General features: G+C 43.1%; 1 protein-coding gene across 1 annotated transcript; it reads left to right on the forward strand.

Annotated features, from left to right (window-relative positions):
• Nucleotides 1–50,364: 50,364 nt before the first annotated feature.
• On the forward strand, nt 50,365–99,929 carry MDFIC2 (MyoD family inhibitor domain containing 2; the record flags this gene model as incomplete). The annotated part of the gene is made up of 6 exons (XM_081903379.1): nt 50,365–50,452; nt 51,304–51,394; nt 71,199–71,237; nt 78,851–78,919; nt 84,219–84,434; nt 99,670–99,929. The coding sequence occupies exons 2-6, from the start codon at nt 51,304–51,306 to the stop codon at nt 99,927–99,929; spliced, it is 675 nt and encodes a 224-aa protein (XP_081759505.1). The 5' UTR covers nt 50,365–50,452.
• Nucleotides 99,930–144,179: the final 44,250 nt, after the last annotated feature.

Here is a 144,179-nt window from a genome sequence, read left to right on the forward strand (position 1 = left end):
ATAGCAGACTTACCAGCTGCAAAAAAAAAGGAGAGTCATACAAATTTCACACAGAAGCACATTATTGTTTAATTCAACTCGCCTGTGGAAACAGCTCAGAGGCCATGAAAGAAGGAAGGATAACAACAGGAAGATTTAAAGAAGGAACTATTGGAAACTCAAGGCAGTAGAAACATAAGATGATTGGAACCCCACTGAACTTGAAGCATGGGAAGCCCCAACAAAAATTTATAATATGGCAGAATATTTGGACTATATGATATGTATTTGTATAATTTGGAATATTTAATGTGATTTGATTGGATTGTTAAAATGGAAAATTTAATTAAAATTATTAAAAATAAATAAATAAATTGATGATGATGCCAGAGAGCAATAGTTTTTCTTAACTGTGGTTTGCTGGCCCACCTGACTCAAGATGCTCACCATGAGGCAAGAGCAGCTGGAAAGCTAACCAAGTTTTGGCGACACAAACTGTGGTTTATTTGTTTGTCTGTGAGCTCTTGTCATGGTCTGCCACAAGCACTGTAGATTCCATTCTGATCCCTGGTATACCAGGGAACTAAAGAAAAGGAAAAAGCTTGACGATGACTAGAGCACAAGTGGCAAAGATGACCTGCTAGATCCAGGTTTGGGGCAAGTCCTCTTGGGTGACAGAATCCCTTTCCCCCACAAGATTCAAAATCACAAAGTATGCAGCAAAGTGAAGCGTGGAAATATAGGCTGTTAGACCTTTAAAATAAATCCCCTTCTAAGCTGCTTCCAAATTCCCCCCACTTCCCTTAGCATAGAAAGAGACCACACATTTGGCAAGTTAAGTGTTGTTTACTTACAAACTCTTCAAAACTCATATTAATGTGCTTTTCCATACAACAGTTAGAAAACACAGGCGGTGAATCTTAAATTCCAAAGTGGTAAATGTTTCTGAATTATCTGTATGGAAACACAAAGATAGCTTGCTTAAGCCACACAGGCCAAACTTGGAACCAGTCTTGAAGTTAACAGGCACATCTGGTCACAGACACAGAGCATGGAGTTTAAAAGTAGGGGCATCACTGCAAGAGAGGGCGTGGCAAAATACAGGTGAGGCCAGGGCTGCATGAGCATACTGGTTGGAGCACTGGATTGGCTCTGCCAAGGCAGCTGTATAGCCCCATCCTTGCTGCTGTCTCCCCTTCCCCTTCATGGTAAGCAGCCATGACACCCCTGCCAGGAGGGGACTGCTGTGGCTTCACCCTATCAGGTGAGCTGCTCCTGGGCAATTCTGGAGGTGAAGCATTGTGAGCCACTATTTGTCTACTGCTTCTTTTCAACATCATGACTTCAGGGCGTTCTTCCCTATACCAAAGAGATTGCATACATTTTTGGCTTGAGCAGAGGGTGGGCTGGGTCTTGTCAGAGAAGAAAGGCATGGAAATTAGGCTGTGGAGCTTGTTTCATTTATTGCTGTTACTATTATGTTGTTGTTATACACCACTAATGTATATGACAATTGACCTTTTACCCTAGGATGATACAAATGCCAATATATCTAAAACCGAGTATGATACCATAGGGTTGTTTATTTAAAACATCCCCACGGTTTGAATCCTTTCAGGTGGATCGTGCAGCTAGGAAATATCATATTTACAGTGCAGAAGGAGGGGATAATGCTTTTTGGATTTGTCCCAATTAACCTTGTAACACAACGTAGTGGAATGCCTGTTAATGACACTAATAAGATGCAGGGAAGACAATGCATAAAACATCATTGGCATATAAATTAAATTCCTATACACAAATACCTTTATGCACTAGTGATGAAGGAAAATTATTACGAGGCAATTTCATTTTTTTGGTGTGTGTTTTTTTTAAAAAAAGCTAATTAGAAAGAAAATGCAATACCTTTTCCACCTCATATCCATCAATGCTAGAAACCAATCTGGGCACTTACTGATGAAATGTTCCCATTGATATTGCTGTGCAAGTCAGGAAATTAATTTTACGATTGTTCTCCTGGAAGCTACAGTTGCTGCAAATACTTTAATGTCTTACCTTTGACTGTGTACTGGTTTACATTTTAATTTGACCAGGTTTGCATGCATAAATTTCTTCTTCTTTTTTTTTTTTTTTTAAAAAAAAATCCCTTTCTTTAGGGCAGGTTTCATTAGCTACAATATGTGCAAAATAAATAAATATATCCCTCTGCATGTTATCAGATCTTTGAGTCTATTGGATAAAATGCACGGGTAAATTGGAAGATACATTTGTAGGTACTTAGGATTGGTTAGAACAGAAATTATATACATTATATATATATATATATATATTCCTAAGTTTGAGCAAATCATGTAAATGAATTCTCCGCTTGACCGGAAGTGAGTTCTGGCGAGTTCTAGCTGGGGGAAAAAACTCTCAGAAAGATTTTACAGTATTTGGAGTTTTTCAGTTTAGAGAAAAGGGAGTAAAAAGGGGATATGAGAGAGGTGTATAAAATTATGCACGGTGTAAATAGGAATAAGTTTCCCTCCCTCTCTTGTTATACTAAAATTCAGGAATGTATGCTGGAGCTATATGTTGGCAGATGCAGGACAGACAAAAGAAAGTGATTCACAATGTACACAGTTGTACTATGGTATTTGCTTCCACAAGTGGTGGTGATAGCCAACAACTTAGATGGCTTTAACAAGGTATTGGCTATCAATGGCTACTAACCATGATGATTGTATTCTACCTTCCCTTTCAGAGGTAGGTGTGTATTTGAGTTCAAGTTGCTGGGATTTCAAATCAGGAGAGTGCTGTTGGGCTTGGGAGCTTCCCATAGACACCTGGTTGACCTCCATGAGCAGGGCTGTAGTGGAGTTGTACCACCTCAGGTGCCCTCACTGAGGGGGATGACATTCGACGCACCGCCAGCCCATGACTCCCAAGCCTACCCCGAGCTGCCGGAGTAAGGGGAGAGCTCTGCCAGTTTGCCAGTGGCATATCCCCTTCCCCCTTTGTTTTGACAGCTTGGGGGAGGCTTGGGAGTTGTGGGCGGGTGGCACGCTGAATGTCCACCATGGACGGCTCACTCTACCCCTAGCTGCAGGGCACGTGCACTGCTCCAGGCACCCCAGCAGCAGCAATAATAATAATAATAATAATAATAATAATAATAATAATAATAATAATTTATTTATACCCTGCCCTCCCCAGCCAGAGCCGGGCTCAGGGCGGCTAACACCTATAAAATTAGAGTAAAATCATAATAGGGAAAAAAACTAATTTAAAATACAGATTAAAATGCAACTTAAAATGCAGCATCATTTTAAAAGTAGCCCATAGTTCAAAACCATAAGGGGAGGGAAACATAAGGGTCAGATTGAGTCCAAACCAAAGGCCAGGTGGAACAGCTCTGTCTTGCAGGCCCTGCGGAAAGATGTCAAGTCCCGCAGGGCACTAGTCTCTTGTGACAGACCATTCCACCAAGTCGGGGCCAGTACTGAAAAACCCTGGCCCTAGTTGCGACCAATCTAACCAACTTGCAACGTGGGACCTCCAAAATGTTGTCATTTGTGGACCTTACGGTCCTCCTTGGGGCATACCAGGAGAGGTGGTCCCGTAGGTAAGTGTTTCCTAGGCCCACGTACCTACTGGGAGGGCACCCTCCGCGCCATTCCCCCCTCTCACCACTCCTGAGAGCCAGTGCGGTGTAGTGGTTAAGAGCGGTAGACCCATAATCTTGTGAACCAGGTTCGCGTCCCCGCTCCTCCATATGCTGCTGCTGGGTGACCTTGGGCCAGTCACGCTTCTTTGAAGTCTCTCAGCCCCACTCACCTCACAGAGTGTTTGTTGTGGTGGAGGAAGGGAAAGGAGAATGTTTGCCGCTTTGAGACTCCTTCGAGAAGTGATAAAGCGGGATATCAAATCCAAACTCTTCTTCTTCTTCTTGGGAGCACGCCCGCCTGCCCTAAGCAGCGTGGGCATATGCTCCACTACTGACCGTCAGGAGATAATACTGGATAAGATGGGCCTTTGGGTGGATCTGTCTAGCATGTTCTTCACTATCATGCATACCCATTACATGTTATTATTTAGGAGCAAAACTATATCTCTTACCTGAGCAAACTCATCTCCTGGCTCAAATCTTACTGACAAATTTGTCCACTTAACTACTTTAACTTGGTTGTTAAAGGAGATCACATTGCCCACTTCAGTCTGCAGTTTCCTAGTTTAGAGCCCTACCCCCTTTCCCTGCATAATGTGCCAAACAGCTTTAAATCTCCTACAATTCTGTAAATGCGGTATGTGCCTTTGAGCAAAACGGGAGGCTTTGAAAAGCTTCCCATGACCATAGTTAACAACAAACTGATTACCACGCTGGGCCTTCTAATAGCATTTCACTTTCTTTTTCACTTATCAGAATTATAATAAACAGATAAATTACACACACATCCATAAACAGCTATGAAAGCGTGGGAGGAATAGTCCGAAAATCACTTTATCAAAAGAGTGATTGGATCTCAATGGATACTAGAAATTATGTGCAGTAACAGTAATAGCTCATGGCATGACTTATAGTCATCTGGAGATGTAGGAGGCAAAAGCATGGGATACCTAAGACTCACTCATATTATTACAATCATATCCAGCAGTGCCATTTATTACTTCTTTAAAGTACTAAATGAGTTGAGAGTACAAGCAAATTTTGTATTTAAAAATGGGCTTTTATAATTTTGAGTTACACTGAGCATTCACCCCAAAGGTACTTTTTTATAGTTGTCTTCAATTGTTACATAAACTATATTTATCCTCTTTGTATTTCACATGCAGTTACCATAAACTGTATACTAGCCTTATATATACAGTACTACAGCCTTTGGTCTCTCTCAGTGAAAGGTTAAATGGGGGGGGGCCTGGTAAAATTAGCTGCATTACAGTGAGTTGGGGAATAAAGTAGCTATGAAAACACCTGGTGTAGATAGATGACCCCCTAAAGAGATCACCCTCTTTCCCTATGAGTCTTCTGCAGGGAGATGGATTCCCACCCCCTTTGTTTTCATGGGTGCAGCCTGTTAAAATCCCCATATTCAAACAAATGGAGTCATGTTTCTCCATTGTATTTGTCTGTGATTGTTTCACTTGCAGTAGAAAATCAAGGCTCTCTGATCCACGAGGAGAAGTGGTGAGAGGTGAATTTTGGAATGTGGCCCTTTCTTGTGTAGCGTTTCATACCACCTCTCATGGGAATCTGGGCCAGATTTTTTTGGTGGCAGAGGTGGCGCAATGGGAATTGCGGAAAGGGGCTTTCCTCCCTCCCCTTCCATTATTCCCAGATGGCTCTCTGACTGACCAGAGTCTTCTATGAATTGAGGGGCAGCACTGCATGCAACCTCTGACATTACTTTATTTAATTTAAACTTTTAAAACATATATACCACCCTACATTCTGTTTAGAATCTCAGGGGGGTGGTCAATCAGTTGTTGTTGTTTAGTCGTTTAGTTGTGTCCGACTCTTCGTGACCCCATGGACCAGAGCACGCCAGGCACTTCTGTCTTCCACTGCCTCCCGCAGTTTGGTCAAAATCATGCTGGTAGCTTCGAGAACACTGTCCAACCATCTCGTCCTCTATCGTCCCCGTCTCCTTGTGCCCTCAATCTTTCCCAACATCACGGTCTTTTCCAGGGAGTCTTCTCTTCTCATGAGGTGGCCAAAGTATTGGAGCCTCAGCTTCAGGATCTGTCCTTCCAGTGAGCACTCAGGGCTGATTTCCTTAAGAATGGATACGTTTGATCTTCTTGCAGTCCACGGGACTCTCAAGAGTCTCCTCCAGCACCATAATTCAAAAGCATCAATTCTTCGGCGATCAGCTTTCTTTATGGTCAACCGGTTACCTTGCAGCATAAATACAATAACAACAAATCCACAGACAGAAACCTTAATAACTTAAAGCCACACGCGTTAAAATGCCTGGGTGAACAAGAATATTTTGGCTGGTGCTGAAAAGATTGCAGCGTGGGCACTTTGGATGAAGATGCCTTAAGGCAGCCTCGGTAGAAGATGGGAAGCAGGCTTGAGTCTCTGTCACTGCAAGACAAAATGGCTTCCATTAGAATGAACAGGATGATAAAGAAGCTGCAAATATGAAAATAGCTTGCGAGAAGCCTCCACTGGAGGGACACCCTTCTTCAAAGTCCTCTGAAGTGATGGCTTTCCTCCCCACAAAGGGAGGTACCCTGTTTACCTCAGCTGCTAGGCATTTCTGAAAGTGATCCCTGAATCTTAAATAGGGTGTGTGGTTAAATTTGGTTTGGCTCAATAATGAGGTGAGCTGTTTTCCAGCTTTTATGAAAATGACTCAACTTACTTCACAGCCAATCTGATGTGAGTCATGGGTGGGTTGCCCATCTTTAGTTAAAACATAGTCTCTTACACCAAAATGTATCGCCCAAATTTATATGTTGCTAGCCTGAGACAGCGTCTTACAGGACCTGACATAAGGGTCCCAGAACTACAGGAAAATATTATGTTCATAGTATGGCGAACCAACTCAGCAAATACAGAAGCTTCTCAAATAAATCAGGATGGACAAATGGGCCAGTTCTTGGTCTTGCTAAATTTTGATTTTTTCCAGTCTAAAGTTCAGTTCACCACATTTCTGCATCAATTTGCATAAAAAAATGAAATGAAAACCAGGCCTCGTGAAAACTGGTTAGCATTTCAATGCTTGTTTCTTTGAACTTTGTATTGCATTTTCCCTGATACAATGCATTTTTGTTTCATTGGTACAGTGGTACCTCAAATTACAAACCCCTCAGGTTACAAACACTTCAGGTTACAAACTCCGCTAACCTGGAAGAGTTACCTCAAGTTGAGAACTTTGCCCCAGGATGAGAACGGAAATCATGTGCTGGTGGCGCAGTGGCAGCAAGAGGCCCCATTAGCAAAAGCACGCCTCAAGTTAAGAACAGTTTCAAGTTAAGAACGGACCTCCGGAACAAATTAAGTTCGTAACTAGAGGTACCACTGTACATGCATTTTTTGTACACCTTTTGGAGTTGGCAAACACCACTGAGAATTCAGAAGGAGCGCTGTGCTTTGGATCGCACATTGTTTCTGCAGCTGTGAATTAGGTACGATCTCCTTAAAATGTGAACTGAACCAAATTTCTTCCCATTCCTGCAGTCACTACTCTCAAAGACACACCTACTTTTTGAAATGCCAAAGTTTTATGAGTAAATGGTCATTGCAGTTCTCATACAGAGAAGAAAAGGGCCATGTTGCCCAGTGCATCCTCACAGAATAAGCTCACATTTGGTGACTACAAGCCCCATGTGGTGCAGTGACTAGAGTGCTTGTTTTGGACCAGGATCAAATCCTCATTCAGCAAACAAGTTCCCCAAAGTAACATTGGTCTCTCTCTGAGCCTAGCTTACTTGTGAGCATAAAATAAGAACTCCAGTGTACAATAGCCCTCATCATGTGCTACTCATGTGTAGGTAAGCACACTGAAGGGGGCTCAGGGCTGTATGTTTGGTTCCACTCCTCAAAATGCACTGATCGTGCAATCCTAAACCCCCATTCAACATGCTTACCCTTTAGCTGGTGTGATATAGTGGATCCCAAACTTGAGTCTCCAGTGGTTGTTGGACTACAACTCCACTGGACCTGCTAGCTAGGGATGATGGGAGTTGTAGTCTAACAGCTGGAGACCCAAGTTTGAGAAACACTGGCAGTGTCAGACTAGTACCCACTAAACCATGAAGCTCACCGCACCAGTCAAAGTCTCTCAGCATAACCAACCTCACACGGTTGTTGCAAAGAGAACTATAATTACATTTATAAAAGTAAAGGGACTCCTGACCATTAGGTCCAGTCGTGGCCGACTCTGGGGTTGCGGCGCTCATCTCGCTTTATTGGCCGAGGGAGCCGGTGTACAGCTTCTGGGTCATGTGGCCAGCATGACGAAGCCACTTCTGGCGGACCAGAGCAGTGGACAGAAATGCCGTTTACCTTCCCGCCAGAGCAGTACCTATTTATCTACTTGCACTTTGTTGTGCTTTCAAACTGCTAGGTTGGCAGGAGCAGGGACCGAGCAACGGGAGCTCACCCTGTTGCGGGGATTCGAACCGCCGACCTTCTGATCGACAAGTCCTAGGCTCTGTGGTTTAACCCACAGCACCACCCACATCCCTAATTACATTTATAGAGAACTGTAAATGTTATAAGAAATAAATATAAAATAAATAAATACATGTGAGTAATGTGTGAAGAGAGTTATTGCCCGAGGTCTCTGGAGGAAGGACTGGTGGTTTTTAAGCAGAGGTTGAACAGCCTTCTGTCATGTATGATCTAGTTGAGATTCCTGCACTTGGATTGGATTAGATGATCCTCAGGGTCCTTACCAACTCTATAATTCTATGATACTATGCTTAAAGGAGAAAACATGGAGCCTTGAACTCATGCTGACAGTATGTTGGGACTACACAGTCTGGCAATAGTGAGGTTTGTAGCTGGCCAGGGACTATGTGAACATGTTTGCTAGAGAAATTGGGGGAATTATTGGTCTAAACTTTTAAATGATATCTAAGCCTGTGTCTATTCTGATGCAACAGAAAGGCCTTCCGAAGGAAGCATTGGAAATCTACTTCCTGAAGCTTCAACAATCAACACACAGGGGACAGCAGTTTTTCTTGCATATGGTTCTCTTGCCATGTGTGTGTGTGTTTCTTTGTGTGTTTAAAATAGCTGCAACAGCAGCAGAGAACTGGTTCCCTCACCCCTGCATTGTTATATAACTGCAAACTAGACAGCAAGGATGTTTTTGTTATCTGACATTTTAAAGTACCCACTGAATGGGGCCTGAGGAATCAAAACATCTGTATCTCTCTGTGTGTGTTTAAATAAAAATAAAAATTTGTCATCTAGTTATATATGTTGTTTTTAAAAATCACAGCTACTAAGTGAACCAACGAGGAGAACGGAGCTGCTGAACAACTAAATCGAAATTAGCAACCACGCACCCATTGCCAAGGGCAACATTCGCTCGGCAGAGGATATGATAATGACAGATGAATCCTTGTTCCCAGCCTAAATTCTCTCTTCTCAACAAAATAAATGCACAATGTCTTAGATATTTTCACCCACACGCCAGTCACCTCCCTTCCAGAGCAGCTGCTGGAAATGTTGTCAGTGACGGCCAAGGAAGGTACTGTTTCCTGTCATTTTTCTGACAGGGTCGCCCCAATTTTCAGCTGACAGCAGTGAATTTTTATAGTTTCTCATGCCTTTTCTCTCTCCTGATCCTCCTTTGCCCTCTTATCTATATTTTTCCCTGAGCATTCTGGTTCATTTCTCCATTTCCTCCTTCTCCCTTCCCCCTCCGCCATCTTTTATTCGCTTATTACAGTCCACATCAATTCACATGTTGATACTTGGACCCTCTATCCAACAGCACCTTCAAAAGTAATGTAATTGGCCCTACATGCAAAAACCACACAGCGCAACCCCTTTTTGCCCAGGTTCCGCCACACAGACTTCATTGTACAAACATATTTTGCATACGTTTCCTGAAATTGATGCTTTTGCATTGCTTATTACTTAAACCTGAAGAAGACGCTGTTGCCAAGCATTGTGATGCATGTGGGTTGATGGCTGGGGTTGTTTTAAGTGGGAGCACAAATGAGGACACTGAAAGCATGCGCTGATGCAACTGAAATCATTTGCCTCCCTTGTGGTATTTCTCACTGCAAAGCAGGAATCACTACAGCAGCTCATGGGAAAAATAATACTTTAGTGGCACCACCTGAGAGAAGGAAAAAGCCACTGTGAAGTTCTCAATAAAGTCTGGAGCAACAACTAAGTTTGACCCATTAAAATTAATGAATCTGTCCATTAATTTTATTTTTTATTTATTAAATTTGTATTCTGCCCTTCATCCATGGATCAACTTCAGTATGTCTACTCTGAGTAGGTCAGAATTCTACCCCAAATGTTGGCTCTTGAGGTGCCCTTCTGCAGGCAGAAGGGCTTGCCTTAACTTTGTTCAAGTTTGTTGCATGAGAAAAGAGAAATGATAAAGAGAAGTGTGCTCAGTTGAGCACAAGGTGCTGAGCTATCTCTTGCACAATACCTGCTAGTACAAGGCATTGCGCAGCACCTCAAAAAGTGTACACAAGCTGAGCTTAGAACATGCAAAGCATTCTGCTAGGTCAGGGGTGGAGAACCCTTTTCAGATCAAGGGTCAGATTCCGACGGCAAAAACACCGAAGGAGGGTGAAAAGTAGTATAGGCTGGGGAAAGGTCATGTAGTTGAGGATTAGGTATAGACAAGGAAGAGTCCCAAAGGTCAGATAGAGAGGCTGGAGAGGCCTACATTTGGCTACCTGGCCTGAGGATCCCCACCCTTGTGCTAGAGCGCATGCCACAGCACTGCCACCAGAATTCTTCCTATTGATGTGTCTCTGGATCTAATCTAAACACTGCAGCTTTGCCTGTCTTAAATTGTGGTCTGTATATTATACTGGCCATTCCAAAATGTGCTATGTCTTGGACAATCCTCTTTCTGTACCAAGCTCCCTTCACATAATATTAAAATGAAGGGGCAACGCAGAACTGTACCTCATGCCCCACGCCACTGACATGCATTTCCCTGCTCCCACCACCTAGGCTAATGTGTGTGTGTGTGTGCGCATGCGGCAGGGAAGCCTACAAGTATAGGCATCTGTAGGAGGGGCGTCCTCAGGTCCTGAATCCTTGTGGAATTGGAGTTCCAGGGTCTGGAGAACACTGTGCACCTAGGCTTCTCTATATCCAAACATTCATGTTAATCCAGAGGCAGGGAAGCCACGCATTGCCAAGGATCAGGCCAGAGGTTCAACATCACAGCTGCTTCTACCCCTGTTGCACTTTCACATGAGTAATGTGTAAAAAGGGTCTATCTCTTAGGTGAGAGAGTTCCCCCACCCCAAACACACCATGCATTTTCCAAAACACACTCTCTCTCTCTCTGTGTCTGTGTGTGTGTGTGTGTGTGTGTTGTAGAAATGTAATGCATGAAGTGAGCTTCATTTATCTTGACAGCAGTATCATTGAATCATAGCACTTTAGAGTTGGAAGGGATCCCAAGGGTAATCTAGTACCACCCCCTAAAAGGCAGGAATCTCAACTCAAGCATCCCTGACAGATGGCCATCCAACCTCTGCTTAAAAACGTCCAAGGAAGGAGAGTCCACAACCTTCCAAGGGAGACTGTTCCACTGCTCTTAATACAATCATCACCACCAGCATTTATTATTTATACCCCGGCCATCTGGCTGAGTTTCCCCAGCCACTCTGTGTGGCTCCCAATCAAGTGTTAAAAACAAAACAATATTAAAAACTTCCCTAAACAGGGCTGCCTTCAGATGTCTTTTAAAAATAGGGTAGCTGCTTATTTCCTTGACATCTGATGGGAGGGCGTTGCACAGGGTGGGCGCCACTACCGAGAAGGCCCTCTGTTTGGTTCCCTGTAACCTCACTTCTCGCAATGAGGGAACCGCCAGAAGGCCCTCAGCGCTGGATCTCAATGTCCGGGCTGAACGATGGGGGTGGAGACGCTCCATCAGGTATACAGGACTGAGGCCATTTAGGGCTTTAAAGGTCAGCACCAACACTTTGAATTGTGCTCGGAAACATACTGGGAGCCAATGCAGATCTCCCAGTGGCATTCTGGATTAATTGCAGTTTCTGGGTCACCTTCAAAGGTAGCCCCACATAGAGCACATTGCAGTAGTCCAAGCGGGAGATAACTAGAGCATGCACCTCTCTGGCGAGACAGTCCGCAGGCAGGTAGGGTCTCAGCCTGCGTACCAGGTGACGCTGGTAGACAGCCGCCCTGGACACAGAATTAACCTGCGCCTCCATGGACAGCTGTGAGTCCAAAATGACTCCCAGGCTGCACACCTGGTCCTTCAGGGGCACTATTACCCCATTCAGGACCAGGGAGTTCCCCAATATCTGCCTGCCCCCTGTCCCCCCAAAACAGTACTTCTGTCTTGTCAGGATTCAACCTCAATCTGTTAGCCACCATCCACACTCCAACCACCTCCAGGCACTCACACAGGACCTTCACCGCCTTCACTGGTTCTGATTTAAAAGAGAGGTAGAGCCGGGTTTCATCTGCATACTGACGAACATCCAGCCCCAAACCCCCTGATGATCTCTCCCAGCGGCTTCATATAGATATTAAAAAGCATGGGGGAGAGGATGGAACGCTGAGGCACCCCACAAGTGAGAGTCCAGGGGTCTGAACACTCATTCCCCAACACCACTTTCTGGACACGGCCCAGGAGAAAGGAGCGGAACCACTGTATAACAGTGCCCCCAGCTCCCAGCCACTCTAGACAGTTCAGAAGGATGTTATGGTTGATGGTGTCAAAGGCCGCTGAGAGATCCAGCAGAACTAGGAAACAGCTCTCACCTTTGTCCCTAGCCCGCCGGAGATCATCGACCAGAGCGATCAAGGCAGTTTCAGTCCCATGGTGAGGCCTGAATCCCGACTGGAAGGGATCCAAATGGTCCACATCCTCCAGGCGTGCTTGGAATTGTTCAGCAGCCACCCACTTAATCACCTTGCCCAAAAATGGTAGATTTGAGACTGGGCAATAGTTGGCCATATTGGTCTAAAGATGTTTTTTTAAGAAGCGGTTTAATGACCGCCTCTTTCAGTGGGTCTGGGAAGGCTCCCTCACAGAGGGAAGCATTCACCACCCCGCAGAGCCCATCGCCCAGACCTTCCCAGCTCGCTTAACACCTCTGTTGTCTAAATTTGCACACACAGCCTTGTTATTTATAGGCCCATTCAACAGATTTATTTTAGGCGCTGCCTAACATAAGCCATTGGGGTTCCTTAATATTATCAGAAACTATTGAAATGAAAACACTAATAAATATCTTCATGGAGGAGTGCTTTGTGCAGAACAAATTTTATTTCTTCTTCAAACCAATTTGGAAAGGCTGTCTCTCTGGATTAAACTTTGCCACAAAAGATCTAGAGGTTCACAGATCTTATGTAGGAAAGACCTGGCTGGCCAACAATGCAGAGCTCTGGAGACAAACCATGTTTAGAAAGGAGAATGGAACAACAGCGTGGCAATGTTTATGTCAGGCATGGAAAGAAGAGCCTAAAAGCTCATCACGATGAAATGGCTGTGTATTATAAAATAACCCGCCTCTAATTTTAGAAACACAAGGGCTGCCATTTCTATTGTTAAATTTAATTAGTATTTTTCCTAAATAATGCCCTCTTTCTATGCACTATTTATACTTGCTCAGAGAAAATATGCTGTATGCTGCGCCTTGAAAGGTAACAGAATGTGGGAGAAGCAGCCTGAGACTGCACTTTTTGCCGAGAGAGAGAGAAAGAGAACTCTGCTGAAGATGAAAGTTTCTTTAGCAGGATGTTTTCTTAGTACTAGTTCTTGACATTGGTTTTAATACATTGGTCTGTCATTTCAGAGCCACAACATACATTAGGGGAAAGAAACGGAATCTGACAACAAAACACTTGGAAAAGATTTCTTCTTCTTCAATAAATCTATCTTCAGGAGCCTCTCCATGAAATAATGTTGTTAAGTTCAAAGGCAGGTTCTTCAATATCTCCCTTCAAACAGCTAGGATCCTGATAGGGCAATCCTATATTCAGATGTAACTCACACTGAGTTCAATAGGGCTTACTCTCAGGTAAGTGGGCATAGGATTGCAGCCTTAATGGTGCAGATGGTTGTGTTTTATTAACGTGTGTTGCTAGGGCAGGATGAGAACATTTTAAGACACACAAAACCTTTCTGACTTGGTGATTTGTTGAATGATATCTTTTATTTTATTTTCAAACTCATCTGTAGTCATTTTCCATTTTATTTTATTAATAAACGCAGGACATTTTAAAAAAAGGTTCTCCAATGATCCTGGGGGAAAGCCAATAGAGATGGTACCATTTATTTAGAGGGAACTGTGAAATTTATCAAACCAGACATAAAAGAGGAACAAAAAGCATGGCTATAGACAGCAGAGTACAGTTTTTGTGGATACTAGAAATTATTAATCCATTCCAGGAATACGTAGTTCTATTTTAGGGAACAAACAATTCCTGGACCTCTACATGGGCGCTTGGAATACAACAGCCATGAAACCAGAAAGGGGGAGGTCATCTTTGGGTTGCAAGGCCTGTGGCCTTTTAGTCCGGTAATCTTTGGAAATCAGTAAGTATTTAAGACACAAAATTACAACAGAGAATGAAAAGGGTAGAATGATCTTCACTCTGTTCATACAGTGGTACCTCGGGTTAAGAACTTATTTCGTTCTGGAGGGTTCTGAAATTGTTCTTAACCTGTAGCAACACTTTAGCTCATGGGGCCTCCAGCTGCCACCGCTGTGCGATTTCTGTTCTCATCCTGAAGCAAAGTTCTTAACCTGAGGTACTATTTCTGGGTTAGTGGAGTCTGTAACCTGAAGCGCCTGTAACCTGAAGCATCTGTAACCCAAGGTACCACTGTATAGGAAACTGTTATCAAACTAAGGAGTAAAGAGAGAGCTGTTGGCCTCTGGAAACTCCTTTCCCCTTCAAAGATACTGAAGGGTTCTCACCTGGTCTCCTATTAACTTTTCCTGCCCCTTCCTGGCTAAGAAGGTGACCAGTTAACCTATTAAGTAGCATCCACTCTGAAACACCTACTGCCTCCAGCTTTCAGTTCAAAGTAGGTGTGTGTGTGGGGGGAACCCCTACCCAAACTCAGCCCATTTGTAGACAGGCAAAGAATTCTAACTTAGCCCCAAAGTGACTGGGGCTGATCAACCCCCTGACCACACTCTCTCCCTAGCTGGCCGCACACGGCACTCCCAAACTGCAGCATTGCACAGCTAGAGGGAACAGATATGTCTTCACAACCCGCCAAAGTCAGTTTACTGCAATATGGACCATACTCGTGGAATTAGAGAAATCATAGATTTGGACTGATACGCGGAGAGCCTTCAGTTAAGGAGTGCAGAGCTCAAGATGCAAACATTACACTCAAGATGGTGGGCCAGCTGGGTACATCCTATGCAAACTGAGTCTGGTCCTTATGTGATAATGTAGCCCTGTACTCAAACTTTCCCCTTGCCATTGCCCTACTTCTTCTCTGTTTCTGCTATTTAGCAGTAATGGATGCAATCCATCTCTAATGAATTTCTATAGAGATGGATTTCAAATTAGATGGCGTTCCTTTATTCCCTTTTCATCCCTCTTTCTTTCTTTCTTTCTTTCTTTCTTTCTTTCTTTCTTTCTTTCTTTCTTTCTTTCTTTCTTTGGAAATCAATAGCTGTTTTTATGGTGGTCGGGACAACTACACTGTTTCTGTCTTCCAAAACAGGATAGTTCCTTTTATAAATAGAAAAGTTGAAATACTAATTGCTGGTGTTTGGTGTGGACATTTCACATTAGCCTTTCTTCTTCCGTGGCCCTGCTTGCCTGTCTCTGATAATACATTCTTAATTCTAGTGTCATTAATCTCTTCCAGAAAACAGATTTCTGGAAAGAACTATAGGGGAGGAAAGATTCTATCCAGATATTTCAATATAGGCATTCTTTTTTTGAAGGGAGGACAGGATATATTTGTGAATTATTGTTTGGGTTTTTAACATTATAACTTGGTATAATTTGCCTGGTTTGTACTTTGAAGGGTTTTAGTTTTTTAAGTCCCTGTTCCAGGCCAACATATGTTTTAAGCCCATGCTGATAATGTTCTTGAGCTGCATTCATCGGTGATATTTGTAGAGAGCTTCTTGGTATAATTGTAATTCATAACTTGTCTGCTGCCCTGTGATATGGGCATAATTGTCTCTGGACACTGTAAGCAAATGCAGCCCTTGTCAGAAGGATTGATAGTAAATGTTTTGGGGGTTTTGTTTTTTGTTTCAGAATTAAGTGCCGTGTTTCCCAATACTGCACAATTGAAATGGGATGTTTCTCTGTGTTTCTAGGAAGAGTTTTATCCAGTTCAGCAAACCCCAGACACTTTGTCTCGCCAAAAAAAAAAGCAACCTTTATGTTCAATTTTACATTAAGAGATTTGGGTTTGATTTGTTGTTGCTGCTGCAGTTCATCATAATCAAAAAACAAACTCTCATCAGCCATGATAAACCGGATAAGACTTTCCTGAACTCTAAATGATATGGTAATATTATGTATTAACACAAATTGTAACTGATCATTAACATGCCGCATGACCCTTAGTCATTGCTCTATAAATTATTAAATAATAGAAGAGGAAATAAATCTCTTATCCTTATCAAATCTGTGCATACGGCACAAAACAGGGACGGACAGTTAACACCACAGAAGAACAGAATAAAATTCAAAATGACCTTGATAACGGGGCTAAAAAAAAAAAAGAAATTCAACAGAGACAAATGCAAAACTCTGCATTTAGGCAAAAGTAAAATGCACAGCTATAGAGCGGACACCTGGCTTGGCCAGAACACATTTGCAAAAGATCTTGGAACTGTAGCCAACCACAAGCTGAAGATGAGCCAGCAGTGTGATGCAACTGTAACAAAACAAAAATGTCTATGCAATTTTAGGCTGCATTAATGGAACAATAGTTTCCAAGTCACAAGAGTTCCATTTTTATTCTCCACCACTCAGATTTCCTCTGGAGTCCAATTCTGGTGTCCGCACATTAGAAAAATCGGAGAGAGTTCTAAAGAGGGTTAGCGAAGATGTTCAGCAATAGCAAAACAAAGCAAAGGTTTCAGGAACTGGGTATGTTTACCCTGGAGAAGACAAGGCAGAGGATGGACATGATAGCACAATTCACAGGCACAGATACGATTGGACACTTGTCCTGAGATAAATGGGGATGGACAAATCTGCAAATTTTGGCTACTCACAATTTCTCCTTTTCCAGTCTTGAATTCCATTCACCCTGCTTGCCAGCAATTTCCCCAAATGCAACACCTTTTCTTTTTTAAAAATAAGTTTTCAGTTATACACCCGTATCATTTCCCATTTTTATTGGGGTTTTTTTAACATATCATTTCCTACAATCATTTAACATAACTTCTTATTTTATACAATATTTTAGACTTCTGTCAACAACCTCTGATGATTTTCCATTTTTATCACTTACTCTGCATTTCTTAATTTCTCTATTACTCTTAATTATAATTAACTAATAATTCTCTTCATAGTCTTGCAATATTTCAAATAGTCCTCCTTTCAGAACTTCTTGAAGTCCTACAAGCATAATCTGTTCATTACAGTTGCTTTTCAAATTCATATATTTACTCCAGTCTTCTAAGAATCTCTGGTCCCGCAGGTTTCGAATCCTTCCTGTTAATTTATCTAATTCTGCATAGTCAATTAATTTCATCCGCTATTCTTCTTTCATCGGTAATTCTTCTTGCTTCCATTTTTGTGCCTATAATATTCTTGCTGCCGTCGTTGCATTTAAAAACAACTTACAATCCTGTCTATTAATATCATCTCCAACAATGCCAACTAAAGATGCTTCTGGTTTCTTAATAAATGTATATTTCAACATCTTTTTCATCTCATTATATATCATTTCCCAGAAGTTTTACACTTATTTACATTCCCATTGCATGTGATAGAAAGTTCCTTCCTTTTCTTTACATTTCCAACATTTATTATTTTATACATTTTAGCTAATTTCGCAGGGGTGATATACCACCTATACACCATTTTCATCACATTTTCTTTCAAAGCATTGCATGCTGTAAATTTTAATCCTTCTTTCCACAGTTTTTCGCAGTTTTTTAGCTGTATTTTATACCCAAAATCTTTGGCCCAATGTATCATTTTCCATTTTTATACAGTAATTCTTTTGGGCTTCCCACACAGCATTTTATGACAGTTCTCTGTACATTTTACTTAGCTGCATATACAACAATTCCTTCACCTTATTTTCAACCTTCTTGTGTCCTTTACATTATCAGAAGGCACCCCCTACCTGAAATTTATATTTAAGGTCAGTTTTTTGTACATATTCCCCTAAATACTCCCACTCACTCCTCATCTGTTTATCATCTATATTTCTTATTTTGGATGTCCGATTTGCCAGCTCTGCATATTCAATTAGTTTATTTAGCTATTGTTCTTTCCCTGGGATCTCTGTGTTTCCAATATCTTGCATATTCTATCCTTGCAGCTGTTGTTGCATAGAAAAATAGGTTATAGGCTCTTTTTGGTAAATTCCCAATTATGCCAAGAAGAAATGCTTCTGGTTTATTATGGAATGTGAATTTGATTTTTAAAAAACCAAAACTCATTATAGACCGTTTCCCAGGATTCCTTTGCCCAGTTGCATGTGTGTTTTCATATACGTTTGTGTGCATGATATATACATTTTTGTAGGCATTTCTTTGGTTGGACAATTGCATTGCAAAATTCAGAGAAGGGCTAATTTCAAAGGATGGCTACATTTTGGGTTAGAAACTGCAAGTATTGGCTTGGCAAGTGTGCTAGCAAATGAATTTATCCCCCACCCATAGTCCTGAGGGTGCATAATAGTAGTATATCTCACTGTGTGAAGGCATAGCTAGGTAAAACGGTATGAAAAAATGGAACGGTATGAAAAAATGCCGGTGGGTGGCAGAGGAGAGGGGGTCAGCATATTCAAAACTGACATGAAATTCAGGCTTTAAGCAACCAACTTCCTCACAAAGGGAGAGACTGAGACATAGACCCACTGAGGTCAATCCTCTTCACAGCACACCGATTATTATCTCTATCACAGTTTCCTTCTCCCTTCCCTGTGCAGAACCCCCCCACCATCTTTTTTGTCATCCTAAGAGATATCTATAGTATGTAATGATTCAGAATTAATCTCGAGTCTCTGGATCCTTTAATAAATTCAGTTACACCTGAGGAATCTAACCAAGACATCTGTTCATGAATAGTGAGAATTATTACCAAGTCCAGGTGGGAAAGGCAAGATGCCATCTCTTCCTGAAGTACTTCCCAACTGAGAAATCAGCTGTCTCTTAGCTGAATTTTCTTGTGTCAAGGTTTTTTGGTTCAGTCTCTCTTGGGGCTCCTTACTAAAAAGGCCTTCCCCTCCTCTAACGTGTTACATTCCCCCTAGAATGGCTCAAGAAGGGGCCCGCAAACCAAATCCGCTCACCACCTTTAGCATATAAACTAAGATGGGCCTGAATTAATAGAAATGACTGCTCTGAAATTTCACAAATCCCCTTTTAATCATTCCTAGGCTTAACTGATTCCACTCCCCCCTAACCTTTCTCTTGGTCAAAAATTAACATTTCATTAAACAAATCATAACCTAGTCCCTAGTTTCTAATATCTGATATACTTGGAAATAATCCTCCCACATCAAACAGTGAATGTTTCTAATGCTATGGGAAACTTTGGGGTACAGTAGAATTCCTAATATATGAACATTTAGCAACAGAAACATTTGGTTATATGGATTTCACTGTATGATCTTTATAGATACATATTGGTGGGAGGCAATGCAAAATTTTCGTTTTGATCTGCTCATTATCTGAATGTTTTAGTGGCTCTTTATATTGTACCATCTAACATGTTGAGATGCTTTAATATGTCATCTGCAAATATGCTTTGTGTGTACATCCAGCAGATGTTTTACTAACAAAAGGTGTCATACAGGTATGCTCACCAGAAAGCCAGGGTTAGCTGTAGCAGCTTATTAACTGTTGCATCCTATGCAATGAGTGAAGTTGCATTTTCGGTTTCTCTGAAGAACTTCAGCCTACACTTGGTATGTCTAGACATAGCACAACACTCACATCACCCATGTCTCCTACAAGTAGGCTTACTTCTCAGAGGATTCTTACCCAGATTTCTCCTCCTGTTTTGGAATTCTGAAATAACTGGTTCCAGGTAAAACAAATGCATTAGGAATTATTCATCCTTCTGATTTTTATTTCCAGATTTTATACCGGGCACCCTGCATGCAATTTGCCGTAGATTTCCATTCCATCAGCTCATTCATAGCTTGATGTTATGTTATGTGAGCTTCTTTTGAAATTAGTTTTTCATGCTGTTTTACCAATGCATGTACACATCAGTAAATCACCGCATCTCCCAAATCTTGATGAACTAATATGTGGGTATTAACCTCTTCCAGACTGATTTGTTGCATTGTTTTATCCATTTGTTTGCCTTCACAAGCAACGCAGATGTGGGGTGGGGAGCACAAAATGCAAACAAATGATGTAAGATTATTAACAATATGGCACCATTAAGTTAGTTGAAAGGAATATGAAGATAAGTGAAAATATAAGAAAAGATAAATTTTGGATAAATATTATGCTAAAATTAAGCTTTTAAGGTTTGGGTAAAATTATCTAAAATTAGGGACACAATATTGGAAAATTATAATATAAGAATTGAAACAAGGTGATAAATTGCTGGGTAAAGTTTGAAAAACTTGGAACGCAGGAACGAGAGATGCGAGGAAGTCCAAAGAAGTGAAGAAAATATGGGTATTGTAAAGTAATATGTTATTTTGTTTGTTTTTTCTATTGTATTAAGAAAATCTTTAATAAATATCTTTTAAAAAACAAAAAAACAAAATGCAAACAAATGGAAGGAACAGAATCGGATGTCCAGCTACTCGTGCTTCACTTCTGGAATAAATTTTAGATATTCAAAAATTCAGGAAGAGTAGAATGCATGGGAGAAAATTAAGGAAAAATAAAGGCATGCAACTGGGGAAATCCTCTCACACTTACTCATGAGGCCAACGTTCAATGGCTCCAGGAATCATATGGCATCTGATCTTATAGAATCAGGTTGTACTAAGCCATAGCTTCCTCCTCTTCTGGAAAAAAGTTGGCAGAGATATCCAGTTTTGTCTTCAGACAGCATTCTGCCTCTCCCTCCATGCCCAACATGTCTCATTTCTTCTCTAAGTTTTCCCATATATTTCCCTAAATATCAAAAGCAATTTACCTGTGCTGTCTCAAAAATGTAAACACTCAGCAGCTTGGCCTTCTGGAAAAACTTTTGATCTGTTTCAAATATCATGTTTAGATGATGCACGTCATCCTCTTGGAAATGTGTAATCCAAAAAGCAGACCTTTATTGCTTTGAAGCATGCCAGCTGCAACCCCTGATGGATTTTCATTTTTTGCAGGTTTCAAAATAAACACTCTGTTGTTGTTGCTGCGTTTAAGTTGATTTTGAAGGTGTAGCTGTGGTCTGAAGCAAACGACTGTGTCAAAGTAGGTAATGGGCTATATATGGCTCCTTATGGCTCATGAGATTTTCTCCTTGTGCAGAGAAAGCATGTGCCACTTGATGCATATGCACCAACGGTGGTGTGCATCAGTGTTAAGCGCAACTTTTAACAACTTCTGGTCTTGAAGAAGGGCCCATGAAGAAGGGGAGAAGGTCGATCATCAGCATCATTGGGTAAAATGATGCAGGATAAGATGGCTGTTCCACCTCCACAGTCAGAGGCAGTTGCTCAAAGTCGCAGGTCCTTCTTGCAAGCATCTGTTTGGCTACTGTGAAAACAGGATGCTGGACTAGATGGGCCATTGGTCTGATCCAACAGGCTCTTCGTATGTTATCATATTCTTAAAAACCATACAGCAGTTGATGGGGGACACACCATATCTGACACCCTGGAGAGCCTCTGCCGGTCAGAGTAGACAAAATGACTCTATATCAGGCTTCCGCAACCTCAGCCCTCCAGATGTTTTGAGACTACAGTTCCCATCATCCCTGACCACTGGTCCTGCTAGCTAGGGATCATGGGAGTTATAGGCCAAAAACACCTGGAGGGCCGAGATTGAGGAAGCCTGCTCTAGATGGATGGAAAAAGTGGCAGCTGGTAAAAGGCAGCTTCCTATGATCATAGAAAATATGGGCTGGGTCTCTTCCATCAGTTTTGCAGGAACATTTGTCCCCTGCCAAAGTGGGGCGATACAGTGGTACCTCGGGTTACAGACACTTCAGGTTACAGATGCTTCAGGTTACAGACTCCGCTAACCCAGAAATAGTACCTTGGGTTAAGAACTTTGCTTCAGGATGAGAACAGAAATTGTGCGTCAGGAGTGGGAGGCCCCATTAGCTAAAGTGGTGCCTCAGGTTAAGAACAGTTTCAGGTTAAGAACGGACCTACTGAATAAATTAAGTTCTTAACCTGAGGTATCACTGTATTTATGGTTTGGTGACTTCTGAGGGCAAATTCGTACAACTGGAGAGGAAGGCATAGTTCAGTCCAACACAAGTTCATAGGCTTTGCTCTTTTTTTCTGCCTTCAACAACACACAACTATCTGCATATTATTTTTTTAATTTTGACAATTTATATACAGCTTAATTTCAACTGCCTCTAAGCAGTGTACAAGGAACTCAATAAAATGAAAATGAAAATCAGTTAAAACCTGAGGAAGGAAATCCTGCATGTTGCTATCAAATTGTGTGCAAATGCTGGTCAAGTACTACTTTCTTCCAGTCATTTAAATGTACGTATTTAAAATTACCTTAAAACAAAATTACCTTCAGAACCATTACAGCAGTACTGAGAAATGTTTAACAGTTTTAAAGGCAATTCTATTTCTGTTTTTGCTATTTACTGGCTCGTCTGGGACTAGAATTTATTGTGTAGGCCTATGGATATTTAATGAAATGGATGGGTTTCCCCCCCAATTCTTTTGCATTTTTGTTTTTGAAATGATGCTCTTTTGTCACATACTTTTTATTGCTATACTCTTCTTAGGGTGGTGAATGCCTGGGAAAGTAGCCTAGAAGTGTTTTAACAACTGTATACAGTCTTGCTTCTCTCTCTCTCTCCTTGAAATTAGTGGGGCTTTAGAAGTTCATGGCTTGGAGCATGCCCTAAATTCTCTCTGGTAGGTGTGTGGGGAGGGACACAGAGAAGGATGATGAGAGGATTGAATTCCCTAGGAAAAAGTAAGATGTAAATAATCTTTCCATATGTTCAATTATTTTGCTTCACCCCCACTTTTTGTGTGTGTGGCTAAAAGCTCACTTTTGGATAATGCAGTGGAAAATTAAAATGATGTGGAGGTGGTGAACATATTTTATTAAAATATCTTATCAAGCTGCATTATTCTCTAACTCCTACCTTTGAAAAAAACGCAGGGGATGATTGATTAAAACAGCATGATGGAACTGAATGGTGTTTAAGACACAGTGTGACCAAAGTTACTCTTTTAAATAAAAAGGCTTTTTAGATGCAAGGGTGATGTGATTATGAGAGACTTCTCCATTAAGGAAATCTAAATCTTCATACCAGCTATGTCCTAGACTGTGTTTAATCCAAAGAGCCAGATAAAATAAACCCTGCGCTGAAAGGCAGAGAAGTTAGAGCTTCAACGGTGCCTTCATTAGCCATTCCAAGATAACTTTTTTATAGCTTTGTTGTAACTTGCAACCAAGTTATAGTAATGATACCTTTAATAATAATAATAGTAATAAATAAGACCTTCCTTACATGTAGTACTTTTTGTCTAGAACAATCTCAATGCACTTTATGGACTATATATAGGCACTCCTTTGAACCATAGCCCATGTTTGAAGTGGGTGGGATGGTACAGCCCTTTTGCATTGAACTTCACAGAACAACTATCACAAGAGTTGGTAAAAAGGACAGAGAGAGAGAGAGAGAGAGAGAGAGAGAGAGAGAGAGAGAGAGAGAGCGAGCGAGCGCGAGAGCGCGCACAAAGCCCTATGATTTAAGTACTGGGGAGCATGGGCTTAAGCCAAGATTTATGTTAGAGGGGCAGGCTTCATGCTGTGGGGTGAGCAGAACCTCAGTCAGTTTAAAAAATGTTAATTTTTGCATCTTGCTAGCAATTCATTTTGGAAAAGCCCTCCCACACAAGGTTCCTAGTGTTGACACTGTATATAATTCAAAAACCTCCGGACACTAGGAGGGTGTATTTAAAAACATAAGGCAGAAAGCACATTGGCAAATATCTTTAGCTAAAGAGGAGGTTTTAGAAGGATTAAAAGCTAAAAGAGAAGGAAGGATTGGAAATTATATAAGATTACATAAACATGATAAAAGAATAACATGTTTGCAGCTACTCCAGCCTCTGGCTACCACTGAAAGTACTTGTCATTTATCACCTTGAGCAAGCATTTATGGGGGAGCTTGTAACTTCTTCTGCTTTCTCTTCAGTTATGTTGACTCAGGGTCAATATGGGGGGGGGGGATTTAAAAGTCACCAGTTCTTCACTGCTCAGGTAGATTTAAAATACTGGTTCTGTGAGTTTGACATACCTCACCCTTACAACAATGAATCCCAGGACTAGAGTGATGTTGGGTGGTGGTGGGGTTTGCTGTTGTTGCTGTTGGTTCTTTATATCTTTCTTTTAGATCTTGCTGTGATTTATGTGGAAATGGTTCAGTTTGGCTATGTATTTTTCAAGTTTTATTTATTGTTGTTAAGTGCTTTTGTTATGTTGTAGTTATGTATTTTTTTCTTCAAGTTGTAAGCTGCCTTACATCTGTTCCAGCATAGTTGGAACTGTAGAAAGGTGGCACACAAATAAATTCTCTGTGTTTGTGTGTATGTATGTATGTATCAGGGGGGCAGCTCTATGGCACTGCCCCACCATGCCTGCTGCTCCTGCTTTTACCATCCAGGTTCCCCTAAATGTTCAATTGAAATCGACCATCCTCCTGTAACTTAAGCCTATTTAAATTTAATCCTGTTTTCTGCGATAGCAGGGGGCAAGTCGTTGATTCCCAACAAAGTGAGAAGACATATTCATAACTGCCAGTACTCAGGGATATTTACAACAACACAGGTTAGTGAAATTGCAGCCGAGAAGCTTAGTTCCTTTACAGTGGAACCTCGGTTTTCGAACGTCTCCGTTGACAAATGATTTGGAACTCGAACGCCGTAAACCCAGAAGTAAATGCTCCCATTTTTGAACATGCCTTGCAAGTCAGACTTCTGAGACAGCTTCCGTATTGAGCTTTTCGTATTCATTTTTCCATTTTGAGGCTTTCATATTGAGTTTTTAGTTTTCGAATGTTTCAGAACTCGAACGGTGTCCCGGAATGGATTACATTCGAAAACCAAGGTTCCAGTGTATATGACTGATACCCTTCTTTGGAAATTAACATTCAGACTTTAACATTCAAAAACTTTGCTTGCAGAAACTTATAGATAAAACATAATACTTACAGTCCCATGCTTATTCAAGCATGGACTTACAGTCTCTTCTTCTAACTTCAAAACAACTGTATTTTCCTCTTTTTCCAGAGCTCAGCACTCAGCCTTCTGTATCTCAGTTAGGCCAAGGCTTGCAGCTCCTATGAGAGATTCCCACTTTTACCTTCTCCTGCAGCTTTGCTCTCTTTCTTTCAAGCAGAGAAGAAACACTCCAACACTCTATTCAATTTAGCAGTGTTCACAGTGGATTCTAAACCACAGTCATCTTGCTTCATGTAAAATAGAGTCTCTCCTTCACTACATACGTCCCATGTGACCAACCTTAGCCAATCACATGAGAACTATGAGAGAACTCTCTAGAATTCAATTACCAACTAATCAAATTTACTAATACACACAAGCATTTACAATTTCAGTGAATTAAATTACTATACTTTACACCAACTGTGTTTAAGCACAAGCTCCTGCTAGGTCAAAAATAATGAAGCACAATCCAAAGGAAAGTTGTTGAAGTTGTTGAAGTCCCTCTGAATTGAAATTGAAGTGCTTAATTATTGGAGGCAGTGCCAGCTCTACTATTAGGCAGAGTGAGGCCATCACCTCAGGGAGCAGCCATTCTCCTGCGTTAGTAAACTGAGCTATGTGTGTGTCACATGCCTGTACCCCCACCCCACAAAGGGGATGGGTGCTCGAGAGGATACGGTCCTGTTTTCACTGCTGAAGTACATGGAGTTGGGGTGTGTGTGTGTCAGCTTGTTATTTGCCTCAGGCAGCAATATATCTTGGGCCAGCCTTGATTGCTGGATTACATGTATAATGCCTGCTCGTGAATCAGGCATGTTTCCGCTGAATACAACAAAAATAAGGCAGAATGCTAATCCTTTGCTCATAAGAGATGTGGGTATAACTCCTATTTAAACAAGTTTCATCATGGCATTGACTTAACAGGTACGCTCTCATTTTGCAAAGTCAGAAGCTGAATTTGAGTGCTTTGTAATAGAAACAAGCCAAAAATATATGTGAAATTGGGACATTTTAGAATAATATGTAACACTGGCATGTAATATGCAATATTAAATGCACCAACCATCCTTTTCCAATTGCCCGTCTTCTTTTCATCTTTTGCCTCAGTCTATTTTTGCGTTTATTGCTGCTGCTAGGAGACTATCCTCTTTATAGAGGCTGTTTTTATACTATTAGCTATTTCGAGGAACCTCAGTGGAAGTCTGGCTGATATCTGTTCATGAAATGAAAATAGAACAGGGAATAAAATATTTTAAAAGTGAAGATCAGTCAAACACTGGGGCCTCCGTACTGAAATGGATTTGGACACCTAACCTACACTGGACCTAGGAAAATATTTTTAAAGAACTAGGTGGGGCTTTATAATGATCAAAGGTCGCCCCCCCCAAACCCTAGAAAGTTCTAGCACTTTAAAGGTCCAAAAAGACCTTATAGCAAATGATTGGATCAACCATTTGGTAAATGCTAGTTCAAGCCCCAGAATGACCCCACTTGGAGGGGTGGTCTGCACCCACTGGGCATGCTCAGTCCTCACCGATTTCTGCTCAAGTTTCCCATCCGTCCTTTAGCTCCCCAACCCCAATTTTTTAAAAAACCCAACTACCATGAAGTGTGTCAATGGTCCTGTTTTGATTAGAGAAGGATTGGCACTCAGAGAATTTCAGTATTTGTATATATATCGACCATGTGTTAATTTATTGATACACTAGGGGTGGATGAATCTGTCAATTTTGATTTCTCTCAGTTTCTCATTTTTCCAGTCTTAAACTCAGTTTTCCACATTTCCACATCAGTTTTTGAATTTTTAATAATAAAAGTCCTCATGAAAATTCACCAGCACTTTAGTGCAAATTTCTCCTTATACACACGGTTGTATACGATTTTGCCTAACAAACACGTTTGTTTTTTTGCAATGTAAATTCCCCTAATTACATTTTTGCAAATATATGCATCTATATATGCAATTTACCTCAGGATGTGTGAGCGTATTTGTAGATACAACTTGACTGGGGAACCACATTGCAAAATTCTGAGGAATGCAAATTTCAAAGGATGGCTGTTTTAGTTCACTCCCCCCCCCCCGAAATTATGGATTAGGTAGTGTCAGGGTTTCTGGGAGAGAGGAGGAGATGACAGAGGAGACGGAGAGCGAGTGGGAGGAGGGGCAGAAGGATGAGGAAGAAGATGACGGAATTCTGAGGGAATCCACGAGTCTGAGCAGCGAGTCAGAGGATTCTCAAAAGGGGGTTACCTTAATCAAGCAAAAGGGAGGAGAAGGGAGAAGCGGAGAGGAGCCCAGTGGAAGACAGACGCAGCAAGAGGCGTCTCAGCCGGAACGGAGTAAAGGGGGTGGAGTCGTCAGCCTCTCGGAGGGAGCAGGATTAGGAGAGAACAGAGAAAGGGGGTTGGAGCAAGGTGTTCAGCCGGAAAGGGTGGAGAGCAGAACAAGGGGTGGTGTAGCGGTCGAAAGAAAGGTCAGCAGCAACGTACGCGCGCCAAGTTCAAACGTAGAGGCGCGCGGAAGTGGAGAGAGCTCAGGGGAGGAGCCCGGCCCTAAAGCCAGAAGGAGGGGGGAAGAGGCGGCAGAGGATTCAGCCTCAGGCGAGTCACGGAGAGAGGGAACCCAGGGGGGCAGGAAGACCCTGCGGAAAAGAAAGGAGAGGAAGAGGTGGTCTAGAGCCAGGCTATTAAGTTGGTGTGGAAGAGGGGAGGAGTCAGAGGGGACTTCAGCGGTCTAACGTGACAGACGTACGGCCACGATGCTGAACTGTACGAGAAGCAGAAATCTTCAATAAACTTTTCCTGTAAATAAACTGCAACGGAGTGAGGTCTCTTGTGAGCTGGGACCCGTCCTGGGTGGCCGTGACAGTAAGTCCCCTCTCAGAAAGCAAAAAATTTTTTTTGCGAAGCTCACGAACGGGAGCAGCCATGAGCGCTGAGGAGCAGCTGGTTGCACTGCGGGATCAGGTTACCGCTCTCACATCGGCAGTCATTGCTTCGCAGAAGAAGAATGACGACTTGGAGAAGACGTGCCAGGATTTGCAGGCAAGGTGGGAACACGCGGACAGGGCGGGGGCCCCAGGTTCCAGAGCGGAGGGCATTGCGCTTGGACGGAGGGGGGGTGCCCTGGTTCCGCATTTTAATGGCAACTTGCAAGACTATCCCAATTTCAGAGCGGACGTCGTATATGCACTGCATTTACTCCGTCACGATTTTAAAGATGAGGAGGAGAAAGTGGGGTTCATTGTTTCGCACCTGCATGGGGAGGCCAGGGCTTGGCTACGCAATCTGTGGCGCGAAGATGGACCGGCCCGTCGCAATTCAACTGCGTTCATCAAAGCGATGGATTCTTGTTTTCAATCCTCTGTGGATGTGGACATTGCGCGCCGTCAAATGCACGGGCTGAGGCAGGGGAAAGCGACTGTGCGCCAATACCACTCTAAATTTTTTGCATTGCTCACCGCCTTAGATTGGCCAAAGGACAGTAAGCCGGTCAGAGATCTTTTTTGGGAGGGATTGAGCCCCCCCATCAAGGATGAGATCGCTAGGGGGGACAGACCCCAGACCCTAGAAGACGTGGTGCAACGGGCTTTAGCTATTGGAATTCGACATGAGGGACGTCCGTGGCACGAGGAGGACGGGCCCCAAGCGCGTGCGCAAGCGAGGACTCTCCCTTTTGTGCACAGGGATTTCAGCCGTGCGCACCCCTCGCCAATGGGGAAGGACAGCGAGGAGCCAATGGAGATTGGTGGTGCTAGGGCTCAGAAGCCATCCCAGAGCCCTGTCCCTGGTGCAGCCAAAGCGAAGCCTCCTAGAGGAACCAGGAAGTGTTACATCTGTGACAGTGCGCACCATATGGCGAAAGAGTGCCCCCAGAGGCTCCAGTAGCACACTGCAGCACTGGCAACTGTAACAGCAGAGGTGCAACCAGGGGAGCAGCTTCAGGGAAACGACAGTGCCTGGCTGGAAGCAGAGCTACTGGGGCTCAGCCAGGCGGATCTGTAGACAAGCCCCCAGCATCACTGCAGAGCGTGGACCCTTTGCCTCCCAGACCGGCAGTTCTGCTCACAGCAACACTCCAGTTGCCTGATGGGAGACTCCTCGAGGTTCCAATAACGATCGATTCGGGAAGCAACGCCGACTTCGTGGGACTGCAGTTCGTTAAGCAGCACAACATGGCGCTCCTGCCTGCAACGACGCCTCTAAACGTGGTCACGGTAGACGGCAGGAAGTTGCTGGGGGGGCAAGTGGTGCAGCAAACCCCTCCCATGATGATGCAGATTGGCAACCATCGAGAACTTATTAGTTTCAATGTCACCCACTTATCGGACACACCCATCGTGTTAGGCATGAGTTGGCTGGAGAGGCACAGTCCCGCGGTTGCGTGGTACCAGCGGCAGATCACCTTTTGTTCATCGTATTGTGCTCAGCATTGCTTTCAGACCGATCAAGGAGGAGAAGCCGAGCAGCAGTTGCATCTGGGTATGGTGCAAACAGTGCCTCACAAGTACCAGGACTTCTTGGAGGTTTTCTGTGAGAAGGAAGCTGACAAGTTGCCGCCTCACAGACCTTACGACTGCGCGATTGATTTAGTGCCAGGGGCGCAACTGCCTGCTGCCAAGCTGTACTCCATGTCGGAAGACGAGATGCAAGAGCTTCGGGAGTTCATAGACCATAACCTCAAGCGAGGTTTCATCCAGGAATCTAAAGCAGCGGGTGGCAGCCCTGTGTTCTTTGTGAAGAAGAAAAACACGCCCCAAAAAAGGCTTATAGTGGATTACAGGTTCATAAACAGCTTGACTAAGCCCAAAGCTTTCCCCATGCCCAAGATTGACGACCTTTTAGCGACCGTCAGGAGGGGCAAGATTTTCACCAAGCTGGACCTACGTGGAGCTTACAATCTCATCCGCATCCGGAAAGGAGATGAGTGGAAGACCGCCATGTTCACCCCTCTGGGCACATACGAATACAGAGTCATGCCTTTCGGTCTCCAAAATGGCAGCCACGTTTTTCAAGCATTTATGCACCACGTGCTAGCAGGTCTCCTCTACAAGAAGTGTGTCTGCTTTCTCGACGATATCCTGATTTTCTCGGAATCGCCGGAGGATCACGATAAGGACGTGAGGGAGGTCCTGCAGAGGCTGAAGGACCACAGGCTGTACGCCAAGTTGGAAAAATGCCAGTTTGATGTCAGAGAGGTTGATTTCCTTGGCTACAAGTTGTCCGACGAGGGACTGGCCATGGACAGGGCTAAGGTTCAAGCGCTGTTGGACTGGAAGAGCCCTCGAAATCGGAAAGAGGTCCAGAGGTTCATCGGCTTTGCCAATTTTTACCGCAAGTTTATTAAAGGTTTTGCGAACGCGACGGCGGCTATCACTGACACCCTCAGTTCCAAGAAGAAGAAGTTCGTCTGGACCGAACAAGCGGAGCGGTCCTTCCGGACGCTTAAAGGTCTTTTCGCCTCCGAAGAGCAGCTGCTCCACGTGAATCCCGGCAGACCCATGCGGGTAGAGACCGATGCGTCAGACAGAGCGGTTGGGGCCGTTCTTTTGCAAGAGGATTCACAAGGCAACTGGAGACCGGGTGCGTTCTACTCCCGGAAGCTCAGCAAGACGGAGCGCAATTATACCATATGGGACAGGGAGTTGTTGGCCATTCATGCAGCTTTCAAAGCGTGGCGACACTTCTTAATAGGAGCCAAGCACACGGTGCAAGTCCGCACGGATCACAAGAACTTAGAGTATTGGCGGACGGCTAAGTTACAGACCCAGCGACACATGCGCTGGGCGGAGTTCTTTGCGGATTTCGACTTCAAAATAGAATACATCCCAGGAGACTCCAATGTTATTGCAGACGCGCTGTCCCGAAAGCCGCAATACTTGGAGGAAGCAGCTCCAATCGCAGCAAAGCACATTTTCGCACCGCAGGCGTGGACGTGCGCTACCATCGCAGTCGACCTGGACGCGGTGCGACGCGCGTTGCAAAGGGATCAGTTTGCACAGTCCAAGATGGAGGAGCTACGCGGAGGGTCGCGAGACAACGATGAGTTCCAATTGCAAGATGGACTTTTGACTCGTAAGGGTGCCCTTTACGTGCCCACCGACGATCTTCGAGCCAAGGTTCTGCAACAATTGCATGACGCCCCTAGTGCAGGCCATTTCGGCAAAGAGAAGACGATGGAGTTGGTGGCTAGAGACTTTTGGTGGCCCCAGATGAGAGGAGAGGTGGCGGACTACGTCGCCAGGTGTGATATCTGCCAGAGGTCCAAACCAGTGCACCAGAAGCAGGCGGGATTGCTAGAACCGCTGGAGACACCGCAGCAACCGTGGGAGAGGGTAGCGTTGGACTTTGTTACGGACCTGCCCAGCTCCAGAGGTAAGACGGCGGTGTTAGTGGTGGTGGACTTGTTCACCAAGATGGCGCATTTCATCCCTTGTGCCAAGGTGGCGACGGCAGAACAGACCGCAAAGCTCTTCATCGATCACGTCTTCAGAGTGCATGGACTTCCGCAGTCCGTCTTGTCCGACAGGGGGCGCCAGTTTGTTTCCACTTTCTGGCGAAAGCTTCTGGGCATCTTGCACGTCAAAATCAACCTGACATCGGCGAGACATCCACAAACCAACGGTCAAGCGGAGAGGGTCAACGCGATCATGCAGCAGTACCTGCGGTGCTACGCCAACCAGCGACCTGCGGCGTGGGTGGACTATCTGCCGATGGCTGAATTCGCCTACAACAACACGAAACACGCATCCACCGGGGTGACGCCTTTCTTCGCGAACAATGGCCGTCATCCCAGAACCTTCCCGAGATTTGCGGCACCAGGAGGGGGGGGGCCTCAAGATGCCGACCAGTTTGCAGCGGAGTTGCAAGAGGTGCACGAGGAGCTGCGGAGACATTTGGAGCTGGCAAAACAGGCGTATAAGGTGCAGGCCGATAAGCACAGGAGGGCGGGAGAGGACATCCAGATTGGGGACTGGGTGTGGTTAGCAGCCCACGCGATGCCGGCCAGGTCATTGGCCAAGAAGAAGTTAGGACACAGGCAGCTAGGGCCATATCAAGTTGAGGCTAAGATCAATCCGGTGGCTTTTCGTCTAGCCCTTCCGGAGGGTTCCAGGGTGCACCCGGTCTTTCATAGGTCGGTGCTCACTCCCTACAAAACCCCACACAGGTTTCAAGAGTCAGGAGCACTCCCAGAGCCACGTAGGAGGGCGCCTGAGGGGGGGGAATCGCCAAGACCAGAACCTCTTAACGAGGTCACAGAGATACTGGACTCGAGATGGGGGGAGGAGGGAGTTGTATATTTTCTAGCCAGGGAAGGCACTCCGGCCTCTGCCAATAGCTGGGTGCCGGGTTACGCGTTGGACGAACCCCTGTTGAAGGAGGAGTTCCATGCACTTTTTCCGCACAAGCCCATGCCCGAGGAGTATTTTGATGATTGGCTTTTCACGCCCACTTTGTCAGACAGCACGTTCGAGGGTTTCTCCTCACCCGAGGGCCATACGCCCGAAACAAGCCCGACCAGGGATCCGAGACTGGGGGGGGAGGAGACAGGCCCTTGTTGGTGGGTGGATCAGCCAAGGGAGGCATGGAGTCAGAGATGGATGGTAGGTCCTTGGCAGGCAGCGCCAGGAGAAGCAGTGATGGAGGAAGAGACTGTGAGGTCTGTGGGTGGGGAACCCGAGTTCGAACACACATATACGGAGATGACAGAGGAGTACGTTGAAGTGGACAACTTGTATCCTGAACCGACCCCGGAAGAACCACGTTTTCCTCAACCTGCACCCGGCGAGCGGGAGGGGGGAAGGGGGGGCTTCGAGGGGGGGATGGATGTCAGGGTTTCTGGGAGAGAGGAGGAGATGACAGAGGAGACGGAGAGCGAGTGGGAGGAGGGGCAGAAGGATGAGGAAGAAGATGACGGAATTCTGAGGGAATCCACGAGTCTGAGCAGCGAGTCAGAGGATTCTCAAAAGGGGGTTACCTTAATCAAGCAAAAGGGAGGAGAAGGGAGAAGCGGAGAGGAGCCCAGTGGAAGACAGACGCAGCAAGAGGCGTCTCAGCCGGAACGGAGTAAAGGGGGTGGAGTCGTCAGCCTCTCGGAGGGAGCAGGATTAGGAGAGAACAGAGAAAGGGGGTTGGAGCAAGGTGTTCAGCCGGAAAGGGTGGAGAGCAGAACAAGGGGTGGTGTAGCGGTCGAAAGAAAGGTCAGCAGCAACGTACGCGCGCCAAGTTCAAACGTAGAGGCGCGCGGAAGTGGAGAGAGCTCAGGGGAGGAGCCCGGCCCTAAAGCCAGAAGGAGGGGGGAAGAGGCGGCAGAGGATTCAGCCTCAGGCGAGTCACGGAGAGAGGGAACCCAGGGGGGCAGGAAGACCCTGCGGAAAAGAAAGGAGAGGAAGAGGTGGTCTAGAGCCAGGCTATTAAGTTGGTGTGGAAGAGGGGAGGAGTCAGAGGGGACTTCAGCGGTCTAACGTGACAGACGTACGGCCACGATGCTGAACTGTACGAGAAGCAGAAATCTTCAATAAACTTTTCCTGTAAATAAACTGCAACGGAGTGAGGTCTCTTGTGAGCTGGGACCCGTCCTGGGTGGCCGTGACAGGTAGGCTTGCCTTTAAATGTGGATTGAATTCCTACCCCCTCCCTAATTAGTAAATACCCATCAGGTTTCTGACACTACCCAAATGTTCAATACACTGCAGCTTTGTTTTGTGTGTTGATACACAACATAAAAAGCAGCTATGGAGATGGCCAAGGGAAAAAATATCTGCCTTCTCCTTGCCTCATATTACTCCTAACACATCTGAGGGATAATTATTGTGAATTCTTCCTAAATGAAGACCCAGAGGAGAAACAAGAAGGTCAGCACTGCTATTTAATACAAAAGGAGCATTCTTTTCTTTTTTGGAGGGGAAAAAATACAGCAGTGATCTGAAAGGCAATTTTAAACTGGCATTGATTTGAGGTGCAATTTGAAATTCGATGACAGTGTATGTAAATGTGCTAGGGCCACTGAGGAGACACACAGAGCAGGTGATGTGTGACAACTTAAGAGCATGTAGAACTGCTTTTATTTATATAGTCTTTCCCTTCTTGACACATCCTGGATGTATTCTGCTCTTGAGCTACACTTGTGAAATCCCAAGAAGTGCTGCCGCTTTCCATGGAGTTACTCAAAATCAATCCAATTTAGCAACAAGAACATTGTTTTGTGTCTGCCTGAATGAAGAATGTGCCCTTTTGAAGTTTTTATCAGAGGAATATCCAAGGGCTGCTCATGTAGATTTGCTTGTTTTGAGGATGATGGCTAAATCTTCTCTCTCTCTCTCTCTCTCTCTCTCTCTCTTTCTCTCTCTCTCTCTCTCTCTCGGTCTCTCTTTTTTTATATATATATAAATATTTATTAGGTTTTTTAAAGAAGAAAAATACAATAATAATAAACAGTATTGCTTTGTTTTAACAAAGTTTCATATCGTCCTTGAGCTTCCTCACGCCTCCCGCTCCCATTTACATCGTTAATAAATTTTTGTCAAGCAAATTATCATCTTATTTCCAAATTTTGTGACCGCTTAATTAATTACAATAAAATGGTTCTCCTACAAATTTGTTTTCTCTTAATTTCTCTTATCATCAATTCCTGATCTATTTTAGTGATGGCCAATTATTTATAACCAAGCATCTTTCTTAACATTCCATTAAATCACAATATTTTTGTAAATAAATCTTAAATTTCTTCCAATCTTCTTCCATCCTTTCTTCTCCCAGGTCTCGGATTCTGCCAGTCATCTCCGCCAATTGCATATAGTCCATCAGTTGCATCTGCCATTCTTCCAGTGTCTCTCTCTCGGTCTCTCACACACCTTTTCTCTCCTTTGATTTTAAAAGGGGGAGGTGAGTGGAGGAGGAAGGAAAGTGAAATGCAAATTGGCCTGGATGCAGTAGTAGCCTTTCTGCAAATTGGAGGAAGGGGGTGTAATCCTGCAGACCCCCCCCCCACGCACACACCGAAGGGGGTGGGGTGTAGAATAGTCATTTTTGGCAGATTCTCTCTTTTGCCTGCAGCTGGCTGCCACACTAAATCCCAACCAGCTCCAGTGGCTATTCCAACTCTCTGGAGCTTGGAGGGCTGAAGGAGGGAAAGGATATGGAGGGAAATCAGCAAAATGCTTCAGTGACTGGCAGCATTTTGTTAGCTTCCTTAAAACTGCCTTGCTAGCTTTTGTCTGAACCCCACTAAATGGTCTGTCAATTGGCAAGGCTTGGCAATTACTTTTACAGTAGATCACTTTGGGTGGACCCTGATATGGGAAGGCAGGGCTCCAAGTGCCAACCCAACCCATGTTGTGTAAGCAGACTTCCTCTCCTCCACACTTGGAACTCCCTGAACCCACAGGCCTTAAAATGTGCTCAGGAGGATCCACAAGCTCTTCAGGGCATCAGGGGAGAAGAGGGGAAGGTCCATTGCTTGAGCAAACATTCATTCTGTTGCTGAGAGGACACATTCACCCAGAGACATCTATTACTCCCTCCTGAATGAGGCAGAGCAGCAGAGATGAAGAGATAGTCTCCCTAACACAGTGGTTTTCAACCAGTGTGCCGTGGCACCCTGGGGTGCCTTGAATGATGGACAGGGATGCTGCGGACAACCCTGGCCTCTGCCCCTTTTTCCTTTCCTTCCTCCCTCTTCTGATGCCCTCTCATGTCTCTCCCTCCCAAAGGCTTGCACAGCTGTTTGTTGCAGAAGCAGCTGCCTGGAGGACTCCCAAGGAGAGGAAGCTGAGGGACCACTCCACAAGGGAGATTGTTCTAAAAGGGTGAGAGGCTGCCTGCTCTGCAGGCAAGGGGTGACATCACTGGGCTCCAGAGCCCCACAGCAGTGCTGTAGAAAGAATGTACTTGGTCAAGGGAGCCGTGGACTCAAAAAGGTTGGAAACCTCTTCCCTAACACTCTTCTTTTCTAGCTGCTTAGGTGGTAGGTCAGTGAGATGGGGCACATGAGGTTGGTGTATACAACAGAGCATGAGACTGGTGAAAGCAAGGGCCCTCTGGTTTACATTTTCCTTCTTTGTCTTTCTTTCTTCTTTCCTTGGGAGATAGAGAAACTGTTAGGAGCAAGCCGATGGTAACTCACACTATGCAAGTTGGAGTTTATTAGCAAAAAGTAAACTGCCCAGGAGCATCAGGCCTAATGAGCACAACAACTCATCCCCGGTAGGCCTGGCCCTCATGAAGCAGTCGCTGGGAATGAAGTTCCCTGCCTCTTTGCAGCTACCTAAGTCCTCTCCTCTCCAGGGCTTTTTCCAAGCATGCAATCAATCTCTCCTCTGCCCTTTTCATGCCTCTTCTGGTTCTGGGAGAAAAGGGGGGAGGGGCACTTGTCACAGCAGGATGGAGAGACACCCTTGACTCTTCACCAGCCTGATTCATCTCTGCATCTTGGTCTCCCTCCCCCCCCTCCTGATTCATCTTCTTCCTCTGATACTAGACTTCTCTCTGCCACAGACTCTCCCAGCTCCCTAAACCCTGTTGCCTCTTCAGCTACTGACACCTCCTTCAGTCTTCGCCCTCTTTGTTGTCCCATCCCCAATCTCCAGGCTATGAGCTTTCTTCCACTGGAGGTTCCCCAGCTGGTTCCTCCCACCATTCCTCTACCTCAGGAGTCAGCAAACCTTTTCATCAAGGGGCTGGTCCACTGTCCCTCAGACCTTGTGCGGGGCCGGACGATATTTTGAAAGAAAAACAAACGAATACCTATGCCCCACAAATAACCCAGAGATGCATTTTAAATAAAAGGGCACATTCTACTCATGTAAAAACACGCTGACTCCCAGACCATCCGTGGGCCAGATTTACAAGGCGATTGGGCTGGACCCGGCTCCCAGGCCTTAGTTTGCCTACCCATGCTCTATGTCCAACCAGTCTGTCACACACACACACACACACACACACACACAGAGAGAGAGAGAGAGAGAGAGAGAGAGAGATTTGGTCCCAGGACCAGATATCACCACTCCCCAATGAGCCACTAGTTGACCCTTCATCTTCAAACGTGTTCTTTTAAAAACAGTTCCCAAATAGGTTTCCTAGCTGAATGAGTGAAATTGTAATGTCATTATCTCAGCAAGTATATCTTTTTTCCCTCGCAGTGCAGCAGTGCAGAGGTTTACGTTCTGAAAATTCCTCTTCCTCGCAGAGATTTAAAGCAGACTACATGTTGAAAATGGCAACATGAACTAGTAAGGTATGTGCTGACATTTGAACCGCTTGCCTTTTAAACAGAATTCATTATACTGAAGCCCTCCAGATACACAGAGTTCTGATGTTCTCAAACAGCCCCTTAAACTTTTCCATTTTGTGGTCATTTACAGTTCTCTCATGAGTGGAACATGTAAGTCTTAGGTGTATGCCTCAGTCAGCTAGAACAAATAAACAAAACAAATGAAGAGAATGCATTTCTCTTCTACATAGCATCCACGCCAGTGCTTTTATATATTTTAATAGCTATGCCATGGAGAAATTGTAAGATGTATCCCCCCCCCACACACAATAAGAGTTACCAGACAAATATATATCTACTGAAAATTGCTCCCTTGGCTCAGGAATATAAAATACTGTTAAACATATTTAGAAGCCTACACACACATTATTTACTTGCAGGCTTTAATGTGAAAAAAAACCCCCTCTGATTCAGACAACAGCAATTGTTTTCAGTCATATCAATTGTCTCACCCATTATTTTATCATTTGTTTTTCTTTCAGTAATACAAATGCCAGCTACTCAGGGATTCATCAAATCAGTACCAAGGCACTGCATATTTCTCAGTTTCCGTCCAGTGTAGGCAGTTTCTGAAGGCAATTGCAATAACATAATTTTACCTTTACCAATTATCAGGTTGCCTTATGATGCCATTTTGTGAGTCTTGTGTATAATTCAGCAATTCCAGCAGAGGGCAGTCAAGCAAGAATAATCACATAACTATAGCTTTTAGACGATGCCGCTGTTCCTAGATCTTTTTTTTTCCTCGAAGAAGTGAAATGAATGTCCTAATTTTCTTTTTGACAAATGTTTCTTTGGCAAGCTAGATCTCTATTCACTTAACCTACTCTCTAAACATGAATATGAGTCACACTATTTCCCAGATAACAGAGATGATATTTATATAAAAACGCTTCTTTCCACATTAAGAACAGAGCCTGAGGATCACAGTTAAGGAAAATAGATGTTTCAATAACCTTTATGTTCTTTTTTCCCTCTTTGCTCAAGGTATATAGGAGATTTAAAGCCAGCACAGCTAAACAATTATCTCTAGGATGCTTTTCAGACTTAAAAAATAAACAAACTGCAAATAAAATTGAATTGCTTTTATGAGGTCCAAGCTCAAAATAATTAACTGTAGAACAGAAAGAGACTTAAGAACGTAGGAGCCCTTCTGGATCAGACCAAAGGTCTATCTAGGCCAAAATGTTGTCCCTGCAATGGCCAACCAGAGGATTCTGGGAAGTCTGCAAGCAGAACTTGAGCACAAGAGCACTTCTCCTATTTGTGATCCCCAGAGACTGTTCTTTAGAAACGTAATTGCCTCTGAAGACTCAAACACCATTCATATTGTGAAGCAGAATCCTCTATTAGGAAGTACACTTATCCTAACAGGTTGGTTCTAAACAGGTCACAAAGAGAACTCTAAACCAGAGCCTGAGCTTCCAGAGACTAATCTAACACTTCAGCCAGTGCATCACATCGTCTCCCACAGCCAAGCTGAAATTGTGAATTTGACTTTTGACTCCCATGCTCTCTGGAAAGCACAGGGGGTGATACTATGTTATGATTTCCTCTTCTGGACCTTGCAGGAAGTCATGGAAACTGCCAGCGGAGCCCCCAAGAGAGGCTCATTGATCTTAAAAAATAAATAAATCTAAAAATCAGCATACCGCTCCCCTGTGCTTCACAGACAGCATCCTACCCTGGCTCTCTGTACTTCCTGGGAAACTGAGGGGAGGACACGGTAATATAACATGGTTCCCTGGGCTTTTGAGGAAGTATGGGACCGGAATTGTAAAAAGTAGAACTCAGATACCCATCAGCTGAATCCCCAAACACCCAGACTCACACAAGTTTCAGTCAAATTCTACTCAATCCCCCTGGCAAATGGCCAGAAAAAACTCAGTTGAAATTATTGGCATATTCAGTCTGCTTCTAATGCTCTGTCCGGGGTCCTGAAAGGCATGTCACCAATCAGGAATCTTAATTTCACTAGATCTCTGACTATGTGTTTCCTACCCATTCTCACCTTCTGCTTTCCAGATTTTCACCCTTATGAAAATCACTCCATGGGCTTAACTTCACCAGAGAATCACCGGCCCAAAGTCACACAATGAGCTCATGGCTGTGTAGGGGGTTTAAACCTGGCCCTCCTCACTCCCAGACTACATTCTAATCTCTCCTAGACTACATCATACCAGCTCATGTTATACTACTGAGCTACCATGCCTTTCATGGTAAGCAACCACCAGCAAATCTTAAGTGGGGACAAAATTCCATCCTAACTGGTCAAACAGACCCTGCTCGTAGCAATTGACATATTAATGGTGTCCATTTGGTCCCCATCCTGAAAGTGTATCTATGTGCAGGCCTTTGACAACAATCATATTGCCAAGTATGTTTCAGATTGCAGATGTACACACTACTGAAATAAACGAAACATGCATGTCAGAACATGGCAGCCATTACAACCATATGTGGCAGCTTGACAACCATATGTCAGGAGTGCTCTGATGGTGTTTCCTGCTTGGCAGGGGGTTGGACTCAATGGCCCTTGTGGTCTCTTCCAACTCTATGATTCTATGATTCTAATTTGAATGAAATTGTTACACAGTGTGGTGTAGTGGTTAAGAGTGGTAGACTCGTAATCTGGTGAAATGGGTATGATTCCCCACTCCTCCACATGCTGCTGCTGGGTGACCTTGGGCCAGTCACCCTTCTCTGAAGTCTCTCAGCCTCACTCATCTCACAGAGTGTTTGTTGTGGGGGAGGAAGGGAAAGGAGAATGTTAGCCGTTTTGAGACTCCTTCGGGTAGTGATAAAGCGGGATATCAAATCCAAACTCTTCTTCATCTTTATACGACAGAAATGCTAATGAATAAAAAGAAACAATGCTTTTGTTTCATAGCTTATATATTATATTTCGTCTCCTTATTTTGTGCAATATATTTATATTAGAGGTTGTGGCCCAATAATTGACTGGTGGAGCAACCCAAATGCCTTTTGTACTGCGTGTGTTTGGGGCTGAGGGGCAGAGGTGTCAGCCCGGCCCCTGTGGAGTTACAACAGCATCCTTTCACTTCTTCAGAGCTCCCCTTCCATCTGTGGCAGCCCTGGCAGTGGCAGTTGGGAGACTACCCCAAAATGGGGCTCACCAGCTGAGTCAGAACCCACAGCACCCGGTATGCCACAGGTTCCACTGACAAGAGGGAAAGTCTCAGCCCATCCCGACTTTGAGGTGCTTCAGTGCTTGTGGAGATGCAGTTGGCTACATCTACCACCACTGACTGAATCTTGATTTTGGCACATCACTGCATTTGCATTGGCCCATGAGTTGCAACACATGGAAGGCCAAATCTAGGCTGAAGCCAGAGTAGCACATATGGACAGTAACCATTCAACTATTTGATTGCTGATAACTTCTTAATCTTACCAGGCTGAAAATGAAAGCAAACTACTTACTCCTTGAGTTAACATACCTTAGGCCTGCTCAGCTGGATGAAAGACCAACCTGGAATCAACCCACTAGCTATTTATGGTGGCCTGTCACAGGGGGCTTGTCCTCTGCACAGTGCCACCACTGAAGTCCACTTGAGGCTGCCAGCTGGTGGCGTTTTTCCACCACAACACTTCCATGAAAGACATCATGCAGCATTGTTCTGAGGGATGCTGTGAATTTAAAAACAATAATAAATGTGGCAGACGTAACTACTTAACAATAAAAAACAAACAATTAACAAAACAATTTTAAAAAGCAGTCACAATTTTTTAAACCCTCAGTTCCTCTTAACACAATGCTACATGGTGACATGGCTTTATTCCAGAGGGCATTCTGGGTGGCTGCTGCAAGGTCCACTGCTGCCATCATGTGAAAAATGGGTCAAAAGTGGGTATAAAAAATCACTTCGCTTTTGAAAGTGCCCCTCCCCAAAACACCTGAATTTGGCACAGCCTTCGTTTCAAGCAGTTGGCAGATTTCTGGGCTGCATTTGGCACTTGATATCCATTATGGCTTCTCATTAAGTGGTGTACATCTGCAACATACTAAAATAATGCTTAAAAGTGGCTGTAAGATACCCGTGGCACATGCTGAAGTGACTGGAAGACCCATTTTTTGTGGACAACGCTGCACTGTAGCAGTGATGAAAGCAGACCATGGGCCTCGATATTCCATTGGTAGTACAGGAAAGTATGGAAATAATAATAAAATCATAGAATGATATAATGGTAGAGTTGGAAGGAACCCTGAGGGTCATCTAGTCCAACATCCTGCAATGCTGAAAATGCACAACTAAAGCGTCCCTCACCGACAACCACCCAACCTCTGCTTAAAAACCTTCAAGGAAGCAGAACTCACCACCCTCCAAAGGAGTACATTCAAGTGTCAAACAGTTGTTACCACCAGAAAATTCTCCCTGGTGTTTATCTCCTTTCTTGTAAGTTGAAGCCATTGGTTCAGGTCCTACCATCTGGAGTAGGATTAAACAAGCTCACTCCATCTTTCATGTGACAGCCCTTGGGATATCTGAAGATGGCTATCATATCTCCTCTCAGTCTCCTCTTTTCCAGGCTAAAGATACCCAAGCTCCTTCAACCATTCCTTATAAGGCTTGGTTTCCAGACCCTTGAACATTTTGGTTGCCTTCATCTGCACCCGTTCCAGCTTGTCAATATCCTTCTTAAATTGTGGTACCCAGAACCGGGTACACAGTATCCCAGGTGTGGTCTGACCAAGGCAGAATAGAACAGGACCTCCCATGGTGGCAGGAGGAGGTTGAACTGCCAGCTACTAAAGCCACACCATGCCCGGCTCCATGTTTGCCATCCTCCACCCTCTGAACATTGGAGGGCCAAACCCCCTCAAAAATAAAACAAATCAACGCCCCCCCAAGTGCCTCAGCTCCTCGGAGTTGGCACTTATACGGTTGATTCATCCTAAGCTTTTCGAAGATGGGACCTACATTTGCCTGCCTTCAGCCTGTAGGGTCCTCACGTGTTCTCCAAGAATTCCCAAAGGTACCTTTGGGGAGAGCTGTACCTTACAGGGTCTGAGTTTTCCTGTTTGTCCATTTCTTTGTTTAATGAGTGTGTGCACTTTTTTCGGGTATTGGGAAGAATTGTGTATAATAATGTGCCATTACAATTTTAACCTGGCAGTTTACCTTTCTGGATACATGGGAAGAATATCAGATTTCACAAAGAAATCTGGGGTTTTTTAAATGTAGGAATAACTAAGATTCTTGTTTCGCCTGCAAAGAGTTAAATAAAACTATGCCATCTTCCTGCTAATACTAATAATAATGTGCTTTCTATTGAAATTTGTTCTTTGCATCTTTCTCCCCTTCTCCTTCTCGGCATAAGTGTTGGTGTGTATCACTGATAGGAGGTATAAGTTTGCTAGGGCAATTACCCATTACTGTTGAGTAGCTGAGTAGTCCCTTGGGCAAACTCATGCATAATTTGTTTGTGCATAAGATACTGTTAGAGGAGCTGAGGCTGCAGTGACTCCTTCCCTCCTGCTTATGTCAGGGTGGTGGAGGAGGAAATATTATAAGCTTTTCTTCCTTAGCTCCCATGCAGTGCTTCACCTGTTAATTGAACTTAACGCTATTTCTCCTTGGCCTTTGTTTCATACACCCTCCTGCACAGAGATATTCTTGTGGCAAGAAGGGTGAAGCTGACAAAGAAGAGCACTAGGGAGGGGAAATATAACACTTTCATCCCTATAAGATACATCGTGGTCATCAGGTCTTGAAACATCAACAGGACATCCCTTTAATTGATTCATTCTGTGTCCCTCTATCTGCATATCCTTGTTATCTTAGCTAAACACTGTGGTCCTCTAAGGTTGCCTTCTCTGTGTGGATGTGGAATGAGGCTTGGATTAGTTTAGTTTATAATCAGAATGTAAAATAATTACAAATTTCTTTTTAAAAAACAACAACAACGCAGCAACAAATTGCCCTTTAGTGTTTGGCATTTTACCATCACCTCTCAGGTTCCTGCTTCCTTATCTATAACTCAATTCTTTCTCACCCTTTCTTTCAGATAGCAGGCTCTTTCTCACTCTGTTCAGCTTGCAGTTCTAAACACCAGACTCAGCTTGGTTTGTGTGGCCAAATATATTAGCATTTCAATGCAGCTCTTTCTCCTTCTGCTGCCCTGAATCTGATGTTTTGTTTTGCGAAGGGATGTTTGTAAATAAATAAATAGTTTGCAAATATTTCTTTTTAAAAATATGCTTTTTTATTAAATTTTCTGTTTTACAATTTCAGATAAACATTGTACATACTTAAGATATCAGTGACTTCCTTTCTTCTCTTTCCATGGTTCATTTTACATATCTTATATCCCTGCATATTTTACAAAAAACTATACCAATCAGTTTTCCATTATTACATCCATCAAAACTTATTTACACTGTTGAATTTATCTTAATGCTGCCAGCGTTTTCAGCTGTGCACAATTATTTTCCATATATTCAATAAACGTTTTCCAATCTTCTTTAACTGTATGTTCTCTTATTCTATATGTTAATTCTGTCAACTTAAGTTGCCAATCTTCTTTGGTTGGGACCTCACTCATTTTCCAATTTTGGGCTAACAAAACATGGGCTTCAGTTGACCTTTTCTTAATTTGCAAATATTTCTAGGTAAGGATGCCTGGAAAGTATTTATGGTAACCATGTTACAATACTACACCCTCTCAAGCTGCAAACAAGAGAGCGAATGTGGGATATCTCTGAAGCACCCAGAACCAAAGTGAAGACCTCTGAAATTATTCAAGGCGCTTTCCCGATTCAGACATTAAAAACATGCAGACAGTAACAGCATCCATGTCTTAGGTTAGTGCATGTGGCACCTACTTAGTACAGATTGGAGCAGGGTCATATTTTTGGCTCTACATTCAGTGTCAGGTCTTCTTTTTTGTTGTATGCGGTTGTATACATGGAAGGTAACTTGGGAGGTCCTCCTTGTATGTAGGAGTTCCAGGCAACTGGGACACCTGCACAACCAAGTGTCCCATTAATGCAGAGCCCGTATCTGTGAGCTAATAATAATAATAATAATAATAATAATAATAATAATAATAATTTATTATTTGTACCCCGCCCATCTGGGCGGCTAGAATGCTTGTGCTGATGGAACAATTGCCATAATGCCATTATATATCATTTATACATTTGGAATAGTGCCTGCATGTGGTGGAGTTGTAATTTAGAAGTAAAGGGAAGATTACTAAGGCTGCAGTACTAAGCACACGTGATAGGGGATAAGCACCATTGTGCTGGGACGTGGGTGGCACTGTGGGTTAACCCACAGAGCCTAGGACTTGCCAATCAGAAGGTCGGCGGTTCGAACCCCCGCAATGGGGTGAGCTCCCGTTGCTCGGTCCCTGCTCCTGCCAACCTAGCAGTTCGAAAGCACGTCAAAGTGCAAGTAGATAAATAGGTACCGCTCCGGCGGGAAGGTAAACAGCATTTCCGTGCGCTGCTCTGGTTTGCCAGAAGTGGCTTAGTCATGCTAGCCACATGACCCAGAAGCTGTACGCCGGCTCCCTCGGCCAATAAAGTGAGATGAGCGCCACAATCCCAGAGTCGGCCACGACTGGACCTAATCGTCAGGGGTCCCTTTACCTTTACCATTGGGCTATACATCCTTAGGACTGGGCTATAAAGCTGTGCCCGAAATATCAGGAAGGAAGCTCCATTGAACTCAAGGGAGACCTAATATCTGCCTCCCAAATTAATGTAATTATCATTTGGATTTTGCACTTTTATTTTTTTTACACAGTGGTTTGTTCAATAAATGTATGAGAATTCATTAAACATCAATTTTTTATGACTTGTTGACAGGAACACCTAACCATCTTTGTATGAAAGATCTTGCAGTATCTTGGCTGCAGACATTTTGGAAGGTGCAGATTGGTCTTTCAGAACCAACATGACACCTGAGGTCATTTCTGTGAGTTTGAGCAAGAAAACTGCTATTGGAGTAGATTTGCATTAAACAATGCATTAAACTTGAATTTGGAGGCCTGCTAAAGAAGGCACTTGATAAGGGTAATGGAATTACAATGAACCACAGTGACTGCTTTGAGGAAGAGCTCTGTGGTAGGGCACATGCTTTGCACCCAGAAGGTCCATGTTTAATCCAGGGTATCTCTAGGTAGGATTCAGAAAGATCCTTGTTTGAAGCTACAGAGTACAACTGACAAGTAAGTGTTGACCAAGAGTAGACAATGCAATGCCGTCCAGATGCTGTTGGATTCCAACTCCCACCAGTCCCAGCCAGCATGGCCAATGATCAGAGTTGATCTGGAGGGCACCACATTGGTGACCACCAGTGGAGACATTTCTCAGATAATATATATATTTTTAAATCATATTTTCAATTTTCAAAAGTTTACAAATGCATGCCTTCAATACAATACTTTCAATACAAATGCATATTAGACTTCCCTCCCCCCTTTTGTAGTTTCTTGTCTTATTTAAATTTTTAACACTGCATTTTCCACTTTACTCTGTTTTTTAGTTATTCTACCATTTATCTCGATAATGATTTTAACTGCTTGGTTTAAGTTAACCCTACTAATGCAGTTACTTGCATACCATAATTTTTCAGATATTCCACAAATGTTCCCCAATCTTTAATAACCCCCCTCCTTGGTTACTTGTTGTTGTTTAGTCATTTAGTCGTATCCGACTCTTCGTGACCCCATGGACCAGAGCATGCCAGGCACTCCTGTCTTCCACTGCCTCCCACAGTTTGGTCAAACTCATGCTGGTAGCTTCAAGAACATTATCCAACCATCTCGTCCTCTGTCGTCCCCTTCTCCTTGTGCCCTCAAACTTTCCCAACATCAGGGTCTTTTTCCAGGGAGTCTTCTCTTCTCATGAGGTGGCCAAAGTACTGGACCCTCAGCTTCACGATCTGTCCTTCCAGTGAGCACTCAGGGCTGATTTCCTTAAGAATGGATAGGTTTGATTACTTGGTTACTTACTACATTTCGGCACAAGTCATCAGTTTAATCAGCCACTCTTCCTTGGTTGGTTTCTCTTCAGATCATATAAATCTTTCACCGCTGCTCAGATAATATTGACAAGTCAGCATGCTCATCTCTGATCAAGTTTTGGATGGCCCCTGTCATCGTCGTCCCCTCCCCCCCACAATAGCTCAGCCATAATTCTGCAGCAGCACCTTCAGGTTCAACAGGTTGATGATAGGACAGACAAGATGCCCATGGAGAAGAGAGAACAGGAAAGGTCCAGCTTTATTTCTACTCAACTGTTATGTAATTGTCCCACCTTACCTTTGTTATGATGATACTGACTACATAATGTGCTGCAGGAACGATGTTTGACTGAAGAAAAAAGTTATTGCAAACCACTTTCTCCACATCAGTAATAGAACTCAGAACAAACATGAGCCTTGGGAATAAACTGGAAAACACAATTTGCTGTTAAGCCATTGATCGAGAAGTAGAGTAGTGTTTCCTCTTTGGAAGTTAATCAGACACTCAAAAGGAGTACTCTGGGAAGCTCTTCAAAATGTATGTGCAAAGATAGCTGCCCCACCCCACCTCAAGCACATTATCAATATGTTTTAACTCTGAATTTCCATTAATTATTAAAAGATATTCAGACAAGCCAAGCAGATATTCTAAAATGCACACTTCAAATATTTCCCACCTAAAATAAAAAAAGCTTGAAAAATGGATGGTGCTGTCCATTAGGAGGCTGCTTCCATGGACCAGGTATTCCTGATGGCAAGAGTACTAATGATTGGGATTTTGGACTTCGATTGCTAGGATTGTGCTGTTCCACAAGCAGAATGTACCAGAAAATGGTACCCCAAAGCAGATGCTATGCTTGGGATTTCAACTCAGTTGCTGCATGCATGGAACAAGGTCCACTTAAGCAATGGGACTTCCTTTACTCCCCCCTCCATGTGTCCTATATATCTGCTTTGGAGGGTTGGTGGGAAACCCATAACATGGTGTGCTTTGTTTTGTTTTGCTTTGTTTTGTGTGTGTGTGTGTGTGTAGAGGGAGGAGGAAGGGGGGAATGTCTCAGAGAAGGAAAGCAGAGTGTAAAGTACACATGTGCCAGAGATTCATGCATACAACACTTAATGATAATTCAGCACTACATCTGAACCAGGCCAAAGTCTGCTTCTAGATGCTCTGTAAGATACCACATCCTTGAGGGAGGAAAGAAGGGACCTGTTTCTATTCCTATGCTCCATTTTCATCTGGTAGAAGAGCATAGGATCAGTCATTTGCCTTAATCCTAAACACATTTACTTGGAATTATTGATCTAAATAGAACTTAATTCCCAGTAGGTGTGCTTAGGATCAGGTTATTATCTAACTTGGCTATAATCCATCAACTCAGTCCAGCTCACTTGAGCAGTCGCTGGTACAGTGGTAAGTCGGGTTTCGAACTTAATTCGTTCCAGAGGTCCATTCCTAACCCGAAACTGTTCTTAACCTGAGGAACGCTTTAGCTAATGGGGCCTCCTGCTGCCACCACCGTGCGATTTCCGTTCTCATCTTGGGGCAAAGTTCGTAACCCAAGGTACTACCTCTGGGTTAGCAGAGTCTGTAACCTGATTGTTTGTCAGCCGAAGCATTTGTAACCCGAGGTACCACTGTACTAGGCAAGGAAAGAATGAGAGAGCGAGAAAGTACAAGTATTCTGCAGGGACTTATATTACTACAGGCTTGAGTTTGCACAAATTGTTCCCATGATACAAAATAAAAATTCAGCTGCTCTAATGTTTTCACCACACACACACACACACACACACACACACACACACTTCACTACTAACCAGAGATGGTAGGTTGCCCATGAAGTTATAGAAAGAAAGAAATAATGCACACATACACACATAGCAAAAACATTTTTTCCCTGTGAGTGAGAATGACATGTGATGCGAGAGTAGAAGCAGCTTCTGTCATAACAAAAGGAATATGTTATTATTTATTGGACAAACATGAGTACATGGATCTGGGATTACAATATTGGGCGGCAAATGCCATACAGGATTTTATAAATATTGCAGGAAGATAACACTGAATTTATTCTACAATAAATAGTTCCAAAACTCACATCTTGCAAAGGAGAATTGGTACTTGCTTTCTGTTTGGCTGCACTTGATCCAGCTCCCATTGAATTTCAAACAAGGAGCAGTCCACTATCTATGACCTTGAACCTGACCTTCAAAGAGTCATCACAGATCACAAGAGACTAGCCTAATGCAAGCAGGAGGAGAAGGGGGAAAAACTGGACAATAGAGAGTTAGGTGCAACATATTGGACTCTGCTGCTGAAGCAGAATAGTTTTTTGTAAGCAGCCAAACGTTATTATAACTGGAACCTGTTAAGTCTCATTTAATTTTCAGCTTTAATTTTTTATTTTTAAATTATTTATTTATTTATTTATTCATTCATTGAATTTATATACCTCCTTATACCCGGGGGCCTCAGGGCAGTTCACAGAATAAAGCCCCCAGCCCATTTACCTACATCCATAAGATGAACCATGATTGGCTAGATTTCTATGCCGTTGTTCAGTAGGAAGTAAACCCACTGCTGGCTTCCAGTTTTCTGTCCAGAGTGCAAAAGGTGTGGGTTGAATATGTTAATTGGATTTAATAGAGCCGAGCCAAAAGGCTTTTTGTTTGGATAATTCTTGAAATGCAAAAGGTGCGCTTTCAACCTCCACAACTCCAATATTGTCTATTATTTTGTCAAAGGTGCAGAGACTAGAAAGAAGTGAGAGGAGAAAAGCATCTGCAACCATTGAGAAGCTCTCCAACCAGACTGATTAGATGGACTCTCTGTAAGCCCCTTCCTGCTCATGTGACTGATAATGGTTCCATCCAAGCCTCACACCCATCTGCCTTCTTGACCAGTAGGGCTGCCTTTCTTAGAAACAAACTCCAGCTGCTTCGGTAAACTCAAACATGAACCGCTTTATTGAAGTATAATAGACAGGGAACCCTGCTTTCTCCTAGGCTGGAGAAACCCAGCCAGATGGGCAGGGTATTATTGTTGTTGTTGTTAGCCCCCAAGCCCACATTGGCTTCCTCTTTCCACACACTTCCACAGGAAGTTCCCCTTTCAAGCACTTCCTCTCAAAACAGGAACTAACTGTATACACACCTTTAGTCATACTGGCTGCATGGAAGGCTTGCCGATAATCCAGGTCCAGCCTTGATTTCAATGGTGACGTGCAAATATACAACAGCTTGATACTTGACTCGATCAGGACCTTTGTTTTTCAGATAGCTGTTCAAAGAAATACCACCCATTTAATTTACTTTTATTTTTTACTCTGTGAAAACAGGAGCTCCAGATGTTGCTGAACAGGAGCCTCCAGATGTTGCTGAACCATGACCCCCACCAAGAGCATGGTCAGTAGTCAGGGATGATGGGAATTGTAGTCCAGCATTCTCAAGGAGGGCCACAGCTTCCATGAGTGGTCAACAACGTTCCGATTGGGCACAGCTGATCACGTGTCTCTTCCTTTATACAGAATCACTGCCAGATGAATTGCAGTTTTTGGTCTGGACTGTTCTTAGTGTTGTTATGTAGTTTCTTCAAAAACCCAACTTTTTAACTAGAAAAGATTATTATTTTTTTAAAAAATCATTTTAGCACTAAGTTGTCTGATTCTGGCTGCAAGTCAAATCTGACACTACACAGCAGAGGAAAGAGAGACTGCCGTGCTCATCTTTTTAGTTTTGTCAGTGTAAGGGAATGCTGGACATTACACAACCTGGGAGGCTGCAGACTAAGCAAAGGCTCCTGGACCTCATTATCTTCACCTCTTTTGCTTGGAATGTACAAGTAATCCTATGGCAATGGTTGAGCTAATTGGACTCTGAGAGGATGAAAATCAATTAGAAGAAGACTGGACAGCCCAGTGTTATTGTTTTTTCCTAGCTATCCGTGGAGGTAAACTACAACAGGAAATCCAGATAATACTCAGCAGGCTAATGTACACACATAACACTCCCAGGTACTGTGATTTTTCATGCTTTGGGGGCTGGTGATTTTCATTAGGAGAGATAAATGGCTGGGGATGGTAGTAAAGAAAATTTTGGTTACACTTTAGCTGAACTTCTCTTTATTGATATTTATTTGTGAGCAGCTTAATAGCTTGCTTTATTGCTGTTTAGAATCACATTAAGCAGGCAGAGGGGTACATCCTACCCAAGCACGGCATATCTGCGTGCTGTAATTTACTCGTAAGTATTATTAATACAACTCAACGTGAAATTGATAGGAGTGCCATCGAAGAACGCATGTAATATTAATAAAGCGCTGCGAAAAGGCATATTGGTTTAATGCAAGAGATGTTACAGCATACAGCATCTTTAGAAAAATAAGGGAAAATGTGCTTTATTTAACATGGCACAAACATCTTAGTATATAAATATAGGGAATGGGAAAAACCCACCCAAAGCTTAATTCTTTTAAGGCTGCAATCCTGTATGCACATACCTGAAAGTCAGTCCCATTGAACTCATTGGAACTTACTTCTGAGTAGACATGCAGAAATAAGGTTGTGCTGTACAGCTGCCATCCTAAACACAGTTGCTAGGGAGGAGACTATACTGAACCGAGTGGGACATACTTACTTCTGAGTAGACACGCTTAGGATTACACTGCACATTGCATGGATTGTCGTGGGATATAATTAAGTCTTTAGTCCTATACCTGCATACCGAAGAGCAAGCACTGCAGAGCTCAGTGGGACTTTTGAGTAGAGAAATCTCTGAGGCATAAAGTGTTTTAACTTTGCAGGGATTGTTTCCACCATGTTCAAACTTCAAACTTACTGATACTATCTTACTTCCTGCCATGTAGATGTCAGAAGCAGAGACAGACAAAGAGAAAATTAGAACAACACCGAGCTTTGAAAATGACCAGCAAAATACTTCAACGTTGTTGAAAGAAGGTGAGTTGTACTGTTTATCACTGGAAATACTTCCTAATAACAGTAATACTCCACAACAGAGTCTAATTCAACAGCGGTTAACTCCTACCTCCACAGCAGTGGCAAGTGAATTTTGCTTATTCTGGGGCTTGGCCTAAAGTTTAGAGAGTCCTGTTTTTCAGTAATCAAATTTTTCATTCTGAGTAAAACAAAAAAAAAATCTAAGGAAAGTTTCAGGTGCTCCATTGGAAGTGGGCCTCGTTTCTAGATATAGTGATATAAATGTTAGCCATAGGTGCCACTCATCAGTCAAAATGAATTTTTGAAGCATCTGACATAAAGTAAGGATGCAGGAAAGAGAAATGCTATCTGTGAAATTATGCTTGGCAAAAGTTTATGGCTGGAATGCAAATAATGACATTAAAAGATTTAATGGAAGATGGCTGCATGTCTTGGTGGCATTTGGTTTGCTGTTGCTCAGATTCATTTGGAAAATACATTAGAATTAGAAGGAGCAAAGGAGAAGAACATGTTTTGTCTCAAAAATACGCAATGTTTCGACATAGCTGCATGTTGTTCTCACATCTGCATGATAATGGAAACAACAGAGTTTTAATCTGTGGCTGCCAAAAGACTAACACATTTAGTCTGAGAGGATGACAGCGCTATCCTTGTTGTAAACTGCAGGCAGCAGCATTGAACGTTCATGGTGCACATAGTATGAAAACGTCTTTTCTCTATGAAAAGTAATGCCACGATGTATTTATTTATTTCCAGTATGCAGGGCCGGATTTAGGTTTGATGAGGCCCTAAGCTACTGAAGGTAGTGGGGTCCTTTATATAGCAGGTGGGGCCCATTACTTACATCATAGGAGCCTACACAATACAAAATACTGTTGCTGTATGTTGACTTTATTTGTTTTTTATCTTATATTTTGGAAATGTACATCTAGGTTTTTTTTCCTTTGAAAATTTTCAAGAGAGTGGGGCCCTAAGCTATAGCTTGTTTAGCTTATATGTAAATCCGGCACTGCCAGAATGTATAGACTGCCTTTCACCTAGTCTTCAAAATGCTACAGGTCTCTCTTGTTTTTGCTACAGTGGCATTAGTGCAATTACTCCTGTGCAATAGGTATACTAACTAAGAGAGCAACTCCCATTATCTTTGCTACTGGAGGGGAAATAGCATTTGGTGGAGGGGCCTGCCCATCGGCAGGTGACTCCACCACTGTAGGGGCTTTCACTGTGCCAATGGGAAGTGCAGCACATGGGAATCTGCTGCTGATGGTGCCACAAAAGAGGTCAGTAAGGTTATAATATTGAACTAAGACCTGGGAGACCAGGGTTCAGATATCCACTCAGCCATAAAGCTCACAAAGTAACCTTTGGTCAGCCATTGTTTGCCAGCCTAACCTACCACACAGGTAGTTGTGGAGGTGTAGAACCATGTATGCCACCTTGAACTCCTTTGAACTGTTGGTCTCCCACCCTTGATGAATGTATTAGCATTGCAGATCAGAGTGGTCATCAGTAACACGTAGCTGTTTTCAGTTTGCTTAGTTTGTAACATGAAATGTGCAGTGTACCACCTCTGGGTACCAGAGTTTCTTACCTGGAAGGTTTTCCTGGATGCCTACAGAGGCTGATTTGGGCTTATTGGTCTTGAAACACATATGACTTGTTTTAGAAACATACTGAATAAGAGATTGGTCCATCCAGATCTTCAGGGTTTCAGATAGGGGATGTATCCAGGCCTACAAGGAGATGCTGGTGATTGGACCTGGGACTACCAGGGAGAAGAGTCGGTAGAAGAAGATTGGAAGAAATTCAAAGACTATTTACAGAAACACTGTAAAATTAAGGAATAACTGTTAGAAGGATGCTGGAATGAAGTTATGTGGTTTTAGCAATAATGTTATGAAGGGGTATGTAAAAATGGATTGTTAACAGGTGAAAATGTAAAGTTACAATATATTAAGATAAAATATCAAGATAAAAGCAAAAAGGGTAAGGACTTGCTGAAACTGAACTAGAATACAAAAAAGGGAGGTGTGAGGAGGTCAGGGAAACAAGCAAATGAAAGACAAGACATGGAAAGACTGATTTGTTTTTAATTGTTTTTTATTTTTCTGTATTTTTTATTTTTTGTTTTTTTTCTTCTCTTTTCTTCTTTTCATTTTTGTAACTTCTTTGAAACTTTAATAAATATTATTCAAAAAAAAAAAAAAAAAGATTGGACCTGGGACTATCTGCATAAACGGCAGATGCTCCACCCCTAAGCTTTGGCTGTTCCCATAGTTCTGTGGTGTGATGGGAAAGGGAGATGTAGTTCTGGCTTCTCTATAGACAGCAAGCTACCAGCCATCAATGTGAAGGCAGGGATAGAACCAGACGATATGGGGCACTGGGTGTGTTAGGAAGCAACTAGCAGAAAGATGAACAGGATTCCCCTCTCTGCTGCCCCAATGTTTTATTAATGGTTTTTATGTTTATTTATTTGTGCTCCACACCACTTAAAAATATTAGTTTTCAGGTCTCTCAGCAAAAAGAGTGAGTTGCATAGTAGAACCTGATCCTGTCTGCAAAAGCAAGAAAGCAGTATGTTCTTTTAGCATTCAGTTTTAAAGGAAAGTTATTTTTATTCCTGGTTTTGTATTGATTACTTGTGCCTTCTAAAAACAACAACCGTGAACCACACAGTGGAAGAAATATGCTATAAAGATATGGCGTAGTAGCTCTCTTTATATAGTGCCTTGCGCCCTCAGAGCTTCCAAAACATTTGCAAAATAATACGTTATGTGCTGCGAGTGCCATCATTGTGTGCACTAGTAAGAGGTTGTGATCTTTATAATGTATCCATTAAGTGTTTATTGGCTATAAGGTCATAACCCACCTCATTCGTGGAGGAAATGCTGAGCCGAAGACAGAGCCATGCACTTTTTGAGGAGGTTGTTTGATATTTGATTCCAGTAGCATCAGCCCCTGGAAGAAGAAGGAGAAGGAGAAGGAGCCACAAATGTAGGACACTATCCAGCCAAGGTTAAGCCCTTTGAATTCCTATCGGCACAAGCTGCTGTTGCTGGAAGAGCAGATTTTAAATGGGGGAAATTATAGAGACTAGGTGTTTTGCAGTCCGTCTCCTAGCAAAGCATTGGCATGTGTTATTCCAGGAGCAAGCAAAGTGTTCCCTTCCAGATGTTGTAGGAATACAACTACCATAAACCCCAGTTACCATGACTAATGGCCAGGGATTATGGAGGTTATAGTCCAACCACACATGGAAGGCACCCCATGCTATTTTAAAGGAGGGCATGCAGTAGAAAGTTTAGGAGGACCTGTAGCGTTGGGATTTTTACATATGAACACCAGAAGCTGTCTCATCATTGGTCCATCTAGCTCAATAAGACCATGACTCTTTCCCAGCCGTACGGGGAGATTCTGGGGATTGAACCTGTGACTTTCTACATGCGATGTAGATGCTCTGCCACTGAGCTATGACCCTTCCTGACAAAATGTGGTGATCTGTGGACACTGTTGGAGCTTTTTGGAAAGTATGTGTGTGCATGCAGCCAGTCATTCAGAGGAAAGAGCCAGGTCTTTCCCCCATTTTAAACCAGCTTGCTTTTTTAGTTAACTGAAGTTTGGAGCAGATATGTATTTTAGCAAAAGATTGCTAGTGGCAGAGTTACTTATTCATGGGGGCATCAGGTAAAATATTTAAAACACAAGTTGTGTAACCTTAGGTGACTCCTCTCCACTTTAAAGAGGAGGGCAAAATGTGACCGAAAAGTGATGATGCCAATCCCAGAGGGCTAAAATCTCTGGAAGATGCCTTGTCAGCTTCAGGCCTATGATCAAGTGAATTAATCAATGCAACCCTTCCTTTAAGTTGTAAAAAAGCAGATTTAAAGACTCCCTTCCAGTGGGCACAGAGTCTATCAAATGTAGCATACTTCCAGCTTGCTGCTATTAATTGCAGTTTTATAAGCTGAGTGGCTCTTGAACTCTGCAATGCAATCTCCTGGGAAGGGAAGGATTTCAAATGCACTCAGAGAAACAATGTTACAGTAACTAGGGAGGTGTAGGAAATGCTTCTGTTAGGACAGCACCAGCCAGACAGCTGTGCTGTCCAGCCTGATAACTTCCCAATACTGGCTGTCTATTTTAAATAATGTTTCATTCTTAAAACTCTTTTGACTCCGTCTAACTCTCACTGACTCCTGCTCACCTAGCAGTTTGAAAGCATGTCAAAGTGCAAGTAGATAAATAGGTACTGCTCCGGCGGGAACGTAAACGGCGTTTCCGTGCAGTGCTTTGGTTTGCCAGAAGCGGCTTAATCATGCTGGCCACATGACCCAGAAGCTGTATGCCATCTCCCTTGGCCAATAAAGCGAGAAGAACGCCGCAACCGGTAAGGGGTGCCTTTACCTTTACCTTTAACTCTCACTGAACAGCTCAGGAATTACAGTATGGGTAAGGGAACCGTCAGGACTCTCCCCAGGCTGTACTTTCTCCTCAGCCGCCTCTTTTGTGCTTTTCCATGGCTGGAACATGCATTGGGTGTGAGGAATTCAAATATGCTATTTATGTGATTGGCGAACATTTAGCTTGGTAATTCTACGTCTGATGAAGCAGCATATAAACTGCTGCCAGAAAATCAAAATAACAATAATCTTACCTTCTGAAAATGTCAAGTAATGCTAAACAACAACAACAACAACTTCAAGTACTTGGCAATCATTTTTTAATGATTACTATGCAATTTTACACACAATTTATTTACCAAGCAAAACTAAATTATATTAATCTGACCAAAATATCTTTCAAATTCCTAAGTCATGTTACATCTTCATTGCACCCCTCCATTTGGGAATTGGAAAGTTGAATAATTCAACATGCCCTACTGTCACATGCCCCCTAAATTTGTTCTGGGCTTCTCCCCAACCACCTTGAGCAGATTGGTGGAGGGTGGGAGCGCATGGGCGTATGGGAAACAGAGACAAAGCAGAAGTTCCATTGCACAAATGGAAATCCCTACACTTGCTTTTTTGGTTATACTGCCCATAGATTCTTGTGTTTCCTTTTTCTTTCCATTTCCCAGGCTCTGCTAAATTTCTCTGCTTTGTGTGTATGTTTCTTTTAGAAATGCAAAAAGGCCACTGTAGTGCCTCCACCCTCCCCACTCCTGACCAGGTTCAGTGCTCCAGGGTACAGATGGGGATTTAGCTAACTCACTTGCCATGGTCCCTGTGAAAATATTCCAGACCCTGGGATCAGACTCCCCTCTTTGTGGCTAGGAACCAGTGGGAGGGGGGATTCCCCTCGGGGCCAGTCTTACTGGGAACACTTCTGCAAGGAGTGCGCATGGCCACTACCCCTCTGGCCCAAAAACAACTCAACTCCATAGGAACAAGCCTCTGCTACCAATGACTGGGCCCTTTTTAAATGATATGCATTACATAGTGATACACATCTCAGCTACTGAGATGGAGCTGTAGCTCCTATAGAAGGCTCAGTCCTGAAAGGAACTGCTTCTGAAGCAACATCTGGGCTCTCTTCTCATGCCTGAGCCTTGCATGGAGCTGTCCATTGTGCTTTTCTCTGGCCTTGCCTCATCTCAGCTTGCATCAAAACACCATCTAAGCTCCCATTTTCAAAAACATTTGGCCCTTTCCAAATCTTTAACCTTCCTTAGTAATCTTGCCATTTCCAGCAGAACAAGGAACCAGAGGAGGCCTGAAATAATTAATCTTCCCAGTAGAATATTTCTGTTACAACTGAGGATTTCACACAGGTTCCCTGATATTACCTGTTACAACTTTTTTTAAATGGAAGGCTTGGATAGTAAGATATGGGAGGAAGTTTGGAGAAGGAAATTTTCTCCTCCCGCCCACATTGTGAAAGATTCTTCACATGCATGGCAGTAGCGGTTAGGATGACGCTTAACTGACCTCCCAACACCAGCATTGCTGAGGCCAACTGGGAGGAGCCAGGGATGCGAGTGGTGCTGTGGTCTAAGCCACTGAGCCTCTTGGGTTTGCCAATCAGAAGGTTGGTGGTTCGAATACCCGCAATGGGGTGAGCTCCCATTACTCTGTCCCAGCTCCTGCTACCCTAGCAGTTTGAAAGCACACCAGTGCAAGGAGATAAATAGGTACCACTGTGGCAGGAAGGTAAAAGGCTTTTCAGTGTGCTCTGGTTTCTACCAAGGTGTTCCATTGTGCCAGAAGCAGTTTAGTCCTGCTGGCCACATGACCCTGGAAGCTGACTGTGGACAAACGCCGGCTCCCTCGGCCTGAAAAGCGAGATGAGTGCTGCAGCCCCATACTTGCCTTTGACTGGACTTCACTGTCCAGGGGTTGTTTACCTTTTACCTTACTGGAAGGAAGATGGGGAGGTCAGAGTGGCGACAATGCCACTGACTGCTACTGTACTCTGACATAGCTGCACCCCATTTCACATCATTCAGGAGACACTTTTAGGAGGCTTGTGGGGGCAGGGAAGGAGAATAAAAACATCTCTCTGTACACTTATCAAACTGTAGTACTTAGAAGATGACACACTGCAACTAAGTGAAGGATCAACCAACATTTACAAACACAGTATTTTCAGAATTGGCAGAGATGAGGCTTAAAAGTTGGTTTTTTCTTTTCAGAATGGGAAATTGGGATGAAATAGACCACACACCACTATGGGAGCAATGTGTGATTGTAATGGTTATATGGGGTTGCTTGTGCGTAAGTTACCGCCACTCCTGGCTAGGTTGCCTGGTTAAACCTTTTCCTGGCTGGACAGCCCTTCACTTTGTGGCTCTTTCAGTTGCTAGCAGAATCCGTCAGTGGGCGTTTCTTGAACTTCTTCCAGCAAAGAAGTTATTTGACGCCAAGTCTACGCCTACTTTCCCTGCGCGGAAGTCTTCTGCGCAGGGTGGGTGTGGGTAGCGGAGGACTCGTGCTTTCCCTGCTGGTCTCCGGCGAAGAGTCCTGGAGCCCCCTCGCCGATTCCCCCATCTGCCCCCCTTTATCCCTGGTGTTACGCTGATTTCCTTCCCCAGCCGATGAGCTCCCTCTCTCCCTGCTGGGACCCTCTCCGGCATCGCTTTGGAGCCTTGCCTCCACCTCTGGCTCTGATGTCAGTTCCCTGACAGTGATTCAAAGCTGTTGATGCTACTATTGTTGTTGTTGTTATTTTGTCACTTTTGACGTGGAAGCATCCCAAAGCAACTTGTGATCTAAGAAGAAAAACAGCAAGTAAACAAATATAGGGACAGAAGTAAAAGAACCTGAAAATGACACACACACACACACACACACACAGAGAGAGAGAGAGAGAGAGAGAGAGAGAGAGAGAGAGAGAGAGGAGATCTAACCAATTCCACTAAAAAGACAAGGGAAGCAGTAGTTGGGTGTTTTGGGCTTCCCTGGCCAATTTTTTTTCTTAAAGGCCTCATGGCTGACAATGCATCTTTGTACTAATTACTAGCACAAATTAGACTTCACTTCAGCTTTGCTGGAAAATCCCTGCAAGCAGTTTGAATAGGAAGGGGAACACTTTCTTTCGACGTTGATGGAATGGCTCAGGTGCCAAGTTTCTTCTGCTAGATTCCAGAGATTACTTAGTGGAGACAGGAACACAATTTAGCAGTGTTGCCGCATCTATAATTAAGAGGTAAATTTGTAGCCTGGCTTCTTATATTATTTAATCATGAATTACTCTCTAGACTATAAATAATAAAGATGATATTAATCTCTTACCATTAAAACAAACCAGTCTGAAATAAAACTCCTGTGTGTTTGTGTTGTGTGAGAGTGAACTTTTGCATCAGACTCCGACTCTGACTCAGTCCAAATCTAACCAAACACAGGTGAGGTTGCACCATCATGCCCACCACATGGTGGTGGTAAAGCCTCTCCTCCTCCAAGAGGGGAGGTGTTGTGGGCGGGACGCGATTTCTGTGTCACACAGGGGGCATTACGCCCCCTCCCCACTCACCTGGCTGGCACACCACGCCCACAGGTAAGCGCCCAACCGGGCGGCTTGGAGGGGGCGTGGTTTGCAGTTTAACTTACTGCTGCACCAGCCATTCCACCTCATTTTCCGCCTTCTCGTCGCAAGTCACCCACCCTCCACTCCCTTAGAGCTTAGGGCTTAGTTTTTCTCTTGACCTTGCTATGGACCTTAGGTTGGTCGCCCAGGTTGCCCAGGGGGCCTGGTAGGAATTTTTCCAATTAGCATTAGGCCTTTTGGTTTTTCGCCTACCTCGTAGCAATCGTCACAACTTTCTTGGTATTGGCGGTTAGGTTAGGCATTGGAATGTGTTGATGGTGTGTGGAAGGGCTAGGTGTGGCCATCGCCTACCCCTTCAAATATGGGTATTCCATTAAAGGAATCCGGTGGTCGGGGATCCTGTCCGATGCCTGTGTGGTGGGGGGCCATGGCACGACCCTCGGTGACATCAGGGGAGAGCTTATAGTTATATTAGCATCAACAGGCTTCTGTTGAATAAATCTCCTTTGGGCTCACCCCTCTCCGAGTGGGTGGAGTCAATCTGTCGTGGTCCAATGCTTAAGCCAATACCTTCTCACTTGCTGTAATCAATAAAGTTGTGGCCTTTTCTTGCCCATTAACCTTATACTCTGTGTCTGTGTGTCTTCATTCCACAAAGCGGGGATCGGGTCCTCGAACCACAAATAAAACTTAGTTCTCTGGCACTGTTGCACCTGCAAGTAGCCATCCAGCAGAGCTTTTTTCAGTGGTACATGGCCTTTTGCCATCTAGCTAAAAGAGCACTGTTCTGGCACCCTGGGAGGCCTACTGTAACAACTTTGTGAGGCATAAAACCACTCAGATTCAGACAGAGCTGGATGCCACAGTTAGAGCTAGCCATATGGCTGAATGGGTGAGTCCAGGGAGGGACTGAATGGAGAAGAGGGAGCTACCATCTGTCTTGAATGAGGCAGTGGTGTGTTCTCTCCTTAAGATGACTTCCCAGAATAATATTAACAACTTCTCCTCCTCCTCCTCCTCCTCCTCCTCCTCCTCCTCCTCCTCCTCCTCCTCCTCCTTCCCCTCCTCCTCCTCCTCCTCCTCCTCCCATATAACCTGTCCACCTCACTGGGTTACCCCAGCCACTCTGGGTGACTTCTAATAAAATATAAAGGGATAAAACAAAACATCAAACCACACTGAAATGTGGCTGCTCGTAGGGTAATGCAGCTGATAAATGTTCCCTGCCCCTGCACTGCAGAGAACCATAGCTGTACTTTTGCTGGTCTGTGCCCAAAGTTGGGGGACAGCCTATCGAGTACAGTACAGTTCACTGTTGTTGTGCAAAGCCCGCCTGTGCTTATAATTTGGCAGCAACTGAAGTCCTGGCTTGACTTATGCACTGCTTTCCATATGTTCCTGCCTGGGCGTTGTAATACGCTTTATACCGGAGAAAATTACATTCACAAAATAGGTGCAGCAGTAGAACCCAGGAGTGCGCACTTTCTCACAGGCCGCTAGGAGCCATGCCCCAGAGGGGACCTCTGGTAGGGCTGTGATGCACTAGTTTTTAAACATCATATCTTAAAGTACAACCATGTAAAAATAAATAAAGTTGAAAACTAAGCAGTGGTTTTCCAGTATGACGCAGCAGCATTACTTGAATTAGGCCAATTTACCACTTATGATAGCAGTAATGGGACTAAAAGCCAATAAAAGTGGTCTGTTCGTTCAGAGATTGGCTTTTATGGCTTACTCCAAATATTATCAAGCGAATCAAAAGCTGTCATCATAGTGTCTAAAAAGCCTTCATACCTTGTAAGCAAACAGTGTGACTTTGACAAATAATCATTAATATGCCTGCGTGACGCCAAAGCCAAGAAGAAGAAATAAAGGGAAAACCTGATATTTCACTTTACGTAAGTCATTAAAATAATTTTAACTAGATTTCAAATGAAACAGTTTTATGCGTAAAATGACTTAATTTGTACCTTTCCGTCCCATTGTATATAATACTCAGACAGTGGAAAATGCCTGGGTCCCAGAGCAACAAAATGGGTACTTCGATATCCCTTATAGTATCGCTGCCAATTCTGGAAAACGCAGCAGGCACTACTGACAGAGCCCTTTCACAGTGACAATGCAGCATAAACAATATTAATGCATGAAGTTTTGTACCTTGCAGATAGTGGCTGCGACAGGGGAAATTGCAGGCACACCCCTTCCTCTTTGCTGGTTAGGGACAGCAATGTCTTCCCCCAATACCCTTCCTCTGCTTATTTTTCCAAGTACCTACATTCTTCGTTCTTCCTTCCCTATTAGGGATGGAAAGATGTGTCCATTTTCATTCCTTCACTTCCTCCTCCCCTTCACACACACTTCATCCCTTCCCTTCTCAAGCTTTGGGGGCTTCACCAGTCAGCTTCGTTCTGTTTCAGTTTGAGGGGGACTGCTGTGGAATTTTGGAATCTTAGGAAGTCTCTGATCTGCCCCCAAATGTCCTGTTAATGGTACAATTTGACTCAGAAATGTGAGCACCTTCGCCTATATATATATATATATATTTGCATTTTCAAAAACAAGCAATTAGCCTGGTAATTCAGGATATGCAGAGAGCCGATGCGCACTTCTAAAATACGGCCACTTCTCTTTCCATTGTTCTACTGTGCATTACTTTCCTCAGATTTCTCCATCAGCTGAAGTTTTGACACTAATGTAATACTTGAAAATATTTTCCATTTTTCATATTGATATTTTTGACCCGTGCGCTCTCCATTTATTAATGGCAAGTTCCCTTCCTCAAGACATTGTGATAATGGACTGAGAGATATATGCTTGTTATCCTTAAAAGAACTGCCAACTTTAATGGATGAGAAAAATCTGAATATGAGGGGTTTGGAGTTTGGCAACACAACCTTTTTCAGAGTTTCATTGCCCCTCCTCCCCAGTTTCCCAAATCGTTTTGTTGACGCTAAATTCAAACATTGCTATAGGGAGGGAAGGAGAACTTTCAGCTCCAGGTGTTGCAAGACTCCAGTTCCTATTATCCCTGAGCTGGCTGTGAGCTGGACCTGGCAGCCATTGTAATTTCCCACAATTCCACAGACTGGCACTATGTCAGGGGCATAGTTTAGAAATGTAAATGGCTGACACAAACACCAGATACTGGATTGGCTTCAAGGCAAATCCCAGTACTGGTAGAACTGGCTGGGGTTTGGGGGCCTGGCAGTTGCCAGAGGCTGGTTTTGAGAGTGGGCTCCATAGCTGTGTGAGCTCAGAATGGGATAATACCATCTTTGGTTCCCTGAGCTCATTGGAAGGAGGGAGACCTACAGATGTGTGAAAAAATGTCCTAAATAAGCTAATTTTAAGTACATGCACATGATCCTATATATGTTTGCTGTTTCCTCTTTTAGCTGCTTATTCATATTATAATTTGCTAGAATACAAGAAGCTTTACAAATAAATAATTGCAGCAAGTGATTAAGGAAGCAGTTTGAACCAGGTCCCCACCAATGCCATGTACACATGTTCTCTCCTTCCTTTCTCTCCAACAAATAGATGTTTTAAGTAGTTTTATTAGTATCCCTTTAATATTGCCATCAAAATTCACCAGAGTTCAAGAGCAGAGCAAATTTACATCTGTTTAAATAATGGACTTGACATTGATATTACATCACAGCTATTTTAAATATAATCATTCTTCATAACACCACCTTCCATGTCACTGCTCGCAAAGAAAGGGCTTGATCCTGCTTCCATCAAAGTCAACAGCAAATCTCCCCCTTTCGCTTCATCAAGAAAGGGATTGAGCACTAAATGTGAGATGCAAAACTGGCCTTGCGTTGACTCTTTGGGCTTGACATTGTTCACTGATGCACTCAGCGATGTTAATTCCCTCCACTTCAAGAATTACTGGATGGATTTCTATGCTTTGTATTATTTAGCCATTGAATCAAATGATCACTGTGGTCTTTCTTCCGTCCGTGAAAACACGCGAAGCCACATATATTATTGAGATTCTCTGGGGAGGAAAGACTAATCGAGTGCAGAGCTTTGTGTTTGCTGGACTTGGGGTGGATTATTCTGGTGCCGTTCCGATGCCCTGTTTCCTGGACTGCCTCTCGCTTCAGACTTGGCAGCGGCAGAAATAAAGGCATGACACCAAGTCCATGGAGCAGCAGCAGCAGCAGAGGCAGCTGCAAACATGTGGGGTGGGAGCCATAGAAGAGTGGTGCAAAACTCTATTCACGCAGTGAAGCTTTCCTCTTTCCTCCGTCCTGAGCACCTGCAGCTGAGTTGAGGGGCAAGGGAGACTCTAGTCTAGGGGAATGGGAAAATCAGAATGATTTAACAGGGCTGCCTTGCACAAGCACAAGTGCTTGCTTGTACATGCAAGGCATCTTTGAGACCAAGCCAGTGGCAGCAGGAACAGGGTTTTCCAGAAGCACAGATGCTTCTTCTGCCCACTCCTGGCTTTTTGCTGCTCTTCTTCTCCCAGCTGTTCTGAAGTCTTCAGCAGGGTTCTTATCAACACCCAGGAAGCAGAAACTTGAGAATCCCGTTTTACTCCCCATTCCTAGGTTGCCCCTTTTCTTATATCAACTGTGCAAGAGAGAGTTCACATAGGCTGTGATTCAGAGAAGTCAGTTGTGTGCAAGATAACTGTGCTTGTTGAGTGAGGGGGATGTAGGAGTGAAAATACAGACATTTTTATGTCCGTACATGATTTCCTTTGTTTCTTCAGATGCACTGAATCTTAGAATTGTAGAATTGGAAGAGACCCTGAGGATCATCTAGTCAAACCTTTACAATGCGGGGATCTCATGTAAATGACTTTTGAATTGCAAGCAAGAGTAAGAATTGAAGGGCCACCACTCAGTGGCTAAACACTGAAGAAGGACCAGCATTCCAGCAGGTAGGGGCTCTGTCTGGAAACCCGGAGAGTTCCTACCAGTTTGTGTAGACAATACCAAGCCAGAAGGACCAAGAGTTTGACTCAGTATAAAGCTTCTCCTTATGTTTCTTGTGTCTCAACTAGATTATATTGAGGGGGGGGGGAGGAAACCATGTCAGAGGCTAATTCAGATTTCTAAGAAGGGGTGGCGATACCTGACTGTTAAGCAGCATGTCTTAAAATGTGCACCCTAGTCTCTCACACTTTGCTCTTTTTAATATGGAAAAAAAAAATCAGTAGCTGGCACTGATGAGCTGAGATTACCAATTTTGCACATGATGTTTTAGAATTTATTTCCATTCCTCCATCAGAAACACCTGGTCTTGTGCTTATTTAGGAAACCAATTAGCTTGGATGGTGGAGGGGGCACATGTCTCAAGTGCTCAAATGGAATGGAATGGTGGTTATCGGAATGAAGGATGTGATGTACCTTGCTCTCTGTGCTGGGTTGGTGATTTTGTTGCACCTGTGGTTTGTTCTTTTTGCCATTATTTGGAAAAGTAATCAGGCAGGCACCACCAGTCCCTGTTTATGATTTTGGCTCCATGCAAACTAACCCAGTTATAGGATCCCAAAATGTTGCTTTTCTCAGTCTGGAATCATCCGCACTCATTCTCCACTGATACTTTCAATCCAGGTTGGTTCTAGATTTTGCTGTCCACATGGATAGGTGTGGTTAATACACATTTGAAAACCCTTCCCTGATTAGGTAATCCACACCTTTTTCTCCCTGCACATGTTGCAGGTGAATGAAGAAGGAAGTGGCGATTGTGATCTTGGTAGACACCCACTCACAGCACCATTGGACAGGTGTGGAGATCTGACAGGACCATCTGTTTTCAAATGGACACATTATAGAGTAATGCAGAACCAATCTGCTGTCTGCTTTCATTTTTGAAATAAAACTTATGAAGCACTTTTCAGGGGCAAAAAAATATGCAGTGGATCTACATTGTGTATATAGAAAAATCAGCCTCCGTTGATTCTAGAACAAAACGTGCATATACAGCCTTCAGCACCCCACAGTATTCAAGTCAGCCACTAGTTTAGAACCATTCTGGCTCAATTCATTATGTGCTTGCAAAGACATTTCTATTTTCTGAGGCATTTGGCTAGATGTTTCGTTGTGCTCGTGATACTGTGATATAAATTTGATTTATTGTTGTGCTGGCTGGTTTTTTTTAAAAAAAGATTGTTTTATTTTATTACGTGTTATATATTTTTATGTTATATCCTGCTCTGGCATTGATTCTAATGAAGAGCAGGTGATAAATTACCAAATAAAGGTAAGTAAATAATAAATTATAGCAAACTAAAATTACAAAACTGACATTATGCGTATGTACTATGCAGGTAAATATGAAAATGAAGGCAATTTAGTCAAGTGACTGACTGCTTTCACTCTTGGAAATAACCTTTAAGTTGATTAATTGTGGGGGGGGGGAGAGAGAGACTAAGCTTTTAAGGGCTACTCTTCTGGTACATTGTGCACAGAAGGAAGAAATCCAAAAGTTTAATAGATTCACACCTGTATAAAATTTCTAGTGGAATGGAAGACTTCGGGCTTGATGACATGTGGTGTTACTGAAGGGATTAAACGCTAGCCATGTGTAGTAGGAGATTATTGTCTCCAAGAATGCAGCCTACAAGGAGGAGAGAATGTAAGACTACAAGAAGAAACTGGAGAGATCAGGCAAAAGACTCATGCCCTCCCTGCCCCACAGATGACTGATTGTGGTGCTCCGGTAGATGGAGAGATTGGGCAATCATCAGGAGTTCAGAGAGTTGTAGTCTAAAACACCTGGAAGTTAGGGAAGGCAGACATAACCGCTTGCCTATGGCCATTAGTTACTTCTCTGGGTGTTGCCAGCCTGTCTGTTTTTTAATCTGTTCTTGCTCCTGGTCTGCCAGATCCTTGACTGCTGCTCTGGAACTTAACCATGCCTAGTTTTGACTGCAAGCTTGCTTTCAGTCCATCTGAGCCTTGATTGCTGTTTTAGAACTTCTGCCCATCTGAGACCATACACCTGCTTATAGCCCCCTTGGACTGGCAAGCCAGCTGTCTCTGGATCTTGGAATCCCACTTCCTGGAATCCTGTAAAGACTTGACACCCATAATCACATCCCAAAGCTACTTTCACCCTCTATCTAAAAGGTTTCGCTCAAAAAGTGAAGGATCCTCAAGAGTAACTTCTGCTGCAGTACAAGTAGTTAGGACCAGATGAAAAAAAATGTGGGCACATCTTTGCGTCAACCCACAGTCATATCCTGAAGACTAACCCTGAATATCACATCATATCCAGCCCATATCCTCTTTCTCTAGCCAGTGTGGTGTAGTGGTTAAGAGCGGTGGACTCATAATCTGGGGAACCGGGTTCGCTTCCCTGCTCCTCCACATGCAGCTGCTGGGTGACCTTGGGCCAGTCACACTTCTCTGAAGTCTCTCAGCCTCACTCACCTCACAGAGTGTTTGTTGTGGGGGAGGAAGGGAAAGGAGATTGTTAGCCGCTTTAAGACTCCTTCGGGTAGTGATAAAGCGGGATATCAAATCCAAACTCCTCTTCCTCTTCCTCCTCTTGTCACATCCATCAATTTTTGTTTTAGAACAACATTATTTATGCAAATAGGGTCCAATGACAAACATGCCATAGAAAAAAATGTCGACACTACCAATCCTTCCACTACTTTTTAGAAAAGAAAAGAAAAAGTTTAAATATAGATTACAAAATGTCACTGTGATGGCATTGCTAGCAGAAATAAAACACTTGGTAAATATAGTGTTAATCTTTTCTTCCTTAAATGAATCATTTTAAAAAGCTATTAAACTAAAGAGAATGAGCATAGTTTTCTAGTAATGACTTCTCTTCTTCAGAATGAAATTGGTAAAAACCCTGATTGCAGATCTATATCCCAAAAGGCCTAGGAGTTTGGGGGACTAGATGGCTGGCGGGAGGTGATGATCTATGCTATACTGTATATCTAAGCGCCGCATCCTTATATACTTGCTATATATACAGATATGGTTTTATATGTATCTTTATTTAAAATCTCATCAGGTTTCTTCACCCTCCCCTTCTCATTCTGATGCTTAAAAACAATCTTCTCTCCTTTTCTTAATATATACTTTGATATATGTATATACACACACATATGCTAAATATAAGTACAATTTTATTCATAAGCTCACATAATGATTCAGGCTGTGATTGTTAATAAAAATGCATTTCTAACCATCAAATTTGAGTCTATTATTCTAAGTTAATTGCATTTGCCCTAAAGAGACTTGAAACTGGCTGTCAGCCTATTTGTGTCAGTCTCATTTTATTCATCAGTCAATCTTGTCTTTTCTTTTCCTTTTCTTTTTTTACATCCCATATATTGATCAAATAGATTTGTTAGCATGCCTGTGCAGCTTTGGGGGGGCGTGGGGGGAGAAAGTTTATGTTATCCATCAGGTTTATTTGATTACTGTATTACTTTGCATATTATCTTAATTGATATTTCAGTAGCAAATAAATGCCCTTTTTGATGGTCCCATAAGATTCCTATTAAATATAAATCACCTTACCTGTGACTTGGATGTGGATACAGTGAAAGGGAAAAGCACACGCAACACATAAAATATATTACATTCATCCTGCACTGTTTCTGCAGGTTAAAGAATAACAAGCTTGTGCTCTAATTTGTGGCACAGAAGTTTAGTTCTTGCCAGTTGGTTACAGAGAATAAAAATATGAAGTAGTCCATATGTAACCTTTAATTAAAGCTCTGTAACCAATTAACTAATTCTTAATTTTCCCAGCTGAAGCGTTCTTTATATCTAAAATGCTAACATGCTAACATACAGCGGTAACGCTTTTTCTGTTCTGAATTTCTTATGAACGCACCATTAGTAAAAATCATAACAGGAAATAATGTTGGTGTAAAGAATATCAAATGTTTATTTACTGAAACATAAGATGTTTCATATGCCTCTCTAAAATGGTGGCTTTATTTACTGAATTTGGAGAGGACTCTTCATAGCGATCCCAGGGCACTTTCCAATGTTACAAAATATGCAACCACGTTAATTTTAAAATAAATAAATAAAACACAGTGGAGAACACCCACTCACCACTGTGCAGCAGCCCAAGCCCACCAGTACTTCAGTGACAACTGCACCTCGCCCCTGCCCCAGTCGAAAGGCCTGGGGTTGTTGGTATGGAAGAAGGTGCCCAAGCTGGTGATAACAGGAGGTAGCTGTAGCCCAAGATAGGACAAGACCCAGGGAACCACTTTCAGTTGAGCATGAAATCCAATCTCTGCCATTGGGAACACTGAGCACTCAGGATTCTAATCATGTTCAAAATCGTCCTGCAAGATTTTGTTTAGTGAATTGGTTGGGGAACCAGCCAACATGCATGGGATTACTGGGGGCAGTGCACCAGAGCTTACCAATTTTTTCAAGTTGTTGACACACTTTTTAGACTTGCATCATTTCGTGATACAGTAATTCAGTTTTACTAGCAAACCGGGGGGTTAAACTAACCCATTATAAGACACGAGGAGTGTTCGCGTGACACACCTACACAATGCCGCTGACACACTAACATGTCACAACACACAGTATGGAAAGCTCTGCCCTACACAGTTTGAGCCCTCACACATTATTTTGAATGGCTACAAGTGACTGGTTAATTTGGAGCATCATAGAACGCTCAAGGTGGAATGCTGATATTTTGATCCATGGAGAAAGCAGCCTTTAGTGAGTGATGCAGCCTGCTTGTGAAGCAAAAGCAATACACCAGAAATACGTGTTCTTTCCCCCATGAACAAGAATGAATGAAGATCTTTAAGCAGACAAAAATTCACATAATAATTGATCTGGGCATATGTGTGTTTGTGTGTGTTCCCACTGAGCAATGTATTTTCAATAGTCACTTATAAATCTTGGTTCATGCAGAGAGGCTCAGATGACACTCTGCCACACAGATCTATGAATGCAGATGGTTTTCTGTGTCAATCTGTGTGTATTCTTCAGTGTGCCAGTTTTTAGAAGAGTTCCTGATCCTTTACTAAGCAGCCTCAACCAGCACAATCTTCATTTTGTTTAAGGTCTCCCGTTTTTTTGTGAGCACCCCATTTCAAGGGAGGTACATTGTTCCTATATTTTCTTTATTGTATTTTTAATTACAACATTTACATGCCTCCAATTTGCAGAAAGTTCTCTGGGTGGTTGTCATGGCACTTCGAGGCAAGGGATGTCCAGAGTGAGGAATGAACAAAAAAAAAAATGGTCAAAAGATTATAAGTTAGGGAAAAGGCATATTTATCAGTCCTACATCTCCCAGCTACTCCTAGGTGTGCACTCAATGAGGCAGTTGCAACAACAGAGAAGCCCCACCCCGACCTCATTGTATGTATCTCCCGCACCTGAGCACAGAAGCAGGCAAATACTTCACCTGCGTGTAACCTGTTTCTGCTCCTCTCACTTCGCTCCTCTTCGAGAGCCAGTGTGGTGTAGTGGTTAAGAGCAGTAGTTTTGTAATCTGGGGAACCGGGTTCGCATCTCCGCTCCTCCACATGCAGCTGCTGGGTGACCTTGGGCCAGTCACACTTCTTTGAAGTCTCTCAGCCTCACTCACCTCACAGAGTGTTTGTTGTGGGGGAGGAAGGGAAAGGAGAATGTTAGCCGCTTTGAGACTCCTTAAAGGGAGTGAAAGGCGGGATATCAAATCCAAACTCTTCTTCTTCTTCTTCTTCTTCTTCTTCTTCTTCTTCTTCTTCTTCTAGTCCTGGGAGATGGTGGAACAGGAGAGGTGGGGGCAGGAGGAGGAGGAGGTGTGCAAACCCTTGACTCTGTACCAGCCTGATCTTTCTCTCTCTCTGTCACCACCTGTTCTTCATGCTCCAATCCCACAGCTTCTTCTGCCTCTGCCTCTCATCCCCTGGCTACTACGGGGTCCCCCAGCCAACTGATCCCTTCTTCCTAGTCAGTCTCCAAGCCCCCTTTCCCGGTGCCCACTCATCAATATCCATTCACTGCTCCTCCAGGCAGTCCCTCACAGTGGTTCCCCTGTGATATCTTAAGCCTCAGAACTGCTATGGAGAGAGTGGGCATTGGAATGTCAGCTCTGAACTCTGAACAGAAATCGGAGACCAAGCAATGAAGAGTCTTGCCGTTTATTTTCAAAACCTTGGACCATCTAGTATCTACTTTAAAGAGGAACAGCTGCAGGGGGTGGGGAGGATACCACCTTCACCATTTCAGAGCAACAAAGGAAAGGGGGAAATGATTGCTACATGAAAGGCATTTCAAAGACCTCCCACAAAACGCTGGTACAGAATCCCTAGTAGATTCATGGCAAGAGAACTGTCACACTAGTAATCCTCAACAGACTTTAGCAATACATTCCCATGAACAAAAGGCACACACAAAAACAACCCCAATATTGTCTCATGTAAGATTTTGAGGCAAGAGATTGATAAAAGGGGTTCCTCAATTCTGCAATCTAACCCCCCCCATGCTTCCAGCAAAGACAATGTTGAAAACTGTTGTCACTGTTATTCTTGCACCTTCTCTGCTCCATAAAAACTGCTGTTATCTTCAAATATATCCCATGAGATGCACTTTGATGACCATCCAACCCCATTTGTGCTATCCAGACCCCAAGCAAAGCACAGACTGGCTGGCTGAAGAGGGTTAGAAAGAATGTGGTTTGTTCCAGTGAGAGAATTTGAAGGCTGCTTTTGAGCTGTGTTTTGAGGGGTTGTTCCTTTACATGATACCCTGACACCTCTGCTTCTCCAGGTGCCATGGTGTGATTTGCAAAGTATGGTGAGCCTTCATGTTTATAAACATAGTAATTTTTCTTCTCTCCCCCCCCTCCCCTCCATCACAAGGATTGACCAACCCTATTTCCCAACCTCTTGGAGACCAACGTAACTGCAGATTTTAAGCATAAAGTGCAAACTAGAGGTGAATTTAAGTGTTTCCAAACAGTTTCCACAGGCAACCCCATGTTTTAGCACATCACAATAATCTAACGGGTCCTATCTGTGAATAGATAACAAAACTCTACTGAGCTGAATAAGACATGCTCTCATGCTGTGTGTGTGCAGAAATACATCATGAGGTAGCAATATGCAAAGCCAGTGTAATTTATGCTTGTTTAATTTAAACTGATGCAAAGTATAGCAGATCCAAACTTGATTCAGCAGCAGGATTGCTGCTCTACTGCTGACTGAGTCGACCTAAAGGGGAAACAAGCCTTTAAAATGGTAGAGGGGAAACAGAATGGCCATTTTTTTCAAGGATTAACACAGTGTAAGATCTGCTAGTCTCAGTTTAGCCCTGGCTGAGCTACGATGAAAGAGTCATGCTATCGTATCTCTGGCTGAGCTGAGGTTGGTGTCTTACACTAACATAGCCCAGCGGAGCCAGGAACCTGCTGGCTGAGGTATCCTAACATGGCAGATCTAGGGTTAGGATTATGCCCTTAGTCTAAACTACAACTCTTTTAAGTAACATTCAGACCAACTGATGATCACCCATTGTGCTCATAGCAGAGGCAGGATGTGAACCAAGAATTTCCAGGACTGCACTGTCCTGCACGTGTGTGTCTTACAAATCGCCCCAAGAGAGGACCAAAGTGGATGCAGATTTGCATAGGAATGGCATCTTATAATTGTATAAATATCGTGCAAATATATAAATCATTAAACAGAAATGCAATGCATCTCACCATAGTGGGGAAGAGGGTGACCAGGTAATCTGTGTGCCAGCTCAACCGGCAAGGCCTCTGCTCTAACATTCTTACGGTTCTTTCTCTTTAAACTGGACATGGACCAGACCAACCCATCAAACAGAGGACTGTCCTCCAAGCCATTAAAATAGAAGGCTGTCTTTTATAAAGTAGGGAACATGGTTATGTTTATTTGACTAATTTCACACTTCCATTCTGGACTTTTTGTTTGTAAAGCAGGCCTAACACAACAACCTCCCCGATCAACTGCAACAAAGCAAATCCTATGGTGAAATGGAGGCAACTCAGGATATATTTTTGGAACCCCCTCCCCCTTTCCCAACACACCTCTTTTGTTCTGTCAATCTGAACAGAAGTGCTCATGTGATGTAATTTAGAACGGAGCTCGCTTAAAAAAAAAATTCAGAAAAGCTTTCAGTCAGGAAAAGCTTTGGGAGCTCTGGGGGTATAGCTTAGCTCGAAGAAAGAAAAAGAAAGCAAGTTTGCATTGACAGCTTGATCCCAGAGAGAGGTGGCTGGCTGCTTGTCTAACAGGTCCTCTGGGTCTTGATGAGGCAGAGACAGAGGAACAAGTCATATTAAGTGAACGTGTGCTGCCAATGTTAAAGGAACAATTACCATTATTCTGCATAGTTCACTGTTTGCTGCTGCGATTTCCTTCAATAAAACCTCTTTTCACTTGCCAATTGGAGCTTGTCATGTAACAATATTTCTCATGCACAATACACATCGTAAAATGCCCTTGTGTTTTTAATACATTTGGAGTCGTGAACAATAGCAGTATACTGACAGCAAAAAGTGCTTGCTTTGAATATATAGCAGATACCAAAAGAGGGAGAGGGAGAGCAAGATCCCTCTTTTCAAGTGGGAATAAAGGTGGGTTTTGCCTAATTTTGATACAGAAGCAGAGTTACATCTTATGCATGACTCTCCCTTGGCGTTACAGCTCTATACAGGCCATAATTTAAGAGACGCCTTTCTTCCAGTAAGAAGCTGGTACACCTTCCTCTTAGAGAGGTCCTCGGAAGGACTACTTCCTGTCAAATAAGCACACCCCAGCCAGACATATACATACCACACAACGAAACAAAGCCTAGTTTAAGACAATTTCAAGCCTGCGCTGTGAGCAACTGCTAAGTTTCCCATCAGGTTTTTCAGCCCAGTTTTGCACATTCAGGATAGATGGTTTCAGCAAGCTTCAGGGGAAAAAATATAGGAAGGATTGATCAGATCCAGTTTTATCAAGTAGACAGCCATTTAAGAAAACACCTTCCGGCAGGCAGAACTAGCAGTTCAAATGACCTTCAGCTCAACTGGATTGCAATACTGGGTCAGTTTGTACTACAGCCATATGTTGAGCAGATTTTGAGTGACTGTAGTACCTGCTGTCTGAACTGATGGCTATAGCCACCAGTTGCGCCTTCTAGCAATCTAAGCATCAGGGCTGGTGCCAGCACCAAGCATACTCCTAGTGAATATTTTCCAGCTCAACATTCCAAGCAGTGCCAAGATGTTGGATCTTTTCATTTCCCACAATGTTGCTAACCAAATTGCATTCTGGGACATCACTGGAAACTGAAAGAACAGCCAAACACTTTTTGCTGTTTGGGGTGCTGTCACTGCAGCCCACCAGCAAGATACTTTGCCCAGGGCAGAGGAGGAACAAGGAAATCACTAGGATTTCTCATTGCTGCAACTTCCTTGCACCTCTTTACAGTCAGACTAGTCCGGGCCTCCTCAGCCACTCTGGGCAGCTTGCGACAGAATATCACAAACACAATAAAACATCAAAAATTAAAAGCTTCCCTCAACAGGGCTGCCTTCAGATGTCGTATAAAAGTCAGATAGTTGTTTATTTCCTTGACATCTGGTGGGAGGGCTGTTCACAGGGCGTTCAAGACAATATAATCCAAAATAGAAAACAGATTTAACATAAAGTAAAATTAAAAGATATAAATTAAACAGCAATCAACACAAGAATTTTGAAACAGAAACACAATTCACAGTAAAGCCAAACTTCTTGAAAAGCATGACAAAATAAAATTGTCTTCACAACCTAAAAAGAGGCAGGAATGAAGCCAGGTGTCTTTCTTTAGGGAGGTCATTCCAAATACCAGATGCCACAACTGAAAGGACTCAGGTGGTGGCGGTCCATGAAGATGGAGCAATCTCTTTAAGGTTGTATCTTAACCCTTATTCCACACAAAGGAAAGTGAGCCTCCCAGCTGTTACCTGGGAGTTCACCCATACCCTGCCCCTTCATCTTCCTTCCTGTGTGTATCTTCATTAAACCGAAGTAGGAAACATTTAAAAAACATAAATATAAGGGTAAACGGTCAAGGACTCCTGGACGGTTAAGTCCAGTCAAAGGCGACTATGGGGTTGTGGCGCTCATCTCACTTTCAGGCTGAGGGAGCTGGCGTTGCCTGCAGACAGCTTTCCAGGTCATGTGGCCAGCATGACTAAACCACTTCTGGCGCAACGGAACACCGTGATGGAAGCCAGAGTGCATGGAATCACCATTTAACTTCCCGCCACAATGGTACCTATTTACTTGCACTGCCGTGCTTTCGAACGGCTAGGTTGGCAGGAGCTGGGACAGAATGGGATCTCACCCCGTTGTGAGGATTTGAATCACCAACCTTCTGATTGGCAAGCCCAAGAGGCTCAGTGGTTTAGACCACAGCGCCACCTGCATCCTCTTACATAACTATAGACAGAGTTAGCAGAAAGGAAAGAAAAAATAGAAGTCATAGAAAAGGAAAAGAAAAGAAAAGAAATGAGAAGGGTTTCCGATTCTCCGCCTGCCAACTATGTACATAATGATTATTTAAAGTATTCAAAATATACACTCCAGGATAACCTCTAGCTGTGTTCCAGATAATATCCAGCTGTTCCTTAATCTGCTGGGCTGTGTTCTCCCAATCTTCAATCCCAGGCATCTCAAGTTCATTCATTGTTGAGGGGTGGGAGGAAAATGTTATTTCTGAGGCTCACAATGGCCATGGAGGTTTCCTGACCCCACCCCGACCCCTGGCTTGCCCAAGATAGCAAAATGGGGGAGAAAGAATGACAAGGACCTGGCGCCTCACAATAAGAAGTTGTGTTTGTGAAGGTTTGCATTAGGAGAAGAAGCCAGGGGGCTCTCAAGAGGGTGAGCAACAGCCATGTGTACCTGCTTGCGGTCAGTGTGGACAATACTGAGCTAGTCGGAGCAATGGTCTGATTATGTAAATAGCAGCTTCTTATGTTTCTTCGCCTCAGGCAGCAAAATGTCTTTGGCTGGGCTGGTTATGTATGCATTCACAAACACACACATGCACTACTGCAAATCTTACTCCTTCCTTTCTTAACTCTGCGCTTGTTAAAAAATTCAGGTATTTCCCCCCTAAATGCTAAGCTTTATTTTTTATTGTTAAAGGTAATTTTAAAGGAAGAAAAAGAATATAAACAATATATAGTGACTTTTGACACTCCATTGCTTTCTTAAACGAGAATAATAAAAATTTGCAAATGAACAAAAGAGTGGGAGGAAGCTATCTGATTTACAATGTTTTTGAGATAAAGAACACTATAAAAAAAGATCAATGTGAATAATAAAGCATTGTTAACTGAGTCATGACATTTCTATTCTCAGGGAAAATCTGAAGAGTAGAACTCTGCAAATGAGCACCTTCTGCCATTTTCAAAGTGGGAGGAAGACATATAATTATAATTTTTGAAGTGATGAGAGTTTTATTTAAATTGCAGGGGGGAAATTATTGAAAAAACATATCGACATATCAATATTACGTAAATTGCTTTAATTTTATTAAACTGAATGTGGGAGAGAGAATCTTTTCTTAACTTCCCTTTCCTGCCATCCTCTCTCTCTCTCTCTCTCTCTCTCTCTCTCTCTCTCTCTCTCTCTCTCTCTCTCTCTCTCATATCTCCACTTTTTATTTTGTAGGAAGTCTGGCTACAAAATGTCTTCCAAGAGAGATATTTCTTTATTTGAAAAAAGGGGGCGGAGGAGATGAGACGAAAGAGCTCCAAATGTCAGCCCTACCATATATTTATTCTAATACTTCCAGTAGCTGAAACCTATTAAAAAGATACATATTTTCAAAATAGGTTTAACCTTCTGTGTCTCAAGTGTCTACCTTTAATACTTTTAACATGTCACATTGTAATATGTGCAAAGTTAACATGCTCTTAAAAAAAAAGAAAAAGAAAGAAAAAGAAAATGTATGCAACAGAGATTACTCCAGAAAGTCAAAGTTACACACGTGGTATCTAATGCATATTGTCTGTTGGAGGGTTTTAACTCATGGGACAAGAAGTGATAAGTGACCAAAAAATAGAAAAATCCACTTGTAGCTAAGGCAGCCATATAGGTTCACATTCGGCTTGGTTTTACTTGCATGTTGGTCATTGCACATTACTGGCATTACATATTATGTGTACATTATATAATTGAGGTTTTTGCATACAGATGGGCAATGCTACACAATGGAAAATCAGAGTTGAACACTTATCTGTTTAATTTGAATTTCAGCTTTTCATACATAGAACAGAGATGAAATGAACTGAATTTCTTAATAAAATGAAGCCTTTTTTGTCAGACAATTTCTTTGCAATCTATTATTATTATTATTATTATTATTATTATTATTATTATTATTATTATTATTATTATTAAAACAGCAAATTTTATTTTGCCAAAAATGGCTATAGTGCTTTTATCACATACAAAAGCTGGGACATTTTCTCTTTGGAAACTAAACATGCTTGGGTTATTCATCAGAAGGATGGGAATAATTTGAAAGGCCACGTTTTATATGGGGATGGCAGGTGGTTTCTGAGGATACATTCATGTGCACAGGATATAGTTTAATAACAATGACGTTAATGGAAATGAACGGGATGTGAGATTTGGATGGGGACAAAGTGCCACCCTGTGATGCCTGGATGAAGGGCACTATAGAAATTTAATAAATAATAAAAATAAAAGTTAAAAGTCCACCAAAAACATTCTAATCTACCCAGTCACTCATATATGAACTTAAAAGGTGACATCAAAAATTCACTTCCGATTATATGTTCCTTTCATCAGCTCTTCCCTGTTACTGTATTAGCAAATCCAGTAAACTCAAACCAATGTGAATTACTCATACATCATCATAAATCAAAAGAGAAGAGGTTTGCATGGCTTAGTGATGTCATAAGCAACTCATAGTATATTTATAGGCTGGTACAGTTTCCTGCTTCTATGCTACTAAAATAAACACTTTCCAACCCCCTTAACAGCCTTTTGCCTCAATATAGGAAACAGAAAGGTTGCGAGTGTATGAAAACAAATCCCAATTTGTTTTCAATTTCAGATCACAACCACATCTTTACGTATTTCAGTCTTCTAGTTTCTGTTGGAGTTTGTTTTTCTATTTTCTTTGCACCATGTGCAATATGTAGCTTACAGAATTTCACAGGTATTCAGTCTGAAAATGAGACCAGTGCGTTTCTTATGCGCTTACACACACATGTCTTTCATCTCTTTCTCACACATGCACACTACATGCATACACACTTGAATTGTAATTTGTTGTAGCCAAGTATTTTCTGGAAACTTGGTGTATCCACAGTGGTTTTCTGGTTTTCTGTGAACATATGTCGCAATCTGGCAAGTGGAAGCATGTGGAAGAAAACTTGCAGGTGCAAGTAGAAGTGATTTTGAGCCCAATTCACAGTGCTAGGTTTGACTTATAAAGCCTTATAAACAATACCTCACAGATCACCTTTACCTGTATGAGGCTACTTGAATACTGAGATCAATATCTGAAGCCCTGCTCTGTATCCCTGCCTCAAGAGAATGGACCGTTTCCATGGTGGTCCCCTGATTGTGGTATGCTCTCCCAGGGAGGATTTATCATCCCTGCTATTGGGCAATATATTGATTGGTTGATTGATTGATTGATTGATTGATTGATTGATTGATTGGTATCAGGCATTTGGACAGCACTATTGGTCTGGCTTTTGGTGGTTGAAAAATGCAAGTAAGTGTGAATTTCAAAGGACAGCTGTGTTTTGACTCACCTGCTGTTTCAGGAAGTGCAGCTTTGATAGATTTGGCTACAGATGAGAGCTGAATCAAATCAGATGAGACCTCCCATCTATAATCCAGAAAGGTCTAGAGTCTAGAACAGGGGTGGCTAAGCTATGGCCATATATTTTTGTAGAATCAAAGAATCATAGAATTGTACAGTTGGAAAGGACCATGAAGATTATCTCGTCCAATCCCCTGCAATGCAGAAATCTCAACTAAAGTATCCCTGACACATGCCATCCAACCTCCAGCGAAGGAGAGTCCACCATCTTCTGAGGGAGTTTGTTTCACTGTTGAATAGCTCTTACTGTCAGAAAGTTCTTCCTGGTGTTTATCTGGAATCTTCTTGCTTGTAACTTGAACCCATTGGTTGAACTCCAACTCCCAGCAGTGTAGCCAATGCTCAGGAATGATGGATTCAGCAAGATCTGGAGGGCTACTGAGCAGTCAGTCCTGCCCTCGACAAAAGTTCCCATGGGGTTGTTATTCACCTGGCCAAAAGTACTTTCCCTTTGAGGAAGAAGAGTTGCCCCAGAATAACAAAATGAATGTGCTGAAGGAAAATTAATGAGTGTAAAAATAATATTTCACCCAATAAGCCCTCCCTGTCTTATTACAAATAGTTACTACTCTGAAGTATTATGTTCTTAAGGAATGACCCCCGAATAGCATTTGTTGATTGTATCCTTGTTTATTTTTCCACCAAGACAGTTGCACCAGCTCCCTGCCTCTGCAAGTTCTCCCTATTGTAATTCTGAATACAGCAGATCATCCAGGTAAGATTCTGTTTGTGGAAACACATGGATAATTGTGTAGCATTGTCCCACAAATAATGTCACCCATACATATCTTTTTTTAAAAAAAAATATTTTTATTAATATTTTCCAACAAAATTTACCATAATCAATACTAAATAAAAAACAAAACCAGAAATTGCATTTTACATTTCTATTCCCCCCCCCCAGCTTCCCCCAACTTCCCTCTTTGGTTTATCACTTATTCATTTCTTCTGTGTGTAGTTTTATATATTGAAATTATATATTGAAATTGAAATCATACCTTATTGACATATTCTTAACATTTTACCCTCATATTTATATTTTCTATTCCTGTTTGTTACTTGTAAGTGTCTTAATCAAATCCTTAATCATTCATACATACCTAAAGCCTAAGCTTACATCTATATCAATCTTAGGACATCATTGAAACAGTTGATTGTTTTCATACCTCCTGCTTTTTAGCTACAAAGAAGGTAACCATCATTTTGGATAAACATCTGGCAGAAGAAAATCATACTCACAGTAAAGATTGATAGATGATATTGCTGCTGCAGTCAGACAGTAAAAAATTTCTAAAGTGTGGAATCTTTTCGAGAAGTGTTGCAAGCTTAGTTGTCTCAGAGGCTGTTCACTGGAGGCCTTGAAGCAATATCTGATGTGAAGTGCATTGCCTCTCAACATCCAATTCTCAACTCAGAGATGAAGAAAGTATTTAGTTGTTGTTAGCTACCCTCTCTTCACCCTAAGGTCCCAGGGCAAAAGGTAAAGGGACTCCTGACCATTAGGTCCGGTCGTGACTGACTCTGGGTATGCGGTGCTCATCTCACTTTATTGGCCGAGGGAGCCGGCGTACAGCTTCCGGGTCATGTGGCCAGCATGACTAAGCTGCTTCTGGCAAACCAGAGCAGCACATGGAAATGCCGTTAAGGTCCCAGGGTGGGTCACAACAATTAAAACAAAATGTTAAAAACAGTTTAAAGCAACTTAGATATAAGGCGATTATCCCTTTCAGGCATGGGCTCACGGCCATCAAGCATGCGCTCCTAATCCTCTTCTAAAAGTGTCCTTCCGGCAAAATTATTTGCAGACTAGGCTACCAGAAGCTGAAGACAAACTAAGTGGTATAGATGTTCTTGGTTTCCTATAGTCTTAATTTCCAAAGGAAAGGGAGTGGGGAGGCTGTCTTCTTCTTTGGCGATCACTTATAGCCGAGTAAGATTTTAAACACGGTTTAAAAAGTGAGTCCGTAAGTGACTGTGGAGGCCAATTCTGGATCCACATGTCCTTCCACAGTGGGGACATTGGTTTCCGGGTTGATCACGGTGAGGATTTGCCAAAAGTGCCTTCCTCTTAGCACATTACTCCCTTTTCAAAGTCCATGACACCTTTGGTAAAGGCTGTTCTCCAGGTGGAGCACTCACAGGCCAGTGTTTCCCAGTTGTCAGTGTTTATACTACATTTTTAAAGATTTGCCTTGAGAGAGTCTTTAAACCTCTTTTGTTGACCACCAGCATCACGCTTTCCATTTTTAAGTTGCATAACTCTTTATATTAATTTGTTTACTGTACTTATTTAGTACATTTCTACGTGGCTCTTCATTTTAGCAGTCACATTCAAGCAACAATTAAAATAGACAAGAAAACCATTCATAAAACTATAATTCCGATTAAAACCAACCAAACTTCTCTAGCAAATAGGTTAACTCTACTTTCAGCTGGACATAGCAGACCTCAAAGTCCAGGGTGGGGAAAAAAATATGTGTGCCCCAGTAAGGAAGGCTTTGAAATACATATGCTTCAGGTTACAGACTCCGCTAACCCAGAAATAGTGTTTCAGGTTAAGAACTTTGCTTCAGGATGAGAACAGAAATCGTGCTCCAGTGGTGCGGCAGCAGCAGGAGGCCCCATTAGCTAAAGTGGTGCTTCAGGTTAAGAACAGTTTCAGGTTAAGAACGGACCTCCGGAACGAATGAAGTACTTAACCCCAAGGTACCACTGTATGCTTAAAGTCATATCAAGGTGCCACTTAGTTTCAGTATTGTTTTGCTGACTCCTGTCAATAGCAGTTGAAGGGAAGCTGATCTGACTCCTGAGTTTGCAGACCGTTATTAATCTGTATCAGTTAAGCTGGACTGTGTGCTCTGATTGTTAGAAACTGGCATTTGGAATTGGACATCCTGCCTACATTTTATTGTAACTTAAACTGTTGTTGAGCTAACATTTAACTGTCCATTAATAATAGCAACCAAGCATTATATATTTTGCATGTTTATTAGACATGCATTTATTTCCTCCTCCCATCCCTCCGCACCTATTATCATAGCCATAGCATACTGGACTCTAAATGAAAGAGGTAACCATGTGATTTCATGCTGGCCCGCTTCCTTTATATTTCCGTAGGCACGTTCTGCAAGCATTAGATTGATATTTTTTTTTTAAAAAAAATAATTTTTATTAAGGTTTTCCAAATTAAAACAAATAAAATCCAATTCATAAACTTTTTCCAATATCCAGGACTTCCCCTCCCCACCCCCTCTTGTGTTCCAAATCTTCCAAAAAAGCAATAATATTCAACAAATTCTTATTCCCAAAATACACTCGTCATCAATAACTCAATTTATCCAAATTTCCATCCCCTAAGGTCGACCTATTCCCTTCCACGAGTTCCCCCCTTTCAAATATAGTACAGATAAAGATAGAATAAAAACAAACAATAATTTTACAACCTTTGGATTCCAAATTTCCCTCCCCTCTTTCCCTGTTGCGTTCCTCCTATCCCTCCACTTCTAATGTCTTCCTGATGAACCCACATTTCACTAAACCCACATCCCTCTGGTTCTTTACCGGTCTTTTTTTTTTTTTTAAATTACAGATGTCCAATCATAGAAGGAGTCTATCAAAGGGGGCCCATTTCTTCTATCCAGATTTTTATATCCAGGAGTATAAACTCCAATTTTATATCCATAAGCTTGTCAAATCTGGATATCCCAAATGTTCCCACTCCAGTTCTGTCCAGTTCTTGTTGTTTCCTTGTTCTTGTCAATCACTCTCCTCCTTTTTACTTCCCTGTTCCCTCACAGAAATGTTCTTTTTCCAAAGGCTTCTAGTGTCTCTACAGAGGCTTGTTATTCAGGAGCAAAACATTACATCATGTTCCTTTCATTTTTCAACAGATTAATCCATTGTTTCCAGTAAAGTGTAGGCCTCTGTAGACAAAATAATGTTCCATTTCTGCAGTTTCCCAGGAGATTAAAAGTTCTATCCAACTGTTCAAGTTTCCCGTCGAAAACACATGCAATGTCCCTCAGCTCCTCTAGGTGGATTACAATAACAAAGTTCCCTTCCAGATCACATCCGCCAGTCCAAATAACTTATAAATCCTTATTTGAAACAATTTATCTCCAATTTATAACAAATGTAACCGGCAAAGTCCTCATAACAAAGTCTCAATTTCATTCTTCCGTTTTGACAGCTCTTTGACAGCTGTCAAAACCTCCGTTATTCTTCTCCAGGCATTTTCACGAATCGCTCCAGGGATTCCGGGGGGGTTGCTTTTTAATCCGAATTCCACTTTTCTCCTCCAGCTCAATCTTATAAATTTCCCTCGCGAAGTTGCTAGTTCGGCAAGATAAGGTTCCTCTCGATCTTAGTTATCCAGTCCTTTGTTTTGGCTCTTCTACAATTTGGGGGGGGGGCTGACTTCCTTTTTTCCACCTCCCCCGTTCGCTCCAAATTCTAAAAATTTATCCCTCTTTTTAGTCCATATTCCAATTACTCACGGGTTCTTCTTTTGGGTCCAAATTTTCAATAGAAGAAGTCAGCGCTCTCCGCCGGATGGCATGCGGCTGCGCTCGGCAGGGATAGCAGAGGACTCAAAGCACCACGCTCCTCCCCGGCACCCGATCCGTAGCCTTTAAAAAGGCTCCTTCACGAATCGAGAGGGCGCTGACGGTGCCAGCCGAGTCTCCATGTCCACGGCCTCCGTGGCCGTGGTTTTTAAGGGTCCCCGCATCGCCGGTGCGGTAGGACCCAGCCCCTGCCGAGCAGGCTCCCTCCGGAGCTCGAAGGGAGCCCGCCATTCGGCGATGGCGCCGACCCGGAAGTGCAAGCATTAGATTGATAAAAGACACAATGTAGATGGGCCCATGGCTGAGCTGAGGGTAATTGCATTTTTAAAAAAAATGAAATGGAGACCTATAATTGTGCAATGCTTTCTCTCGACTACAATGTTTTCTGGAAGACAGGATCCTGCTTGTCATAGCAAGTTGCTTGTTATGGTGATTGTACTAGGACTTGATCTTGCTGTAACAAGACACGTATAACATTACTTAGTAGAAGCTTTTCAGAATAAGAGCCTGACAGTAAAATGCACTCTATTTTCATTCTTGAACAAACAAAAGTCCTTGAATGACAGCTTTTTTTTCTTACCCTTTTCTTTGAGGGTGTTGTAATGGGGAATTCAGGTTAAATCTATGCCTTTTATACTTCTCATTTTGATTTCCTCTCCAACAGCACTTGAAGGATAAAACTCAGCTTGATGCACAGGGCAGCTTGTGGATATAGCAAATGCTAATCTAGCATTTACTGATTATTTCCTTCTGATTCTCTCCGTCTAGTGCCATTGAATGCTTAAGTGCATTTCTTGGGCCATAGTGGGAACACTGGAAATTGCACAGAATTTGAGGGTGTGCTTTAAAAGGGGGGGTGGGGGAGTTACACTTTAAATTGAGTGTTGCTAAATTTTCCCAGAGCCAAATTGTTCTTACCTGTGCATCTTCTAAAAACAATGACGGGAAGGGTCTCTGAGACTTGGCCTCAAAGGAACAGGAGCAATATATGACTGTGTGTAAATGAAATGGATCTGAGGGGAAATCTAGATGAAGTTTCCTTGCTTAATTTGTAAGAGGTGTCTGGTTAAGAGCCTGAACTTCTGAGTCAATTCCCTGTTTCCTAGTCCCAGGACATCTCTAAGTCAAAGTTTGCTAGCCTCATGATCTTTGTCTATATGTCAGTGAGTAACAAGATTTATAGATTATTGTTCTGTTGTGTTTTGTGATGATGATGATTTAAATAAATAGCCTTGGGTTTTTTTCAATAAAAGGGCAGCATTAAAATGTTTCTGAATTACAAAAAAATATATGAGCCCATTACATTATGTTAGCTACAGCAGGAACTACCTGAATCCTGTCATTTTGTTGATGGCATTGGGACATTGCATATGACATGTGTGCTATATATTGGAGCAACCTCTAAATGTCTAAGCTTCCTGACCATTTTTATTATCTTCTCCACTCTAGAAAATCAGCTAGCAATTAAGGATGAGAAGCCTATGAAAGGTATTGTTCTCAGCTCAGTATCAGAATTCGGCATCACGGACGTGCCATCCAAGGACACCAAAAATGAAAGAAAACTGTCAGAATCTAGTGCATCTACACTGTCGTCCCTGGAGAAATGCAGGACACAGTTCAGCTACCTTGAAGATGATGCATCAGTCCACGAGAGGGACAGTAATGGTACGTTTTGAAAACTGTGCAGAGCCCTGGACGTAATCCATTTAAATGTTCTGTGTACACACACACACACACACACACACACACACACACACACACTAGCATCACGCTTTCCATTTTTAAGTTGCACAACTCTTTATATTAATGTGTTTACTTATTTACTGCATTTCTACGTGGCTCTTCATTTTAGCAGTCACATTCAAGCAACAATTAAAATAGACAATAAAACCATTCATAAAACTATAATTCCGATTAAAACCAACCAAACTTCTCTAGCAAATAGGTTAACTCTACTTTCAGCTGGACTTAGCAGACCTCAATAGACTCGTAATCTGGGGAACTGGGTTCGCGTCTCCGCTCCTCCACATGCAGCTGCTGGGTGACCTTGGGCTGGTCACACTTCTCTGAAGTCTCTCAGCCTCACTCACCTCACAGAGTGTTTGTTGTGGGGGAGGAAGAGAAAGGAGAATGTTAGCCGTTTTGAGACTCCTTAGGGTAGTGATAAAGCGGGATATCAAATCCAAACTCCTCCTCTTCTTCTTCTACTCACGAGGAAGGGATTGAGATTGTGAGAGGGATCATGAAGATGACATTTTCTAAACAAAGCTGCCGGTGCTTACGAGGAGAGGTGAGGCAGCTGCAACGTCAGGGCTGCATGGAGCCAATTGCAGTGTTTCTGCTGGGGCACTGTGCAGCCCTGACCTCACTGCTGCCTTTCCCCTTTCTGCCAGGAGGCTATTGCTGCAGCTTTGTCCCAATAATAGAGCCACTCTTTCCACCATTAGAAAGAGTGATGCAGCCACCTTAGGTGGCAAGTGCTTAGGGAACATGCATGTGTGTGTGTGTGTGTGTCAGAGAGAGAGAGAGAGAGAGAGAGAGAGAGAGAGAGAGAGAGAGAGAGAGAGGCTTTCCATCTGCTGCTCACCAACACATGAACACCTCAAGGCCAAAATGGCTTCCACCCCTTCTTAAGACGTTATCATCCTATCTCCTGGCATCTCCATTGTGAAAAGAAAAGTGGTATTATACTGAGTTGGGGCTGCATCTGACTTCCACTGCTCCTGGCTGGCCCTACATTTCTGGTTCCTGTGGCTACATTTCCCCACCAGGTTCTTCTTCGTGGTATGCCCCGCAGAGGACCTTAAGGTCCACAACTAACAACACTTTGGAGGTCCTGAGCCGCAAGGTGGTTAGATTGGTCTCAGCTAGGGCCAGGGCCTTTTCAGTACTGGCCCCGACTTGGTGGAATACTCTGTCACAGGAGACCAGGGCCCTGCAGGATTTGACATCTTTCCACAGGGCCTGCAAGGCGGAGCTGTTCCACCAGGCCTTTGGTTTGGACTCAGTCTGACCCTTATGTTTCCCTCCCCTTATGGTTTCGATTTATGGGCTACTACTAAAATGAGGCTGCATTTTAAATTGTATTTTAACCTGTATTTTTAACCCGTAATTTAATTAATTGTTTTTCTTTTACGTTTTATTGTGATTTTATTGGTGTTAGCCTCCCTGAGCCTGGTTCTGGCCGGGGAGGGTGGGATATAAATAAAAACTATTATTATTATTATTATTATTATTATTATTATTATTATTATTATTATTCCCCACATTGTGTGGGAACATTGAGTTTCCATATTTTTGCTCAGCCGCAAGAATTGTGCTGCCATTCTCTGGTGAGTGAGTGATGAGCTCAGCCTTGCTCACAGCCCTGGAGCTGCAGGGGGCTGTGGTTACAAAATGCTCTCTACCCCATTTCCACCTTCAACAAGCCTGCCACCAGGTGTAGCAATGGGGCAGGAGGAAAGGGCTGAGTTTATACCCCACCCATTTATACCCCGCCCGTCTGGCTGGGTTTCCCCAGCCCCTCTGGGCGGCTGCCAACAGAATATTAAAAACACAATAAAACATCAGACATTAAAAACTCCCCTAAAAAAGGTTGCCTTCGGATGTCTTCTATAAGTCAGGTAGTTATTTCCTTGGCATCTGATGGGAAGGAGTTCCACAGGGAGGGTGCCACTACTGAGAAGGCCCTCTGCCTGGTTCCCTGTAACCTCACTTCTCGCAGTGAGGGAACTGCCAGAAGGCCCTTGGAGCCGGACCTCAGTGTCCGGGCAGAATGATGGGGGTGGAGACGCTCCTTTTAGGTATACTGGGCCGAGGCTGTTTAGGGCTTTAAAGGTCAGCACCAACACTTCAAATTGTGCTCAGAAATGTATTAAGACTGAATTAACAGTTAAAAATATATATCAACAAAAACATCCAGTATTTCACTGTATTTACTGTTGGCCATTACCATGTGATCTGTGCCTCAATGGGTATTGGATGGCTCCAGGATGTGGCATCAATCCTGACCGCCTTGTTCCTAACTTTCCATCTGACTTTCACTTTTTACCCATACCCTGAGTTGCCACCCAAAATTATGTAAGCCCTTGTCTGGACCCCAGAAGTCCTCTGCCAGTCAGTGTAGGCAATACTGAGGTAAATGAACCCATGGCCTCACTCAGCATAAGGCAGCTCCCTGTGTTTCTGACACCTACCGTATTTCCGCGAATCCAATGTGCCATCGAAATCTAATGCGCACCTCAGTTTTCAAAACCTTTAAACCAAAAAAGTATTTGCTATGCCAGCGGTGTTTTTCAAGCTTGCAATCGAATCTAATGTGCCATCACATCTAATGTGCACCCTGATTTTCGCGACCCAATTTGGCCCCCCAAAAGCTGCACATTACATCTGAGTAAATAGGGTATAAAGATTCGAGTCTGTAGTGGTATGGAAGGCCAGTTCTCCTTAGCTCCTGCAGAGTGGTGTGCCTTTGTTTATACTGCCTCTAATTCCTTAATTTTAAACATTCACAGTCCAGAGGCATAAAATGCCCCAGTATAACATCTGGGATGTGTTTGGCCCTTGGATGAAAAGTTGCTGATGTTGCAATTTATAAAGCAGCCTTGGAAGGGATTGCCATCAAATAGATGGATCTTGTCACATCTATCATATTAATGATCCTTGAACGAAGAAGTACTAAGTACAGATCAGCACAATAAACCACAATGCTCCAAAGCAACCATTAGGGTCGCATCTATTTTATGACTGATCTCTCGCAATAATTGGAATTCTCCTATCTCCCGTAACAGGAAAACATTTAACCGTTGTGGCAACTATTAAGGGAACGGGCTCAGCAAATGTAGATGCCCTCTACCAAACATAGCCTCGTGGACCGCTTAATTTAAACCACAGCAAAGATAATTATCAACATGTTCAGCTTATCAAACATGGATCTCTGGCTAAAACATGTTGCCTCTGAATGCTTGCAACAATTCACACATACCTGAAAGCACCTATCGATTTCCAAAGAGAGCTTGTGCACATGCTTCGAGCACTGATACGTTGCAAGGGGTGGGGGCTTAGAGCCTTCTCTGCCTCTCACCTGGCGGCTTTCACTTTAACTTAAATTGAAGGGACAACTCCGTACACACAAATGGACATGCATCTTTACCGCTGAATAACAATGACTAGTGAAATCCGCTTATACAGATGCACTAGGAAAGCACCAAAGTGTGTGCGTAAGTAACTCTAGATCAGGAGAATTATATAAGGCTCTCGGTCGCATTCAGCTGCTCTCACTTTCAGTTGCAGCAAGTGGGGTGGAAATCATTAACCAGAGGCATGTGACAAATCGATCAGGAGGCAGATTTAGCCTACCTTTAATGAAACATGGGGATAAATGATAATTATCTTGAGATAAAACATTACCTCGGGGTTAAACCTTTCAAAATTGCAATGCATGCAGAAGAAGAAGGAAAAACTTAAATCTTTGTTTTAGAGACAGTCACTAAAATGCAATTAGTGCACAACACAAGCACCGAAATAGTTCATTTTTGTTGAAGTCGGGCACATAGCCCAGTGCTACAATTGGAAGCTAGAAGGCAAGTCACTTTTCAGCCCAGCAACATCACTGGAAAAATCCTACATCAATGTTGTACGTTTGGATCAGGTTACATAGCAGCACAAATCAAGCATGGATTGACAGCCAGGAGCCACCGAGAGCATGGAAATGTAGGGTGAAGTCAGACCAGCAGCATTATTAAATATAGTTCTTTTTGTAATAATTAATCTACCAATGGAGAGGTGAGGTCATTGTTCTTATTGAGATAAATGCAATAACGTCTTCCTTTTTCTGCGAGCAGTCTGGAAAGCAGAAGAGAAAACAGAAGGGTTGCATCTGCGTTGCTGTAATTTGTGGCTAATTTATTTTCAAATATATATAAACGAATGCATAGAAATGAATGCTTAATTGCTAATATCTATTATTTATTATACATCGCCCACTTAAAATGAGGGGAAGGAGGAAGCAAAAAAGCTCATACATGCAGATTTTGCAAAATATGTTCTCTCCATTAGCACGGTTTCATGGTGTGTGCTCTGATGGGGATTTAAAAGCATCTTTAGTGTACGGCACGGTCTATGTGCTAAAACATTACTTTATTATTAAAATGTTGTGCTTTTTGTGTGGTACTTTCCCCCGAATAATGGGCAAAGTCTTAAGAGCAATATCCATTCTCTGATTAAAATTATGCAGATGCCAACAAGGTTAATAAACTGAAGATCGTGCATATTATTAGGAAAACAGAGCTTACATTTCAAGTAAGAACTGAAAAGATCCCTAATTGATGAGTAATTTCAAATTTGATATTCCTTCTATCTTGGTGCAAAAGGGTGTGGGGGAGGGAAGAATTTCATAAATATATAGTACCTAAAAGAGAAGAGCCTTAATTACACCATGGACTACTGGATAAAATGATTACATTTTCTACACTGTAAATTCATACAATTAAATGCAGCAGTGTCACCTTATAAAATGTTTCAATTTGATAATTATTTCAGTTCATTTACTCAGAAAAAATACAAGCATGAATTTACTAAGTATCTCCCAAATCTAGTCATTTTCATTCTCCGGGACTGACTTGGAAGTTACTTTTGCTTGTCTGAACTTAAATAGATCCCTGACAAATTTAGATAACTATTAAAATTGATAATATTATGGGTGATAGCTTACTAATAGAAATTAATTCAATGCTGTGCTTCTAGGGTTATTACCTGATATTGTAAAACTACATTTTAATATAACATTTGGGATGTTTAAGGAAGCTTTTGCATGGCTCTTATTATTTTTTTAAGTACTTGGGGGTGAAATTCTTGTTTAATACTGCTCGCTGCGTTAAAGAGATTGTGATGTATAATGAGACTTCTATGCATAAATGCACATCAAAGTGTGATTACAGATCACAATTAACCAAGTGGCAAGACAGTGTAGTGTGAGTATCGCCACTTGGCAATCTCTATATCCCTGCAAGCAGCGAGAGACTATACCATTTGCCTGCTTCTTCAGTTGCACAAAGGTGCAGGTGTGTGTTAAAATTCTTCTAATCACTTTGCAGGATAGTGCAGATTAGCCAACTTAACAGAACATTAATGTGCCCATTATGGTGGTCTCATTATTGACTCCTAAACAAATAAATAAGATGACTTGATATTTTCTCACATTGCATGTAAGAACATGCAATACATACACTCTATGTAGACCCAGTGGAGTAGTGGTTAGAATGGCATACTAGGACCTGTGAAACGAGAGTTCAAATCCCCTCTCAGCCATGAATCTCATGGTGTGACCTTGGGACACATGGGGTTATTGTGAGGATATAATGGGTCAGGGAAAGAACAATTTTATTTTATTTATTTATTGAATTTATACACTGCCCTATACCCGGAGGTCTCAGGGCGGTTCACAAACAAGATCACAATTTATAAAATCAGATTAAAAACAATAACCCAATACCCCCCACAAAAGAGCCACAATGTAAGCCACCTTACATTAGGTGGGATGCAATTGCCCAGGCAATTATGTGACCCATGAGAGCAGCAAAATAACCAGACTGTACAACATTGACGCGGGTGGCGCTGTGGGTTAAACCACAGAGCCTAGGACTTGCCAATCAGAAGGTCGGCGGTGAGCTCCCGTTGCTCGGTCCCTGCTCCTGCCAACCTAGCAGTTCGAAAGCACGTCAAAGTGCAAGTAGAGAAATAGGTACCGCTCCGGCGGGAAGGTAAACGCCGTTTCCTTGCTCTGCTCTGGTTCGCCAGAAGCGGCCTAGTCATGCTGGCCACATGACCCTGAAGCTGTACGCTGGATCCCTCGGCCAGTAAAGTGAGATGAGCACTGCAACCCCAGAGTCGGTCACGACTGGACCTAATGGTCAGGGGTCCCTTTACCTTTACCTTGACAACATTGATGGGATAAAATCAGGCCAAATCTTTATTCACAGCAGCGTGCAAGGTAAGGGTTGGCATGGCATCAGGTCCCAGGATCAGTTCCATCATTCCACAAGCCCCATGTTGATAGAATGGATCTGCCAGGTTGGGACAGCCCCAAACCCATAACGTGGGAGTTGATCAGTGTTGAACTTGGTGCAAGTGAAGCAAGCAAGGTCTCACTGGGTGACCAGGGTGCAGATTCCAACCAGGCAAATACCACAACCTGAGCTTGGGAGTGTCATGGTCAATTCTGCCCTCAGGCCACTTATGCCTCCCCCCCCCCCCGCCTTCTATGCTGATTCTACACTCCCTCATGAAAACAATGTTCTTCTGCCTAACAAAGGAAGGCCATAATTTCATTGAGGGAAAGATGGAAAAACCCAGCCAAGTGCCAATCGAGTTGAGAATCCTTTCGGGCCCTGTCAACCAGTGACCCAATGTAGGCTGAGCCTAGTCCATGCCAGGGAATCGTTGGCCCGCGTCCCCAGATCCGGAGAGAGAGCAAAGAAAGCACCAGGAAAGATCCTTCTTTGGAGGAAAGCAGTTTATTATCTGTGCACAGAGACAGCCAGCCGAATCACTTCTGGAAACTGGCTGCCCCGAGGAACGCTTCTGCAAACATTCTTATACCTTGAGAAAACTCCCTCCCTCCTCTTCAAACGCCCTCGAAGAAAAACTTCCCCAATCAACTGGAAAGTTTTCAACTTATTTGTTAATATAGAATGGCACGTCTATTATTGCTTGCTAGCCCTCTAAGCAGCCCCTATTTTAGCTAAGCGTCCTGTCTCCTTTGCTATCTCGCATACCTAAAAATAGAAAGCGAGAGGCCTCCTTTACAGGTCTGGTTATTTATGGCTCACTGTCTTCTTTGTGTGTTTCTTATCTTGCATTCCTAAAGCGGGAGGCCTCTTTTGCAGGAGTAAAATTAGCTCAGGAATTTACTTCCAAAATACAGAGAATATAGCCTTCTTAGGTACAAGGTAGAGAGCATAGGTACAGATTTTCTTAGGTGCAGAGTAAAATATTGAGAGAAACCTTTCCCATCTCCCTTTACTCCCTCCTCTTCTTTTGAACAATCTATTACTTAGATTCGTTCTGGGGAAGGAGTCTATAATCCCTCATGAAAGCAATCACGCGAGGTCCCATCATGCGAGACATCATCTTCTCCATCATATTTTGCATACATTGCATCAAGCAGGGCATACAGAAGCAGAAAGCAATAAAAGCATTATTGGACCTATCACCATAGTAAATATCCTCCCCATCCATCCACCTGGGAAGATGCCATCCAAATTATTGTAAGTCTCACTCTGTCCCTGTACTGTGGTAGGATATTCTCAGGTGGGTGAGTTCGTAGAGCAGGTACGTTGGGAGCGCTGCCCGCGGGCGCCCCTCCCATCCAATTTTTCAGCCGTGCGTGGAGGTATCAGCCTCTGGAGTGATACCAGCAGGGCGGTCGTCTACCGGGCGCCTGGAGATGGTCAACCGAAGGGAGTTCTCTGGATCTGGTGTTACTGTCCAGTCGGAAATGGCTTTCTTCACTTGAGTATGGTGGACCCACGGGGTGATGCCAGCAACCTTCACAGCAGTAGGTGTGGAGAGTAGCACAGTGTAAGGTCCCCTCCAGCAGGGCTGTAGGGGGGGGCTCGCTGCCAGTCTTTCACCCACACTTCGTCACCTGGCTCGAACTGATGGAACGGTTCAGTTAACACACATGGGGTGCGAGCCTGGGTCCACCTATTGAGATAAGAGAAAACTTGGGAGAGTGACTGTACATAGTTATTCAATTGCACATCTTGGCTAGCATATGGAGTTAACATTCTAACATATGGAACTGGTCTCCAAACATAACTTCAAAAGGTGACAAATGGGTCCGTTTTGACGGGAGACTGCGGACCCTGAGTAACGCCAAGGGCAATATGGTCACCCAATTAGACCCGGTCTCCTGTACCAGCTTGGACAGCTGATTCTTTAGAGTTCTGTTCATTCTCTCTACTTTTCCAGAACTCTGGGGTCTATAAGCAGTATGCAGCTTCCAGTTGATCTGGAGCGCTTTTGCCAGTCCCTGTAGGACTGCATGAACAAATGCTGGTCCATTGTCAGATCCTATGGACCTTGGCAGTCCATAGCGAGGGATGATTTCCCTAAGCAGGCACCTGGTTACTTCAAATGCCTTTTCAGTCTTTGTGGGCCATGTTTCGACTCATCCGGTGTAGGTGCACACTGCTACCAGCAGGTAGCGGTGCAGTCCACAACGGGGTAATTCAGTAAAGTCCACGACAAGATCTTCCATAGGTGCAGTTCCACTGTGCTGAATCCCTGGGGGAGCCAGTGGTCCGGCTCTGGGATTATTCTTTTGGCACAGCAGGCATTTCCTGGAGACCTGGGCTGCCAGTTGGTAGAGGTGGGCTATATAGAAGCATTTTTCCAGCTGCTTGGTTGTAGCATCTGGTCCTATGTGGGTTGAATCATGGTATCTCTGAGTGACCTGCCGAGAAAGGGACTCTGGAATCCATATCCTGTCATCAGGGGTAAGGTACCATCCTTCTTTGGACAGCGTCAACTCCTGAGCGTCCGCAGTGTCCCTTTCCTGCTTCGTATAAGCTGGCTTGTCAGTAGTGCTTAAAATCTCTTCTGGGACCAGTGCTCCAATAACCGAAGCGGGGGCCAGTTCTTGGGCTGCTTTCTTGGCTACTCTGTCTGCCAATCGGTTTCCTCTGGCCACTTCCCCTGGTCCAGTCTTGTGTCCATAACAATGGATAACTGCCACTGCCTCGGGCTCCCATACAGCATCCAGAAGGTTCAATAAGGCTTGTGGGTGGGCCACCTGGTTTCCTCTGGAGGTAAGCAAACCTCTTTCTTTCCATAAGGCTCCATGGGCATGTAAAGTCAGGAATGCATACTTAGAATCTGTATAAATGTTTATCTTCTGTCCCTTTGCCAGGCTCAGGGCTCTGGTAAGCGCAGTTAACTCTGCCAGCTGGGCCGATGTTCCAGGTGGGAGTGACTTTGCTTCGATCACCTGGTCTTCCAGGGCTACTACTGCATAGCCGGCTTTCCGCTGTCCAGTCTCAACAAAGCTGCTTCCATCTGCAAACCATGAAGGCCAATGGGGGTTTGCCTCATCTTTTAGGTCAGGTCTGCTGGAATATACTTCATCCATCACTTCAATGCAATCGTGCATCTGCTCCTCACCTTCTCCTACCGGCAACAGGGTAGCTGGGTTGAGGGCGGTGGTAACCTGAAACTTCAAACGCGGGTGCAACAATAGCATCTGGCACTTTCTCATTTTTGCTTGGGAGAGGAAATAGGTACCCTTCATGTCAAGCAGGGCTGGGACTGCATGCGGGGTCACACAAACAGTGTCTTGGCCAAAGGTAAATTTGTCTGCTTTGTTCAGTAGGGTGGCTACTGCCACTATTGCTCTCATGCATGGCGGTAAACCTTGTTCTGTAGGCGTCAGGCGCTCAGATAGGTATGCCACGGGCTGCTGCCAGCTTCCCAATTTTTGGCATAGCACTCCCTTTGCTGTTCCCTGGTCTTCATCCACAAATAGGGAGAAAGGCTTCTCAGGATTTGGGATGCCCAGCGCTGGTGCTTGCTGCAATGCCTTTTTCAGATCCTTGAAGGCATGCTGTTGCTCTTCTCCCCACACAGAGGGGTCCTTTTCAGTTCCTCTGGTTGACTCATGCAGAGGCTTCGGTTCCCTGTTTGTATTTTGACCATGGGCTCACGGGAACCTAAATCAGCTGGGCCCGGTCTGTCCTAGTATTCTTCCTCCTCCTCTCTCAGGCTCATCGCGGCGGGCTGTCTTTGGGCTGGAGGGTGCCAGGGAGGTCCCTGTCCACGTCCTCTACCCCTGCCTGTATTTGCCGATGTCCAAGGTCTCAGTTCTTGTCCAGGTCCCACGGGGATTGGGTCTGGGATTCGCTCTCCTCGTCCTCTTCCACCTGAGTGAGCCTGTGGGCATTCTCTTTTCCAGTGCCCTTCCTGCCGGCAGATGGCGCACTGGTTCCTCCCCAGACGGCCTTGCCCTCCTCCCCGGGTACCTCCTCTTTCCTGAGGGGTGGATGCGGTAGCCTGTATCGCCATCAACTTCTTTGCTTGGTACTTCTCCTTTTTCTTTTGTGCCTCTTCCTCCCTCTGATTATAAGTGGTTTGAGCCAGTTCGGACATCGGGCGCCACTTGGGCCATAAAGGCAGCTTTTATGATAGGGGCGTTGGCAGCCTCATCTGGGTCCACAGGAGTATACTGGCGGTAGGCTTCCTTCAGGCGTTCCAAATATGCTCCTGGGGCCTCTTCATTCCCCTGCACTATCTCTCTAACCTTCACAAAGTTGGTGGGTTTCCTAGCTGCCCTTCTCATACCATTTAACACATTCTGGCAGTAGGTAGTGAGGGTGTTCTGGCCATCAACAGTCTGATAATTCCAATTCGGGGTGTTTTCTGGATATCCTGCTGCCATAGCTGGATCCTGCACTCCCTGCGCTCTCAGGTGTGCTCGGGCTTCAGCATGGATTCGTCTAGTTTCTTCTGTGGTTAGCAGCGCATCCATCAAATACTGCACATCATCAAAGTGGGATTATAAGTTTTAAAAATCCCTTCAAACAGCTTTATGATTTTCGCTGGGTTTTCCTCAAAGGATGGGTTTTGATTTCTCCAGTTACAGACATCTGCACTTGAAAAGGGTATATGCTGGACCGTGTAGGTCCGTTCTGCTGCCGTTCCATTAGCCCCTGGAGGTCCTGGTGGGTCATAAACCCTTCGGAGGGGCATTACTCCGGCCCCACCCTTTTTCTGTGCCTCATGGGACTTATGGAAGGCTGCCCTGGTTGCTGCTTCTATCCATTCCCTCTGCCATTTCTTCCCTTGTGTTGAGGAACATCCTGCTGCAGCCAACACATGGGGGCTAACATCCACTTTTTCTGCATAGGGTTGTACATACTGTTGCAATCTCAAAGACTGATACTGAGTCCACTCTCTCCCCTTCTTTGCTAACTCAACCAATCCCTTTACAAATTCCTCATCATCCTCTTCTTCCTCTTCTGATTCATCAGCCTTAGGGGGTTCAGGCTGGGGGCTAGCTCCTCCCGGGGCCTGGGGACCTGGGTCCAGGGGAGGGGCAGTTGGTGGAGCATAGGGTGGAGGTGGTTTAATGACTTCCCCCTCCCCTTCTTCTTCTGATATCACTGGGGGCTTTTCTGACTTCCCTGTCGGTCGAACTGCACAAACTGTACTTTGTGGGGCGTCGCCTCGGCAGGCTTTCAACCATGGTGGGTTCTTCTCTACATTGGTTTTCCAAGTAGAAATATAAGGGTCCCCAGTAATCATTTTTTTGTGGCTGCTTTCCAGTTGTTTAAAAAGCATTCCAGAGGACTACATTGGCTTGCCCCAGACCCCATTTTTCAGATACTCTGCACCTAACAAGTTATAAATTCTTTCACACTCCACACACTACAGCCCTACAATCGCTCACTCAAGGGGGACACTAAGCCCCAGCCCACACTTAACAATTCAGTCACTAGAGTATCTGACATGCAACATACAACATACAAAACACATCAAAATAATTTCAACATATAACACACTAAACACACCAAAATTACAACATACAAAACACATCAATGTAATTTCAACATGTAACACACTAAACACATCAAAATAATTTCAGCATGCAATACACAAAACACACCAAAATAATTTTCCCCTCTGTTCCCCCCCTTTCTTTTTTTTTTTTTTTTAAAACAAAAACAAAAACCACAACCGGCAGCGCTTAGACTTCGACCGGGGCCCAGCAGACCCTTTGCTGCTTTTTCTGGGCACAAAACCAACAACCAACCATAACCGGCAGCGCTTAGACTTCGACCGGGGCCCAGCAGCACCCTTTGCTGCTTTTTCTGGGCACACCAAAACCCTGACGGTACTCTACTACACGATCAGGTGAGGCTGATCAGGCCTCCCTCTTTTCCCTTGGGCCCACGCCCTTTCCCTTGGGCTTACCGTTTTCTGCTGCAGATTCCCTTCCCTGGCCAGTCCTCTTTCCTCCCTCGACCTGGGTCCTTGCTCTGGAGCGGTGTGGCCGGCTCCCCCCACAAATTAGCAGGGCGCGCGTGGAGCCTGCCACTGCCGATCAGAGCTGTCCACCTGAGGTCGAGCCTGACTCTCCCCAGTCCTCTGGGGTGGGGCAGATTCCCGGTCAGGGAACCAAGATGTAGGCTGAGCCTAGTCCATGCCAGGGAATCGTTGGCCCGCGTCCCCAGATCCGGAGAGAGAGCAAAGAAAGCACCAGGAAAGATCCTTCTTTGGAGGAAAGCAGTTTATTATCTGTGCACAGAGACAGCCAGCCGAATCACTTCTGGAAACTGGCTGCCCCGAGGAACGCTTCTGCAAACATTCTTATACCTTGAGAAAACTCCCTCCCTCCTCTTCAAACGCCCTCGAAGAAAAACTTCCCCAATCAACTGGAAAGTTTTCAACTTATTTGTTAATATAGAATGGCACGTCTATTATTGCTTGCTAGCCCTCTAAGCAGCCCCTATTTTAGCTAAGCGTCCTGTCTCCTTTGCTATCTCGCATACCTAAAAATAGAAAGCGAGAGGCCTCCTTTACAGGTCTGGTTATTTATGGCTCACTGTCTTCTTTGTGTGTTTCTTATCTTGCATTCCTAAAGCGGGAGGCCTCTTTTGCAGGAGTAAAATTAGCTCAGGAATTTACTTCCAAAATACAGAGAATATAGCCTTCTTAGGTACAAGGTAGAGAGCATAGGTACAGATTTTCTTAGGTGCAGAGTAAAATATTGAGAGAAACCTTTCCCATCTCCCTTTACCAAAATTACTCAGTGAAGGCTCGAAGCCGAGGCCGGGCAGGCGGGAAACTCTCAAGGCAAAATGGTGCTGAGCTCCAGGAGAAGCAAGCTTCTACAGTCATACCTCAGGTTGAAGTAGCTTCGGGATAAGTATTTTCGGGTTGCACGTTGTGGTGACCTGGAAATTACTTCCGGGTTTCGCCACTTGCGCATGCGCAGTCAAAATAATGTCACGCACATGCGCAGAAACGGTGAATCACGACCCGCGGGCACGGGTTGCGTTCGCTTCTGGATGCAAATGGGGCTCTGGAACAGATCCCGTTCGCATCCAGAGGTACCACTGTATAGGCTTTCCCCTATACAGCTTTCCCCCCATGAGCCTATGGCACAAAGAAGATACTCATCTGCTTGCCTACACACAGAGCTTCCCTATAAGCAAAAGTAAGTAATATGCAGTTCAATAGGAATTATTTCTAGGTAAGTGAGTATAAAATAAATAAAATAATAATAATAATAATAATAATAATAATAATAATAATAATAATAATAATAAACAGTATCGCAGTGGTCTGCTTCCATTTCATCCTACCCTACCCAGGCCCTAAAGCTAGATGGTTTTAGCAGAAATTCCAAATGCGTAAAATCCCTAAAATTGCAGAAAACACCTTTTCTTGAAATCTGCACCTCTCCAAATTTTGTAATGCAGCTTTTAAACCAAAACAAATTTACCAAGATGCATCCTTTGGGGGGAAAGAATGGTTAAAATGCATACATTAGTGAGAATAACGGGAAAGTGCAAATTAGGGGAAATCGCTTGCAAAAGATGTGCATGTTAAGAGAAATGCACACTAAAATGTTGATGATTTTTTGTGAGGACTTTCGTGGGGAATTCAAAATCAAATGCCAAAATCTTGAAGAAGAGTGGGGAAAAGAGAAATGAAGAGAGATCAAAACTGATTGGTTCATCCATTCCTAGTGAGAGAACCAAACAGATGTGGGTGCAATCTAGTGCACATTTCAGCAAAATTAAGCTAATTTAACTGTGCCCTGGATGCCACCCTTAACTGCAAAAGATGGGGTTATTTCTTCCTTTTGTGATAATCCTTGTCATCGTATCAGTCACAGCCCTTAAAAGAAAAGTTACAGTGGTACCTTGGTTCTCAAACTTAATCCGTACCGGAAATCCGTTCCAAAACCAAAGTGTTCCAAAACCGAGGGAAGCTTCCCCATAGAAAGTAATGCAAAATGGATTAATCCATTCCAGACTTTTAAAAACAACCCCTAAAATGGCAATTTAACATGAATTTTACTATCTAATGAGACCATTGATCCGTAAAATGAAAGCAATAAACTGCAGTCACACAAACAATCAATCAGTAGCTGAACTGGGTTCCACACAGTCACAAAAACTAAACAAAAAAGAGCTGCAAAAACAAAAATGAAAAATAAATAGCAAAAACAGACAGACCTCAGCATAACACTCAAAATGGAAGTGTGGCACTCAAATCAGAAGTGTATCACTCAAAACGGAGCACGTTCGGCTTCTGAAAAAAGTTTGCAAACTGGAACACTTACTTCCGGGTTTGCAGTGTTTGGGTTTCAAGTTGATGGAGTACCAACGCATTTGAGAACCAAGGTACCACTGTAATGGGCCCATTTAAGCTGCAAAGTGTACTGAATTTCTGCTCCATCCCTGCTTGATCCACCCCTGTCAGATGCATGTGCAGAGTGCGGCATAATTACTAATCAGGTTGTGGTCATTTTAACACACTGAAATGTTGCTAGTGAAACATTCCTTTAAATGCCTATTACTATTTGTAAAAGTTTGAGAGGGTTTTTCGCTTTAAAGAGGTGATAGATCTGGAAATGCAACGGAAGCGCATTATGGTAAGAAATATGTGAAAGTAACACAGAACGGATAGATTTGGACATCCCTAATTTGGAATAATTAAGGGGCGTGTGTGCATGTATACATAATAACACCCACAAGATAACACCCACAAGTTTCTGGTTGAGTTCGGGAAGGTGTGGGAAGTCTCGCTTTATCATGCACTGGCTGGGCAACAATGTTCATGGATTTGTGCCTCCTGTGAATCTCACTCCTTGCTCTTCTCCTTTTGAAAACAGACGAATGTGCCACACTCATCTTGGCCTGCTTGTTCTGCCAGTTTTGGGACTTTCTGTTCATGTTGCCCGATGTCTGTGAAAATTGGTTGACCAATGTATGCTGCCCTTCCCATAGATATTACCAAACCTCAGGCGACGACACAAACAACGGCGACTGCAGCTGTGATTGTGACATTGATTGTAGCATCCTTGAGTCTTGTCATGAAACCAGCGAGTGTCTGGAGCTGGCCCTGGAGATCTCTCAAGTCTGTTATCACTAATGTAAAAGCAGCTGGCGGCATGTCCAAGAACCATCCCTGCTGAAACAGACCTAGCTCCCCGAAGGATATACTCGTTTAAAGCAGAATAATAGCAGTAGATAATAAATAAACAACATGTATGAAGAGATCCTGTTTGCTAGCCGGGGTTGTGTCAATGCATCTGGTTATAAATCTTGTACATTCTGTATAGCAGCACAAAGAAGATTCTGGTTTTTTTTAAGGATTTCCTAACTGCTGGAGCTGTGGGGTGTGGAGGAGAGAACAGAAGCCATGAAATTGCCTTCAGAGTTTTGCAACGGATTTTATGAATTGTATGTTTGTTTCATTTAGAATGTTTTTTTGGCTGCCCAATCAGTGCATTCTGCAGGGTTCTCAAAGTGTTCAAACAATATACTAAAACATTGCTAAAAAAACCCCACACAATCAGTTCAATTTTCTGCCTAAAAACCAGTGCAGGTATCATTACAGATTGTTACTACTTAGCAGGAAGTCGGGTGCGGCATCTCTAAAGGGCCTGGTGAAATAAAAAGCTCTTCAGTTGGCACTAGAAATATCTTAATGTGGTGCCAGGTGAGTCTTTTTCAGGAGAGCATTCCATAACAGGGGTACCACCACTGAAAAGGCCTCTCTTCAGCAACCACCTGTCTCATCTTTTGAGGGAGGTGAAGAACATCCCATGCCTTTAGCAGGAGGTAAATTTTCAGGTATATGACGAATTCTGGCAAGTGGTTAGAAGTCATCTTTTTCTCAGGGTTACACAGTGAGGCCAATTGCTTGTTGTTTTAGGGTAGACAAAAGAAAATACCGGTAGTTCTTTACCCAACACTTTATTTATTCGTAAAATTAGTTCTGGCTACCTTTTGCAGCATAGCCCACCACCCAAAGCAACTTAAGCATAATAAAAAACAACAACACAATAATTCAAACCCTAATAAAACACAGCAGCTAAACAGTAAATTGACACTTGAGCTAGATGTGGCAGCAGTGTGAATTTCAGCAAAGATATGCAGGCGGGCTATGAATTCTAAAATAACTTTTTTAGCTGTAGAACGATAACTTTTTTAAAAAATTGTTTTCTTATTTTTGACAACAATCACTCCTCCTCCCCCATATGCAGGAGAAATTCTAGCATTATTTTTAGGACTGGAGTCAGCTTATCTTCCTAATGGATTTTATATATAAATACATATTCCACATTGTTGGTTATTATCAATAATGGATGATGTTACATCCTTTGATAATTAAAGATTTATTCATATGACCTTTTACAACACACACATACAGGGTTTGTTTGGGTCAAGGAAAATTAAATGAATTAGAAACCAGGTACTCATTACAGCAAAGGTGTCTTCTAAAGTGAGTTTTAAAGAATGTGTTTGGGTTTGTTTCTTTTGCAGAACATCAACCGTGTTTTCACATTAGAGGTTTTCACTGTATTATAATGTATTCACTGTATTATAATGTGTCATACCTATTTGTGTCTTCTTGGTGGAGATTGACCTTAATAGAAAATGAGGCCACATTTCAGGAAGAAGTTGCTCTAAAACATTTCGCCAGGTACCACCCCATCCTGCCCCCCATGACCATATGAGCCCTGCAGACTACAATTCTCATCATCCCTGACCACTGGTCCTGTTAGCTAGGGATGATGGGAGTTGTAGTCCCAAAACATCTGGAGGGCCAAGTTTGGCCATGCCTGCCATATGACAGACAATAAGAGCATTCTGGGTGCCAACATATTGGTGGGAATTAGACAAAAGTTTCCAGATATGAGCAGAAGAAAATACATTTTGTTTACTGTACTTTTGTTGTTGTTAAAAACGATAGTCTGGAGATATTTAATGGAAATTCTTATTCCCTCCCCAAAGGGTCTTGGAGCTGCGAAAGAAATGAACCCACAAGAGTCACACAAATTAAAACGCTAAAATCCTGTGAAATACCAAGCAAAGAGAAATGAGAAAGTTAGTTGTTCTGAAGGCAGATTTATAAACTGCTTTGCAGATGTTGTTTACTTTTCAGGTATCTAGATTTCACTGAGAATATATAACCTGTGTTCATAAAACACCTGAAGTCTATTCTCTGGTTGACAAAAAGGATATGGCAGCAACTGGAATCTCCTAATCCAAATCCATTCTCCTAAAAAGCGCTGACTGAAATTTAGCGGCCAACCCAGAATAGGGGCAAAGTGAGCAGCAATTGTGGCTTTGCTACATGCTGACAGGCAGCTTTGGGGATGTCTGATCCCCCAACCCCACCTCCTTTTCAAAATTGCAAAACTAGCTGGTAAAGGGAGCATATTAGGAACAGAATACTGGGCTAGATTTCTTACATGTTTCTCTTAATGGAGTTGAATTGATTTAAAACACTTTGCCATGGGGGAACCCACAACTTAAATGATTTAAGCTGTATAATATCCTGACACAAACAGATGTGTTTTCTTTTCCAAAGATATTTTTTTAAGTATAGTTGCCATGTGAAGCTAATTGTGAAATCTTTTGGAAGCGGTATTAAGAAGATGATTGCTCTTCCTTTTTCAAACGTAAAATCTATATGGGGGGAAAAATATGCATTCCAGTTGGGATTTGAATAAGCGCATGAGGAATATCTTGAGCAGCCCAACCCCAACCCCTTTTAGCAGTTTGGCTGGGAGACAAATTAAATGGAGCAAAGGCTTCGATCTTCTGACCATTCTGGGAGCAAGCACCATCAACCTCAATGAGACTTACTTCTGAGTACACGTTTATAGGATTGATCTTCAACTGTATTTATTTATTAGATGGAAAAGATCCTATTGTCTCTTCTTAAAAGATAAATAAACAGCATTTTAAGATCATTGTGTCTGAGTCAGATGTGCTAGGGGGGAATGGCCTCCTCAGAAATGCATCCTTAAAGTGGCCTTTGTTTGTGTGAATGTCCTACTCAGTTACAAAGAGCTCTGGGGAAGACTGACAGCCTGTCCTTCTTAACTGCAGTGCTTTTGGAACAAGCCAGAGGGCTATTTCTGGCAATGTCCACACTACAGAGAATCACACCTTCTCTAGAAAAAAATCCAATCTCTGGTTCCCTTTGGTTTCATCTGCAAGTTGAAGCTAGCAACTAAATATGTCTACAGTGGTACCTCGGGTTACCTACGCTTCACGTTACCTACGCTTCAGGTTACAGACTCCGCTAACCCAGAAATAGTACCTTGGGTTAAGAACTTTGCTTCAGGATGAGAACAGAAATCGTGCTGCAGCGGCATGGCGGCAGCGGGAGGCCCCATTAGCTAAAGTGGTGCTTCAGGTTAAGAACAGTTTCAGGTTAAGAACAGACCTCCAGAACGAATTAAGTACTTAACCTGAGGTACCACTGTATCTTATAAAGCTCCCATAGTTGAATTATACCACATGTCACCATGCAACAGATTCTACCACCTAATCTGTAAATTCACCAAAAGCCCACATAAGACTCCCTATGCTGCATTTGTTGACTACACCTCAATCCTTGATTTAATAGACAGGGAACAGCTGTGGAACAAACTGGCCCATTCAAATATCAGTCAAAAGGCTTCTCTGGCTCCTCCAACAACTACATCAAGGGAACCTCATGCAAGTGAGACTGGGCCTTCAAGGCAGCCTCTCACAGGCAATTCCAGTTAACAGAGGTGTCAAGCAAGGATGTATACTGGCACCCTTCCTATTTAATTACTATATAAATAATATCATCCCTGATATGGCACCCCCCTCCTTTTTCACTCCGACCCTTGGGAATCATAAAGTGCCAATTCTGCTCTATGCCAATGGGTTAAATTTGGGCAGCTGTGTAAAAAAGAGCACCTAAAAATTAACTATGATAAAACCAAGATCACTGTATTTGGCAAGAGGACTACCAAGTCTAGGTGACTCTAGATGGCCACACCCTTGAGCAAGTACCCAGATTTAAATATCTAGGATTACTTATTGATGGGAAGTCACCATGGAAATCCCATCTGGAAGCTATTAAGCTAATATCTGGCCGGTCTACTAGACAGCTATATAGGTTCTTCTATTCAGAGGGTGGGCAGTTAATCAACTCAGCTATTAACATCTTTGTCTCTACCCCAAAAAGACTCAATATGGAGGCCAAATGGCTGAAATATTGGGAAATAATAGAAAAAGATGGAGATAATTGGAGGTTGCAGAGTTTGGAGAAACTAAAAGATAAAGTGCGAGGTTGGTTACATTATGCTCAGATTAAAGAAGTTTTTAAGTTGGATAAAAAGATAGGATTCCAGGTGGAAAAATCAAAGTTAGAAATAGAATTGTTAGAACCCAGGACTAAGATACTCTCAAGAATGTATAACTTGCTGCTAAAATGGAACACACAAGATGAAACGGTCAAATCGGCTATGATAAAATGGGCACAGGACATAGGGTATAATATCATGTTTGCTGACTGGGAAAGGTTATGGACCACCGGTTTGAGATTCACAGCATGTAATGCCTTGAAAGAAAATATTATGAAAATGATATATAGGGGGTACATGACCCCAGTCAAGCTCGCAAAAATATACCATCTGTCAGATAATAAATGTTGGAAATGTAAAGAAACCAAAGGAACGTTCTTTCACCTCTGGTGGACCTGCCCTAGAGTTAAGGCTTTCTGGGAAATGATATATAATGAGTTGAAAAAGGTATTTAAGTATACCTTCCCTAAGAAACCAGAGGCCTTTCTTTTAGGTATTGTCAGCCAGAGGGTGTTAAAGAAAGACCGAACATTTTTTATGTATGCAACAACAGCAGCAAGGATACTTGTCGCCAAACACTGGAAAACCCAAGATTTGCCCACACTGGAAGAATGGCAGATGCAACTGATAGACTATATGGAACTAGCAGAAATGACTGGCAGAATCCGAGACCTGGGAGAAGAGGATGTGGAAGAGGATTGGAAGAAATTTAAGGACTATTTACAAAAATACTGTAAATTGTATGAATGTTAAGAAAGATGTAAGATTATCAACAATATGGCACCAATAAGTTAGTTAAAAGGAATATGAAGATAAATGTAAGTACAAGAAAAGATAAATTTTGGATAAATATCATGTTAAAATTAAGCTTTTAAGGTTTGGGTTTAAATTATCTAAAATTAGGGATACAATATTGGAAAATTATAATATAAGAATTGAAACAAGGTAATAAATTGCTGGGTAAAGCTCGAAAATTTGGAACGCAGGAACAAGAGTTGTGAGGAAGTCCAAAGAAGTGAAGAAAATGTGGATACTGAAAAACTACATGTTATTTTGTTTGTTTTTTCTATTGTATTAAGAAAATCTTTAATAAATATTTATAAAAAAAATAAAAAATAAAATATTTGTCTCTAAAATGCTTTTGAATGCCAACTGCTGGAAACTGCAGGTGGAGGGAGTGTGTTTGTTTGTTTGTTTGTTTGTTTGTTGCATTTATACCCCGCCTTTCCTCCTAAGAATCTCAAGTTGGCACACATGGTTCTCCCCCTCCTCAATCTCCACAACAGCCCTGTGAGGTAGGTATCACTCAAGGTCACCCAGAGCAGATTTGGGGGCAGCATGGAAGACACGTGGGGAAAGGAGAAAGGGGGAAATCCCATTGTGCATGCAGAAGGCATTCTGCCCACATATTTATTTAGTTGAATAACACCCATACTTCCCCCAAAGAATTTGGCGATTGGAGAGAGTACTAAGAAATTTCTGGTAGCCTCCCCCACCATGAGAGAACCACAATTCCCTGAGTTCCTGTTAAACCAATTTCAGCCTGTGATGTAGATAATCCCATCCAAAATGGGACACCATAAATGTCCCTGGATATACAGTGGTACCTCAGGTTAAGAACTTAATTCATTCTGGAGGTCTGTTCTTAACCTGAAACTGTTCTTAACCTGAGGGACCACTTTAGCTAATGGGGCCTCCCACTGCTGCCGCGCCGCCGGAGCACATTTTCTGTTCTCATTCTGAAGCAAAGTTCTTAACCCAAGGTACTATTTCTAGGTTAGTGGAGTCTGTAACCTGAAGCATCTGTAACCCGAGGTACCAGTGTAATTCTCCTTGTGAGGTCTGCGGAAGAAACTTATTCTTTCTTCTTTCCAAGACCCATTTCTACAACACTTGTTTTTATGAAGCTACAAGTATGACTCCCACAGCCCACAGAACATTATTGCCGGTCGGCAGTGGATCCAACCCCCACGGCAGGCCACCAGGAATGGATAAGCAAGGGCGGCACTACCTGCCCCTGCACCCGGAGCAGTGGGGGGCGGGGCTAGCTGGCCTGTGGGGGTAGGGCTAGCAGCCTGCATGGTGAGCGTCCTTAGCCGTCTGCCGCCCACGTGGCAAGCATGGGGGGCGCCTCTAGCCGCCTGCGGCAGCATCGTCCCTAGCAGCCTTCCACCTGCACTGCAGGTTTCCGGGGGTGCCGCCTGCCCAGTGAGCGGTGGTGGGTGGCGCGGTGATGTCAGCCACTCTCACGGCTAACACTCAGTGCTCACCGCACCCCCCGCAGCCATCTTCCTCCGCCAGTGCAGATAAGACAAGGAAAATTTCTTACCAACTGCTTTTTATTCAGTATTCACGGATAGAGGCTTGGAATGCAGCCTCTTGGAATAATGGTGTTGCCCCACAATATAAAAAATACAAAGTGAGACATTAAGGAAATCCAAAGTGAAAATATGAAGAACAGAGGTTCTGACGAACGGATTATTAAAAACGCATGAGGTAAACGGTGGAAGTCTTTCTTTTTTAAAAAAAACAACCCAATTTATTTAAGGTAGATAAGGACAAGATGAAATTATACAATTGAATATAAATATGGATGGGAAACGGCTATGTATTGTGAGTACTTATCTACTTTTTAAAATTTTCACTTATGATCTTTTTCTTTTACTTCTTTATTCTTTCTTTGTTCTTTTTTTCTTTTTTCTGATATCTTATCTTTCATTTCACTGCTTTATTGTGAATAGCATTTTATAGAGGTATAAATAACTGTAAATATGAAAAGAGACAAAATATTCTCTAATTCTTTTTCCTTGGTTAGATGTATTTTCTTTTTCTTTTATTGTGAATATGTATGTTTTCTAATTTGTACTTAATAAAAATATATTTAAAATAAAAGGAATAATGGTGTTGCCCCGAGTGAGTCTCCACCCCCTTCCTCTCTCCTTTCATGCGTCATTACTATGGGAGCTGAGAAGTGCCCTCTGCCTCTGAGCTCTCTGCTCTCCTACTTTCAATGCTCGGCAGATTCAGGGGGCGGGGGTCTGGAATGCTTTCTAAAGACATTGTGTCTGTCAGCTGTCCCCCCTCTGGTGCTTCTTCTTTGCCCTCTCCCATTATTTCCCAGCTTTTCCCCTCATCTGCCTCTAAGCTGTGATCTCCCTCAAACCCCTGTTGTAATTCTGAACTGTCTTCTTCTCTGGAAAGGTCAGGCTGGGGAGGCTGTCTCCACCATTCCTCCTCTGCCCAGTCCCTGACATTTATGGACGATATTTGATATAGATATGGAACCTATCTCATAGATTTAAAATTTGATTGTCCCACACTTGTTTGTTGTTGGTATTGTTCTATTTGTTTTACTTTTATGTACCTAAACTTGATTTAAAAAAAGAAGGATGACTCCACCCACCCATTCTTCTTTACTTACATCACTAGTGAATGTTTTTAATCCCAAAACTATGAATGGGAGTGGGACTCACTCACAACTCTCTGAGACAAGGTAGTGTCGGAATCTCCACTCAGCCAAGCCGATAAGGCCTCATCTTTCTCCAAGCCGAGCCTTTAAAATCGCCTCCAATGTGTTTACTGACCTCGAGCCTTTGATGAGGCTCCAAGGCACATTCTTCCATTCAGCAGAGTTCCCAGCACAGGGAAGAGACGAGAGGTTTGGGCCACATTGTAAAGAGTTTTATTTCTAAGCTATGCAGTCAGAAAAGACATCCTCTCTCTATGAAAACAGAGAGCAACCGAACAAAGGGGAAAAAGGAAACAGGAAACCACCAACGTCACATCCCGTCTCCTTTCCTGTGAGACTGGAAGGTCTCTGGAATGTAAACAGAGTCCTGTGACTCCAAGCAGCTGCTCAGCGGCAAAACAGAAACTAACATGTAGTACTCTCCAGATGTTTTGGACTACAAGTCCACAGCCAGTATGGCCAGTGTAGTTCAAAATATATTGAAAGACACCTATCGCAGCTCTGAGGCATCTGAAATGTTCACATTTTGAAAGGGCATTTTAGATTAACGGCATAATTCTAATCTGTCTAGGTTAAAGGGAACTCAAGGATTTACTTATGAAGAGATGAGCACAGGTTTGCAGTGTTAGTGAGGAAGGAGAAGTTATATAATAGATGCTTTGGCAAAACAACATGTCCCCATACTCAGATGAAGTGATCACAATACAAATGGAGATGCGATTTTGTAAGCAAACAAGAAAAATTACCATAGGCAACAATAGAAAGATATTCACAATGAATATCCCTCCCTAACTTTGCTGTGCATTTTCCCACTTAGAAATAGAAATAATGGAAGGGGAGAGAGCAGCAGATATTATTAGATCAACTGCATAAAAAGGATTCCATTAGTATATCGCAGATGAGAAATGAAAGGATTTACATCCAATATTAGTATCATAAAATTGCAGTTAAAGTAACATCCACTTTGGAAGAGGCTAAGAATTGTTAACAACAGTGCAGGAAAACTGCTGTAATTTTTGTTTATACTTTCAAAACTCATGCTTCATTGCTTGCCGAATTTATCCCTTTGTGGCTGAAAATACTTGTATTTTGTATTGAAAGCTAAGCAATTTGTGCACAGCTGCCTTACGGTAAACTCCTTTGTTCATTTCTCTTCCAGTGAATTATCATTGTCCCCCTCTTTTTTATTTGAGTAAATATAGATGTTCCAAATAAACTATAAAGCTGCAAATCCACCTACCTGGGAATGAGCACAATGGGACTTACTTCTAAGTAGGCATGCATAGGATTGCATTGCTTCTTCTAAATTAAAATCAGTACTAGGCTCCAATCCATTTACTCCAAAACATTGCATAAAAGTGAATAATAGCAAGTAAATACATCTTTAGTTAAAATAATAAATTTGAGGTTACACCGTGTGACTTAGTGGAGTATGATGAGGTATGTGGATAACTATCACATATAATTACAGCAACACCACTTTCTCTCAGTATCTCCCCACACAGTCTGGTCCTGCTTTAAGGCATTTGCCATAGCGTGATAAAGAGAATGTCATTCCCCCCTCATATTTTTTTAAAGAAGAAACTCAACAAAAGGGGGTGAAGGGGACCAGATTTATATGTATCCTGCAGTCTTTGATACCACCCTAGCCAGTGGCTACACTATTGTGGTGACATGGAGACCTGGATATCCAAAATATTGGCCCCTCCTCAGAAACTGGAAGAAATATCTCCCATTGTGACAGCTGAAGAGTTACACTCAGACTCAATCAGGTAAGTGTTGGAGATCAATGAGACTGAGGGTATGTTCTGTCATATGTGGTGGACCTGTAAAAGGGTAAAAGAGTACTGGGAAATAATGCATACTGAATTGAGAGGAAAAAAATGTTTTAAAGTACTTTTCAAAACAACAACAACAACAAAGTCCTTTTTGTTGGGGATAATTCAGACGGAAATTCCCAGGTGTCAGAAAAGGTTATTTATGCATGCCATTACTGCAGCTTGTGTTTTGTTAGCCCAATGTCAGGAATGAGCCAGCTCCGAGCAAAGGATTGCAGCCAACAGCAGAAAGCAGCCAGGAACAGAGAGTCTTCAGAAAGGTCATCTTGAGCAGTGATGCCGGAGGCTTTGTTAGAGCCGTCTGGAGCTATCTGTTTGTTTTTGCAATAAATCCTCCTTTTTAATACCTACTGTGTTATCAAGCTGGGAACCTGGACTCCTGCCACACAAAAATGAAAAACGAGCGAAGTCCCAACTAAAGAAGAATGGCAGCGTAAACTGATGGAATATGTACATCTTGCGGACCTAGCATATAAAATAACAGAACAAGAACAACATCATTTGAAGAAGATTGGAAAATGTTTATTGAATATATGGAGGAAAATTGTGTATACAGTCATACCTCTTATTACGTTTGCTTCAGGTTAAATCTTTTCAGGTTGCAGCCTGCGGTGACCCGGAAGTACCGGAAAGGGTTGCTTCCAGATTTCGTCACTCGTGCATGCACAGACGCTCAAAATGGCGTTATGCGCATGCGCAGAAGTGGCAAGTCACAACCTGTGCACATGCAGACACGCAGATGCGGCTTGCGCTCTGCTCATGTTGCGAATGAGGCTCCGGAACGGATCACGTTCGCAACCAGAGGTGCCGCTGTATTTGAAAACATGGCAAGCATTAAGATAAACTCAACAGTGTAAATAAGTTTTGGTGGATGTAGTAATGGAATACTGAATGGTTTAGTTTATATAAAATATGCAGGGATTTATGTTATGCAAAATGAACCATGGAAAGAGAAGAAGGGAAGTCATGGATATTTTAAGGTTGTTTAAATGAATATTCTAAAATGTAAAACAGAACATTTAATAAAAATTATATATATATAAAAAGAGTTACGCTCAAGGTCCAAGTAGCAGAAGACGCTTTGAGATTTTGGTGGAAATGGTGCAGAAAGGTGAGGAAGATATTAATCCTTCAGGGATCAATTATTGGACTGTGTATGTAAACACTTGGCCACCTCATGAGAAGAGAAGACTCCCTGGAAAAAACCCTGATGTTGGGAAAGATGGAGGGCACAAGGAGAAGGGGACGACAGAGGACGAGATGGTTGGACAGTGTTCTCGAAGCTACCAGCATGAGTTTGACCAAACTGCAGGAGGCAGTGGAAAACAGGAGTGCCTGGCGTGCTCTGGTCCATGGAGTCACAAAGAGTTGGACACAACTAAATGACTAAACAACAAATGTAAACACTGTAAATAGGGATATGCGTGTGATTGGTGTGAATGCGTGTGAACATAGGAGTGTGTAAATATGGTGTATCGGGAATGTACAAATGGGTGGGAAATAGGGATACAGTGTTGATACATAATGGGAAAAGCAAGATATTTCTCAAATTCTCATGGATGCCTGCCTGTCTCTGTCCTATTTCTCAACTTGTTAAATTGTGTGTCCCCATAATGCTAAGGACACTTCATTGAGCCTAACGAAACTAAATCTGTTGCACAAATGCAGAAAAATCACTGGTAGGATGAAATTTACCCCAGGCTGTCCACAAGAGACCCAAAGACCAAATAACTGACAGAAATCTGACTTCATTTTATAGAAACGAGTAGGCTGTTCTTCGCAGGTTTCATCTTGTGAATCAAATGTGCCTTTTCTTATGATATAACCACCACTTATAATTCCACATTTGAATCCGGACTTCTATTATTAAAAGAGAGTTTCTTGTAACCAATACGCATCATAAAGCCATTATCAAGTGACAAGGGAACTGGAAAGATCCAGCTCCCTTCCAAACGTATATGCACAAGGTATATTTTTAGCTACATTAAGCCAGCCACATGCAGTTCCACACACTTATGCAATTCCAACATAAAAAAGTAATCCATAATATTCCAGAGGAACAAATCCAATTCTTAGCCGCATACATTTTCATACAAGTCCATCAAAACCCATTCCAAAGTCCTCTCCATCTCTTTGACAGCTAGTGTTGGAGCAAAAGACCGGAGTCCTCTTAAATGGTCGCTGAGCTTCCAGAGACTTTAAATCTAATACTCCATAGCCTAGCACTGATCCACAAGCACTGAAGTCATGCAAAAAGTATTCTACCTTTATGAAAGATATACTATGTAGAGTTTAACGTGGAACACAGTATAGTCCAAATCGATTTCCACCCCTCTAACGGATTCCAGCTTGGGGGGGGGGGGAATCACATTGGTAGCTCAGCTGTCAGGGGTGTTACTTTTGTATTAAGCAGATGGAAATGCTCCCAATTGTGGGAGCTATTTTCGAAGGTGCAAAACAGGAAAAGATTTGTATCTTTTTCAAAGACTAGCCATCTCAATATGCAAGACTCAAAACATAGCAAGCTTCATAAAAAGATATCATTACTACAGTGTTCATTGCAGCAGTTGGTGGTATATATATTTCTCCTTTTGTGGTCTGTCTGTGGTGGTTAGATCTATGTTAAGGGCTGCTTTATGACCTGAATACCTCATACTGTGCTACTTTTTAAATTCTAATAGGCTTTATCCAACAAAGTCATTTCATAAGCGGAACAACATCCAGTGGCCCCTCCATCTTCTCCATGTAGTGCCCGCCCCCCACAACCCCACATTCATTCTGGAGGTTTGGCAGAATCCAATAGCAACTTTGGGGACGGTGTAGGGGCACCTTGAGAGAAGAGTGAGAGGACGTTCTATTGCACAAGCAGAAGTTACTCTGCTGTGCAATAATTTCATTGGATAAACTGTTGCATTGTGTATTTCATTCTTATATGTAAAGTGATTTACAGTGGTACCTCAGGTTAAGAACTTAATTCGTTCCAGAGGTCCTTTCTTAACCTGAAACTGTTTTTAACCTGAAGCACCACTTTAGCTAATGGGGCCTCCTGCTGCTGCCGTGCCGCCAGAGCACGATTTCTGTTCTCATCCTGAAGCAAAGTTCTTAACCCCAGGTACTATTTCTGGGTTAGCAGAGTCTGTAACCTGAAGCGTCTGTAACCTGAAGTGTATGTAACCCGAGGTACCACTGTATTTGTGTAAAATGACCGAGAAGCTTGATAAATCAGATCCTCCTCACAGAGGGCATGTGTTGCGGTGAGATCATCAGAAGTGACCTCACTGTTGTGTGGGTAGGAGTGATTGGATAGCCACAACTACCCGATTGGAGGTCCCTCGGTTGATGGGCAGATCTGGCCAACGGGAATTTTGTGTTTTAACCGAGGGATCTTTATGTACCGCTGCACGTTGAGCTTCCTCTTTTTGCTTCGTGCACCGGATCACCCGCCCACCCTTCCCTATATTTAGGGTCTAGCTTTGACCTTGCTTTGCCGTCATGGGTCGTCTGCTTTTGGGGCAGGGGCCTGGTAGGAATTTTCCCATTTGGCAGATTGGCTGGTGCCATTTGGGTTTAGAAAATCGTCACAACTTTGTAAGGTTTGGAGGTTAGGCATTGGTTATATGGTGGTGTGGAGAGGAGGTCGGAGAACCAGACCCCTCCAATGGCAAAAGGTATTCCGTTAAAGGAATCCAGGGACTCACCATGCTTTTGTCAACCCCTTTCAGGGGATAGGACCACGCAAGAGTCCCTGGGAGCATTTTGGGGTGAGCTTGAGTCATGTGCCTGTACCAATGCTCCCCCATGGTGTTTTCCTGCACTGATGATATGGTGCGGCCCAGTCGTCAGTGCTGCGTCCTGCTGAGGTCAGGCGCAGCCTAGTCGAACCGATGCCTAAACAAACCACTCACTATCTGTAATCAATAAAGTTGTGGCCAAAATTACACCAATAACCTAAAACTAAATTCCGTGTCATGTGCGTAATTATTTATGGGGTAGCTCCTGGGGTCTTCACACGCAAATAGTGAAGGTGGAATACAGACGCCGTATTCTGTTTATAGGCCATCAGAAGGCAATCGTTTCTGCAGAGCAGCTTTTCCCAACTTGGTGCCCTCCATATATTTTGGACTACAGCTCTCAGCAGCCTCAGCCAATACAGATATTGGGGACTGCAGGAGGCAGGAGAGGAAGAAGTCCTATCCAATCTCCTTGATATCACCCAAAAAGTCTACTGCTCAGCAATGGTACATTAATGCCATGAACATTAATGTACCAGCCACCCAGACAAGTGCAGAGCCACCATTTCCCATTTCCCCCTGATATAAGGAGCGAGACTGGCATGTAAGCTAAACTAAATGTATTTTTATATAATTATTCTGTGAACATTGGAGGCTGTCCATTCTTTCACAGGTGGGAGACTGGAATAACCTCAAAAGTGTGGTTTTGGGAGTAGAAACAGCTCTCTTTTCTACCTGTAGCCTGTACTACAGGCAGCCGTCAAGATCATATTCCTAACACCTGAGATCTGGCTCCCCATAGCTACCTAACTTTACATCTTGTTTCTGCAAGGCTAGAGCTGTAAAAGGGAACCCTTTCGTCTCATTTTATTTAATTCTCCTAATTCATTTTGCATGTGTTCGGGAATGAGCACAACTGCTAACGAGCAGTGCTTGATAAAAGCCACGCTTGCCTCTCTCTAGCTCTTTCTGTTTCTCCAATGAACTTTTCTAAGCTTCAGAGCATAAAGACAATCTTTACTATGTGGGGAAAGTCACCTTTCACACGAGCCACCTTTCCCTATTTAACAGCTATTTAGGCCCCCAATCAAAGTCCCAGCATTAGGTCATTCTCTCTCACTTGTTCCCTCATTTCTAGCTTTACACTTTAGCAGTTTTAAACCGAACTTGCTGATTGAGTTGGGTTTTTAGGGCAAACTATAGTAATATTGGAACTCTGGCACTTTTAAATTCCCCTTTAAAAATACAGGCGACCATGCTAATGCCTACTGCGCTATCAATAAATCCATTGTATGTTGGTCCTGAACTTGTTCTTTGGAATCTGAGATGGCCCCAATGCCTATGGCAACAATAAATAACTAAGAAGATACAGCTGCTAAGAGCGAGATTTTGGAAATATGTAGAAAGTGCAAAGAAAGAAAGATGGTATTGACCAAGTATGGACAGACACTGGCCATAGTGAGAAACTGACCTATAAACACACACACACACACATGAAACTATTTGGCAAAACTATTTTCCGTGCCAATGCTGAACACATCTGTGTGATCCCAGTAAAATGGACCAGCATCTGGAACTTGTAACTGCTTCTCAGTACCAGTAAATATGTTCATCTGAAAGACCTCCAAATATCTGGGTACATAGATAAAAGCAGGCTCATGAATTCTCACGCATACTCCAACCTGGTGCCCTCTAGATGTTCTGAACTACAACTTCCATCTTTCCTGACTCTTGGCCATGTTGACTACATCTGATGGGAGTTGTAGTCTGGAGGGCAGCAGGTTAGGGATGGCTGCATTAGAGTATTAACTTACTTATTTGATTCATTTCTAGACTACTCATCGGTTAAGTGGTTTACAAATTTGTTAAAAATACAAAATAAAACAGGGAAAGATTAAAAATATTACCAACAACAAAGCCAACCTAAATGCAATCATGGGCACAAGCATCATAAAATAAATATAAAGCAAACAAAATAAATTAGTGCAAGAAATTAGAAAGCACCAAAAATAGGAAGGTTTGTTGTTAGGTACTTAAAAGTATTGGGAAGCACACCTGTAACAACAACAAAAATTGAATGTGCTAATTTATATGCCTATAAGTATTGCCAGCTATCTTTGTATTTATTCACAGCTGGGCCAAATTAGGGGAGTTTTACTGGTAATTTGGTTGACAACAGTAAACATCTAGCTCATGTGTGCTATGGGAATTGAAATCAAGAGACAAGTTTGAGATATTGCATCTTCCCAGATGGCTAGCTAACATTAGAATCATTTCTGAAGTAAATGTAACATATTGCTAGGATTTCTTGCTTCCTAAAACTTCACTTCAGTATCCACTTGTATAGAGCTACTTTTATGCAAACTGAGATGGAAATTTCATTGGATTATTCTTCCTCTGCAGGAGGGGTGGGAAGGAAAATTCAGCTCATTTGGGGAAGGAGGATAAATATTGCAAAGTGTTTAAGGGGCAGTGCCATTCATCTTAGTGGATTTTGTGGTTGTTGTTTTTATGGTTGGGTATGAGACCCTATTGCATCTAAATGGGTTTTAAACTGGTCTAAAGTCTTGGTGTCAATGCACACTCAGCACAGAGGATAGAGACCAAACGTTTCTTGCCAATACAGTCTCCCTGCTCTCCACTCGGAAATATATTGATGTTCAGCGTTGGCACCTCTCTAAGTTGTCAAAACATGATAGGCCCTGCCTGAACATTAGTAACATATTCTAGATCTTCTATACATCCATCTTAAGAAAAGCAACAACATGTCACCACTATGCCAACTGCAGGCTATACCAGCATTGACGTATTAGTCTGCTTACCACCAATTGTTATAAATACAAGACAGCCGCTAGATTTATGCTGATACTACAACAATGGGGAAACATGAAGATGACTGTATTCTTTTTGATACAGGCAGTCAGGGTCATATTTTGTTAAGAGTATTTCCAGGAAGCTCGGGAAAGCGCTGACCCACTGGTGCAAATAGGCCTTGCCAAGAAGCCAACTCAGACCTTAGCTTGTAACATCCTTCTACATAAAATATCACGTAAGATAAACCCCATAACAGCCAGTCTAGCATTTGCCCCCAATCTTTAAGTGAGTCTTTAAATCACACAAAGTTTTAAATCAGGAGTGGGCTCCCCCACCCCTTTATAAATATAAGAAAAGCTGCAGGTCAAGCAGAAATCACAACTCGCTATAGGAATGGCGCCATGGCATTTGCAGGCCATTGTTTTGCACAGATCCTGACATAATAATAAAAAAATGACGCAGTGAAATAAACAGGAATTCTTATCATTTGTCCTTCTGATGCAAGGAAAAAGGGCCTGTAAAAAAAAAAATTGAGTAAAGCTATGTCAGTCTTTGAGGGAGAAAGCGTGTTCTCCTTCATGGAGAGCACGTGTTGCGGTGGGGGCCACCAGGACACTCCAAAGTTGGGGGCGGGCCAACTGATCATTGGCCACTGATGCGATTGGGGCTTCCCTTGTTGTTGGGAAGAAATTAATGTTGCCATTTATTGATTGACAGCCAGAAATGCTAAAACTCCTTGCACGAGGCTAGGTCTTCCTCTTTTCGCCCGTGCAGCGGGTTGCCCATCCCTCCCTCCCTAGAATAGGGTTGTTCGCTTTGACCTTGCTATGCCTGTCATGGGGTCGTCTGCTTTGGAGCGGGGGCCTGGTAGGAATTTTGTCCATCTGGCTGATTGGCTGGGGCCATTTGGTTTTTGCCTACTGCGTAGCAAATCGTCACAACTTGTAAGGTTGCGGTTAGGCATTGGTTTATGGTTTGGTTGGTTGAGGGGCATGGATTGGCTGTGCCTGCCCCTCTAATGCTGCTGCTGCAAGGGATTCCGTTAAAGGAATTGGGGGCTAACTATTGCTTGTCCACTCTGTCAAGGGGGCTCGGGCCATAGCAATGAGCTCCTGGTTGCATTTGGGGTGAGGGCAGGTTCCCTGCTCCGCGTAACCCCCAAGTGTATTCCCCCATTCTGACTTTCGCATTGTGCGGAATGTCAGTCTGTCCCCCATGGTGGGGGCAGATAGTCGCAACCAATGCCTAAGCAACCACTCACAAATTTGTATTTTAATAAAGTTGTGGCCAAAATTATGCCAAAAACCTTAAACAAAAATTCTGTGTGATGTGTGAGTTATTGGGGTGGACCTGGGGACCTCGACACGCAAAGTAAGCCTTGGATTATAGAGTTACTGAGTACGTTCATAGAATCATAGAATCATAGAGTTGGAAGAGACCACAAGGGCCATCGAGTCCAACCCCCTGCCAAGCAGGAAACACCATCAGAGCACTCCTGACATATGGCTGTCAAGCCTCTGCTTAAAGACCTCCAAAGAAGGAGACTCCACCACACTCCTTGGCAGCAAATTCCACGGTCGAGCAGCTCTTACTGTCAGGAAGTTCTTCCTAATGTTTAGGTGGAATCTTCTTTCTTGTAGTTTGGATCCATTGCTCCGTGTCCGCTTCTCTGGAGCAGCAGAAAACAACCTTTCTCCCTCCTCTATGTGACATCCTTTTATATATTTGAACATGGCTATCATATCACCTCCTCTTCTCCAGGCTAAACATGCCCAGCTCCCTTAGCCGTTCCTCATAAGGCATCGTTTCCAGGCCTTTGACCATTTTGGTTGCCCTCCTCTGGACACGTTCCAGTTTGTCAGTGTCCTTCTTGAACTGTGGTGCCCAGAACTGGACACAGTACTCCAGGTGAGGTCTGACCAGAGCAGAATACAAGCAAGCCATTCTACTTGTGCAACTGAATTTCACCTTCTGCTCCTCTGCCTGATTCCTCTCTTCCTCCTTCCCAATGAACTCTTGAGGATTGGGGGAAACACCAGATCAGATCTGGGTTTGTGGGATGCACAGAAAGAAAAAAGAGATGTCATCCTGTTCATGCAATGGCTTTGTATTTCTCAAAACTTCCAGCGAACCAATTTAAAAAGTTAACAGCCACAATAAAGAGACTGTTGCAAACAGAGGCATGTGGCATGTCTGTGTAGGGGATGTGACATTTGAACAGCCACCCCACCTCCCACAGCAAGCACCAATTGCATGGAGAGCCTCTAAACCACAACTACATGCTTATGACAGCTCCTGGGACTAGCGTAAGAGTCAGGGGTAATCTAGTTGATGATTCTTGGTAAGGAACACTGGATTATTGTGTATTTGATAAGCAGTAATGGCCCAGAGACCTTAAAGTGGGCATACTTGTACTATCCTTTGTAGCAGTTACAAAAGTGCCTGAAATACATCTAAGTACCTTTCAAAATGTTGCAGCTTCCATGTTGAGCTGCTGTTTTCAACAACCATAATTACCATAACCATTAAAATCTCCCATGTTTTAAGAAAGGGGAAATACAAAATATGCACCCTGAACTGAACAGCTGACTTGATCTCCAGTCAAGTCAGTGAGGTACAGAGATTTTGTACCTCAAGTGCTCAAAGTGGCTGGTTTCAATAGCTAACATTTTAATCGAAAGCTCTGATTATCCATAGTCCCTCTCCAAAAATCTCTGTTATCTAATAAAACATGAAACTGTGAAGGTTGGCCTAAAATAAGCCCAGTAACCCTGCAGCAATAAACAGATGCCATTTGTGCTCCTTTTCATGGAATGAACAGGGTATGATTATGACGTTAAAAATAAATTTGTGTTCCCCTTTCCTTCAGATGGATGCAGGTGGAACTATAAAACCTTTCTTATATGAGTCAGAGAACCACGGCTGGCAGGGCTAATGGCACAACTTTAAAAATAGAGCAGTAATTAAATGAAATAACAACTAGAGAGAAAAAATGTCTTTCTTTTTCCAGAAACTGGTCCAATGACTATTGCTTGAAATTAATTAAAAATATTTTACCTGGACCTCTATCATAAATGCACTTAATGAAAAGTTGGCTGAAACTACCCAAGAGCAAACTACCAGAAAGTCTGTTTAGTAAATTCAGTTCCTGAATGAGAACCAACTCAATCGGTGTTATATGTTTCCTCATAGATACTGGATTCTTTAGGCTGAAATTCTGTACTTATGTAACTCAATGGTACTTAACTTCTCAGGAGGTATGTCTAGGACTGCACTGTTAAGCTGCACAAGATTTGTGTGGAAAAGCGGGTAAATGAAGACATTCAATGATTCATCTTAGAGCAGAAATCAAGAGGACACAAAAAGGACACAAGAGGCAGCACAATGCAGGGATGTGTAACTTGTGTACATATGAGCCTGTTCTCCAACTGTCAGATTGGAGTGTGCGTGTGTGTAAGGTGAGGGGAAGTGACTCCATTGATTGCTATCAGGGCTTTCCATGCAACTAGGACTCGTCTACACTTCCACTCAACCCTTACCTTCTAGGCATGGGTCCAAGCAATTTCCCCCTTTCCCTGCTCCTTTCTCAGGGAAAGCTTGCTCTTTTGTGCTAAATTGGAGCAAGCATCAATCCAGAGAAAGAGAGAGCCAGTGTGGTGAAGTGGTTAAGAGTGATAGACTCGTAATCTGGTGAACTGGGTTCACTTCCCCGCTCCTCCACATGCAGCTGTTGGGTGACCTTGGGCTAGTCACACTTCTCTGAAGTCTCTCAGCCTCACTCACCTCACAGAGTGTTTGTTATGGGGGAGAAAGGGAAAGGAGAATGTTAGCCGCTTTGAGACTCCTTTGGGTAGTGATAAAGCGGGATATCAAATCCAAACTCTTCTCTTTTTCTTCAAATTGCTGTTTGCTCCAATTGGGCACTAAAGAGCAGTTTTCCCTAGCCATGGGACAAGAGGCACTGTGGATAAGCCCTACATTTTATTCAGAGCAGGGATGTGGGTGGCACTGTGGTCTAAAACACTATGCCACTTGGGCTTGCTGATCGGAAGGTCGGCCATTCGAATCCCCATGGCGGATTGATCTCCCGTTGCTCTGTCCCAGCTTCTGCCAACCTAGCAGTTCAAAAGCACACCAGCGTGAGTAGATAAATAGGTACTGCTATGGTAGGAAGGTAAACATCATTTCCGTGCGCTCTGGTTTCTATCACGCTGTTCCATTGCGCCAGAAGCGATATAGTCATGCTGGCCACATGACCTGTAAAACTATCTGTAGACAAACGCCAGCTGCCTCAACCTGAAAGTGAGATGAGCACTGCAACCCCATAGTCACCTTTGACTGGACTTAACTGTCCCGGGGTCCTTTAACTTTTTAAATCTTTATTCAGAGCAAACCCACTGAAATGAATGAGCATGACCAAGGGTGTGTCCACATTACTGTTCACTGCAGCTCCAGTGCACTTCCACCACTTAGTTTCACAAGATGTTAGCCACAACCCATTTGTATCCTGTAGCTTTTTGAGAAATACTCCTCTTTGAACCTTTCCCTCTCAAACCAGCTTCCATCTAATATGCTGTGGTTCAACTGTGGTGTAAGCAGTTCAGGCAGCATTTGCACACATGCAGGTGACGGCACATGTGCAGATGAAAGCTTCACTGGAGGAAATACTGGGTGCTTGTGTGCATTAGCCTTTGTAAGGGTTTTGTGATAACTGCAGTTTGTTTAACAAGAAGCTTCATGAACATGTTGAGAACAGGGCCCCTCCTTCCTGTAACATTTACCAAATTACTTCGACCAAAATCACCTGCCAACAGGCAAGCGATGTTATTTTTCATCCTGCCACTTTGCGCACAAAGAAAGGGCAAGCGGCTTTTGACAAGAAACCTTTTTTGAAATGTAACCCACTCAGGCTACAATCCTATTCATGTTTGCCGGTGAGTTAGAGCCAAGTCTTTCTTCTGAACAAGCATGTTGATGATCAGCTAGCTTTCAGGATGTATTGTGATTATTATTATCACCTATTAGAACATTGTGGTATCATCATACACAAGCAAAACATCTGTGTGAGATAGTTTGAGCGACTGAGGGACTGGTCTCGACAAGCAGCCATTTTCTTGAGGTCTAGAGCAGACGCCTATCCCATCTCCTGAAAACTGATCTTCTTGATGGGACGTTTCAGTGCCTGAACCTGAGACCTCCTGCATGCAAAGTCTGGGCTCTCCCAGCACACAGAACTGCACTGCACAGGTATGAAATACAGCTGTCACAGTCAAACACAACAGACAGCTTTCATCTCATCTGCCATCGCTTGGAACGCTTCCCCATAGAGGTGAATTACATGCTCATCAGTCAAGTCACACTGAGTGATGTACACATATGTGTGTGAAACTGGCTCCCATTCTCAGCCACGAGCTTTAGCCCTTCACCTTCCTGACAACATGACGTGTTGCAAAGCATTCATTTCAATCCCCTCTAATAAGCTGGATACTACATGGGATTTTATTTACGGAAGTTTACTGCTCGAGGTAATGAGGGGTGAAATAAAAATCTATTGACTGTGGCTCATGAACAATATGAGCGCAGCCATTTTTATCGTTGACTTTACTACAGATGAAAAACTCATTGATTATCACTTTATTGTTTATCGTTAGTGCTTGTACTTAAGGCGTCTGAATCCTTGCACAGAAGTATCATAAATAATAGCACGGCTGTTGTGGATCCGGGATATAACTTGGACCATAATGTTTAGTGTGAGTAGTAAAATATTGCTAAGATGATGTGGGGGCGGTGGTGAGGGAGAAGGAAGGAAGGAAGGGGTGAGCCCCCTCCCTTTAAGGGGAGCCATTTCTTCCTGCAGGACATTAATGGCAGATGCAAATTAAAAGACCACACTCTTTTATAGAGAAAAATCACGCTCGTTCCATCATTGTCAATGACGGGTTTTTCAGCGCTCTATCACGAAACAATTTTAGCTTTAGATGGTCAACATAAGCACTACAGAAACCAAATGGGAGAGGGATTTAGGGGTGGGCATTTCAGATGATATATTACATTTTATATGGAAAGTTGAATGTTCTTTTTCAGACCTATTTCATTAAAGGAAAGTAATTAGTGGGGCATCATGGTATTTGACCCCATGTAGATTATCTAAGATGTTTAGGGTGCAAGTGATTGGTAATGCAGGTACAGACAAAAAAGAGGGACATGTACAATCATGGAGAAACAGAAAAAGCTCTCAGTTTCTACCCAAAGACCTTTTCAGGTGAGGGCACCCAGAGGAGAGCTCCAGTGGTAAGTTAAGCAGCTCAGCATATTCACACACATATATATATACAAGCTCATGGAAAGGAGACCCAGCTTCAATCCACCATTTAATTGTATCTGGCAAGAATCTTTTAAGAATTGTTGCCCTTCCTTGAACTCACCAAGAAGCTGTTTAGGAAAACAAGACGAAATCTCCTAGAATCATTTTAAAAGGAGGCTAGCTATAAAAAGAATGCAAGGCGTCATTCAAAGCTCAGAGTGTGCATTGTTGTCTATAAAGGAAGCTATGTCCCCTGCACATAAAGTCCACTGGCATAGTGGGGGGGGGACCATGGGGGCCGTGGCTCTGGGCTCACAATCGGGGGGGGGCATGAAACCAGGCGCGCACACACACCACCGCAAAGACCCCTCTCACGCCTTGCCTGTGGTGGGGGCTGGAGAGCACGGCGGTTGAAGATCACCCTCTGCATGTCCTGCCCCGCCTGGCATGCTCTCCTTTGCCAGGGTCAATCCTGACTCAGGGACAGAGAGAGGCTGTGGCATGTGAGGAAACTCTTGCTTCCTCTGGCGGAGAGAGGGAAGTGGGCAGCAATGCTGGACTCTCCTACTGGGGTGTGTGAGTGTGCCTCTGTGCCGGTGCCGCAGTAGACTCCCTCTTTGTCCGGCCCCCTTGGGGGGGCATCCTGCACACCTGACCCAGGTACTATTTAGATACGCTCTGCCACGGACTAAGCCAAACTATGGCTTCATTCGTGGTAGTTCAGCAAGGGAAGGATGAGTGAACAAGCCACAAATTTCTGACTATGCTTGCTTGTTTATGCTCAGCCACAGTTTGGCTTTCTGGCATATGTGAACAAGGCTAGAGATAGATACAGATATATATATCTGTCATATATGTGTGTCTAGCATGTCTGCCCATCCACCATTTTAATTAATTCACTTTGGGTGCAGCCCAGCCAGACTGAAGCACTTGTAGGTCCTACGCGATTAACCCTTCCATTGAAACCAATGAGACCTAAATGTTTACGTTTGTCTAGATCATGCCCCATTTGTAGAGAAACACCTATGCTTCATTTTAGCTGCTATGCAGCTAGATTTTAGCTGAAAGTTAACACCGCTTGCTTTTTAAAGAGTTTGGGATGGGTCATAAATTCAAATGAAAAGTCAACTCACACTGCATTTCAAGGGTTACATCATAAGAAACTAACCAGCTCATTTCTGACGAGTGGTAAATAAAATATTTCCAACATCTGCACAAAACATGTCTATACTCATTAGTTCAATTTTCCCAATTAAACTCAGGTTTTAGTGGTCAAAAGGCGTAGATCTCAGTCAATTCACTGATTTGGTTACAAAAATAATGAAACCCCCAGTAGTCTATTCAGGCATTTACTCTGAGCACGGAAGCATTTAAAATATCAAGTTATCCCGGTATTTAATGCACACAACTTGTTTCCAGAGGTTTAAAGAATGTCATAATCAGCCAACACACCACAACTGTACTTAAATGTATTATTCAGTGTAAGTTTGATGTTTTTTGAACCTGAACTGTTCTCTATGTAGCCAAAGTCAATAACCTATCTAATCAAAGCCCTGCAAAGCAATAAGAGCCTCTAGGTTTTTGCTCCTATTAAATGCAGGCCACTCTAGCTCCACTTTTCCAAAACTCTAAATTTATTAGCCTGCTCTGCCAAGGTTACTTTTAAGCTGGCATGAATGCTGTATACTGCCAGCATTTTGTTAGGGAGTAAATTATTTTCTGCAATTATCAGAATGAGTGAGCCAATGCTTTAATGGAAAGCACAAAGCAGGAGAGGCCCCAGGCTGGATCATCCATAGGTACATTTCCCACCACAAACTTGATCACAAGTTTGATTTCAGTTTGATTAGACTTGTCACATAAAGGGAAAATGAATATTGGCATTTGATCATTCCTTAATTCTACATTAAAATGACAATAATCTTACAGGCATTTTAAAATCAACAGTTAAGAGATTCAGCCATTCTTCCGTATGTTTAGTCCTGAACCATGAAAAAATCATTCTCATCGTAAAGAGATCAGTGAGCATTATGTATTCCTATGATATTTTAATCAGTTTCATGCCAAACCTAGTGAATTCTCATAATATTGTAAACCTCCTATAATCTCATTAAATCAGTGACCCTGAAACTGTAAGACACACACACACACACACACACAGAGAGAGAGAGAGAGAGAGAGAGAGAGAGAGGGGGGGGGGAGGGAGGGAGGGAGGGAGCGCGCTTATCATCAGAGACAGGTTTATAAGCCTCAAATTGTATAAATTTACCTTTCCTCTGAAAAATCAATTGCACTGCATTCGTATAAACACAGCATGAGTCTTCTTTAGCTTTTTCCAGCTGGTCCTATTTACTAAGCATGACACAACACATTTCTCCTTGTTCAGACTCTCATTTGCTTCTTGAAAAAAGAACTTTCTTTGAATGTGTTCTTTTCTAAGCTCCAGCAGTATTGTATATTCATGATCCCATAGTCCAAAAATCAATAGTTTCTGTGGCTCCTACTAACTTGAAGTGATTCTTCAAACCCAGGGATAAGAGCAATATTAGCAGATTCTTAAATGAATTCCACCTCTGTACCCATGAAGTGCAACACCCAGATTTTAAAGATCAAAGAGCTACACAGCAGGGATGTAGCCTTTGCTTATTCCTTTGGTACAGACATTCCTTGTCTGAGTGCTAATTTCTGTTTATCTGAAAGAATGGCTGATGAAATGCACTAGATGGAGTATTTCCAGTAAATAAAACTTAACATAGTTTAAGCAAGTGCTTTATTTCCTTGACTCCAAATGAACACCACAGTTTGTGTGTTTGGTAATTTAAAACTACGCACATTGCAAGCAAACACTATTAACGTCAATTATATCCACTATGTCTCTCTAGGCGAAAGAAATAAACCCTGCACAAATCCAGAGTGGAGTCCCTAAGATAGTTGGATGACGACTTGTACGCCTCCTTCTGGCAACCCTGCAGCCAAGCTGGTGTGAAATGTATTGCTCTGCTTTCCTTTGGACCACACTAGCAAGGCTTTTGAATTATGGTGCTGGAGGAGACTCTTGAGAGACTCTTGAGAGTCCCATGGACTGCAAGAAAATCAAACCCATCCATTCTGAAGGAAATCAGCCCTGAGTGCTCACTGGAAGGATAGATTCTGAAGCTGAGACTCCAATCCTTTGGCCACCTCATGAGAAGAGAAGACTCCTTGGAAGAGACCCTGATGTTGGGAAAGATGGAGGGCACAAGGAGAAGGGGACGACAGAGAATGAGATGGTTGGATAGTGTTCTCGAAGCTACCAGCATGAGTTCGACCAAACTGTGGGAGGTAGTGGAAGACAGGAGTGCCTGGCGTGCTCTGGTCCATGGGGTCACGAAGAGTCGGAGACAACTAAACGACTAAACAACAACAAGCAAGGCCAAGAGTGGGGTTTTGTTGTCTGGGCAGCCAAGGACCTCTGTACACACTGTCCAGGCTTGTGCTCTTGCAAGGTCACTGCTGATAGCACAACAGTTTGACTTCACAAGTGCACACTGTTGTTTCTCGAGACAGATGGATGCCAACAACATTTAGGAAAGCGTCTATAGGATTGCAGCCTAAGAATCCTAATAGGAGGCACACATTGGGCTGGTTCACAAATTGATGTGTCAACCATGGAACAAAACACAATGTTATTAAGCCAAATAATTTCAATAAATTGGTAAGAGAAGATGCCTCAAGCAATCTCTCAGAAAACAGAAGCAGACTGATTTCTCAAAATGCATTTTTATAGTATCTATTTGTACAGCTAACTTTTTGCAAGAGGTGACCTGTTCCTTTGCAGTTCTTCTTTCTCTTTTGTCTGTATGAGGGTGGAGTTACATTACGCTGGCTAGGGCTGATGGGACTTGGAGTCCAACAGCGGCTGGATGTCTGTGCAATGTATTCCAACACTCCCTGGGGTTAGATTCACCCCAAGAAAAATGCTAATGGATACAGCCAAAGGTGTGTGTATGTGAGAGGTCACAGCCCTCATTATGTCAGTTATGCTTTCTGGAATTCAAGACTAGAGAATGGCAAAGTCTGCCCCTAGGTTCTGTGTTACTTACCTTTTCCATTGCATTTTATTAGAGTTCTTAATGATGCATGTTCATGGTTGCTCCTGTCATTTATCATGTATTCTGTGGTTAAACATATGTAAGCTGAACATAACAGCAAAGCAGACATTGATGCAGGATCGTCTTCTGAAAGCATTGCTCTTGAACTGTCTACAGGTCTCAAGATTAAGTGTGAAATCTGACAGGGAGTATACATATTAAGAGTACATGTTGACAGAGTGATTTGGTTGATAGTTTTAACAGTAACACATCGATTACATTTCCATATTATGCCCCCTTGCAGCATAGCTTATTGGTGTTTGCATTTCGCATCTTACATGGGCACACTTTTTCCTCAGTGCAGGATGCAACAGGCACTATTTTTCCCCTCATGGGTTCACAATTGACTCCTAACTGGGTGACTGAGGTAGGGGCAAGGCTAGCTCAAGAGGTGAGGGGCCTCCCAGTAAAATGCTTTTTGGTGGGCCCTCTGGTCAGTTGGCCCTTTGGTTATGATCCTACATGGTGCCAGTGGTGGATGGCTGGGAAGCTGCCATTTTGAATTTTCCTCGGTGCCCGGTGTATCCTTTTGAAAAATTTAAAAGGCCCATCCCCACCACCCCAGCAATGGACATCAGTGCCAGTGGGCCATACTGGGATGCTGGAGCCCTGGCAGCTGCCCAAGCATGTTTGGTGCTGATGAGTTGTGGCTCTCCTTAGAGCTCATGGTGCCATTCTTCTTCAGCCAAATAAGCAGAAGAGGTTGTAGCAAATATCCCCAGAGGTACTTTCACAGAGTCCAGAATGATGCGTGTGAGTGGGGGGAATTTAGAGTATGACTAAAAGGAGGGGACATGTTCTCCTCTTGTTCTGACTCATTTTATATTACGAAATATGTTGTTCTTGTATTGCGGCATGCTAGCTGCCTTGAGAAAGTAGGTGGGAATTAAGTTTTTTTAAAATAAATAATAAGGGGAAAAGGGGGGGGGGACCAATCCAACACTTCCTTTTGTGAATGGAAGAATATGTTCATTGTCATTGGGCAATTTCTTGGCAACTCGTTATACCTTAACGTAGAGAGTTAATGGAGCAAGTTTTATCTGATATTATTTCTTTTTAAAAGATAAAGGTCTTAAACATTAAACCTTCAGCCAAAGAGTTGTCTCTTAATCAAATGAAGTTGCTGCTCCAGCTATGGGTTTATGTTCTTTAGAAGGATTCCAGATTGCATGTTGTTTTTATAGTCTACCTGCATAACTACCTCCTACAGTATTTAAATTTTGTAATTTTCCGCTCCTAATGCTACCTAAATGCACACAGAACACTTTACATGTATCCATTTAATATCACAGTTACGTCTCATTTAAATATCTGTTTTTCAATAGCTTATTACTTGTAAATGTTTTTCAACAGATAAATGCTTAAATTTCATTTGATGCGGGTTTTTTAAAAAAGATTTTACAGAGGAAAATGATTAATGGTCCAGGAAGATGTATTTATGCTATCTGTTTATCTGCTTCACCCAGATATATCAGTGTTTTGAAAACTAAAGTACTTACATGCCGTTGCTTTTTATAGATGTTGGATTTTTAAGGCTTTAACAATATTGTTCATGTGAAACAAATTCCCTCTTTATTGCCAGTGATAAAACAAACATGACATATAAGATATGCATCATGTGTTAATGCAGAATTGTTTTTCCTCCTAAAAACTATTTCATATCCCTTAAAACAAAAACAAAACAAAAAAAGCAGGGAGATGGGACAGGATCTCCATTTCCCATTAGATTTCTGCCAGTTCAAAAAATACGAGGGGGGGGAAGGATGGGAAATGGTGGTAATTACTGTGGCAATGCATACAACTATTATTAGGGTGCCCCACCACCTTCCCCTGCTCAAATTTAAGGTTTTCATGGTGAAAATGTTGTCTGAAAATGTGTCTATGAATTTAGCTGCCTCTTCATCATAAATATTTTCAGTTTTTGTTCAACAAGGTCACATTCACACCATATATCTAAAGAACTCTTGTACTGCTTCAACAGACACTGAACCCTGCAAAGAATGCTGGGAACTGTTGCTAAGGAAGCTGAGAGTTATTAGGAGACCCTCCGCATGACTTCCCATGATACTTTGAGGCATAAGAGTGGCATAATAAATGTGCTTTAAATGTATGGTGTGTTTGTGACCTAAGAATTCGGCAAGGTTATATGAATTATCCCCAAATCCTTTGTACTGAGAAGTACCGTACATCTGGGCAAGATTAGATTTACAGCAAAATCCTAAAATACTCAGAAGTCAGTTCCATTGAATCAAATGGGGCTTACTCCAAGGTGATGTAATGATAAGTTCAGGGTGACCCAGGTTGAAGTCCCCGCTCAGCCATGAAGGTGACATTGGGCCACTCGCTCTTTCTTAGCTTCACCTATCTTTCAGGGCGGTTGTGGGGATACAATGACTTTGTAAGTCTTAGCTGTCTTGGAGGTTGGTGGGATAACAATGTTCCATAGGACTTAGCTTGTCCTATGGAACACATAGTATGGTGTGTTTTGTTTACTTTTTTACGTGACTCTAAAAGTGGGGGTCCTTGCAAACATCTATCAAGAGACACTGTTTCACAGGAACAAGCACTGCTACCCTGCCCTCCTAGCTATCTGGGACCAGGATGGGGCAGGGTGGTGGCGAGGGTTGGGGAGCTCTGGATAGGTGGTGGGTGGTGGGCATATCTGCGACTGCCACTAGCAACTCGGTGCTTTTCTGTCCTTGCTGCTGTTTTGCTTCACCCATTTCAGTCCTGGTGAGTGACAGCACCGTCACAGCCATGAGAGCAATGCTACACCAGCACCACACCTCCCATAAGAAGAAGAGTTTGGATTTTATACCCCGCTTTATCACTACCCGAAGGAGTCTCAAAGCGACTAACAATCTCCTTTCCCTTCCTCCCCCACAACAAACACTCTGTGAGGTGAGTGAGGCTGAGAGACTTCAGAGAAGTGTGACTGGCCCAAGGTCACTCAGCAGCTGCATGTGGAGGAGCGGGGAAGCGAACCCGGTTCACCAGATTACGAGTCCACCACTCTTAACCACTACACCACAATGGCTCCTGGTTAATTTATGGACTCAATTCAAGGTGTTGTTTTAAGACTGTGGCACTCCAGATGTTGCTGGGCTACAAGCTTACTTTGCTGCTAATATCTCCTTCGTTGGCTCCTTCTGTTGGCCTGGGACCTTTTCAGTTGTGGCACCTCTGTTCCGGAACATTATCTCCAGGGAACAGCATGTACTACTAGTTTATATCTTGCTTTCTTTGTATGCTAGGTGGGTCTTTTTAGTTGCCCGTCCCTGCCTGATTCTACCTCTGGCCCAGCTATGTTTACTTCCAGCTTGTGTGGAGATGGAACAGAGGACAGAGATCAGGCCTGCTTGTCACAGGCCCATCACACAGACGTTTCATGTTTCGGATGGTTCTATAAAAGGCTCTGGTAAACTCATCTTAATATTTATTTAAGAATGAAGATTTGAGTGTGTGCATGTATCTTAAAAAAATAAAATACCGACCAGTGAAAACTTAATATTTTATCAGTCCTATCAAAATGGATCTGGACGAGCCACCTTAATCACAAGGAACATTAAAATGCATCTTATTTCATGTGATACCCATGATTAAGAGAAGAAAGAGGAATGCTTGATTGGAAGATAGGCCTTGCTAGCTCCCCTACAAGCCAATTTGACTACAGCAGAGCTAATTAAAGATGTCTCCTGTATATAAAATATATCATCTCCAGATAACAGCATATTGCTAAATTTTTCATCTTATTAAAAGCTTACATTAAGGTTTTCCCAACATAAATTTTGACCATGGACAGGTGCTATTTGAGGAGCCTGACAATGGGGATAACTTAGATTAGGTTGACACTGCCAAGAGATGTATCACCCACAGCTGTCTTAAAGGGAAGAAGGATGAGGAATCCATTCTCCATTATTGCCTAATGCTGATGGGCTGACATTATCTCCAGAAAGCTGCTCTTCCTTTCTCCCCTCTCTTTCGGGCAATTGCGCATACTACTCTAAGCCTAAGAGCTCTTTCCATTTTGGATTTGATGGAGAGGCATGGGCTCTCTGGAATAACACTCATGCCTCAAGGAGCGAGGCAATGTCACCTCTGGAGATGAAACATGCCACTCTTTACACCCAGTCGCAAATGCACATGTTGCTTAAAAGCAAAAGGGAGGTGAAGCAATGGAGATTTACCCACCTCTTCATCCCTATTAATTCATCCCTTAATTAAGCTGAACAGAAACGAGAGTTGGATGAAAATAGAAGGGCAAAGTTAGGCATCGTGTCTTTTACCTGATGCGAAATGTATTAGTTTTGATATGCGTGCTGGCTTTATGTGGGTTTGATGCTCCCAGTGTATGTCACAAGGATGGAGGAGGGGACAGTAATAAGCCATAAAATACATTATGGGCTGGACTTCAGGGTTCCCCATTCTTCAACTCTTTTGTGTGGAAGAAGACCCCTTCCAACAGAGAATGGAAGATGAGCCCACCTGGGTTATCTAATCCCAAAGACTGATTGTCACAGTGGCCAACTGGCTGGTGTTCCTCTGATGGTAGGACTCCAATAGCAATAGGATAAAGGGTGGGAGGTAGGCCATACCAGGGGCATGCAGGAAGAACCAACTTCACAAATATAAGATTGGGGGAGGGACAGGCACCTGGCTTATTAATAGTACATGTGAAAGTGATCTAGGGGTCTTAATAGAGCACAAGCTGAACATGAGTCAAGAGTGTGATGCAGCAGCAAAAAAGTGAACGCTATTCTAGGCTGCATCAACGAGAATTCTAGCATCCAGATCAAGGGAAGTCTGCCTTGGTCAGACCACACCTGGAATACCATGTCCAGTTCTGGACACCACAATTTAAGAAGGATATTGACAAGCAGGAATGTGTGCAACCAAGATGATGGAAGGTCTGGAAACCAAGCCTTATGAGGAGCACTTGAAGGAGCTGGGTATGTTTAGCCTGGAAAAGAGGAGACCGAGAGGAGATATGACAGCCCTCTTCAAATATATCAAGGGCTCTCACATGGAAGATGGAGCATGCTTGTTTTCTCCTGCTCTGGAGAGTAGGACCCGAACCAATGCTTTCAAATTACAAGAAAGGAGATTCTGACTAAACATCAGAAAGAACTTTCTGACAGTAAGAGCTGTTCGACAGTGGAACAGACTCCCTGGGAAGGCTGTGAACTCTCCTTCCTTGGAGGCTTTTTTTTAGCAGTTTGGATGGTCATTTGTCATGGATGCCTTAGCTGAGATTCCTGCCTTGCAGGGGGTTGGACTAGATGGCCCTTGGGGTTCCTTCCAACTCTGGACTAAGTCTACAGTTCTATGACCAGCCCTTCTGTTCCCTCAACACTGTCCCAGAGCAGTGGAAGGAACTATGCCAGTGATGGAGCTGGCATAATTTCCCTCCCACTGGGAGCAGTGGAAACAATAGGTTTCTAGAAAGACAAACAGGCACAAAAGGCCGTATAAAAAAGGAAATCCGATAAATAAATATGGATGGCTGAACTACTGATGAGGTATTTTATGTTCAGCATTTAACATTTGATAATGACACCAGGCAGGCACATTCACTGTACTCTTTTTGGCGCCTGCTAAAAAATTTTTTTTGTTTTTGTTTAGACAAGCCTACCCAGTTATGTAGATTGTTGGCATCTGTTTTAATTTGTTTTTAGATTAGCACTGATTTTAATTATATTTGCACGTTTTAAATAGCTGTTTTTACTGATAATCTCATTGTTTTATTCCTGTAGTAAACGGCTTCGAAGGTGTGTGTGTTTTTAAAAATAATAACCAGGCAATATATAAATTTTATGAAATAAAATAAATATTTCTGGGACACACAAAGCATTAGAGTAAGAGGTCACAGTAATTTCGTGTTGCTTGGTATTGTGTGAATCATTTTACTATAGGCAGTCAAACTTGATCAGACAAAACCCAAGTAACAGTATAATCACATCCTCAGTTTTACACTTTCAGACAAGCTTTTAAGTTTGTATGCCTGACATTTGAAGTGGCTAGATGTTCTTTGGCTGAGATTTATGGGTGGTGGGTGAGTCAGTGGACAAGCAGCAACTATTTGAATATTCAAGAGAGAGGAAAATACTTTTTTTGGCACCTGATAAAGCTGGGGTCCCATACATTAATAGGGAATCTGCCATTGACATCAGCACTCGCATTGACATTGTAAGGTTTCTCAGCATTAGACATTTGATTGACATTGTGACGGCTCATTCAAAGCGCAGACAATGCGAGCGCAATCGTATTAAGTTCTTTTCTTGACTTATATAACAGCTTTTTCAGAAACGTTTTTCTCTTCTTCGTAAAATTCCCAGTGACATCCCAAGGGCAATTGTATTGATAGAGCAATGCCTCTCTTACAATGCCAGGATATGCAATGTTTGTTAGGGAGCTAGGGAGGGGGGTAGGGTACATCTTCTGTTGCTATTATTACTATCAATCATCAGTATCATATAGACCCTATATCATACTTCCCCAACCTGGTGCTCCCCTTGTGTTTTAGACTACAAAGCCCATCATCTCATGCTGGCTGATAGCAGTTGAATCCAAAACCTCCAAAAGACACCCAGGGGAAGGCTGCTCTGTAGAGAGAGAGGCTCCGAACTCTCAAACTCTGTAGAGAGAGAGGCTCTCAAACTCTCAAACCATAAAATCAAATTCATTCAGATACATTGCCCCTACACATTGCCCCAATGATAGAAGAGAAACAGGAAGTAGTTGTGTTGATGCACCAGTACAGTAGCTCTTCACCATACCATACATATCCTGCTAATTGTGTGGACCAACATTTATTGAAACGGAGCCCTGTGGTTTGCTGGAGAATGGTGCTATGACTTAGGGAGCTATGAGTTTGCAACTGTTTTTATCGGACAAGTCAAGATAATGTGGGGAACATAGGTTCATCCCGTTCCAGCCCCCATAATCCCCCAAACATCCTCACCCTTGAAAATTTACCAAGTGGTGAGGGATAGCAGTGGTGGACAGAAAGAGGTAAAGAAGGAAGCTCATTCTCTTTCCCCTCCCTCTCAGGTGGCCCGGCACAAAAGAGGATCGGACAAATTCATGCAGGATGAGGCAACCAATGGCTACTAGCCACAATGAGTATATTCTACCTCCACTGTCAGAGGCAGTATGGTTCTGAATACCAGCTGGACTGGAGCAGAGTGGAGAGGTCTGTTGTGCTGAGCTCCTGTTTTCAGGCTTCCCATAGCCATCTGGTTGGCTACTGTGAGAACAGGATGCTGGCCTAAATTGGCCTGATCCAGAAGGGCTCTTGTGCTCTTATGAACCAGTGGTCTGATTGGGCAGCTTCCAATATTCCTGTGCAATTATTCCTGTGAGACACATGTGTCTGCATTTAAAACTGAAGGATCAGTGGGGGCACAGTTCAATAGATAGATATCAAGAACAAAGGGTAGAGGGCAATTTTAAATCATTTTCGTTTTTTTCTGAAAGGGTTCTTATCATTGGGAAGGGAAGTAAGAGCTACTTCAATCTGGCCGCAAAAGTAAGTGACACTGATGCTGAGGTGACATAAACATGAAGATAAGGAAAGCGTTAAGTAGATGCTGAACTGGGTTAAAAAGTATTACTCCTTTTTAAGATAAATATATTACTGTTAGCAACTCAAAGACGAAAGATGTGCAACTCTGTTTCAACCACAGAAATAGCTTGTTTTTAAAAGTAATATCTGGATTACAATTCAGATTAACTTTGTAGAAAATAAACCTATAGGATTCCTCACTCCCCAGTACATAATGGTATCAGTTTTTCTGCATTGTAAATAGAATTTATTTTGCTCTTTTCCCCTTCAAATGAACAGTTCTATGTTTATTTTTAAACAAAGGGATAGAATAAACATTGGTCTTCTGCATTTCAATTCAGAATCCTTATATCACGTACAGTTCTTATCTAAAGCTTATGTTTGTTAGAAATAGTCTCCTCAGTGTTTAATTTCCTATTAGGAGAGGTGCCTGGGCTCCTTTTGACCCATTTCATGGTTCATTTAATTGGGGGGGGGGGCTTTTAAAAGGTAAAGGTCCCCTGGATGGTTAAGTCCAGTCGAAGGCAACTATGGGGTTGTGGCGCTCATCTCGCTTTCAGGCCGAGGGAGCCGCTGTTTGTCCTCAGACAGCCTTCCAGGTCATGTGGCCAGCATGACTAAATCACTTCTGGCACAATGGAACACTGTGACGGAAACCAGAGAGCACAGAAACGCCATTTACCTTCCTGCCACAGCGGTACCTATTTATCTACTTGCACTGGTGTGCTTTTGAACTGCTAGATTGGCAGGAGCTGGGACAGAGCAACAGGAGCTCACCCTGTCGCAGGGATTCGAACTGCCGATCGGCAAGCCCAAGAGGCTCAGTGGTTTAGAGGTGAAACAGCTTGTGCACTTCAAGAAGGGAGGGCCCCTGACCATGGAGTGGGTGGTTATGGCTTTCTCTGAATTCAGTGGGGCTTAATCCCAGGCAAATCGGTACAGGATTGCAAAGTAAATCTCAGGTCACACATGCCCACCCAACCCCGCTCAAGATTTTCAAAGGACCACTGACTAGCATATTTCACTTTCCCAGTTATCACTCTCAAATTTCTGTTTCCAGACCATTCCACAGATCCTGAAAGTCACTGAACACATACCTTGTCTGAATGTTTAGTGCTTCTTTCTTCGTTTGTTTTAATCCCAGGCTCATATACTTCTGCATGCTTTGGAAATCCCCAAATTCTACAGAATCCACAACCTAGTTTTGCAGTGGTCCATTTCACTGGTACTGAAACCCCCAAGTTCAGTCTTAAAAGGGATTTTGAGGGTGGACTGAGTCAGAATACGAATCAATGAAAATGCACTTTCTTCAGTTCTAGCTTCCCCACGGCTACTATATGTCATTCTACAGGTTTCATCAGGATAACAAAGAGGCAGCTTATTCATTAACATTTTAGCATAATAGGCCAATTTGCTGTCCATCACAGCATGGCTAGCCTGTATAATCAATACTGCACATTGTGTAATGATAATGAAGGCTAAAGGAAAATGCTAAAACATTTTAATGGGATGGTTTGGTGAAAAGTGCCAGTCAACCCTTTCAATATACTTTACTGGTGAGTTCAGAGATATTAGGCAGAGAGAAGGCCTAATACATGACATATCCATTCCGGCTTACCTGAGACATCCATTCTTATGTATGCCTTTCCTGCTAAAGTATGGCTTCCCCCAAACATAAAGCCAAGGCTTTAGAATGCTCCATATGTTCTTATATCATCTATCTAAGATTTTTCTTGCCCTGGGTTCAAAGACCAGCCTGAGCACCTCACATTTCTGTGAGGTGTTCAGACTTGGATTTTGGGGAGTCTGCCGAGTAACAGGCAGCTGCATAATTGTGGGTCAGTTATGAAAAAGTCTCTCTCTTTGTGCACCTAAGGACTGAATATGGTACACAGATTATATAATTAGCAGGGTGTCAGTAATAGTAGCAGTAATCAGTGCTTTTTTCTTTTAAAAAAAATGTTTAGGGGTACTCTCATTCTGACTCAAGAAAAACACCATTTTATGATTCAAATTGGGAAAAATAAATACAGCAAATGGACAAAAGTACAAAGAACATGCATTACCTCATATTGCACAGCCGACAGCTCACAGTAACTTCCACATTGCCATGAGGTTGGCACCATACATCCACATTCCACACTGCTTCACACATTAAATGCTCGCTTCCATCTGAGGCTCAGGAAACACCGGGAAATGAAATGAAGCCGCCATTGGAGGTGGTAACAAATGAAGCCGCCATTGGAGGTGGTAACAAATGAAGCCACCATTGGAGGTGGTAACAAATGAAGCCGCCATTGGAGGTGGTAACAAATGAAGCCGCCATTGGAGGTGGTAACAACGAAACTGACAATTCACCATGCTATTCAGTGGAACCAATGATTCACCATGCTAGAGAAGAAACTAATTTTTTAAAAAAAAATTCTCCTGTTAGATTCACAAAATGTTTAGGGGTATGCATACCTCTGTGTCCCACCAGAAGAAAAGCACTGGCAGTAATGTATTTATTTCCTGCCTTTCACCGTAAGGTCCCCTTGTTGAATGTCTAAGAGCACATTCAGTGTGACATATTCAACCCAATTACATTAAAGGCCAGGACACACTTAGGTCCATCAAATTCAGTGGCTCGATTCTGAGTAAAAGGTAGTGGATACAAACCAAGGTTTTCAACAGCTACTAGCGTGATGGCTATATTCTCCCCTTACTGTCTGAGGAGATGCACCTTTGACTGTCAGTTGCTTGGAATCACAAGTCAGGAGAGCACTGATGCACTTGTGTCCCACTTGCATGCTGTCAGAGTCATCTGGTTGGCCACTGGGAGAGCACGATGCTAGACTACAGAGTCCCTTGGCCTGATCCAGCAGAGTTTATCTTATGTTCTTCAAAGGCGGATGTCCAATATCTGTATGCCAGTGCATGTGTTTTTGTGTGGCTCCTTCCACATTGTAAGCAGTTATGGGGGGATGGGAATCTTCCAATTGGTCCCGAGTAGGAACATGCAAGGGGGAGCTGCTTAACGTGTCCTAAAAGTTTATGGGCTGTTAATCAGGGTTGAAAAAGGTGACTGGAGGAGCACATTTCCAAGTGTGCATTTGTTTGTCAATAAGGCTTCATGTGCTATCAGTAACCTCTTGGTCATGCTGCTCATTCTGTCGATATTTCATAGCGGCGTAATGGTATTATATGACTGACTAATGGGAATGGCCATTAACGGCACTGATGCAGCTTGAAAATAGCAATCTATATTTTATGGACCGGAAAGAGCCCAAACCTTTACCTTAGACCTCGGTGAGAGTAACAGAGAGTGATAATATGAATGAAATGTGTGTCCTCGCATCCCCCAGGTAGCTCGTAATCAAAACCAGCTTTATTTCATTTGCAGACTTACACAACACTGTGTGTGTGTGTGTGTGTGTGTGTGTGTGTGATTTTTGCTAAAGGAGCATGGAAGCAAAGCATTGACACATCTGCTTCTGCTTTTGAGAAACTCAACCTTTAGTGGAAGGGAGAAGATGGGTTCTTCCTGGGAGCCAGTGAGGAGAGGTACATGAGAGGACCCTTACTGAATGTCAGACATGGAAAACGTCCCTGGCATCTGTTTAAAAGAATGCTGGAAAAGACCTGAGCCTTAAAGAGCTCATACAGCAGGACGGTGCAGCCTGCCACAGAAGCCTACAGAGTGAGGCAGGCCAGAGTTGCAGAACTGCAGAGCTGGCCAGTTTGCTTCAACAAGGTCTGGGGTCCAAAGGAGGCCTTTTACGCTACCAGACCCTACAAGTGTGCCTATTTTCCAGGGACATCCCTGATTTAAAGAAGCTGTCCCAGTTTCTGACTTGATCCTGGGATGTCCTGCTTTTCCCTTAGGATGTCCCTATTTTCATCAGAGAAATATTAGAAGGTATGGTAGGATGTCCCTATTTTCCTCAGAGAAATTTTGGAGGGTGTGGAGTTATCTGACCCCCGAGCCATCTGAAGGCAATCCTGTACAGTATAGCAAAGTTTAATGTTTTATTATGTTTTTATATATGTTGGAAGCTGGCCAGTGTGACTCATGCAACCCAGTAAGATGTGTGGGGTATAAATAGAAAAATTATCATTATGGAATGGGACGTCCCTCTTTTCATCGGATAAATGTTGGAGGGTATATGATACTCAGTCCAGCTGCCACTTTGTCTTTCCTGGAAATGGTGAGCTCAAAGAGCTAACCTCCTAGTCTGGAGCAGGAAGTGACTTGCTGGGGGTTGTTGAACCAATACGCTTCCCAGCAGTTGAGTCACCATTGCCGGTGCTTCTAGGCTTCTGCTCTGTGCCAACCTTCCCAATTTCTTTCTCGTCCCTCTTACCGTCCCAATAAGCAACTGTGATCCATCACCTGGGAAGCTTGTAGTGAACCACTTTTGTCTGGGGCTTAGCATTCTGTCTATTAGTTTTCCCCCTGGCATGTTGCCTTTATTGGTGACCTGGCAATGAGGAGATCTCCATGTGAAGGTCTCCTGGTGATCTGTCTCAGTGTCAGGGCTTTTGTCTGACTCTGGCCCTCCAAAGGCCTTCACTGCGCATCCTTCTTATGTGGCTGAGCCCTCCTCATCTAGGTCAGAGTCAAAGCTGCTGCTCAAGCTGGAGGTGTGTGTGTGTGTGTTGAGATGCTGCCAACATGGGTAGGAAGCACTGGTCCAGATGCACTAATAGTGTATGGCAACTTAATTTGTGCCTTGTAACAGGCACGAGTGCATTTTCCTCACTAACTATAGCTAGTTTTCCTTAAAGGTGGGTTGTTGTCTTTTAAAGGCCTTGTTTTCATTTCCTTTGCGAGAAGAATGTTCAGTCTTCCTCTGTGGTCTTTTTTCCAGCTGTGACCACTTCCAGAGGTTTGGAGGGTGACTCTAAAAAAAGTTTTCTGCAGTAATAATAAATACCGGTAATAATAACTTTTTATTTATACCCCACCCTTCCTGTTTCAGGGAACCGGGCTCAGGGCAGCTAACAATAAATTTAAAACACTTAATTAATGCTACAAAAAAATCAGCATAAAATATGGTATAAAGCGTAAATAACAATAAAATCAAGAATCAAAAGTCATTTGGTTCCTTGGTTGTGAAGCATCCTCCTTAGTCCACAGGCACATTTGCCTAGCTCAGGAGAATAATTTATTCTTTAACGTGATTGCCAGTGAGCAGATCTGCAGATCTCTATTTAAGACAAAATGGCTTTAGACAATACAGACACATGTCAGAGGCAAGCAAACCCTTAGAAGTGGCATCCTGTAAACCAGAGGAATGCCTCGTCTCAGAAAGCGCCCACAGGTTTTCATTAATTTATTGGATTCAAATAATTAACCATTTAAAATATCTGTTTCCTGATTCATCGGGGTTAGATTTTATGGCAAACCAAATGCTTTTAATAAAATAACCATCTAAAGTAGCCCTGCCGGAAAGTCTCTGGCAGGCATAGCTAACGTGGGGCCTTCAAGAGATTCCATTTCAATTCAGTTCAATTTATGTATCCCTCCACATTGCCAGGCATCTCAAAGTGATTTATATATGCTATGTGTAACAATAACATTCAAAACAGAATGTAAAACAAAAGTACATTAAAACAAAACACATATACTAAAAGTATTTATCCCTATGGAAGAATCACCAGGGACATAACATGACTACTCTTTCTACCCAATAAGGAACACCAAAACTAAGGATGAACTCCAGCTCCCATCAGCCTCAGCCACCATGACCAATGGTTAGGGACGATGGGAGCTGGAGTCTAACATATCTGGAGGGATGCAGCTCCCCCCTCACTGTGACAGACAATAGCAAAACCATGAACTGAAAGCCTTATCTGATACCAAGAATAGATGATATCCTGCGCACGAACAGTGAAACTTTACTTATGAAATGTGGCTGGATATTTTCCCCCTCCCCCTCGTTCCTCTTTACTCCAGACTCCCAACTCCCATCAGCCCTGGCCAATATCAGATAAGGCTTTTTGGACCCTAAGTGGATTGACTTCATCGTTACACCCATCTCTGTCCAGTTGTGTACATGGAATCAACTATAAGTCTTCCCCCCGCCCCACTACCACGAGCCAGATATGAGAGCCTGGTTGTTAAAGAACTGAGCATTTCATATCACTTAATGATATCATTTAGCTCAGAAGAAAGCTAATTTTGGACAGTAAGTGGATTGACTGACCAATTTGTGTTTTAAGATGATAATTCCCCCACGTACTGCACTTCAACGCGCTCCACGGAGAACCGCTTAACACCTTCTGACACTCCGCGGAGCAGCTCTGCTTCCGCAACGAGTGTGGCAGAGATGCAGGGAAGAGTTAAAAGTGAAGCCTCTGCCTATTTGAACTGTTTTCTCAGCGCTGCGTGTACACAGATACACTTTTGATGTGTTAACTAGAAAATCTGACGGAAGAAGAACAAAGCAGCTGTCACTGAAAGGAAGACGCTGATGAAGAACCACACAGCCTTTTATTGAAGAACTGTCAAGATTGATCCTGCAGCACTCAGTTTGTCTGTAGTATTTATCAAAGACCCAGATCAGATGAAGGAAATTAAAAAAAAAAAAAACCCTCTCTCCACTGGACAGTTATTAATGGTATCTCAGATTGCGTTGCATTTAAAATGTCTAGGGAGGGGTGGGTGTATTTTCCTTTTTCTTCTTTGAGGGTTGGAATATGTGCACAACAAAGCATAAACAAATAGCTTTTCATAACTGAGCAAATTACTTAAGGGTGAATTCATGCCTTTTAAATGGATGATTATCCTTTTCTGGATCCCACATCCAAGCTAGCTTCTATACCAGCTGATTCACTTATTTACATTGCAGCAGCCCCTGGAACTGGGTGGGTGTGTCACTCTGTAATTTACTCTTCAGCTTCTCAACAAACAGTGTTGCCTCATTTGTTTATTGGTGTGTATGGTGTGTTAGAGGAGGGGCAGTAACTCTTGTGAGGGATCTGTCATGTTCCTTCTGGGTAGTTAATCCGCCTTTGGTCCCCACCCTGCACTCAGTTCTCACCAGTGGCACACAGAAGCTGTCAGCGTGTCACAGAAGCCACATCCCATAAAAGGGCTTCGATTGACTGGCTAAACCCGGTGAGCGTAGTCGATGGGCCTTAAACCTTTGGTGAGTTAGAGATTTGTCTATCCCCTGCATGCGAGGACAAGGTCCAACAGACTGAGGGGACGAGGCCGATAGTGGGTTCAAGGGTCAAGCAGGCAGCTTCTGCATGTGCTGTTGAGGGAAATGAGGGGCAGGTGGGGCTCCCCAACCTGGGAAGGTAGCCCATCCAGGAGAAAGAAAACCTCTACTGCATCTACTGCCTTGCAGCTATACTCATTTGTGAGGAAGGCTTTCAGAGCAAACCCTGAGGAACAATCCATATTCACTACCTTTCAGGACATCTTTGGGAGAAGAAAAGCCTAAGGAGTCAACGCAACACAAATCCGGAGTGGAGCCCCTAAGGCAGTTGGATGGCACCTTGTACGCCTCCTTCTTGCAACTCCTGCAGCCAAGCTGGTGCCAAACTTATTGCTCTGCTTTCCTTTGGATCACATCAGTGAGGCCTGGGGGGGGGGGTCTTGTCATCTGGGCAGCCCAGATTTCCATAGACACTGTCTAGGCTTGTGCCCTAGAGAGGTCACTTCAGTGCTGCAATGGTAGCAAAATCAGTGTGAGAGACAGCACAATATTGAATTCCAGCCTGTATCTACTGTATTTTTCTGTGTATAAGATGCCCCCATGTATAGGACGACCCCTATTTTTTTAACCCTAAATTAAAAGATTAAGTTGTTTAGCTTTTGGGGTGGGTGTGGGGAAGGTCACTTCCACCAATTGCTCACCTGCCTGCCTACCACGGCTGATCGCTTGCCACAGCCACTGCTGACCGTACACATCACCACAGCCGCCAATTGTCTGCCTGCTCACCGCCTCCAACAGCCCACCCGCCCACTTGCTGCAGCTGCTAATCGCTTGCCTGTCTCACCACAGCTGCCAATCACCTGCCCAATTGCCACAGCCACAGCCAATCTCCAGCAGGCCTTGCTGCAGCCACCAATCACCCACACACTCGCCACTGCCAATCTCCTGCTTGCTGCCATTAATCACACATCTCCCCTCTGCATTCACTATCTGTGTATAGTGTGTATAAGACGACACCCAATTTTCGCCTTTTTTTTTAAAAGCAAATACGGTATATTGATACTTAGACAAAGGTCTCACTGAGTTCATTGCAGCCTACTGCCATGTAACTTTGCATAGGATAGCAGTCCAAGGCTGCAATCGTATACCCATTTAACTGAAAGTCTCGGTGAACTCAGGGGGACCTACCTGCAAGTACACATGGGCAGGATCATACTGTTGGTGTCTATTCTTGCTTGACAATGCAAGCATTTCCTCTTTGCCAGGTCTCAGAAAACTGATGGAATGAGCTTGAGGATTTATTTTGCTAAAAAACCCCAAAACAAACCACCCTTTGTGGGAAATGAAACTGAACTACTGTTTTATCCATCACTACCTGCTGTAGTGCATTGGCCTCTAGAGCAGTGTTTCCCAACCTTGGGCCTCCAGCTGTTTTTGGACTACAACTCCCATCATCCCTAGCTAGCAAGACCAGTGGTCAGGGATGATGGGAATTGTACTTCAAAAACAGCTGGAGGCCCAAGGTTGGGAAACACTGCTCTAGAGAAAGGATGGGAAACCTGCGGCCCTCCTGATGTTGCTGGACTACAACTCCCATCATCCCTCACTGTTGACCATGCTGGCTGAGACTGATGTTAGTTGGAGTCCAACAGTATCTCGGCAGCCAGTCACAGGCCCTCTGCTTTAGAGAGTGGCTTTTATTGCTTGCCTACCATAAATGTAAGGGATCCTTCAGCTATTATTATTATTATCTTCTGTTTTGCTTATGGCATTTCTTGCTGAAATTGTTTTAAATTTGTCTTATTGCTGGCACATATTGTTGTCTGTACTTCTCCATAGACTGCTGCTTTTTAATTGTATTTATTATCATTCTAAGCTGCCTTGAAGGCAAAGTGGAGTATAAATATTTTTAGTAAATAAATATGTCCAGAGGGAGTGAGGTTAGTGCAATTACTATGCCTGTTTTTGATTGGATCGGTTTCGCAGTAAACAACAAATAGATATCGGAAAAACGGTTCTGTTTGAGGAAACAGTAACTGTGGGGGTAGCTTGTGTTAGGCTGTTCACCTGTTCTAAGAAAAAGGCTGACACTTAGCAGGCACTGTCATCGCACAGGAGTTTAGAATATGAAATATAAGCCATTTTCATCTTGCCATTGTTCTGAGCAGGGTTGGAAACATATTGCCCCAAGCCTTATTAACCTGTTTCCTTTTTTTCCTTTCACAGCGATTGGAACCTCTTTAGCATGTATGAACTCACCATCCACCAGCTCAAGCCTCCCATGATTAATATACAGTGCAAATCCAGACAGGTTTAGAGGATGTTCATGGAAGTTACTGAGGCAATGTTCATGGAAGTTACTGATGCAATGTGAGGTATTCTTGAGAGTTTGGGAGAACTTTCCCATGACTATCACATGCTATCAGCACAGTCCTACACATGTCTATTCAGAAGGGAGTCCTATTAACTTCAAAAAGTAAGTGTGTATAGCTGGGGTCACCTGCAGGTGAATATATACGAGCCCGGCAATACCTTCTCTGGCACCCTCAAGGTCTCCTTCCTCGGTAAAATTAGGCTTGAAAGAAGCCTTCTATTGTAGCCAGCAGAAAAGGTGGCCTTGTGCAGATGACACCCACAACCTTTTCTTCAATATGTTGTTGTGTCCACGAGTCCAAAGAGACCAAAGTGTTATCGTTTGTTTTGGACAATAATTTCTCAGTTTAGAGAAGAAAATGGTGAGAACACAGTCTTTCTGTTTCTGTGAATATTTCCGCTGGCCTTTGTAGTGAGATGCTTTTGCCAAAGGGGCCGCATTTTCTTGTCGGGAGAGCTTTCTACACTAGCTTACAGAGCTCCTCTTTGGGGTTTCCTTTCTACCTTTTAATACACTTTCATAACAAAATACAAGCGGTCATTCAAACAGGTTTATTCATGGGCGATGCTCATTCATCTGCCAGCAACCAGAAAGAAGCAACACCGCTTTCTCCATTACAGAGAATGAATACAAAAAGGCCGCCAGCTTTCAGGGGAAGTTTGGTGGAAAGCACA

Source organism: Podarcis melisellensis, assembly GCF_964234715.1.
Source record: "Podarcis melisellensis genome assembly, chromosome: 2".
NCBI classification, from domain to species: Eukaryota; Metazoa; Chordata; class Lepidosauria; order Squamata; family Lacertidae; genus Podarcis; species Podarcis melisellensis.